The sequence below is a fragment of the Lynx rufus genome, unplaced genomic scaffold (genome assembly GCF_022079265.1).
Source record: "Lynx rufus isolate CCGP_SWC_20201006 ecotype Redwood Valley unplaced genomic scaffold, mLynRuf1.p SCAF_51, whole genome shotgun sequence".
NCBI classification, from domain to species: domain Eukaryota; kingdom Metazoa; phylum Chordata; class Mammalia; order Carnivora; family Felidae; genus Lynx; species Lynx rufus.
Genome location: NW_025814869.1, coordinates 785,721 through 929,899, shown reverse-complemented (window position 1 = coordinate 929,899; position 144,179 = coordinate 785,721). Strand labels below are relative to the sequence as shown.

Genomic DNA, 144,179 nt, shown 5'->3' with positions numbered 1-144,179 from the left:
CCTAGTGACTGTGAGTCCCTGTAACAGTTCACTGGGCTGAGTGAGACAGAGGATGGGCTGACAGAGTGGAGGACTCATCCAAGCTTCAAGGCCACCAAAGCAGATGCAGCAGAGGACTAGGACGTTCCAGCACAAAGTGACGTACTGAGGTGTCTACACTGCATTAGGAAGGGAAGTGGAACCACAAGGGATGATATGCAGGGAAATGAGAGGGAGGAAGGAGGGACCACAAGTCTCTATCGGGCTGAAGAAGACAAGTTGTGAAGTCAAGTAGTGAGACACCTGGTTAGGGGAGGCTATCTTCTGAGATATTGGCACGTTAAGTTTGACATTCTAGCAGGAGACATGTGGATGATCATAGAGCTCAGAGCACCATCACGGAAGTTAGCTACTGGAGGAAACTGACTCTTAAGGTGGTGGGAGCCAGAAAATTTAAAGAACACTGAAGCTACATTGCTAGAGCAATTTTACCAGGATTCTGAAATTGCCCACAACAGAGGCAGGAGCAACATGAGAAGAAAGAAGAGTAGGAAGGGACTCCAGAAATTTCCATGAAGAAAAGGGTGGCACTCTGGGATTGAATAGATGGACTAAGGAGGTGAAGGCAGGAATTTCAGGGGAGTAGAAAGATCATGGCCTGGAGGTGGTAACAAGGGGCCTGTAGATCACCATCCAGCCTCTCCCTTAACCCTGAAGGAGTTTTCTCTCTGCTGAAGCAATGTCTCCAACCTCTAGAACCTACACAGCATTTATCTTTGTTCCTCATTCTGGCATCTTGATTCTGCTTGCTGAGACATCTCTTAAATGGAGTCCCCAGTCTGATTCTTTTTGTTTTCATGGGCATCACTACATGTCCCAGAATGTTACGACATCAAAATGAATATGGCCTGTTTTTCATTCTTTCATGTAACCAATGGGACCAAGTCTACTGGACGTAGACTGAGTTTCACTCCAAATGATGATGGACTCAACATGCTACTTTGCCCAAGAAATATACTTGTATCTTAGAAGATCCTCCCAGAAATAACAGTGTTACCCAACCCACCCAGCAGAGTTGGCAAGTAAGGCAGCCTGCTATGAACACATCAAAATGCAAACATGTTTTCTAGTGCTGCATCTTTTAGCATGTGGGCAGGTAGTCCAAAGCCAAAGAAGTAAATTATTTTAAGTTAGGGAATGAAAGGAAGGTAAACTGCCATAAAGGTACTTTACACTGTTGTGAAAAAGGAGTAGAATATGAGTGTCATAAACTCACAATCATTCATACAGGACATCATACATATATTCCAGGAATTTTAAGATAGTAACATGTGGTTCATATGGTAGAGAGAGCTCCACTATTGCCACTCTCTTTATGCTCTGCCAATAACGTGGTCACCATGAAAGCTGCCTGACACCTACTAAAAAACCCAATTAATAACAGATGATAATGGAGCGCCCAGGAAATACCATGGTAGACATGTGTGGGCAGAGGATATGAAGCCCAGAACATGGTCCCTGCCCTTAAGAAACCTGAAACTTAAGGGAAAGTGAAGTGAAACCAATAAGAGTTAAAACCTGTGTTAAAATACCTGCTTGACTTCTAGTCAGCATCAAGAATCAGACATGTTATTTCTGTGGAACTGTGAACATCGCCTCTGTGTTAGAGAGTTCTCTTGAGTTTTATAATGTTGCGAAAAAGTGGCCTTTTCTGAGCCTGGGCAATTCCCAAACTTGTGCATTGTGACACAAGCCTGTCAGAGCAGTGGGCTCCTTATATGCTGCTTCCTGCAGAATGAGCTGGCAGTTTTATCTGTCTTCCACACCACCTGGCTTAGCAAATTAGATCATATTAGGGCTATTGTCTCAGAGACAATAAGAGGCATCTGTAACTGAAAGAGACCATGATGATATCTTCTAAAGAGACTTTGAAGAGTAGAAAGGTCAACAAGATGAGTATAACTATCCTCATTGTTTTTTTTTTAACCCATCCTTCTCTTCCTCTGTTATACATGCTACCCTTTAGTAAAATATATAAAATCAACACATTTCTTTTATCTTGGCACAGAGTGTTGTGAGAAAGAGTAACTTACATTATGCAGCACATTTTTATGTATAAAATCCTTCTGCCTATATGAACTCTTTTGGTCCTCAAAGCAAACACTATAGAAGTAAGGATGGTTGACACAATTTACAGAAGTTCATTTGGGGTTTTGGCTCCATTCACTCCACCACTACAGGTGAGTAAACAGTTACCTTTCCCACTCTCATGAGCAGGAGTTCCCCTCCTTGTAGATCAGACAAGTCTTGTTCTAAATGTCACCACTCTTTCTAGGCTCTGCCTCTCCGACCTGCCAATTCTTTCTACTAATTCCCTGCATACAATTCAATTCAATTCAATTCAGTACAATCGATTCAATTCAATTCAATTCAATTCAGTACATTCGATTCAATTCAACTCCATTCAATTCAACTCAATTCAACTCAATTCAATTGGCAATTAACAAAGGCTAACCATAAGTCAAACTGGATACTGGGAACTGCAATGACCAAATTGACACCGTCAAGGAGTGGCCAAATCATCTAGGGAGACGGGGACGCAAATTATTACACTATGGCAAAAATTACAGTACAGGGCACTGTACTGTACCACAAGAGTTCCAAGAAGGGACTAATTAACTCTGCCTGGTGGGATTAAGTAAGTAATGGTTGAGGCAAATTTGAAATATGAGTGATTAGGGTAGAGAGGGCTTCTCAGGCAGATGCAAACTTACCTATGCAAAGGTAAAGAAGTGGGCAACCGCAGGAAGTTCAATCTACTGCCTGCACATAGCAACATCCTATGTAATTGGAGGAAAGCGACACAAAAGTTACTTGATGGCCACTGACTAAAGTGAGGTCAGAAGGCTACTTCCTCACACCCCTAGACCTCTATCTAGTTCACAACATCCTTCTCCGCAAACTTCCAACTGTTCCCAACCCTTCTTCACTCTGGTCTTATAACTTTGCCTATTGCCGCACTGAGAAAACCAGGTCAGTGAAAAGAGAATTTGCAAAATCACCCATCGCATCTACCATCCCATCTACATCTATTTCCTTGTGCTCTGCTTTCACCAACATTAATATGAAGGATCTGTTCATTCCTCTCTGAGCCAATTATCTTTTGGACACTAGGCCAAAGTCACTCTTGCCCTGTTAAGAACATTTCTGTCAGCAATCTCCTCCACTCTGCCATATCACCATTTCCATCAGCAATATGGAAATTACAAAAATGCTTTTATTTTTCAAATTTTAGAAAGAAAAAGCAAAGCCCTCTCTTGACCCTGCTCCCTTCCCTTCCCACTGCTGCCTCCTTTTTCGCCCTCATTTTGTCACAATGCTCCTTGAAAGAATTGCCTTACTCCCTGTCTACAGTCATTCTCCTCCAATTCTCTGTTCAATCCACTCCCATTCGGCTTTTCCCCGGTGCTACTGAAATGGTTCTCATCACATGTCAATGACATCCACTTTGCAAAACACAATGATTATTTATATTTTACTAATTTTTAAAGTGTATATATTCATTTTGAAAGAAAGGGAGAGTGAGCAGGGGAGGATATGAGACAGATGGAGGCATAGAGAGAATCCTAAGCAGACTCCACACTGTCAGCATGGAGCCCGACCTGGGGCTTGAACCCACAAACTATGAGATCATGACCTGAGGTGAAACCAAGAGTCAGACACTTAACCAAGTGACGCCCCCCATGTGACCCTGATGATCATTTATTTGGCCTCATCCTGTCTGACTTGCCATCAGCACTTGACCAATTTGATACCTCCTTCCTTGAAACACATTCCTTACCAGGCTTCCTGGACTCAAGACCCTCCTCATGTCTCGCCTACTCCTTCAGTGGCCACTGTGTCTAGTTTCCTTCGCTAGTTTTTCCACATCTTGCAGTACTTTAAGAGTTAGAGACCCCAGAGCCCAGTCCTTGGATGTCTTCTCTCTCATCCATTCTCATTCCCTAGCTGATCTCATGCGATCGCATACTAAGTAATCCAGCCTAGAGTCCACACTAAACTTCTTAGGTTAAACTCCAGATGCCTATATCTAACTACATTCACAAAAAGGCAGCTTGGATGTCTGATAAGCATCTCAAAATCACCATGTTAAAAGAGCAAGTCCTGATGTTTCCCCTAAAACCCATGATCTCTAACAGACAACTTACAACTACCACCAACCTGTGGTCCAGCCCAAAAAACAAAAACAAAAACAAAAACAAACAAAACAAAACAAAAAAACAACCTTGGTGTCATCTTTTATGTCTGTTTTTCTCATACCTTGTATTCAAACCACAAGCAATCCTATTATATCCACATTTATAATATACACATGATCATAAGTTTCTCACTATGTCCCCTTCTTCCATCCTTATTCAGGATGGAAGTTATTTCAGGATTACTATAGTAGCCTCCTTATTTTGTTGCTGTTGTTGCTTGTATGCTTGCTTCCCACTCCATCCTGCTCCCCAGACAGTAGTCAGAGTGATTTGTTTAACATACAAATTAGGGTCACGTGGGTGGCTCAGGTGGTTAGCCATCTGACTCTTGATTTTGGCTCAGGTCATGATCCAGAAATCATGAGGTCATGGGGTCAGAACCTGCATTAGGATCTGTGCTAGGCATGAATTAGGCATGGGGCCTGTTTGAGATTCTCTCTCTCTTTCTCTCTGTCTCTCTCTCTCTCTGTCTCAGTCTCTCTCTCCCTCTAAACCCCTGCGGGCACTCTCATTAAATTCAATAGATAGATAGATAGATAGATAGATAGATAGATAGATAGATAGATAGATAGATAGATAGATAGATAGATAGATAGAACAACTAAAATGTGAATTTGGTCAGACTACTCAACTGACTTTCCATCTCATCGAACATAAAAGTCAAAGTCCTGATAATGACTTTCACATTCTTCATGATATGCACCCCACACATACCCTCTCTGACTAAATAAATAAATGAGTAAATGAGTGAATGCTTGGTAGAGAAGAGGAACATAAGATTAGATTAACCTTATAGAATTAATCAGATGATGAGCAACGTTCTAACTAAGCCAAGAAGTGTCTTCAGGTTTATTTGAATACAATGGGTAGTCATCAAAGTCATTTGGGCACAATCACTATCTCCTGTTAACTGTTTCTAGGATCCAATTCATATGTCACCTTCTACATTAATCCTCACTCTTTACCAATCTCCCATTCCCACATGAAATCCATCCAAAGGAAACTTTGCTACTCCTTTAATGTGTCACATTTTCAAACTTCCATGTCTTGCTCTCTCTCTCTCTCTCTCTCTCTCTCTCTCTCTCTCTCTCTCTCTCTCTCTCCTTTTTTTTTCCTGCCTGCAATGCCCTTCCTTACTCTGTTGATTTGAAATATGTCTTCTCTAGAAGACTCACTTCAAGTGACTCTCATTTTTGTAAAGCACTCCCTGGGTGCCCTAGAGAATCATGTGTTTTCTTCTTTGAAATTCCAGGGTACATTTATCCACCTCTATTACAGATGTTATCAACTCAGTATCATTAATTTGTTTACACAGTGGCAAATCCCTGGATAACAAGGTCCATTATTAGTTCTAGATAAGACCTCTGTTCCCTGTATACAGTGCCTACAACCTAGTACGTGCTCAATGCATGCTTGATGAATGGACATGAGGCAGGAGAATAGAGTGAAAATTAGTAGAGGGAATATATAAGAGAAACCAGGAGAGTCAAATGTTATGAAAAACAAAAGAAGAGGTATTTTCAAGAGGTAAGGAGTGGTCCGTTCTTTAGAGTTTTGTGTTTTGTTTTCCTTGAGTTTGAAATAAGCTACAGGTATCATTGCATTTCACAAGTAGGAGATATGTGGAAATAAAATAGTCAAATTTCAGTAGCATATGGCAGAAATTACCTTATATCCAAGCAGTGACTTAATATGAGGAATGGTGTGTTCAAACCATCAGGAGAAGTGTTAGTTAAGTGGGGTGTACACTGCACTCCCAGAATCCAAAGACAACCCTGCAGAATTGTCTTGCCAGAATAACCCCAGCAGACTCACTGGTCTGTCCAGGCAGACTCACTGGTGTTCTGGGCCTAGGGTATCACTAGGTAAGAGTCAAGTGTCAGTAGGTTGGGTTCTTATCTGGAGAAATCTACTTCTGAGATTATTTGGGTTTCGGACAATTAAGTTCCTTGCAGTTATACTACTGAGTTCTTTATTTTCAGATTGTGGGATGGCCAGCCAGAGAAAACTCTCTGCTTTGCATGGGTTTATGATGCATGGGTTCATGATGATACTAGGTTGATCCAGAAAATCTCTCTCTATAATACAACACGACTATAGAAATGGTCTCTCTTCATATGGGTTCATGGGTTGTCAGCTTTAAGGTATGGAACGTTGGGGGCTATTTTTTTTTTCTTTTAGAATAATGTCTACCACATTCTGTTTTTAAACAAAAAAACAGCTGTAGAACCAATAGATAATATTTTTCACCTTCTGAATTAGTAAGATTCAACAGAGAAAAATTCTGTTTCTCAGATATATATAATATATATTATAGTGTATAATATATATTTATATTTATATTTATATTTATATTTATATTTATATTTATATTTATATTTATTTATATTTATGCATTCATATAAAATATGAATGTATTAATATAAATATATTTATATACTTATGAATGTTATTTATTTATTTATTTATTTATTTATTTATTTATTTATTTATTTATTTATTTATTTCTTATACGAAATAGGCTCCCATAAATGTGGACGCTGACAAGTCCCAAGATCTTCAGGATGTGGTGGCTAGCTGGAAACCCACGAGATCTGATGGCATAGTTCTTGTCCAATGGCTGGCAGGCTTGAATCTCAGGTAGAGCTGCTGTTTCAGTCTGAATCTGGCGAACAGGCCAATGTCCCAGTTTAAAGACATTCAGGCAGGCAAGAGTAATTCCCTAGTATCCCTGGGAGAATCATCCTTATTCTATTCAGGCCTTCAAGTGATTAGATAAGGCCCACTTACATTAGGAAAATAATCTGTTTTACTCACTGTACAGACTCAAGTATTTCCCATCACAAAACACCAGAAAAACGTTTAACCAAGCATCTGGACCTCTGTGGCCCAGTAAAGTTGACACATAAATTAGCCATCATATCTTCCAAATTTCATGCAAGCGCATGAAGCGGATGAACCTAAGCCCTATCAAGAACCCAAGCTACAGAGGCACCAGGCAGCTTGATAAGGTGCATTAGCACAGCGTCTTTCAAATATTTTATCCCCAATCTACTGTAAGGAACACATATTTTGCCACAGCCCAGTATAAGCATACACATACACATACACATACATATAAATAAATGAAATAAACAACATTTCATGAATTATTGGTTATCCGTACTAAGGGTAAATGTACGTTTATATTTTCTTATTGGTTCTATTTAATTTTCATCCATTCTTCCCTTGATCCACACCTTCATGACCTTCCAAAAAACAAGGCATCATTAGCAAGGTGTACTGATTTTGAGGGTCAATCTTGGGGAAGTAATATTCCTTCAGTTATATGTTTCACAATGTCTGACATGCAATACTCTCTTTGTTAAGTTGAATCGAATACAGAAAATGGGCTTCCAATTCAGTCTTAAGACATACTAGGCAAATTCCGAATCCTTTTATCGGGGTAGGTCCATAACTATCGAACAAAATGAAACAACAGGTACCAAGAGATGCCCTTTGGATGTCTCCAACCCTATTCAGAAAGGCTAAGTTTACAAGCCCACTGAAACACAGGGGGCCATTTCTTTCTTGGGGAAAGTGACCAACAACGGAATGTTCACGTGCAAAGAGCAGACAGGATTAATTATTACAAAGAGGTGTTGAAGCACGTAGAAATTGTCCACTTCTATGCCACTTATAATTAGTGCTTGTCTCCCTTGGATTATCGTGTCAATGCATAAGGCACAGTTAGAGAACATTGTTACCCAACGATGGCAGCTCTCAGGTCTCATGTCTCTGTTATACACCCCCATAGGTTGAACTGTGTCCCTGCAATAGTTAAGGCCTAGAGAAGAATTCACCCACTTTGCACCACTCACTCTCCCTGATTAAGCTGTTCTGCAGGGAAACGGCTTACTTTTTTCAATGCTTGCTTTTTGTTCCTTGGATAAGCAGCAGACATATTTCTGAGTGCAGCATTTCTATTTAACTGTACTCATGCCCTAAAGAGATTATAGGGATCAGCTCAGGGAGTCCACTTGAATTGATCTTCTTCATCTCTATTGCAACATTACTGGCAGACGTTCACAGTCAGATTTAATTCTGTCTGACTGACAGAAACTGAGGAATTTGGCTTTCTGAACCAAGACCACATTATGGAATTGTCTGCACTCAGTTGCAAAAGATTGTGAATGAGGAGGAGACAGGGGCATTATATGATCCAGGATGTGAGGTTGTAGGGTTAGCTTATGGTGGTTGTAACAAAACCTTAATATTGTGTGGAGACTAGACAACCTTGAAATCCCTATAATGTGATGTTCTGGGGACTCTTACCATATAGATTGTCAAAAATCTTGTTATATGTCCGATCCAGAAGCAATAGAACTCATTCACTTAATATAGATTTAATGAGCATATACTATGTGGTATTTAGAGCTCTACTCTTGTTGGAGAAGTGAATAAAGTACTCCAACTTTATTGGAGTACGGGGTGGTAAACAGGGCTCAAACAGACTCTGGTCTCTAGCTTAGAGACCTCGCTTCTGGGTTCTTCTTCCTTTTTTTTTTTTAATTTGTTGCTTAAATGCTGACATAATCTTGCTCCATTTTTCTTAAAACCAATTCCATGTTTCCCATAATTAAATAATATAAGTAATATTCAGTGATTTAATTTTATTCAATTATCTTTGACCAAATTCCCATAGAAATTGGAGAATAGAGTTAATTTTCATACTTGTGACCAACACCCCAGTCAAATTCAATCATATACACCAAGAATTATTGAGTACTTTTTAGTTTAATTTTTTAAAAAAGTTTATTTATTTTCAGAGTGAAAACAACAGGAGAACAGAGAGAGTGGAAAAGAGAGAATCCCAAGCAGGCTGTGCACACACAATCTGGAGCCCAATGGAGGGCTCCACCTCACCAACCATGAGATCCTGACCTGAGCCAAAAGGAAGTATTGGCTGCTTAACTGACTGAGCCACGTGGGTGCCCCAGTAAATGTTTTATTGAAGCAAAACACAGATCTAGAAAAGTGTTCCAGTCATAGCATACATTCAATGAATCTTTGCAAAATGAGCCCCTGTGTAGCCCACAACTAGATGAGAGAGAGAGAGAGAGAGAGAGAGAGAGAGAGAGAGAGAGAGAGAGAGAGAGAGAGAAGAAGAAGAAGAAGAAGAAGAAGAAGAAGAAGAAGAAGAAGAAGAAGAAGAAGAAGAAGAAGAAGAAGAAGAAGAAGAAGAAGGAAGAGGAGGAGGAGGAGGAGGAGGAGGAGGAGGAGGAGGAGGAGGAGGAGGAGGAGGGGAGGGGAGGGAGGGAGGGAGGGAGGGAGGGAGGGAGGGAGGGAGGGAGGGAGAGAGAGAGACTTACCAGCATCCTCAGGTTCCCTGACTTTCTCCTCATGGTCACTGATGCGATCAAAAGCAGGCAGTCCCCTTCATGAATTTAAACTCAGTAGATTAAACCATTCTGGGTTTTTCTTTTTGTTTTTTTAATTATTATTATTTTTTAATATATGAAATTTATTGTCAAATTGGTTTCAATACAACACCCAGTGCTCATCCCAAAAGAAGACCTCTTCAATACCCATCACGAACCCTCCTCTCCCTCCCATCCCCCATCAACCCTCAGTTTGTTCTCAGTTTTTAAGAGTCTCTTATGCTTTGGCTCTCTCCCACTCTAACCTCTCTCTCTCTTTTTTTTCTTCCCCTCCCCCATGGGTTCCTGTTAAGTTTCTCAGGAAACACATAAGAGTGAAAACATATGGTATCTGTCTTTCTCTGTATGGCTTATTTCATTTAGCATCACACTCTCCAGTTCCATCCACGTTGCTACAAAGGGCCATATTTCATTCTTTCTCATTGCCACGTAGTACTCCATTGTGTATATAAACCACAATTTCTTTACCCATTCATCAGTTGATGGACATTTAGACCCTTTCCATAATTTGGCTATTGTTGAAGGTGCTGCTATAAACATTGGGGTACAAGTGCCCCTATGCATAACCACTCCTGTATCCCTTGGGTAAATTCCTAGCAGTCCTACTGCTGGCTCATAGGGTAGGTCTATTTTTAATTTTGTGAAGAACATCCACACTGTTTTCCAGAGTGGCTGCACCAATTTGCATTCCCACCAACAGTGCAAGAGGGTTCCCTTTTCTCCACATCCTCTCCAGCATCTATAGTCCCCTGATGTGTTCATTTTGGCCACTCTGACTGGCATGAGGTGATATCTAAGTGTGGTTTTGATTTGTGTTTCCCTGATGAGGAGCGACATTGAACATCTTTTCATGTGCCTGTTGGCCATCCGGATGTCTTCTTTAGAGAAGTGTCTATTCATGTTTTCTGACCATTTCTTCACTGGATTATTTGTTTTCCAGGTGTGGAGTTTGGTGAGCTCTTTATAGATTTTGGATACTAGCCCATTGTCCGATATGTCATTTGTAAATATCTTTTCCCATTCCATTGGTTGTCTTTTAGTTTCGTTGGTTGTTTCCTTTGCTGCGCAGAAGCTTTTTATCTTCATGAAGTCCCAATAGTTCATTTTTGCTTTTCATTCTCTTGCCTTTGGGGATGTGTCAAGTAAGAAATTGCTACGGCTGAAGTCCAAGAGGTCTTTTCCCGCTTTGTCCTCTAGGGTGTTGATGGTTTCCTGTCTCACATTCAGGTCCTTTATCCATTTTGAGTTTATTTTTGTGAATGGTGTGAGAAAGTGGTCTAGTTTCATTCTTCTGCATGTTGCTATCCAGTTCTCCCAGCACCATTTGTTAAGGAAACTGTCTTTTTTCCATTGGATATTCTTTCCTGCTTTGTCAAAGATTAGTTGGCCATACTTTTGTGGGTCTAGTTCTGGGGTTTCTATTCTCTTCCATTGGTCTATGTGTCTGGTCTTGTGCCAATACCATGCTGTCTTGATGATTACAGCTTTGTAGTAGAGGCTAAAGTCTAGGAGTGTGATGCCTCCTGCTTTGGTCTTCTTCAAAATTACTGTGGCTATTTGGGGCCTTTTGTGGTTCCATACAAATTTTAGGATTGTTTCTTCTAGTTTCGAGAAGAATGCTGGTGCAATTTTGATTGGGATTGCACTGAACATGTAGATAGCTTTGGGTAGTATTGACATTTTAACAATATTTATTCTTCCAATCCATGAGCATGGAATGTTTTTCCATTTCTTTATATCTTCTTCAATTCCCTGCATAAGCTTTCTATAGTTTTCAGCATAGATCTTTTACATCTTTGGTCAGGTTTATTCCTAGGTATTTCCTAGGTTCTTGGTGCAATTGTGAATGGGATCAGTTTCTTTATTTGTCTTTCTGTTGCTTCATTATTAGTGTATACGAATGCAACTGATTTCTGTACATTGATTTTGTGTCCTGCAACTTTGCTGAATTCATGTATCAGTTGTAGCAGACTTTTGGTGGAGTCTATCGGATTTTCCACGTATAAGAGCATGTCATCTGCAAAAAGTGAAAGCTGAACTTCGTCTTTGCCAATTTTGATGCCTTTGATTTCCTTTTGTTGTCTGATTGCTGATGCTAGAACTTCCAACACTATGTTAAACAACAGCGGTGAGAGTGGACATCCTCAGGGAAAAGTTCTCAGTTTTTCCCCATTGAGGATGATATTAGCAATGGGCTTTCCATAAATGGATTTTATGATGTTTAAGTATGTTCCTTCTATCCCGACTTTCTCGAGGGTTTTTGTTAAGAAACGATGCTGAATTTTGACAAATGCTTTTTCTGCATCGATTGACAGGATCATATGGTTCTTATGTTTTCTTTTATTAATATGATGTATCACGTTAATTGATTTGCAAATGTTGAACCAGCCCTGTGGCCCAGGAATGAATCCCAGGTGATCATGGTGAATAATTCTTTTTATATGCTGTTGAATTCGATTTGCTAGTATCTTATTGAGAGTTGTTGCATCCATATTCATCAGGGATATTGGCCTGTAGTTCTCTTTTTTTTACTGGGTTTCTGTCTGGTTTAGGCTTCATAGAATCAGTTTGGAAGTTTTCATTCCCTTTCTATTGTTTGGAATTGCTTGAGAAGGATAGGTATTATCTCTGCTTTAAACATCTGGTGGAACTCCCCTGGGAAGCCATCTGATCCTGGACTCTTATTTGTTGGGAGATTTTTGATAACCGATTCCATTTCTTCAGTGGTTGTGGGTCTGTTCAAGCTTTCTATTTCCTCCTGATTGAGTTTTGGAAGGGTGTGTGTGTTTATGAATTTGTCCATTTCTTCCAGGTTGTCCAGTTTGTTAGCATATAGTTTTTTGTAGTATTCCCTGATAATTGCTTGTATTTCTGAGGGATTGGTAGTAATAATTCCATTTTCATTCATGCTTTTATCTATTTGGGTCATCTCCCTTTTCTTTTTGAGAAGCCCTGGCTACAGGTTTATCAATTTCGTTTATTTTCTCAAAAAAACAACGCTTGGTTTCATTGATCTGCTCTACAGGTTTTTTTTTTAAGATTCTATATTGTTTATTTCTGCTCTGATCTTTATTATTTCTCTTCTTCTGCTGGGTTTAGGCTGTCTTTGCGGTTCTGCTTCTAGTTCCTTTAGGTGTGCTGTTAGATTTTGTATTTGGGATTTTTCTTGTTTCTTGAGATAGGCCTGGATTGCAATGTATTTTCCTTTCAGGACTGCCTTCGCTGCATCCCAAAGCGTTTGGATTGTTGTATTTTCATTTTCATTTGTTTCCATATATTTTTTAAGTTTTTCTCTAATTGCCTGGTTGACCCATTCATTCTTTAGTAGGGTGTTCTTTAACCTCCATGCTTTTGGAGGTTTTCCAGACTTTTTCCTGTGGTTGATTTCAAGCTTCATAGCATTGTGGTCTGAAAGTAAGCATGGTATGATCTCAATTCTTGTATACTTATGAAGGGCTGTTTTGTGACCCAGTATGTGATCTATCTTGGAGAAGGTTCCATGTGTACTCGAGAAGAAAGTATATTCTGTTGCTTTGGGATGCAGAGTTCTAAATAGATCTGTCAAGTCCATCTGATCCAATGTCTCATTCAGGGCCCTTGTTTCTTTATTGACCGTGTGTCTAGATGATCTATCCATTGTTGTAAGTGGGTAGTTAAAGTCCCCTGCAATTACCACATTCTTATCAATAAGGTTGCTTATGTTTGTGAGTAATTGTTTTACATATTTGGGGTTCCCGTATTTGGCGCATAGACATTTATAATTGTTAAGTCTTCCTGATGGATAGATCCTGTGATTATTATATAATGCCATTCTTCATCTCTTGTTACAGCCTTTAATTTAAAGTCTAGTTTGTCTGATATAAGTATGGCTACTCCAGCTTTCTTTTGACTTCCAGTGGCATGATAAATAGTTCTCCATCCCCTCACTGTCAACCTGAAGGTGTCCTCAGGTCTAAAATGAGTCTTTTGTAGACAGCAAATAGATGGGTCTTGTTTCTTCATCCATTCGGATACCCTATGTCTTTTGGTTGGCGCATTTAGTCCATTTACATTCAGTGTTATCATAGAAAGATAAGAGTTTAGAGTCATTGTGATGTCTGTAGGTTTCATCTTGTAGCGATGTCTCTGGTACTTTGTCTCACAGGATCCCCCTTAGGATCTCTTGTGGGGCTGGTTTAGTGGTGATGAATTCCTTCAGTTTTTGTTTGTTTGGGAAGACCTTTACCTCTCCTTCTATTCTAAATGACAGACTTGCTAAATAAGGATTCTCAGCTGCATATTTTTTCTGTTCATCACATTGAAGATTCCCTGCCATTACTTTCTGGCCTGCCTAGTTTCAGTAGAGAGATCCGTCATGAGTCTTATCAGTCTCCCTTTATATGTTAGAGCACATTTATCCCTAGCTGCTTTCAGAATTTTCTCTTTACCCTTGTATTTTGCCAGTTTCACTATGATATGTCATGCAGAAGATCAATTCAAGTTACATCTGAAGGGAGTTCTCTGTGCCTCTTGGATTTCAATGCCTTTTTTCTTCCCCAGATCAGGGAAGTTCTCAGCTATTATTTCTTCAAGTACACTTTCAGTACCGTTCCCTCTCTCTTCCTCTTCTGGAATACCAATTATGCGTATATTATTTCTCTTTAGTGTATCACTTAGTTCTCTAATTTTCCCCTCATATTCCTGGATATTTTTATCTCTCTTTTTCTCAGCTTCTTCTTTTTCCATAATTTTATCTTCTAGTCCACCTATTCTCTCCTCTGCCTCTTCAATCCGAGCTGTGGTCATCTCCATTTTATTTTGCAGCTCATTTATAGCATTTTTAAGCTCCTCCTGGCTGTTCCTTAGTCCCTTGATCTCTGTAGCAATAGATTTGCTACTGTCCTCTACACTGTTTTCAACCCCAGCGATTAATTTTATGACTATTATTCTAAATTCACTTTCTGTTATAATGTTTAAATCCTTTTTGATCAGTTCGTTAGCTGTCGCTATTTCCTGGAGATTCTTTTGAGGGGAATTCTTCCGTTTTGTCATTTTGGATACTCCCTGGAGTGATGAAGGACTGTGGGGCACTTCCCTTGTGCTGTCTTGAATAACTTGCATTGGTGGGCGGGGCCACAGTCAGACCAGATGTTTGCCGCAGCCCACCACTGGAGCCAGAGTCATACTGGTGTGTGCCTTCTCTTCCCCTCTCCTAGGGGCGGGATTCACTGTGGGGTGGCGTGGCCCGTCTGGGCTACTTGCACACTGCCAGGCTTGTGGTGCTGAGTATCTGGCATATTAGTTGGGGTGGATCAGCAAGGTGCACAGGGGTGGGAGGAGCAGGCTCAGCTAGCTTTTCCTTCAGAAATCCGCTTCAGGAGGAGCCCTGTGGCACCAGGAGGAAGTCAGACCCGCCGCCAGAGGGATGGATCCGCAGAAGCACAGCATTTGGTGTTTGAGCTGTGCAAGCAAGTTCCCTGGCAGGAACTGGTTCCCTTTGGGATTTTGGCTGGGGGGTGGGCGAGGGAGATGGCGCTGGCAAGTGCCTTTGTTTCCAGCCAAGCTGAGCTCTGTCGTCCAGGGCTCAACAACTCTCCCTCCCGTTGTTCTCCAACCCTCCTGTTCTCTGAGCAGAGCTGTTAACTTATAACCTTCCAGATGTTAAGTCCTGCTTGCTGTCAGAACACACTCCATCTGGCCCCTCCGCTCTTGCCAGCCAGACTCGTGGGCTCTGCTTTGCTGGCGGGCTGTCCCTCTGCCCTTGTTCCCTCCCGCCAGTCCGTGTAGTGTGCACTGCCTTTCCGCCCTTCCTACCCTCTTCCATGGACCTCTTGTCTATGCTTGCCTCCGGAGAATCCATTCTGCTAGTCTTCTGGTGACTTTCTGGGTTATTTAGGCAGGTGTGGGTGGCATCTAAGTGATCCGCAGGATGCGGTGAGCTCAGCATCATCCTACGTCTCCATCTTCCCAGAAGCCCCCCCAAGTGTCCTTTAAGTAAGTGTCCCCTCCAGGGAAAGTCCCAAAACCCAGCTGATATCAGGAGGAACTGCAAGAAGGAGACCTTAATTGTCTAACTGAGATAGAATCAGACTAAAAGGGGACACTGACTCTCCCTGTTCCTATGTCTAATAGATGTGATGGATTCTCCCTCATTTCCCAGGTTAATGTCTATAATTGGAGCCAACTGCAGTTAGTCTACCTCAGTACAGGGACTCTAAGGAAGATTTGCAAGCAGTTGCTGCTTCTGCCTTCCCCTTCCCCTCATGTTTCTGCATCAATTTGGGTGTGGTTTTATGCCATCTTCATTGCCTCAGTCACCATTGTTTCCCCTCCCACCCTCCCAGTCAAGGAGCAAAATGTACCCCCCTGGATAACCCGTTTCAGATATCTCCACTGGTGTCCCAAATGAAAATTGACAATGGGGAAAAATTGATTGACTTTTAGGTGGATGCAGGTAAAACATATTCAATCTTTAAACTAATTTCAACTTATTGGATCTGTCTTTAAAGTTATCAGCAAAGGTCAAATACGTTCATGTTGTAATTTGTTAATGATAGTCAATTTTGTCTGTACTTGTTAAAATAACTTTCAAGGTCCTGAACTTTCTAAATAGGATGGAATGCTAAAGCTTTGATTATTTAATTTTTTTTCAACGTTTTTTATTTATTTTTGGGACAGAGAGAGACAGAGCATGAACGGGGGAGGGGCAGAGAGAGAGGGAGACACAGAATAGGAAACAGGCTCCAGGCTCCGAGCCATCAGCCCAGAGCCCGACGCGGGGCTCGAACTCACGGACCGCGAGATCGTGACCTGGCTGAAGTCGGATGCTTAACCGACTGCGCCACCCAGGCGCCCCTAAAGCTTTGATTATTGAACATAGGTTTGTGTCTTTAACTTCTTATTGCTGATAAATTAAGGCTATTCAGGCCTATTGCAAAACATGTTTGTACTTAATTGGTTCATTAATTTACAATCTAAGAAATTCTGATGTAAACACCTTCTAAGGGTTAAATTGTAGTGTAGGGCTAACCTGTAGCCTTAAGAAATAACAGTTTTGTTTTAACAGTGTAGATTAAGAGATAACAGCCTTATCCTATCAATCAAGGGAACAAAAGTTCAAGGAAAATCAACTGGATTAGTGTTTGATTGGATTGAAGCAAGGGCAGGTCTGAACTCTTTCCACCCCCATCTGGGAACTATTTCTTCGTTCTGTTCCCAGGTGATGGTAACAGGATGTGGTAGGCTATAAAAACTCTGTACCCCAGCTGTTGGAGGCCACACTCTGGTCAAGAGTGTTGATCCTGACCAGTCCGCCTTGCCTCTCATTGCAATAAACTTTGTTGTGACTGTCAATGGTGCCCATAGCATTCTGTTTCAGGAGTCTTGTGGATGCAACACACCTGTCAGTTGGTTACTAAGTCCTCAATGGGAGAATAAGTTTTCATGTTAGTTAAAATTCTGCTAAGTGTGTTTAAGACTGATGAAAATAAAGAAAGCAACCCTGTATGCAGGAAAGTAAGAGGTATATAAGAAAGATATAAGGAATGGAGATACAGTTTTGTTGAGGGTAGAAGAAAGTAATTTTGTCCTAAATGAGATGGTCATTTGGAAAGAAATGGCTTTGGGACAAAATTTGAACACAAAGGAAAGTTGTAGAAGGTTGAGATGAATGGAATTTTAGAAGTACACGGATATAAGGTTGAAATTCTGCTTTTCTCTCTGCTCAAAAGACAAAGTTTTCTTGAAATGTTGGTCTGCTCTTGATAAGACAATGCAAACGAAGATCTGTCCTCTTGGGAAATCAAAGTTTTAGGTTTCATCTTTATCAGGTCTTTGATTACTTTAATTACTTTGATTACTTAGTTAAAACTTCTCAGTGTTAAAGAAGCTAGGTTTTGATAACAACTGTATGATGCTATACGTTCACCTTTGGGATCTTTTATTGCCACATTTGTTAAATAAACAAAATTTTAAGATTTGTAATGATCTGTAATCCTATTTAGGATGCACTTATGACTTCTGGGGGTTTTAACAAACTTCTCAGGATTTAAACGGTAAATGAAGTCTTCTTGACCAATTAGGCCCTTTTATTTGGGATGCTATGTTACTTGGAAAAGCACTATCATAAATGGGAAACCTTATGTTGTATTGCACAGGTAAATGCTGTAACTGCCCAAATATGTGAAATTACTAAAATTTTAACGTTTTGATATAGGGTCATCACTTACTATTCTGATTACTCGAAATGGTATGTGTCACAGAGATAACTGAATTTCTTTGTCAATTGCTTCATAATGAGCTCTTATCAGATCTTTAGCGATGTTTATTTCTGAGATTTGGTCATTATAATTATTTTTATTCTCTCTCAAAATATGTTTCTCCTTCAAGGAGATTTATAAAAAGGAATTTGAGGACAAATACAGGTATTTGACATCTTTGAAATTAATACTAAAATGGGTAAGAATTTCTAGAACTAAAAAGCTGCATTCAAATTGACCAAGAATTAGGAACATGGGATTAAATGAACTAAGGAAGATTATAGTTTGTGATTCTTGTTGAAAATATTGGTGGTTCTCTAATGTTTTCTCTTCCAGATTAAGGAAACTTTTTCTTAAGATATCTAGGATACAAAAAAAAAATGTACATAAAGTACTCATTTGTCAACTGAAGCATTTATCTTTTCTGTCTACATAATTCTCGTGAAATTCAAAAACTCTCAATGAGTATTCTTTCTTTCATGGAAATTACAATTGTTTGCATAAGTTCAATAAGAATCTGTTTATCTTGTAACAGGCCACCGTTGGATATACGTTATTTTACCAAGGCTTTGACTGGAATGTCATATTTGAGGATGACATTCATAGACTCAAATACTACCAGACAGCTTTAAGGAACTAGGGTTGGCTTTATAAAACATGGAGCCATAAATCCCCCTGGAAATGTTGGCCTGATGCCTTGCCTACAGAGTTCCCAGCAACCTCACCAGGTGAGTAAAGAAGGTCACTTCCTGGCAGGTGAAGGAACCTCAGGATATCTTGGAGACCTCGTGAAGAGGAATTTGCCCAATTATACAGGTATTGCAAGCCTGTCTGATGGCAAGTATTTGGCTTGGCTTCTGGCCTGGAGAGGTTACTAAAAGTTCAACCAAGAGATTCCTTATAAAAGCTTACAGCAAAGCAAACTTTAAAAGATCATCATGATCTATCACTATTCTTGATGATCTTATGTAAATAATTAATCCAGATTTGTTAAGACTGGATTTGTTCTACAAATTCATTGGTCTCAATGTGGCTATCTCTGGAAAGGAGGGGTTTTTAGAGATAACAACTGTTTCAACAATGCACCATTATAGATGTTAAATCTAGTTATTATTGTCTTGAAATGTTTGTTGTTTGCCTAAACTAGACAACTTGAGGTAAACTTCAGAAAAAAATTGTCACAGTATTTCATGTATAGGCAATATTCTGTGCTTGTTATTCTATGGAGATAATAAGACCCCATGGGCACATGATTATTTAAACAACTAGAAAACAGGATGGATCTCTAAATATGCAAACCATATCTTCCCTAAACCTGACCTGACAGTTACCAGAAACCTGCCCCTTTCAAAAACTTGGAGGTGGACTTTACAGACATACAACCAAATAGAGGATTCAGGTTCAGGTATTACCCCCATGTGTCCATCGCCCCAGAGTTAAGAAGGCCAACTCAGAGGAACCTTCAAACTGGTGAAGTGATCCAGATCCAGTCAACCTGCTTAAGCTCACCCTCAAAAAGACACTGGCCCCTGAGATCTCCAGCACTGCTCCAGCCACACCCTGGAAGCTCGCTGGCCTGCTCATGGCAGAAGCTTGAGGAATCAACATGTGGACTGAGCCCAGGGGTTTGGATTCAACTCTGCCAGCTCTTGCCCCTTACTAGTGTCATAACCCTGGTCTTCCTTCTTACTGGTGGGCTGATAGAGACAGCACCAACAAGCTGGACATGAGACAAAAGGTGCATGCTGGGTCTCACATATATCCTCCGGATGGGAGGATCATTAATTATTGCCTGTATGTTATGATAACCTCTCTCACCCTCACAACTGATGCTTACCCACTTTGCCCCCAGGATTGTTATATGACAATAAGGGGGTCAAGGGCATTCAGAGCCTTCACCTCCCTCCACAAAGATTGCTACAAGGGAAAAACACCCACTCTCTGTCAGTCATTGATGCCCCAAGTACTAAGTATTGGACCATAGAGATAACCCAAAATGTCAGGAACCCACATCACAAGGGCCTCCAGAGAGGAAAATGAGCTTGCTACACTTACCTTCCTCAATGGGGGATCTCAGACAGGGGAGGGGTGCAAGACAGAGCCCTTAAAAGTTCAAAAAGGATACCCAGGACAGGGTAATACAAGCCATAAAGGAGACCACTCCCGCAGCAGCCTACCAGGGTTTGAACCTTTCAATCCTCAATCAGATGCTTACAAATTCCCCACTCCAGAGTTGGGCCAACACTACTCTACAAGTCCTCTATAAAATAGATAATCACACCCAAACCTGGATGTTCTTGCCCCTCATCTGGAGGGCTTACTTAGCCACTCCTAACCCTTTGACCTGGGAGGCTTCTGAAAAATCTCAAAACCAACACGTCTGTCTTAATTGGACCCCTAGCCACTGGGATCCATCTCACAAATGCCAACAATCTAATCTGTACAGTATCTGGAGGTACAGTGCCTGAGGAAATATAACCTTAACAAGGAATACAACCCTATGTTCAACTCCTGGGGTGTTTTATCTGTGTCCTAATTTGACCTACCTATGCTTAGAGGCCAACTGGACTCAGATATGTTATTCTGTCTTCCTAACCCCAGAGATATCTGCACACTGAATATCATTTCCTAACAGCTTTTAGCCCCACCTCCCAGGCTAAATGGGCAATCCTGCTCCCCTTTCTGATAGGAGCATGAATTGCATTAGGGCATACATTCATCCATTAGACTATACCATAGACTATCTCAAGAGTTAAATGAAGACATGGAACAGGTGCAATTCTCTGGTAATGTTACAAAGCCAAATAAACTCTTTGGCAGCAGTGATTCTCCAAAATAGGTGAGCCCTTGACCTCCTCACTTCAGAAAGAGGAGAGATTTGCATCTTTCTGGAGGAGGAATATTACTATTTCATAAACCAGTCAGGAATAGTTACAGCAAAGTTAAGTAACTCAAGGAAAGAATTCAATGTAGACAACAGGAAAGTATCAATCAATGGAAAGGATGGGATCTCATGGATTAGGCATCCTAGCTTCCTGCCCTGATGGGGCCCCGCCTCTCCATAATTTTGCTTGTATCCATCCACCCCTGTATACTGAATGCCAGGGTACATTTTATTGACAACACTATTGCTTGCCAAACTACTGCACACATCCTAGCCTTCCAAGAAAGAGTACCAACCTGTAAAACTGAAAGGTGATGCCTACTAAAAGTTCTTTTAAAAGATAGGGGGGGATGTTGGAGAAGTGAATAAAGTATGACAAAGGTGGCCAATGGGGCTAAAACAAACTCTGGTCTCTAGGTTAGAGGCCCCTCCTCCAGGTTCTTCTTCATTTGCTGTGTGCATGAAACCCCCCCCCCCAGATATGGAAACTGATGACTACAAATTACCCTCCCTAATTGCATTCAGTGCTCAGATCTTTAGAGAATCAGTCTCCTTTGAGCCCTCCGGTGTTAAATACATATTGGATCCACCAAGATCTCTGAGTGCCGCTTGGCTTTTCTGCCAGAATTCCTGCCTGGTTCTGTTACACTTATTCTATGTGTGCCTGGGACTGGGGCTCCCTCCTCAAAATCATCCTGACCCGGCCCAATATGCTGTCTTCACTCAGGAATTTCATGATGCTTATGTCACTCATGCTATGCAGAACCTCAACGCTGCTTTTCCTGTGCCTTTTAAACAATTATCTGGCACAGGCCAATATTTACACCCAACACAACAAGCTTAACTCCCAATTATTGTCAGAGAGCAATGCTGATATACTGCGATGTGTTTTTCACAAAATCCCTGTTTCTGGAAAATCATCAGGGTCCTTTACTAATGTTTGACAAGGGACCACTGAAAACTATATGGACTTTATCAATTGCCTCAGGAGGCTCTTTAAATACCTTGATAATTTGGAAGTGTTATGCCCAGAATTCATGATCCCCAAAGACCACCAGGGAGCCAAGTCCAATGCAAAAGCAAAGAGCCTTTATTTGAGCTAGCTTGAGCTCAATCCCCTACCTGCACTGATGCAGCGGTGAGATGCTGGAGAGAGAGCGAGTTTCAAAAGCACATAGATTTTATAGAGATCTAGGGGCAGTTGGTGGGGTGATGGTCGTGGCCTTAGCTGATTGGCTGGGGAAGGGTCAGAGTCCCATTGCGCAGGTTGCCTGGCGTGGTTTGAACAGGAAGTCTGAATGGGAGAACGGGAAGTTAGGCAAGGGGAGGAGGCATGGTCTGAGGTTTGAGCGGGAATTTCTTTCTGCAGTTTTCCCAGAAAGGGGGCCACGTCGGGGACATAGTCACTCAAGATGGAGGACACAGAACAAAATGGAGTCGGCCAGCCTAGCTCCGCTCTTTCAGAAGCAGCTGAAATACTACTTCTCTCCCTGGGTTTTGAGAATGTTAATGAGGACTGCAAAAGAATTCTTAAGCATATCAAACCCAATGTGAGTAGCCTCACAGTCACTATCAGTAAATATGTTAAAGACTGTCAAAACTTAGGAACTGAATCCCACAATACAAAGCTAGTTGTGTTGCATCCACGCAACTCCTGAAACAGAATGCTATGGGCACCAGTGACAATTGCAACAAAGTTTATTACAATGAGAGGCAAGGCCGACCAATTGGGACCAACACTCTTGATAAGAGTGCAGCCCTGAACAGCTGGGGTACAGAGTTTTTAAAGCCGATCACATCGTTTTATCATTATCTGGGAACAGAACAGAAAAACAGGTCCCAGATGAGTTAGAAACAGTTGCCAGATGAGTCAGAAACAGTTATCGAATGAGGTGATTATTTTAGACTTTCTGCCGCTAAGTTGCAACCAGTGGATCTCCTTGACCTTGTCTCTGATGCTCTTTTTTGAGCTTTTGTTTCCTTCATTGGTAAAGCCTGATTCACAAGAGTATGAAGTATGATTTATAAGAGTAAAAGCAAGGTTGTTATCTTTTCACCTTCAGTGTCAGAACAAAGTTGTTATCTTTCAAGGTAAGAATTAGCCCTACAGTACAATTTAACTCTTACAGTTGCCTTGCCCCTTAGACAATCTGATACAACCTGTTTTGGCTGTGCAAAAGTTGTCACTTAAAAAAGGATTGTCTCTTTGTAAAAATTCCCCAAGCCTCCCACTTGCCAGTGTTATGCCCAGAATTCGTGATCCCCAAAGATCACTAGGGAGCCGAGTCCGATGCAAAAGCAAAAGAGCCTTTATTCGAGATAGCTCGAGCTCAATCCCCTACCTGCACCGACGCAGCGGTGAGATACTGGGGAAAGAGAGCGAGTTTCAAGAGGACAAAGGTTTTATTGGGGCCTAGGGGCAGTTGGTGAGGTAATGGCTGTGGCTTCAGCCAATTGGCTGGGGAAGGGTCTGAGTCCTTTTAAGCAGGTGGGGGCGGGTGTTACTCAAGGGGAGGAGTTGTGGTCAAGGTGAAGGACACAGAACAAGGTGGAGTCGGCCGGTGTAGGCCTCTCCTTTCACCAGGATTGTGCTCTGGATGCAAAAAAGGAAATCATTGGGTAAATATCTGTAGATCCAAATTTGATAAAGACGACTGTCCCCTCAGTTCGGGTAACTTCCAAACGGGTGTCCTGCACCCAGGACAACAAAGGTAGGCAACAACTTCTTTCAGACCACAGACAGTCACCTTTCCCCGCCAAGGCTGGTGCTGCTTAAGATACGTGGGGTCCTACATGCCGCCACCAGAGGAAGCACAGGATTAGATTTAGAATCCCAGGAGACCATCAAACTTAATCGGCTTGGGCACGTATACCTCATCCCTAATGTTATATTTGGTCCACTTCCTAAGGGCTATGTTGGTCTCCTTATTGGAAGATCTAACACTACTAAGGCCAGACTCCTAGTTATTCTGGGGGTGATTGATAGTGACTTTACCAGAGACATTAAAATTATGGCACAGGCCTTTAAGTTAATCACCATTAACAAAGGGCAGCGACTGGCTCAGCTCCTTATCCTTCCTTATTGGGTCCCCAGATCAGTCGACAAACCTTGAAAAGAAGGCAGCTTTTGCAGCACTAACTCCCAACTCATCTTTAGAGCAATACTGGCTCGCCAACATTTATCAAGACAAACCTCTCTTGCAAATAAAACTCAGAGATAAACTTTTTTCTGGGTTGATTGACACAGGGGCTAATGTAACTGTTATATCCTCCTCATAATGGACTTCTCCCTGGGCTACCACCCCTACAGCCACCTTGGTGGGGGTTGGGGGCACCCAGCCTTCCTGACAAAGCCTCACCTTATACAAATGTTTAAGGCCTGATGACCAAATAGCCTACATAGAGCCCTACGTGATGAATATCCCTATCAATTTGTGGGGAGGAGACTTGTTGAGTCAGTGCAATATTCAGCTTAAAACGAGTTTTTCATAGCCACTGCTCAAATTGAGACACTCCCATTGAAATGGAAAACTAACAAACCTGTATAGGTTGAGCAATGGCCAGCAAAAGGGGACTGAATGGTTCATCTCCAACAATGAGTGGATGAACAATTAAAAGGCGGGCATAGAGAGCCTAGTAGGTGCCCTTGGAATACTCCTATCTTTTGTGTTCCTAAAAAAAAAACAAACAAACTGGCAAATGGCGACTTCATCATTATCTCAGAGCTGTTAATGCAGTAATTGAGCCTTTTGGCCCCTTGCAGCTAGGAACACCCTCTCCCTCAGTGCAGCTTCAAAATTGGCTGCTTCTTATCATTGATTTGAAGACTGCTTTTTCACAATCCCCTTAACTGAACAAGATAAAAAAAATTGTCTTTACTGTTCCTGTTTTCAATCACTGCTGGCCAACACACTGTTACCATTGGAAAGTCCTCCCACAAGGGATGCTTAATAACCCACCTATGTACCAATTTTATGTTAATGAAGACTTAAAGCCAATGAGGGTGCAGTTTCATTCTTGGATTTTTTACCACTACATGAATGACATCCTTTTTTTGTGCCCAGCATCAGCAACCTCTAGATGAGCTCTTTGCTGTTCTCCCTGACCTATTAAACTGACAAGGTTTAAAAATAGCCCCCAGAAAAATACAAAGGTCGACCCCTTTTTCTTACTTGGGGCTACACATGTTTAATACTCAAAATTTCCCCCTTCTTCAGACCATTCCTAATAATGTTCATACTGTTAATGATGTGCAAAAATTTTTAGGCACCATTACCTGAGTTTGTCCTCCTGGGCATTACTAATGCCCACCTAACTAACTTCCTAGTGCTGCTTTCTGGTGATCCTAACTTAACATCACCATGCCAGTTCACCCCAGCAGCAAAGAAGGAGCTGGACGATAATCAGTCCATTCTCATCTCTTGTAGCTATGATAGGCAGGATCCCAACCTTCCATTGCAGCTATATTTCTTAATACTAAGGATTTTTCTACCACGTTAATTGAACAAGCCACTGCTAAAAATGTTGTGCTAAAAATAGAATGGCTCTTTACTCCCCTTAGTCTTAAATGTACTCTCACCGCCCTCATATTCAACATAGCACAATTAATCCAAAGGGGACATCAGTGATGCTGGGGATTGTTAGGTCAGGACGCTGCAAACATCCACTTGCCAACTCGCAGCGCTTCCTTTGACAAGGCCAACCCTCATTCGCTGGAGCTGCAGTTGGTTCTTACAAACTATGTGGGCAATAATGTTTATGGCCTCCCCTCTGACCCTTAGTTTAAGATTCACCACGAGATTAACATCATTCCTGGGGGAGTCATGTTAAAACAACTATTAAGTATGCCCTCACGGGGTTTACAGATGCCTTAGGAAAATTTCACAAGTTTTCTTGCCTATGGAGAGTTGGGGAAAACTGGGAACATATTTCTTACACTGGAACTGGCTCCACCTAGCATTTAGGATTGCAAGCCATGTTATTAGCAATAGGAATTTTCCCCCAGCCTTTAAACATTGTCCCTGACTCTCAATATGCGTTGTGTTTAATGGAAAATTTCCCTTTTCATATTCTTTGCCTCCCTCCAGACCCTGCCTTTGCTATTCTCCTCCAAAGTATTCAATTAGCTCTAATCTCTCGCACATCTCTGATCTTTTTGATTCACATTCCCTCCCATGTGTCCCTTACTGGGCCCATTGTTGAAGGCAATGCCTTAGTTTACAAGATCATTTCTCAAGAATGTTATCCCCTCTTTGAAGCCAGAAGCTCCCACAATCTTTACTATCAAAACTGGCAGACTCTAAGCAAACAATTTAACCTTACTGTAAATGAGGCCAAACAAATCATTCGCTCCTGCTCAGACTGTCAATTATTATTCTGTTTCCTTCACAGCAGGAACAACCCCCAGGGACTCAAGCCTAATGAGGTTTGGCAAACTGATGTTACAGTTTACCCTGCATTTGGTAAACATAAATATATCCATGCATCTATAGACACCTACTCAGGTGTTATATTTGCCTCACCAAATATAACCAAAGCGGCCCGTTCAACATATTTTGCATGCTATTGAAACCTGGGGTTTCCCCCATACAATTAAAATAGATAATGGCCCAGCCTATGTCTCCTCTTCATTCCATGACTTCTGTGCTTTATGGAATATCCGGGATATTAAAAGTATTCCTTATAACCCACAAGTCCAAGCTATTATAGAACGAGCCCATAGTACACTAAAAAATATGGTAAAAAAAAAAACAACTAAGGGGAACATACCCATGGCTGCCCACATTGCAACTTCAACTTCTCAACCGCACTATGATTACTCTTAATTTCTTAAATCTTGACCCTCGAGGACTGACAGCAGCTGAACGACATTCTTCAAAACCATATAAGCCCTCTCACCCTATGGTACTATACAAAATCTCTGAAGGGGGCCCACATGGTCTGGGCCCACTAAACTTCTCACCTGGGGTAGACGATATGCTTGTGTTCTTTCAGATTCCAGACATCTGTGGATCCCCTCTCGGTTGGTGAAACCATACCATGGCATGGTGGAGACCCCTGAGATATCTTCCAGTGAACCAAAACGTCCAGAGAATGACTCTGAATGAACAGCCACTGCCCCCTTCTTCCAGATGGAAGAAGCCTATTCATGGACTCCCCATCCTGAAGCCACTCAACAAATGTAAGTCCTTGCCCATAATATAACATGGGGAAGCCTTAAGCACCTGTCTAACCAAGCCAGCACCCTCTTACAGCATAATGGTATTGCATACACCCTTAACTCACACCTCATGGCCATGATCTCCATCACTGACAGAAATTCAATAGGGTAACTCTGATTATACTCCTTGCCCTCATCTGCCCAGGCCAAGCTCAATACTCATATTTGACTCATCTCCTTAACCCACCTGTATTTGACAGCCTAATGCCCCTGGACCGGGACATTCCTATTAGCAATAATGAGACTGAGTTCATGGGAGGATCCAATTTTAACCCGCCCTTCCAAACTGGAAAAGAGCATTGGCTTTATATGCCAAGACCTCAATGGTGGCTTACTTCAACACCTCCTATGTGTGTTACTAAATGCAACAACTTATCTGCTTGCCTTAACTTAAAAACCAACTGGATTTTACATGTACAGCCTAAAACCTCTACAAGACCAGACAATCTTACCTTTTCACAGCCACAAGCTTTGATATACCTCAAAAAACGAACATATCTCATATTCCTAATGTTATAGCTTTTCTAGTCTCAAATATTCAGACCACCGTGGAACATTATGCCCTGGACAAACTGTTAAGGAGAAACTGAGCATGATCTTCACTGGGGTAACTGGACTATTATTGACCATGGTCCTAGAGGACATCTGGAGACAAAATATTCTAATAAGGCCATATCCTTTAGCCAGCCTAGCAGGGAGGTTATTATTATTATTATTATTATTATTATTATTATTATTATTATTATTATTATTATTATTTTGAAAAATGCAGGCTTATCTGGCCCTATAATTTATGCACATAGAGGGAAATAAAAAATCCCTTGGCTTGTTAATCTTTGGAAGCTAGGTCTTCCCTTCTTCACTCCTACTATTAGCCATGGTGAAATTTATGTAAAATTGTTGGAGAAATGAATAAAGTACTGCACCAAAGATGGATGAGGGGATTAAAACAACCTCTGGTCTCTAGCTTAGGGACCCTTCTTTCAGGTTCTTCTTGTCCTGTTTGCCGAGCGTGCGTGCACGCAAACCCCCACAGATATGAAAGCTGACAACTATAAATTACTCTTCCCACTTGCATTTGGCTCTCAGATCTTTAGAGAATGGTCTTCTCTGAACCTGCCAGTATTAAATAAATCTCCAATCCACCAAGATCTCTGAGTGCTGCCTGGTTTTTCTTCCAGTATTCCAGACTGGTCCCGTAACAAAATAACATGCTTGGGCCTCCCTGTACAATAACCAATTCGCATGGATCAGTATTTGTGTTCCTTCCCCCTATGTCCTCTTTGTTACCTATACTTTGTTGATCTGACAGCTAGAAAATAATTATAATGTCTCTATCTCCCAAGGCTGGTTTATGTCCTGCATAAGTAATGATAACATCACCCAATTAAATATCTCCTCTTTATTGGTACTTAGACAGCAAGTCTCAGTCTGGGTCCCTGTTAATAGTTCTGAACCCTATATGCATCCTTCAGGGCTAGGTGTGCTTTCCAAGCTTATTATTATTATTTGACACTGGCACTCTGCCACAAGGAGGTTTTAAAAGAGTTTGAAGTATGGAAAAGATTTGTTGGCCTGTTGATCGTGGGCATCCTTGCAGCAGTGGGCATTGTTTCTTTATTTGATTCTCTATCTAGATGATCTTTCCATTGTTGTAAGAGGAATATCAAAGTCCCCTGCAATTACCACATTCTTATCAATGAGATTATTTATGTTTGTGATTAATTGCGTTATATAATTGGGTGCATTTTGAATTCGGTGCATAGATATTTATAATTGTTAGCTCTTCCTGATGGACAGACCCTATAATTATTATATAATGCCCTTCACCATCTCTTGTTACAGCCTTTATTTAAAAAAATTTTTTTTTCAACGTTTATTTATTTTTGGGACAGAGAGAGACAGAGCATGAACGGGGGAGGGGCAGAGAGAGAGGGAGACACGGAATCAGAAACAGCCTCCAGGCTCTGAGCCATCAGCCCAGAGCCTGACGTGGGGCTCGAACTCACGGACCGCGAGATCGTGACCTGGCTGAAGTCGGACGCTTAACCGACTGCGCCACCCAGGCGCCCCTACAGCCTTTATTTTAAAGTCAAGTTTGTCTGAAATAAGTATGTCTACTCCATCTTTCTTTTGACTTCCAGTAGCATGATAGATAGTTCTCCATCCCTTCACTTTCAATCTGAAGGGGTCCTCAGGTCTAAAATGATTCTCTTATTTTTTATTTTTTTAATTTTTATTTATTTTTGAGACAAAGGGAGACAGAGAGCGAGTGGAGAAGGGGCAGATAGAGAGAGGGAGACACAGAATATTAAACATGCTCCAGGCTCTGAGCTGTCAGCACAGAGCCCGATGCAGGGCTCAAACCCATGAACCATGAGATCATGACCTGAGCCAAAGTCGGATGCTTAACCGACTGAGCCACCCAGGCACGCCTAAAATGAATCTCTTTTGGAAAGCAAATAGATTGTCTTGGTTTTTTTTTTTTTTTTTATCCATTCTGATACCCTATTCTTTGAATGGAGCATTTTGTGCATTTACATTCAGTGTTATTATTGAAAGATATGGGTTTAGAGTTATTGTGTTATCTGTAGGTTGCATGCTTGTAGTGATGTGTTTGGTACTTTGTGGTGCTTGCAACATTTCACTCACAGAATCCCCTTTAGGGTCTTTTGTGGGGCTGGTTTAGTGGTGATGAATTCCTTCAGTTTTGTTTGTTTGGGAAAATCTTTATCTCTCCTTCTATTCTGAATGGCAGGCTTGCTGGATAAAGGATTCTTGGATGCACAAAACCTCACATCCCACGAAAGTGTCAGGAGTTCATGTCCCGTTAGGTCTACTGAGAGTGGATTTGTAAGCTATAAATAGAATAGAACACTGGGGCTAACCTCCCACCATGAGATTACAAAGCCAATGTATTCCACCTGTGTGAATCTCAGCCCTCCTCCATAGTTGTGAGCTACAGTTGAGATGCCTATTTTCCCCCAGAGTCTGCTTTGTATCCGCTTAAGCACATGGATTCTGAGACTGCTATGCTGGAGGTTGGCAGATATGACCTGCCTGTTCTTCTAGATATAAAAATGTCTTCAATGATATAAAACAAGGGTGTCTCACCATTCATGACAAACATCATTTCGCCACAGAAGGATGTGAGTTTAGAACTCTGTATAAAGTGTGATAGAAATGCTTTGGTTTGAATTTTCAAAACAGCTGTCTATATGTCATCTGCTAACATTCTAAAAAACCAAATTAGCACTCCAGTGGATATTTGGACAGGAAGTCCATGGCATATCAGCATAATAACCAGGAATAAATTCTTTTAAAAACGTGTTCCAAAACCCAGAAAGACGGACTTGCTATATGGATGTAATTAATGTAGATTAGGTGGATGTGAAAGCCATGCAACAATGAGTTTCATTATAATTTATGTAAAACTAAGGAACACTTTCTGGCAGTACTTCAATTCCAGGATGTTCTATGTGTCTCAATCCTCATCTAAATTTTGATGGCAAAATCATATCATTATTAAACAAGAGACTATTCTCTTTTTGCTATGGCAGAAGGCTATGCATATGGTTAATCGGAGAGTAGTTTGATATAATTAACGTATAAATTTACAATTTTAGGAAAGAAATATAGCCGTGCTTAGTAATGTTTGGAATACTGTCTGTCTCTCAGGGGACCAATTCACTTAGGTTTGCTGATTACATTGGTAACAAAAGATTTTATAAGTGCACAAGCCCAGGAAATTATATTAAATATGAGTCACTTGGCTTGAACTAGTTTCTGTTTACAGTCAATGACCAATAAAATGGCAATAAAATTGCAAGTAACTTTTAATTATTCTTTGCAAGTTTCACCATGAGGTGATTATAAAAATGATAATAGTGGGGTTACACTGAATTGTAATTGCTTTCAGTAGTATCGACATTTTAATAATATTTGTTCTTCCTATCCAGGAGCATGGAATCTCTTTTTTCTTTTTCTTTTTCTTTTTCTTTTTCTTTTTCTTTTTCTTTTTCTTTTTCTTTTTCTTTTTCTTTTTCTTTTTCTTTTTTTCTTTTTCTTTTTCTTTTTCTTTTTCTTTTTCTTTTTCTCTTCCTTCCTTCCTTCCTTCCTTCCTTCCTTCCTTCCTTCCTTCCTTCCTTCCTTCCTTCCTTCCTTCCTTCCTTCCTTCCTTCCTTCCTTCCTTTCTTTCTTTCTTTCTTTCTTTCTTTCTTTCTTTCTTTCTTTCTTTCTTTCTTTCTTTCTTTCTTTCTTTCTTTCTTTCTGTGTGTCTTCTTCAGTTTCTTTAATAAGCTTTCTATAGTTTTCAGTGTATAGATTTTTCAACTCTTTGGTTAGATTCCTTGGTATTTTATAGTTTTGGTGCAGATGTAAATTAAATTGATTCCTTGATTTCTCTTTCTGTTACTTCATTTTTAGTGTATACAAATGCAACCGATTTCTGAACATTGATTTTATATCCTGCAACTTTGCTGAATTAATGAATCAATTCTAGCCATTTTTTGGTGGAATCTTTTGGGTTTTCCATATACAGTATCATGTCATCCGCAAAGAGAAAGTTTGACTTCCTCCTGGTCATTAGGATGCCTTTTATTTTTTTGGGTTGTCCAATTGCAGAGGCTAAGACTTCCACTACTATGTTGAATAACAGTGGCAAGAGTGGACATCCCTGTCTTATTCCTGACCTTAGGGGGAAAGCTTTCAGTTTTTCCCCATTGAGGATGATATTAGCGTTGGGTCGCTCATATATGGCTTTTATCATCTTGAGGTATGATCCTTCTATCCCTACTTTCTTGAGGGTTTTCATCAAGAAAGGATGCTGTGTTTTGTTAAATTCTTTCTCTGCACCTATTGAGAGGATCATATGGTTCTAGTACTTTCTTTTATTGGTGATGAATCACTTTAATTGTTTTTCGGATATCGAACCAGCTCTGCATCCCAGGTACAAATCCCACTTGGTCATAGTGAATAACTTTTTTAATGTGTTGTTGGATCCGGTTGGCTAATATCTTGTTGAGGAGTTTTGCATCCATGTTCATCAGGTAAATTGGTCTATACTTCTCCTTTTTTAGTGGGGTCTCTGTCTGGTTTTGGAATCAAGGTAATGCTGACTTCATAGAAAGAGTTTGGAAGTTTTCCTTCCATTTCTATTTTTTGGAACAGCTTCAATAAAATAGGCATTAACTCTTCCTTACATGTGTGGTAGAATCCCTCCTGGATTTTCATTTTAAAAAAAATAAAAATTAAATTAAATACAAACAAGCCAGGTTTCATGTATATTCTACCTGTAACAGACCCACTGTGTATTGGGGGAGTTTTGTTTCTTTTTATTTGAACATACTTGGCACAAAATGTGTGTGAAATGTCAACTTCAGGCATACAACATGGGGAGTAAACTTCTCTGTACAGTATGGCACAACTCACCACAAGTGTTGCTTCTATCTGTCACCATACAATGCCATTTTAATAATATTGAATAATGTTCCCTATGTTATGCCTTTATCCCCAGGACCTCTTCATTGCATACGGGAAGCCTGTCACTGCTACTCTCCTTCAAACATTTTACCACCTCTAGATCTAAGGACACACATAGACTGCGAGGAAGGATGGGGGGAAAAAGACATTTCATGCAACTAGTAACCAGGAGAGAGAGGGGTTGGGCATGAAAATCCAAACAGAATAGTTTCTAAGTGAAAAACAAAACAAAACACCATCTGTAGATACACACATTCACAACTGCACACAGAACATTCTCCGGGTTAGATAGGAGATAGAGGACTTGAGCATTATCCATCATTTGGAATTTGACCGGTAGATCAAATAGGTTGCTGCTTAATATCTTTTTCTCCCAAGTTTACTGAGACGTAGATAACAAATTACACTGAAATGTGTTTAAAGTGTGCAATGTGCTGATTTCATTTATGTATACTTTGTGAAATAGCCACAGCAAGGATAATTAATGTATCTATCACCCCGCATAATTACCTTTTGTGTGTGTGTGTGTGTGTGTGTGTGTGTGTGTGTGTGTGTGGTGAGAATACTTTCTGTCTACTCTCTCAGCAAGTTTTAAGTAGAAAATAAACTTTTATTAACTGTAGTTACTGTGCTGTACATCAGATTCCCAGAACTTACTAAAATTGTAACTGAAGGCTTATATCTTTTCACAAGCAATCCTCTATCTTCCCCCACTACTTAGATGCTGGTAACTAGTCCTCTAATCTCTCTGAGTTTGTGTTGTTTTTGTTTGTTTGTTTTTGTTTTAGATTCAACAATCTGGTGATTTCGTGTACTATTTGTCTCTTCAGTATGACTTATTTCACTTAACATAGTGTCCTCCAGGCTTATTCATTACATTGCAAATGGCAAAATGCCTTTCTATCGCATGGTTTAATAATGTTATCATTGTGCATATACAAGTCCTCTTCAACTTATCATGGGGTTATGTCCTGATAAACTTATCATAAGGTGACAATATGGTAAGTTAAAAATGTATTTAACGCACCTACTACAGAACATCACAGCTTAGCCTAGCATACTTTAAATGTGTTCAGAACACCGAAACATTCCTATACTCAGGCAAAATAAAATACTGCAAAGCCTATTTTATGGTAAAGTGCTGTTTGTTTGGCTGTCCCTATAACTTATTGAATACTCTACTGGATGTGGAAAACAGAATGGATATATGGGTAAAGAATGGCTACTGATGTATCATTCATTGACCCTCAGCATCACAGGTTTGACTGGGAGCTGTGGCTCACTGCTGTTGCCCAGAATCATCAGAGTATTGTATGCATATTACTGGCCCAGGAAAAGACCAAACTTCACAATTTGAGGTATGGTTTCAAGTGAACGGTATCACCTTCTGAAGACAAGACTATTTGGTTGTTTTTATGTCTTGACTATTACGGCTAACGCTGCAGTGAGCATGGAGGTGCAAATATTCTTTGGGATAGTGATTTTCTTTCTTCAAGTATATATTAGGAGTGGCATTGCTTAATGATATGGTGGTTCTATATTTAAGTTTTTGAGGAAGCTCCATAATGTTTCCTATGCTGACTGTATCAGTTTATATTCCCACCAACAATACACAAGAGTTCCCTTTTTCTTCACATCCTCAGCAAACTTTTCTTTTTCCTTTTGATTAAAACTATCCTAACATGTGGGGGGTGACATCTCTTTGTGGGGTTGACTTGTATTTGTCGGATGGTTAATGATCTTGAGCATCTTGTCATCTACTTGTTGATCATCTGTTCTTTTTTAAAATTGAAAAGTACATGGGGCGCCTGGGTGGCTCAGTCGGTTAAGCGGCCGACTTCGGCTCAGGTCATGATCTCACGGTCCGTGAGGTCGAGCCCCGCGTTGGGCTCTGTGCCGACAGCCCAGAGCCTGGAGCCTGTTCCGGATTCTGTGTCTCCCTCTCGCTGAGCCTCCCCTGTTCATGCTCTGTCTCTCTCTCTGTCTCAGAAATAAATAAAAACGTTAAAAAAAAGTTTTAAATTGAAAAGTACTTGACATATAACCTTGGGTACATTTAAAGTGTTAATTTGATGCATTTACATATAGTAATAAGATTTCCTTTGTAACAATAGTTAGAACCTCTATCGTGTCACAAAATTGTCTTTCTTTGGTGGTGGTTCGAACATTAGCAAGCTGATGCTGTAATACTATATTGTTTATGTTCATATACTGTGCACCAAATCTGTACACCTTATTTAGCGTCCATGATAAGTTTGTAATGAGCAGTAAATAACAACAACGTCTGCCCTATTCTCCCATTCTCCAACCCTCTGGTAACCACAGTTTGTCACTTTCTCTTTCTTCCTCCCTCCCTTCCTCTCTCTCTCTCTCTCTCTCTCGCTCGCTCTCTCTCTCTCTCTCTCTCTCTCTCTCTCTCTCTCCTGCATGGTTTTTTGGATTTCCCATCTAAATAATATACACACGTTTGTAGATCTGATTTATCTCACTCATCATAATGGCTCAAGGTCCTTCCTTGTAGTTGCAAATGGCAGGGTGTCCTTCCTTCTCATGGATGAATAATAATCAGCTATATATGTAAACATATTATATATACACACATACACCTGTACATGTATATATACACGCTATATATTTACCACATTGTAGATGTGTGTGTGTGTATGTGTGTACATACATATATATGTATATATATAAATACACTTAGTGTGTCTGTCTATATATAGACACACATACATAAGCACATTACGTGTGTGTGTGTACACACACCTGCACACACACACACACACACACACACACACACACACACACACGCACTTAATGTGTTTATCAAGATTCCTCAACATTGTCTGTTGAAGACACGATCATTTTAGCATTGGGTGTTCTTGTTGGATCTTGACCCCGGGGTCTCTCTTCTGAACCACTGCTCTGTGTGTCTATTTTTATGCCTGCATCATCCTTCTTGACTACTAGAGTTTGATACGATAGTTTGAAATCACAATATGTGAAATCTCTGGTTTCAAAAGTTCTTTTTCCTTAGGATTGCTTTGGGTATTTGGGGTCTTTTGTGGTCCATACACATTTGGGGATTACTTTTTCTACTGTTGACAAACGTCATTGGCATTTTCATGGGCATTATGTCATCTCCGGACCTATTTTAGTATGGACATTTTAACGACATTAAGTTTCCTAATTAATGAACATGGGATGTCTTTCCATTCTTTTGTCTTTGATTTCTCTCAACAGAGTTTTGTAGTTTTTCTTTCACAGATCTTTCACTTCTTTGGTTAAACTTATTCCTAGGAACGGCCTTATTTTTGAGAATGCAATAACTTTCTTTATGTCTCTTGCAGATGCCTTATCATTAGTGTATAGAAATACAACCGGGCTCTGTTTGTTGACTTTGCATTTTGAAATGTACTGAAATGTTTTGTTAGTTCCAACAGTGTTTTGCCTGAGTCTGTGGAATTTTCTATACACAAAATTATGTCATCTGCAAATAGTGGCCATTTTACTTCTTCCTTTCTGAATTGCATGTCTTTTATTTCTTTGTCCTGACTAGTTGCTCTAGTACTGGACTTCCAGTATTCTATTTAATGAGTAGTGAGTGTGGGCAACCTTCTCTTGCTCCTGATCTTAGAGGAAAAGCGCTCTATTTTTCTCCATTAAGTAAATGTTACCTGTAAGATTGTCACATATGAACTGTATTATGTTGAGTTATGTTCCTTTTATACCTACACTCCTTGAGGTTTTTATCATAAATGCATATTGTGTTTTGTCGAATGCCTTTTCTGCGTCCATTGAGATAACCATGTGGTTTTTATCTTTAGTTTTGTTCATATGGTGTATTATATTTATTGGCTTGGCTATGTTGAATCCCAGGGATAAATCACACTTGGTCATGGTGTATAATCCTTTTAATATGTTGTTGATTCATTTGCTGACATTTTGTTGATAATTTATATATACGGGGACATATGATACTGCTCAAGAATTTTTTTCTTTGCCTGTTTTTTGTTTTTTGGGTTTTTTTCTCCTCATGGTGTCCACTCCTGCATTTGTTACCAGGTTATTCCGGCTTCATAGAGTGAGACTGAAAGTGTTTCCTCCACCTCAATTTTTTTTGGAAGAGTACAGAAGGGCTGGTGTTAATTTTTCTTTAATTTTTTTTAACGTTTATTTATTTGTGAGACAGAGAGAGACAGAGCATGAACGGGGCAGGGTCAGAGAGACAGGGAGACACAGAATCTGAAACAGGCTCCAAGCTCTGAGCTGTCAGCACAGAGCCCCACGCGGGGCTCAAACTCACGGACCACGAGATCATGACCTGAGCCGAAGTCGGACGCTTAACCGACTGAGCCACCCAGGTGCCCCAATTTTGCTTTAAATTTACCAAAAAGGTCATTCGTTCCTGGAGCTTTCTGTGTTGATTCAATTCCTTACTTGTGATTGTTCTTTTTCCTTCCTGTCTCAGAATTAGTATATTTTTGTTCCTAAAAATTTATTTATTTCTTCTGGTTATCTAATTAGTTGGCATATAACAATTCATAGTAGTCTCATGATTCTATGTATTTTTTTAGTATCCATTGTAAAGTATTCTCTTTTATAAAGTATTTGTAAAGTATTTCTCTTTTTGATCTTATTATTCCCTATATTCTGTTAATTGGGGCTTATTTTTCTTTTTTCTGCTGCCGCCATAACTTTTAATGTATTGCATTCCCATTTTTAGATTTTTAGAGATAATTTTTTAAATTTATTTTTAATTTTTTAAAATTTACATTCAAATTAGTTAGCATATAGTACAACAATAATTTCAGGAGTAGATTCCTTAGTGCCCCTTATCCATTTAGCACAACCCACCTCCCACAACCCCTCCCATAACCCTCAGTTTGTTTTCAATATTTATGAGTCTCTTCTATTTTGTTCCCCTCCCTGTTTTTATATTATTTTTTTTCTTCCCTCATGTTCATCTGGTTTGTCTCTCAAAGTCCTCATATGAGTGAAGTCATATGATTTTTGTGTTTCTCTGACTGACTAATTTCACTTAGCATAGTACCCTTTAGTTCCATCCACGTAGGTGCAAATGGCAACATTTCATTCTTTTTGATTGCCGAGTAATACTCCATTATATATGTAGGTGTGTGTGTGTGTGTGTGTGTGTGTGTATGTATATATATGTGTATATATGTATATGTGTATATACGTATATATGTGTATGTATATATATGCATATGTATATATATATGTGTATATATATGTATACACACACATACACACACACACACACACACACACACACACACACACACACACACACACACACACACACCACATCTTCTTTATCCATTCATCCATCAATGGACATTTGGGCTCTTTCCATATGTTGGCTGTTGTTGATAGTGCTGCTATAAACATGGAGATGTCTGTGTCCCTTCTAACAGCACACCTGCATCCCTTGGATAAATGCCTAGTAGTGCAATTGCTGGGTCGTAAAACTATTTTTAGTTTTTTGAGGAACCTCCATACTGTTTTCCAGAGAGGCTGCACCAGCTTGCATTCCCACCAACAATGCAGAAGAGATCCTCTTTCTCTGCATCCTCGCCAACATCTGTTGTTGCCTGAGTCGTTAATGTTAGCCGTTCTGGTAGGTGTAAGGTGGTATCTCATTGTGGTTTTAATTTGCATTTCCCTGATGATGAGTGAGGTTGAGCATTTTTTCATGTGTCAGTTGGCTATCTGGTGTCTTCTTTAGAGAAGTGTCTATTCACATTTTTTGCCCATTTCTTCACTGGATTATTTGTTTTTTGGGTGTTGAGTTTGGTAAGTTCTTTACAGATTTTGGATACTAACCCTTTATCTGGTATGTCATTTGCTAATATCTTCTCCCATTCTGTCGGTTGCCTTTCAGTTTTGTTGATTTTTTTCTTCACTGTGTAGAAGATTTTTATTTTGATGAGTTCCCAGTAGTTCATTTTTGCTTTTGTTTCCCTTGCCTCTGGAGACATGTTGAGTAAGAAGTTGCTGCGGCCAAGATCAAAGAAGTTTCTGCCTGCTTTCTCCCCGAAGATTTTGATGCCTTCCTGTCTTACTTTGAGGTCCTTCATCCATTTTGAGGTTTTTTTTGTGTATGGTGTAAGAAAGTGGTCCAGGTACATTCTTCTGCATGTCGCTGTCCAATTTTCCCAGCACCACTTGCTGAAGAAACTGTCTTTATTTCATTGGTTGTTCTTTCCTGGGTTGTCAAAGATTAGTTTGCCATATATTTGTGGGTCCATTCTGGGTTCTCTATTCTGGTCCATTAATCTGAGTGTCTGTTTTGAGTGCCAGTACCATACTGTCTTGATGATTCCAGCTTTGTAGTATAGCTTGAAGTCTGGGATTGTGATGTCTTCTGCTTTGGTTTTCTTTTTCAAGATCGCTTTGGCTTTTGGGGTATTTTCTGGTTCCACAAAAATTTTGATTATTGTTCTAGCTCTGTGAAGAATGCTGGTGTTACTTTGATAGGGATTGCATTGAATATGTAGATTGCTTTGGGTAGTATCGACACTTTAACAATATTTGTTCTTCCTATCCAGGAGCATGGAATCTTTTTCCATTTTTATTGTGTCTTCTTCAATTTTATTCATAAGCATTCTATAGTTTTCAGTGTATAGATTTGTCACCTCTTTGGTTAGATTTATTCCTAGGTATTTTATGGGGTTTTTTTTGGTGCAACTGTAAATGGGATCAATTCCTTGATTTCTCTTTCTTTCACTTTATTGTGTATAGGAATGCAACCGATTTCTGTGCATTGATTTTATATCTTATAACTTTGCTGAATTCATGAATCAATTCTAGCAGTTTGTTGTGGAATCTTTTGGGTTTTCTATATCGAGTATCATGTCATGTGTGAAGAGTGAAAGTTTGACCGCCTCTTGGCTGAGTTGGAAACCTTTTATTTCTTTGTGTTGTCTGATGACAGAGGCTAAGACTTCCAATACTATGTTGAGTAACAGTGGTGAGAGTGTACATCCCTGTCTTGTTCCTGACCTTAGGGAAAAAGCTCTCAGGTTTTTCTCATTGAGGATGATATTAGCGTTGGGTGGTTCATATATGGCTTTTATGATCTTGAGGTATGCTCCTTCTATCCTTACTTTCTTGAGGGATTTTATCAAGAAAGGATGCTATATTTTGTCAAATGCTTTCTCTGCATCTATTGAAAGGATCATATGGTTCTTGTCCTTTCTTGATGTGATGAATCACATTAATTGTTTTGCGGATATTGAACCAGCCCTGCATCCCAGGTATAACTCCTGCTTGGTCGTGGTGAATAATTTTTTAAATGTATTGTTGGATCCAATTGGCTAATATCTTGTTGAGGATTTTTGCACATGTTCATCAGGGAAATTGGTTTATACTCCTCCTTTTTAGTGGGGTCTCTGTCTAGTCTTGGAATCAAGGTAATGCTGGCTTTATAGAAAGAGTTTGGAAGATTTCCTTCCATTTCTATTTTTTGGAATAGTTTCAAGAGAATAGGTGCTAACTGTTCCTTAAATGTTTGGTAGAATTACCCTGGAAAGCCATCTGGCCCTGGACTCTTGTTTTTTGGCAGATTTTTGATTACTAATTCGATTTCCTTACTAGTTATGGGTATGTTCAAATTTTCTATTTCTTCCTGTTTCAGTTTTGGTAGTGTATATGTTTCTAGGAATTTGTCCATTTATTCCAGATTGCCCATTTTATTGGCATATAAGTGCTCATAATGTTCTATTATTATTGTTTTTATTTCTACTGTGTTGGTTGTCATCTCTCCTCTTTTATTCTTGATCTTATTTATTTGGGTCCTTTCCTTTTTCTTTTTCATCAAACTGACGAGTGGTTTATCAATTTTGTTAATTCTTTCAAAGAAAGCAGCTTCTGGTTTCATTGATCTGTTCTTCTGTTTTGTTTTTTGTTTTTTGTTTTGAAAGCATTAATTTCTGCTTTAATCTTTACTATTTCCTGTCTTCTGCTGGTTTTGGTTTTATTTGCTGTTGTTTTTCCAGCTCCTTAAGGCGTAAGGTTAGGTTGTGTATCTCAGATCTTTCTTCCTTCTTTAGGAAGCCCTGGATTGCTGTATACTTTCCTCTTATGACCAGCTTTGTTGTGTCCCAGAGCTTTTGGGTTGTGGTGTTATCATTTTCACTGACTTCCATATACTTTTTAATTTCTCCTTTAAACCCTTGGTTAGCCCATTCATATTTTAGTAGTATTTTCAGTCTCCAAGTATTTGTTACCTTTCCATTTTTTTTTTCTTGTGGTGATTTCGAGTTTCACAGTGTTGTGGTCTGAAATTATGCACGGTATGATCTCTGTCTTTTTGTACTTACGTAGGGCTGATTTGTTTCCCAGTATATGGTCTACTCTGGAGAATATTCCATGTGCACTGGAGAAGAATATGCATTCTATTGCTTTAGGATGAAATGTTTTGAATATATCCGTGAAGTCCATCTGGTCCAGTGTGTCATTCAAAGCCATTGTTTCCCTGTTGATTTTTTTATTAGATGAGCTGTCCATTGCTGTGAGTGCTGAGAATAGTCTCCTACTATTATCGTATTACTATCAATGAGTGTCTTTATGTTTGTGATTAATTGATTTCTATATTTGGGTGCTGCCACATTTGACACCTAGTGTTTTCAATTGTTAGGCCTTCTTGGAGGATAGACCCCTTGATTATGATATAATGCCCTTCTGAATCTCTTGATACGGTCTTTATTATTTTTTTATTTTTTTGCAACGTTTATTTATTTTTGGGACAGAGAGAGACAGAGCATGAACGGGGGAGGGGCAGAGAGAGAGGGAGACACAGAATCAGAAACAGCCTCCAGGCTCTGAGCCATCAGCCCGGAGCCTGACGCGGGGCTCGAACTCACGGACTGCGAGATCGTGACCTGGCTGAAGTCAGACTCTTAACCGACTGCGCCACCCAGGCGCCCCTTCTATGGTCTTTATTTTAAGGTCTAGATTGTCTGATATAAGTGTGGCTACTCTAGCCTTCTTTTGTTGACCATTAACATTATAGATGGTGTCCCATCCCCTTATTTCAATCTGAAGGTGTCTTTAGGTCTCAAGTGGGTCTCTTGTAAACAGCATATAGATGGATATTGTTTTCTTATCCATTCTGTTACCCTATGTCTTTTGATTGGAGCACTGAGTCCATTGATATTTAGAGTGAGTACTGAAAGATAGGAAATTATTGTCACTGTGTTTCTTGTAAAGTTGGAGTTTCTGGTGGTATTCTCTGGTCCTTTCTAATCTTTGTTGCTTTTGATATTTATATACATATTTATATTTATATTTAATATTTATACACATATTTGATTACATATATACATATATGTTTATTTATTAATATACATATATAATATATATGTGCATATATATAAATACATATGGGAGAAAAGATGAATATATATATCTTTTAAAGACGAAAAAATATATATATTTTAAGGGGGGCTCAGAAAGTCCCCCTTAAAATTTCTTGCAGGGCTGGTTTAGTGGTCACAAACTCCTTTAATGTTTGTTTGTCTGGGAAACTTTTAATCTCTCCTTCTAGTTTGAATGACAGCCTTGCTGGACAAAGAATTCTTGGCTTCATATTTTTCTGATTCAGCACATTGAATATATCTTGCCACTCCTTTCTGGTCTGCCAAGTTTCTGTGGACAGGTCTGCTGCAAACCTGATCTGTCTTCCCTTGTAGTTTAGGGACTTTTTTCCCCTGCTGGTTTCATGATTCTCTCCTTGCCTGAGTATTTTGTGTATTTGACTATGATATATACACCTTGGTGAGGGTTGATTTTGTTGAATCTCATGGGGTCCTCTTTGCTCCTTGGATTATGATGTCTTGTGTCTTTCCCCAGGTTCAGAAAGTTTTCCCCTATGATTTGCTCACATAATCATTCTACCCCTATTTCTCTCTCTTCCTCTTCTAGAACCCCTATTATTCTGATGTTCCTTTTTAATGAGTCACTGATTTCTCTAATTCTGAAATTTTTAATCTCCCTCTTTTTTTTTTTTGCTTCGTTATTCTCTAAAAGTTTTCCCGTATATCGCTGATTCTGTGTTCTGCCTCATACAGCCTTGCCACCACTTCATCCATATGTGATTGCAGCTCAGTTATAGCATTTTTAATTTCATTCTGGCAATTTTTTATTTCTTTTGTCTCTGCAGAAAGAGATTCTAATCTAGTTTCGATTCCAGCTAGTATTCTTAATATCGTGATTTTAAACTTTAATGCAGACATCTTGCTTGTATCTGTGTTGGTTAAATCCCTGGCTGTCGTTTCTTTGAGCTCTTTCTTTGGGGATGAATTCCTTTGTTTTGTCATTTTGAAAAGAGAAAAGGAATTAATGAGGTAGAAATATTGAAATTAAAAATATAAATTAAAAAAATATAAAAATTAAAAATTAAACACACACACACACATAAAAATCAAATAGATGATTCTAGATCCTCAGTGTGTTTTAGTGGGTGTTGAAAGTGGTTTGACAGATTCAAAAAAAACGGGGGGGGGGAATCATTTGAGAATTTGAAAAAATGAGAATTTGAAAAAATTTAGTCCACACTTAAGTGGACTAAAATGAGATGATGGGGTAAAATAGAATTTGAAAAAATGTACACAAAAGTAAAAAATATGGTAGAAAAAAATTAAAGAAAAATATTTTTAATAAAAATTAAAAATAAGTATGAATTTTTCCTTTTTTATATTTAAGAAAAAAGAAATGAAAAGAGATAAAAGATAAAAAAGAAAAAAAAGAAATCGTTTGAAAATTTGAAAGAGTGAATACCTGTAGTAGACTAATATAAAATGATGGAAGTAAAATAGAACTTGAAAAAATTTACATAAAAGCCAAAAAGAGTGTAATTAAATTAAATAAAAATATTTTTAATAGAAATTGAAAGAAAAAATGAAGTTTTTCTCTTTCTGCATTCAAGAAAAAGAAAAGAAACAAAAAAGAGAAAAATAAAAAAAGAAAGAAAAGGAAATTGTTTGAAAAGGTGAATACACTGAAATAGACTAAAATAAAATGATGGAAGTAAAGTAGAGCTTGAAAAAATTAAACAGAAGTAAAAAATATAGTAATAAAATTAAAGAAAATATTTTTAATAAAAATTGAAAACAAAAATGATTTTTTCTCTTTCTGTATTTAAGAAACAGAAAAGAATTGTAAAAGAGAAAAAGGGGGAAAAAAGAAATAAAATTGAATAAATGAACCTGCTAACAGATTGAAGTAAGACTCATATTGCTTTGTTTTCCCCTAGAAGTCAGTCCATAAATTAAGTTGGTGGTGAGACTTGTGTTCTTGAAGAGTGAAGTGGCCCAGTTGGGCAGGACTGCATATAAAAACTCTGCTCTCCACTAGATGGCACTGCCAGCCTACTGGGGTGGATTGTTGCAGCTCTCCTTGGTGCATATGCATATGCCCGAGACCGGTGAAAATGACACCACCCAGCTACCCAGTCTGTTTTCCCGGATCAGCAATCATGCACCCATCCTCTGTCTTCAGCTTCTGTCCACTGCCCACTTTTGAACTCACCATGACCAGGCCCCAAGCAGTACCTCTCTCCTGAGTTTTGTCTCAGATCAGTTGTTTTCCCTGGTCCCTTACTTCTGAAGGACTGTGGCTTTGACCCATTCTGCCCCTCTGTGGGAGGGTCTCACTGAGCAATGCCCAAATGAGCAATGGCTGAATATTGGCTGCCCCCCAGGAATGCCCACAGGACCCTGTTGCAGCTGGTGCCCTGAGACTGCAGCCAGGTGCCAGCCTGCTCCAGAAAAAGTTCGCAAGACAGTGTAGCAACAGTGTTTCAGGGATTATGGAAATTCCCAACATACATCTGGCACCAGTCTTCGTTTTTAATGACCTTGTTCCAGCACCAGCAAATGTGGCCGCCTTCCAGGGTCTGCTGGGACCAGGTGGCTTCAACAGTCTCTACCAAATGTCCTTTCAGCAGTGGAAACCCTTTTCCCCATGTGGCCCGAGAACCTCCCAGACCCCACTCTGTTCCTGGGGATTTGCCCTTCCCACCAGCACACCGCCAGGTATTGAGCTGCAGAGGTGTAGCCTTTGTGTTCCCCTTATGGATTGAAACCCTCTCCTTTATCCTTTCTCCCTCTTTAGTTTAATCCCTGCAGCTGTTTCCAATTTTCCACCTTCTCTCCACTTTATTTGGGGGAGGGGTGCTTTTCCCATATTCTTCCTCCCTCTCTCCACCCACAAAAGTGTTTCCCTACCTTTCACGGCTTTTTGCTCCCCAAGTTCACCTCTCTGTGCCACATACCTGCTGAATTCTGTGGTTCAGGTTGTGCAGATCATTGTGTTAATCCTCCAATCAGTTTTCTATGTGTGTAGGATGGTTTAGTGTTGGTCTGACTGTATTTCATGGATGTGAGACACACAAAAACCTTCCAGGCTGTTTCGCCATGTTGCTCCTCCCTCTGGTTTGTTTTTTATTTAAACAATCTATGCATTTTGTTTGGGAGTTTAATCCATTTACATTTAAGCAATGACATACATCTACCATTTTTCCATTAGTTTCTATATCTTCTATTTCTCTTGTCTTTTACTTCTTTAATTACTACCATCTCTGAGATTTACTTTTTCTTAATTAATTATTTTCTTATTTTCTTCATTAAAATTGTGTAGCATTTTAATTCCTTTCTCATTTGCCTTTCTATATATTATTTTTAGGGGTTCCCTGGATATTACAATTGACATCTTAAATTTATAACATACTAGTCCACATCAATATCAATTTTGTCTTCCAAAGTATAGCATATAGAATTAATGGTGCTCCAGTGGTGCCTGTATTCTAATCTCTGAAATCTGTCAATATGTTACCATCCATGTCAAAAGGGAATTTGCACCTGTGATTGTGTAGGATATTGAGATAAGGAGACTATTTGAATTGTCTAGGAGGCTTCAGTGTAATCAAAAGGAACACTATAAGAGGGAAGCAGCCAGGATAGAAGGAAGCAGAGAAGGAGATTAGGTGATAGAAGCAGAAAAGAGAACGAGATTATAATGATGCTATGTAGCTCACTTTAAAGATGGAGGAAGGAGTGATAAAGTAAGGATGTGGGCAGCAGCCTCTAGAACCTAGAAAGAACACAGATTCTCCCCTCGAGCCTCCAGCAGGAACTGCTAACCCATTTTGGACTTCTGACCTCTAGAATAGCTACATACTATACGCATGTTTTTAATCCACCACGTTTGTGGTGATTTCTTAGGACAGTAAGGACAGTAAATAAACTCTAGCATAGCAGGTATTTTGTAAAATTCCCCCATTCACCTGTTACTATAAGAGTTCTTCCGGGGGCCACAAATTATATTCGTTGTGTCTCATTTTCTTAACCCTTTGGAAGATAGGTATTATACATTCCAGTTTACAGATAAGAAAACAAAGATGGACCTCCCACAGCCACACAGAAATGCTTAAACTGTATGTTCAAAGACTGGGCTTTTTGGCTTCCAAGCCATTATCCATTTCATCCATGTCATGCTCTCTGAATATAATATAGTTCTTGAGGAAAGTAAAGGTAAGAAAGAATTTGCTCCTTGTGGAATATGAGCAAAAAGTTAATGGGAAGTAAATGAGTAACACATTTTGCTAAATGAAGATAAACATATATGGGAAAGGGTGGTTAATAGGACATATCATAGATCTCTTGCGTTCTTGGGAACAGTAAATTTTGAGTCTCATAGTCCTCATATATTTCGGTTCACATATTTAGACACGAAGTAGATTTTCATATATATGATTCAGGAGATATGCTACACTGTAAAGCCCTATGCAAATTACCCCCCCCCAAATGTAATTTCATTAAAAGCTTGAGGAGACTAAGGTGACTGTTGATGAGTCAAGTTTAAGTTGTCATTAGCAAAGCCATATCCTTCAATAATTACTTTTATTATAAATGAACTATGAGGGTTAAGATGGCAGAGAAGTAAGGCGACCCTAAGCTTGCCTCCTCCCCTGAACAGCTGGATAAATATGAAATCACTTTGGATACAAAAACAATTGATCAGAAGTCCGAGAGAATAAAGCTGCCTGTCTGAAAACAGGAACAATGACCCGTAGAAGGTGGGAACTGTGGGGACTTGGCTTGTGCGGAGAAAAGAGCCACTGACGCTGTGGTGGGGAGGGGTCCCTGATCACAAAGAGGTGAGCTAAGACTGAAGGAAAAAAAAGAGTAGCATGGTGTGAGGATCCCCTGGGTCACACTGGGAGAAGAAGGTCCCCTGCTTAGAGAGCAACTGGTAGAGGTGATAAGGCCTCTCCGGGGGCAAAAGACCCAGCAAGTATCACAGAGCTGCCACATTCACTGGTTTATAGGAAGAAAGACTCTGGCTGAGGACAGCAAACCTTGGCGCAGCTATGTGTTGAGATTTACCATAAACTCTGAGCTGCTACTGCTATGTGGTGGTGCAACTGCTTCCTGGGACAAGCCAGCACCAGCCATAGTGCAGCAAGACCCTCCCTCAAAGGGTAAGCACGGGTCTGAGCAATGGGGATCTCTGAAGTGCTGTGGTTTTGAAACACAGCTGTGCCTGAAATAAAGCACAGCCTCGGAGGGCAGCACCACCTGGCAGAGAGACTTGTCAGACACAGACAAGATGAAAGTAGGGAGCTAACAGAAGTGGGGAACACAGGAGGAGAGATTGTTTCTGTGTCTGGGACAGCCTGAAAATCCAGCTCTGGGGACTGGAGAGCAGGGCGAAGCCACTTTCGGCCCTAGCCCACCAGCCTTGATTAATCTTAGTGAGCTAAACAGTGCCACCAAGTGGAGAATAGAGCCATTCCACCAAGCCCCACCTCCTGCACCTTCCAGGCACATCTCTATAGGGCAGAGAATCCACCTGAGAACCAGAGCTGCAGGCCCCTCCCCCCAGAAGACCACACAAACCCCTTCCATGCACTAAGTCTACTGATCATAGAGAGCTGCAAAGGTTCATCTCTAAGGGAAGGAAACAAGACCTAGCTTACACTGGGTTTTTATTTGTTTGCTTTCTTTCTCGGTTTTTGTTTTTCTCTTCAAGGATATGAAAAGAGCCAACATTTATTTATGTTATTTTTAATTCATTTCTTTTCTTTTTTTCTTTCAAGCTTCTCTTACCAAGGGGACCAAAACACACCTAGGTTCCAGCTTCTTTTAACATTATTTTTAAAATTTTTTTAATTTAAATTTAATTGTTACTTTTCCCCTCCAAAGTGACAAGACAGAGAAATGCATCCCAAAAGAAAGAACAGGAAGTAGAAGTAACGGCCAGGGACTTAATCTATACAAGTAGAAGTAAGATGTCTCAACTAGAATCTAAAACATCAATTATAAGAATTCTAGAGAAAACCGCCAGAGGATTAGCAGAACGGAGTCACCAGACCCAAGCGCAGACGAGAGGCCCACGGAAGAGGGTAGGAAGGGCGGTGAGGCGGTGCGCGCTCCACGGACTGGCGGGAGGGAGCCGGGGCGGAGGGGCGGCTCGCCGGGCAAGCAGAGCCCCCGAGTCTGGCTTGCAAAACGGAGGGGCCTGACGGACTGTGTTCGGACAGCAAGCGCGACTTAGCGTCTGGGAGGTCATAAGTTAACAGCTCTGCTCAGAAAGCGGGAAGGCTGGAGGACAAAGGGAGGGAGAGCTGCGGAGCCCCCGGACGACAGAGCTCAGTTTGGTGGGGAACAAAGGCGCTCGCCAGCGCCATCTCCCCCGCCCATCCCCCAGCCAAAATCCCAAAGGGAACCGGTTCCTGCCAGGGAAATTGCTGGCTCCGCGCAAACACCCAACTCTGTGCTTCTGCGGAGCCAAACCTCCGGCAGCGGATCTGACTCCCTCCAGCTACCACAGGGCCCCTCCTGAAGTGGATCACCTAAGGAGAAGTGAGCTAAGCCTGCCCCCCCTGCCGCCGTGCACCTTGCCTACCCACCCCAGCTAATACGCCAGATCCCCAGCATCACAAGCCTGACAGTGTGCAAGTAGCCCAGACGGGCCACGCCACCCCACAGTGAATCCCGCCCCTAGGAGAGGGGAAGAGAAGGCACACACCAGTCTGACTGTGGCCCCAGCGGTGGGCTGGGGGCAGACATCAGGACTGATTGCGGCCCCGCCCACCAACTCCAGTTATACACCACAGCACAGGGGAAGTGCCCTGCAGGTCCCCACCACACCAGGGACTATCCAAAATGACCAAGCGGAAGAATTCCCCTCAGAAGAATCTCCAGGAAATAACAACAGCTAATGAGCTGATCAAAAAGGATTTAAATAATATAACAGAAAGTGAATTTAGAATAATAGTCATAAAATTAATCGCTGGGCTTGAAAACAGCATACAGGACAGCAGAGAATCTCTTGCTACAGAGATCAAGGGACTAAGGAGCAGTCACGAGGAGCTGAAAAACGCTTTAAAGGAAATGCAAAACAAAATGAAAACCACCACGGCTCAGATGGAAGAGGCAGAGGAGAGAATAGGTGAACTAGAAGATAAAGTTATGGAAAAAGAGGAAGCTGAGAAAAAGAGAGATAAAAAAATCCAGGAGTATGAGGGGAAAATTAGAGAACTAAGTGATACACTAAAAAGAAATAATATACGCATAATTGGTATCCCAGAGGAGGAAGAGAGAGGGAAAGGTGCTGAAGGGGTACTTGAAGAAATAATAGCTGAGAACTTCCCTGAACTGGGGAAGGAAAAAGGCATTGAAATCCAAGAGGCACAGAGAACTCCCTTCAGACGTAACTTGAATCGATCTTCTGCATGACATATCATAGTGAAACTGGCAAAATACAAGGATAAAGAGAAAATTCTGAAAGCAGCAAGGGGTAAACGTGCCCTCACATATAAAGGGAGACCTATAAGACTCGTGACTGATCTCTCTTTTGAAACTTGGCAGGCCAGAAAGAATTGGCACGAGATTTTCAGGGTGCTAGACAGCAAAAATATGCAGCCGAGAATCCTTTATCCAGCAAGTCTGTCATTTAGAATAGAAGGAGAGATAAAGGTCTTCCCAAACAAACAAAAACTGAAGGAATTTGTCACCACTAAACCAGCCCTACAAGAGATCCTAAGGGGGACCCTGTGAGACAAAGTACCAGAGACATCACTACAAGCATAAAACAGACAGACATCACAATGACTCTAAACCCATATCTTTCTATAATAACACTGAATGTAAATGGATTAAATGCGCCAACCAAAAGACATAGGGTATCAGAATGGATAAAAAAACAAGACCCATTTATTTGCTGTCTACAAGAGACTCATTTTAGACCTGAGGACACCTTTAGATTCAGACTGAGGGGATGGAGAACTATTTATCATGCTACTGGAAGCCAAAAGAAAGCTGGAGTAGCCATACTTATATCAGACAAACTAGACTTTAAATTAAAGGCTGTAACAAGAGATGAAGAAGGACATTATATAGTAGTTACAGGGTCTATCCATCAGGAAGAGCTAACAATTATAAATGTCTATGCGCCGAATACCGGAGCCCCCAAATATATAAAACAATTACTCATAAACAGAAGCAACCTTATTGATAAGAATGTGGTAATTGCAGGGGACTTTAACACCCCACTTACAGAAATGGACAGATCATCTAGACACACGGTCAATAAAGAAACAAGGGCCCTGAATGAGACATTGGATCAGATGGTCTTGATAGATCTATTTAGAACTCTGCATCCCAAAGCAACAGAATATACTTTCTTCTCAAGTGCACATGGAACATTCTCCAAGATAGATCATATACTGGGTCACAAAACAGCCCTTCATAAGTTTACAAGAATTGAAATTATACCATGCATACTTTCAGACCACAATGCTATGAAGCTTGAAATCAACCACAGGAAAAAGTCTGGAAAACCTCCAAAAGCATGGAGGTTAAAGAACACCCTACTAACGAATGAGTGGGTCAACCAGGCAATTAGAGAAGAAATCAAAAAATATATGGAAACAAACGAAAATGAAAATACAACAATCCAAATGCTTTGGGACGCAGCGAAGGCAGTCCTGAGAGGAAAATACATTGCAATCCAGGCCTATCTCAAGAAACAAGAAAAATCCCAAATACAAAATCTAACAACACACCTAAAGGAACCAGAAGCAGAACAGCAAAGGCAGCCTAAACCCAGCAGAAGAAGAGAAATAATAAAGATCAGAGCAGAAATAAACAATATAGAATCTAAAAAAAACTGTAGAGCAGATCAACGAAACCAAGAGTTGGTTTTTTGAAAAAATAAACAAAATTGACAAACCGCTAGCCAGGCTTCTCAAAAAGAAAAGGGAGATGACCCAAATAGATAAAATCATGAATGAAAATGGAATTATTACAACCAATCCCTCAGAGATACAAACAATTATCAGGGAATACTATGAAAAATTATATGCCAACAAATTGGACAACCTGGAAGAAATGGACAAATTCCTGAACACCCACACGCTTCCAAAACTCAATCAGGAGGAAATAGAAAGCTTGAACAGACCCATAACCAGCAAAGAAATTGAATCGGTTATCAAAAATCTCCCAACAAATAAGAGTCCAGGACCAGATGGCTTCCCAGGGGAGTTCTACCAGACGTTTAAAGCAGAGATAATACCTATCCTTCTCAAGCTATTCCAAGAAATAGAAAGGGAAGGAAAACTTCCAGACTCATTCTATGAAGCCAGTATTACTTTGATTCCTAAACCAGACAGAGACCCAGTAAAAAAAGAGAACTACAGGCCAATATCCCTGATGAATATGGATGCCAAAATTCTCAATAAGATACTAGCAAATCGAATTCAACAGCATATAGAAAGAATTATTCACCATGATCAAGTGGGATTCATTCCTGGGATGCAGGGCTGGTTCAACATTCGCAAATCAATCAACGTGATACATTACATTAACAAAAAAAAAGAGAAGAACCATATGATCCTGTCAATCGATGCAGAAAAGGCCTTTGACAAAATCCAGCACCCTTTCTTAATAAAAACCCTTGAGAAAGTCGGGATAGAAGGAACATACTTAAAGATCATAAAAGCCATTTATGAAAAGCCCACAGCTAACATCATCCTCAACGGGGAAAAACTGAGAGCTTTTTCCCTGAGATCAGGAACACGACAGGGATGCCCACTGTCACCGCTGTTGTTTAACATAGTGCTGGAAGTTCTAGCATCAGCAATCAGACAACAAAAGGAAACCAAAGGCATCAAAATTGGCCAAGATGAAGTCAAGCTTTCGCTTTTTGCAGATGACATGCTATTATACATGGAAAATCCGATAGACTCCACCAAAAGTCTGCTAGAACTGATACATGAATTCAGCAAAGTTGCAGGATACAAAATCAATGTACAGAAATCAGTTGCATTCTTATACACTAACAACGAAGCAACAGAAAGGCAAATAAAGAAACTGATCCCATTCACAATTGCACCAAGAAGCATAAAATACCTAGGAATAAATCTAACCAAAGATGTAAAGGATCTGTATGCTGAAAACTATAGAAAACTTATGAAGGTAATTGAAGAAGATTTAAAGAAATGGAAAGACATTCCCTGCTCATGGATTGGAAAAATAAATATTGTCAAAATGTCAATACTACCCAAAGCTATCTACACATTCAATGCAATCCCAATCAAAATTGCACCAGCATTCTTCTCGAAACTAGAACAAGCAATCCTAAAATTCATATGGAAACACAAAAGGCCCCGAATAGCCAAAGGAATTTTGAAGAAGAAGACCAAAGCAGGAGGCATCACAATCCCAGACTTCAGCCTCTACTACAAAGCTGTAATCATCAAGACAGCATGGTATTGGCACAAAAACAGACACACAGACCAATGGAATAGAATAGAAACCCCAGAACTAGACCCACAAACGTATGGCCAACTCATCTTTGACAAAGCAGGAAAGAACATCCAATGGAAAAAAGACATCCTCTTTAACAAATGGTGCTGGGAGAACTGGACAGCAACATGCAGAAGGTTGAAACTAGACCACTTTCTCACACCATTTACAAAAATAAACTCAAAATGGATAAAGGACCTAAATGTGAGACAGGAAACCATCAGAACCTTAGAGGAGAAAGCAGGAAAAGACCTCTCTGACCTCAGCCGTAGCAATCTCTTACTCGACACATCCCCAAAGGCAAGGGAATTAAAAGCAAAAGTGAATTACTGGGACCTTATGAAGATAAAAAGCTTCTGCACAGCCAAGGAAACAACCAACAAAACTAAAAGGCAACCAATGGAATGGGAAAAGATATTTGCAAATGACATATCGGACAAAGGGCTAGTATCTAAAATCTATAAAGAGCTCACCAAACTCCACACCCGAAAAACAAATAACCCAGTGAAGAAATGGGCAGAAAACATGAATAGACACTTCTCTAAAGAAGACATCCAGATGGCCAACAGGCACATGAAAAGATGTTCAGCGTCGCTCCTTATCAGGGAAATACAAATCAAAACCACACTCAGGTATCACCTCACGCCAGTCAGAGTGGCCAAAATGAACAAATCAGGAGACTATAGATGCTGGAGAGGATGTGGAGAAACGGGAACCCTCTTGCACTGTTGGTGGGAATGCAAATTGGTGCAGCCGCTCTGGAAAGCAGTGTGGAGGTTCCTCAGAAAATTAAAAATGGACCTACCCTATGACCCAGCAATAGCACTGCTAGGAATTTATCCAAGGGATACAGGAGTACTGATGCATAGGGGCACTTGTACCCCAATGTTCATAGCAGCACTCTCAACAATAGCCAAATTATGGAACGAGCCTAAATGTCCATCAACTGATGAATGGATAAAGAAATTGTGGTATATATACACAATGGAATACTACGTGGCAATGAGAAAAAATGAAATATGGCCCTTTGTAGCAATGTGGATGGAACTGGAGAGTGTTATGCTAAGTGAAATAAGGTATACAGAGAAAGACAGATACCATATGGTTTCACTCTTATGTGGATCCTGAGAAACTTAACAGGAACCCATGGGGGAGGGGAAGGAAAAAAAAAAAGAGGTTAGAGTGGGAGAGAGCCAAAGCATAAGAGAATGTTAAAAACTGAGAACAAACTGAGGGTTGATGGGGGGTGGGAGGGAGGGGAGGGTGGGTGATGGGTATTGAGGAGGGCACCTTTTGGGATGAGCACTGGGTGTTGTATGGAAACCAATATGTCAATAAATTTCATATATATATAAAAAAAAAGAATTCTAGCTGGGCTTTCAAAAAGCATTGAAGACTCTAAAAAATTCTTTACCGCTGAGATAAAAGAGCTAAAATCTAGACAGGCTGAAATTTAAAATGCCATAACTGAGATGCAAACCTGACTGGGTGCTATAACAGTGGGATGGATGAAGTAGAGGAACGAATTCGTGATCTAGAAGATAAAATTATGGAGGATATGAAGTAAAAAGAAGAGGGAAACGGAGGTAATGAATCATGGAGGTAGACTTAGGGAACTCGGGGACATATTAAACTGAAATAACATTTCTACCACAAGGAATCCCAGAAGATGAAGACAGAGAAAATGGGACACAAGTTCTATTTGAGCAAATTATAGCTGAAAACTTCTCTAATCCGGGGAAGCACACAGACATCAAAATCCAAGCAACCCAGAGAAATCCCATCAAATTCAACAAAAGTGGGCCATTGTGAAGGCCTATCAAAGTCAAATTCACACAACACACAAATAGGAAAAAATCCTGAAGAAGCAAGGGAGTAAAAGTCTTACACTTACGGGGAAAGGCAGATCAGCTCATAGCAGATCTGTCCAGAGAACCTTGACAAGCCAGAAGACATTGACAGGAAATATTCAATGTGCTGAATGTGTGTGGGTGGGTGGGGGGTGTGGATTGCAGCCAAGAATGCTTTATGCAGCAAGTCGTTGCTCTAGAATTGAAACAGAGATAACACTTCACAGACAAAAACTAAACCAGTTTCTGACCACTCAACCTGCCCTGCAGGAAATATTAAGAGGGACTCTTTGAGTGGGGGAGGGGTGCGGTTAAGACAAAAAGCAACAGATTGGAAAGAAAAGATAACATCACCAAAAACACCAAATTTACAGGTGACACAATGGCACTAAACTCATATCTTTCAATAATTATCCTGAATGAAAATGGACTAAATCCTCCAATCAAAAGATCGGGTATCAACAACAACAAGAACAACATGGGTTCAAACAACAACAACAACAACAGCAACAGCAACAGCAACGACATCCATCTATATGCTGCCTACAGGAGATCCATTTTAGACCTAAAGACACCTGTAGACTGAAAGTGAGGAGATGGAGAAACATCTATTATGCTAATAGATGCCAAAAGAAAGCTGGACTAGCCATACTTATATCAGTCAAACTAGATTTTACACCAGAGACCATAACAAGAGATGAAGAAGGGCACTGTATGATAATTAAGAGGTCTATCCAACAGGGAGTTCTAACAGTTGAAAATATTTATGCTCCCACGTGAGCATCCAAAAACATAAATCAATTAATAACCAGCATAAAGAAACCTATTGATAATAATACGATAACAGTAAGAGTCATTTTTAATTTTTAAAAAAAATTTAAGATTTTTTTCCAGAGAGAGGGAGCATGTGTGAGTGGGGGAGAGGGGCACAGGGACAGAGAAGGGGAGAGAGAGAGAGAGAGAGAGAGAGAGAGAGAGAGAGAGAGAGAGAGAGAGGAAACTTGTTCTATCCTCTGCGTGGAGCCCAATATGGGGCTTGAGCCCACACTCTGGGATCATGACCTGAGCCCATATCAAGAGTCAGACCATCAACTGACTGAGTCACGTAGGCGTCCTAGGGTAGAGAACTTTCACACCTAACGAATAGCAATCGACAGGTCATCTAAGCAGAAAATAAACCAGGAAACAATGGCTTCGAATGACACACTGAACCAGATGGACTGAACTGATACATTCAGAACATTCCATCCCAAAGCAGCAGAATACATACTCTTTTCAAGTGCTCATGGACCATTCTACAGACTAGATTACATACTGAGTCACAAATCAGCCCTCAACAAGTGCCAAAAGATGACATCATACCATGCATATTTTCAGATGACAACCCTATGAAATGTGAAGCCAACCACAAGAAAAAAATTGGAAAGCCCTCAGACACGTGGAGGTTAAATCGCATCGTAATAAAGAATGAATGGGTTAATCAGAAAATTAAAGAAGAAGAAGAAAAAAAAAAACTACATGAAAGTCAGTGAAAATGAAACCAAGACAGTTCAAACCCTTTGGGAAGCAGTGAAGGCAGTCCTAAGAGGGAAGTATATTCCAATACAGGCCTAACTCAATCAGTAAGAAATTTCCCTAAATCACAAGCTAACCTTACCCGAAAGGAGCCGAGAAAGGAACAACTAATAAAGCCTAGAATTAGCAGAAGATGGGAAATAATAGAGACTAGAGAAGAAATACACTATATAACAACAACAAATACCAGTAGAACAGATCAACCAAACCAAGAGCTGGTTCTTTGAAAGCATAAATAAAATTGATAACCCCCTAGCCAGACTTACCAAAGAGAAAAGAGAAAGGACCCAAATAAATAAAATCAAAAATGAAAGCAGAGACATCACATCCAATACTGCAGATATATAATTATCAGGCAATATTATGAGAAAGTATATGCCAACAAAAGTGGTAATTTGGAAGAAATTAAGGAATTCATAGAAACACACACACACTACCAAACTTGGAAAAGAAAGAAATAGAAATATGGACAGATCTATAACCAGCAAGGAAATGGAAATAGCCATTTAAAAAAAATCCCCTAGCAAACAAAAACTCAGGGCCAAAAGATGGATTCCCAAGGAATTGTACCAGACATTTAAAGAAGAGTTAATACTGCTCATTCTCAAACGATTCCAAAAAACAAAAACAAAAACAAAAACAAAAACAAAAACAAAACAAGAAGTGTAAGGAAAGCTTCCAAAGTCCTTCAACGAGGTCAGCATTACCTTGATTCCAAAACCAAAAACGAATACCAGCCAATATCCCCGATGAACATGCAAAACTTGTCAACAAGATCCTAGCAAATCAAAGCCAACAAACAGTACATTAAAGAATGATTCACCATGATCAAGTGGGATTTATTCCTGGGCTGCAGGTCGGGTTCAATATTTGCAAATCATTCAGTGTGACACACCATACCAACAAAGGCAAAGATAAGAACCATGTGCTGCTCTCAATAGATGCAGGAAAAAGCATTTGACAAAATACAGCATCCTTTGTTGATAAAATGCTCAACAAAGCAGGGATTGATGGAACACTCCTCAACATCATAAAGACCATTCAGCAAAGACCTTCAGCTAATATCGTCATTGATGGAGAAACACGGAGAGCCTTTTCCCTACTCGGGAGTAAGACAAGGATGTCCTCTCTCACCATTGCTATTTAACATAGTAACTGGAAGTCCTAGCTGAAGGAGTCAGACAACAAAAAGGAGTCAAAAGCATCTGAAACAGCAAGGAAGAGGTAAAACTGTCACTATTTGCAGATGACATGATGCTCTATGATGTTCTCTGTGGAGAACACCCAAAAGACTTCCCCCCAAATTTGCTAGAACTGATACATGCACTTAGTTAAGTGTCAGGATATAAAGACAATGTACAGAAATCTGTTGCACTTCTGTACACCAGTAACAAAACGACAGAAAAATGAATCAAGGAGTCTATCCCATTTGCAATGGCACCAAAACAATAAAAAACGTGGGAGGAAAAAACCTAATAAATGATGTGTACTCTGAAAACTATAGAAGACTTCCAAAAGAAATTGAAGGTGACACAAAGAAATGGAAAGACCTTCCATGGTCACGGACTGGGAGAACGAATATTGTTAAAATATCTATACTACCCAAAGCAATCTACACATTTAATACGATCCCCATCAAAATACTGCCAAGTTTTTTCTCAGAGCCAGAACAAACAATCCTAAAATTTGTATGGAGCCACAAAAGACCCTGAATAGCCAAGAAATCCTGAAAAAGAAAAAAACAAAACTGCAGGCAATGCCATTCCGGATTTTAAGCGATATTACAAAGCTGTGGTTGTCAAGACAGTATGGTATTGGCACAAAAACACACAGGTCAATGGAACAGAATAGAAAACCCAGAAATGTACTCACAACTATAAGGTCAAGTAATCATTGACAAAGCAGGAATGAATACCCAATGGACAAAAGAGCCTCTTCAACACACAGTGTTGGGAAAATGGGACAGCAACATGAAGAAGGAGAAGGAGAAGGAGAAGGAGAAGGAGAAGGAGAAGGAGAAGGAGAAGGAGAAGGAGAAGGAGAAGGAGAAGAAGAAGGAGGAGGAGGAGGAGGAGGAGGAGGAGGAGAAGAAGGAGAAGAAGAAGGAGAAGAAGAAGGAGAAGAAGAAGAAGAAGGAAACTGGACCACTTCCTTACACCGACACAAGGATAAATTCAAAACCGATGAAAGACCTAAATGTAAGACGGGAAACTCTCAAAACTTTAGCAGACAACACAGGCAGCAATCTCTTTGACCTTGGCTGTAGGAGCTTCTCACTAGGTATGTCACCAGAGTCAAGGGAAACAAAAGCAAAAATGAACTACTGGGACTTCATCAGGATGAAATCTTATGCGCAGCAAAGAAAACAATCAAGGACAAAACTAAAAGGCAGACATTGGAATGGGAGATGATATTTGCAAATGACATACTGGATGAAAGGTTACTGTCCAAAATATTTAAAGAAGTTATTGAACTCAACACCCAAAGAACAAATAACCCAGTTAAGGAATGGTCAGAAGACACCCTGGAAAGCAGTATGGGGTTCCTCAAAAAATTAAAAACAGAACTACGTTACAACCTCACAATTGCCCTACTAGGTATTTATCTAAAGGGTACAAAAATGCTGATTCAGAGGGTCACATGCACCCCGAAGTGTATAGCAGCATTATCAACAATAGCCAAATTATGGGCCAAGCCCAAGTGTCCATCGACTGGTGAATGGATAGAGATGCGGTGTATACACAGGCATGATCAAAAAAAAGTGAAATCTTGCCATCTGCAACAAGGTGGATGGAACCAGAGTGTCTTATGCTAAACAAAATAAGTCAATCACCTAAATATCATACGCTTTCAGTCATATGTGGAATTTAAGAAACAAAACATATGAACATAGGGGAAAGGATAGAAAAATAATAAACAAGACGGGTTATTTGGAGACAAATGGCTTGTGACAAAATCTAAATGCAAAGAAGAGTGGTAGAAGGTTCGTGGGGAAAAAAATCTTAAAAAAATTTTATGTGTGGTCATGACGCACTAAGGTGAAAATAAATAGATTTTTTAAAATACACTGTGTTAAGATTAAAATTTCTCCTCCTTGGATCCAAAGGCTGGGAAAATGATAACAATACTCTTGCTGCCAGCCTCCAACTCCTCCACGTTTGTGTTGTTCCTGTTCAGCAGGGGAATGGATGCCTCTGCCATGTGAGGGATGGAATATCTATGAAGGGCTTTTACTAAGGTTCATGGGAGCCATTTTCCTGAACTTAGCCCACTGTATGGCAAAAATGGATATCCGCGTGGCTAAAACATATTTATGTGGGCATTGTTGAGAAAGGCAGGGAAATAGACCTTGATTTTGGCCCTTTAGCCCCCTCCCTCAATGGCCAACGATCAATACGCAAGTTATTGCTGAACCAAAATAAAATTAGTGCATCCTACGACAACCACAAAAACAAACAAAAACAGAACAAAACAAAACAAAAAACAAAAACACTACTGTTAATGGTAATAAATAAATGAGTGAATAGGTAAATAAATACATAAATAAATATAATTTTCACAAAAAGAGTAAAACAACAGGCCAACACACCCTTTTATGTTGTTTTACCTAAGCCCTGGTTGGAGTTACCCATTCCTTATAATCCACAAGGCCAAGCAATTATCAAATGAGCACGTAATAAGCTCAAACACATGTTAACAAAAACAAAAACAAAAACAAAAACAAAAACAAAAACAAAAAGGGGGAGATACCCCTGGCTGTCTGCATTACAACCTCAGCTCCTTCTTGCTATGATGACTCTTTAACTTTTTAAGTCTTAATCCTCAAGGACTAATGCAGCTGAGTGACATTCTTCAAAATAAGATAAACCCTCTCACCCTACGGTGCTACGCAAAACCGCTGAAGGGGGGCCCACACGGACTGGGCCCACCAAACTTCTCACTTCTCACCTGGGGTTGAGGGTACACTTGTGTTCTTTCAGATTCCGGACAGTTGTGGATTCCTTCTTGTTTGGTAAAGCCTTGCCATGGCATCATGGGGATCCCCGGGATATCTTCCAATGAACCAGGACATCCAGAGAATGACTCTGGGTGAGCGGCCACCGGCCCCTTTTGCAATATGGAAGAAGCCTCTTCGTGAACTCCTCATCCTGAAGCCACTCCACAGACATAGGTCCTTGCCCCTGATATAACATGAGGAACACTTAAATGCCGCCTAACCAGGCCGGCATCCTCTTACAAAACAATGATATTGCGTATGCGCCTAATTCACATCTGATGGCCATGATTTCTGTCTTTAACAAAAATTCAATGTGTGTAAGCCTGATTCTTCTCCTTGCCCTCTTTTGTCCAGGCCAAGTTCGATATTCAAGTTGGGGCTCATCTCCTTAAGCCACCTATATTTGATAGCTTAACACTCCTAGACTGGGCTGTTCTTATTAGCAATGATGACAGAGTTCATAGATGGAGCCAATCTTAACCTGCCCTTCCAAGTAGAACAAGAGTGTTGGCTTTATATGCCAAGACCTTCACGGTGACTTCCTCCAGCACCTCCTATGCGTGTTACTAAACTTAGCAACTTACCTGCTTGCCTTAGACTAAAAATCAACTGGCTTTTACATGTACAGCCCCAAATTTCTACCAGGCCAGACGATTTTACCTTTTTCTCGGTCACAAGCTTTGATATACCTCAAAAAAACAAGCATATCTCGCACTCCTAATGTTGTCGCTTGCTCTAGTCTCAAGTATTCAGACCACCCCTGGAATAATATTCCTTGGACAACCTGTCATGGAGAGACTGAGCATAAGCTTCACTGGGGTAACTGGACTATTATTGACAGGGGTCCTAGAGGACATCTTGAAACAAAATATTCTAATAACACCATTTCCTTTGGCCAGCCTAGTAGGAGAATATTTTTTGAAAAGATGGAGACTTGTCTGGCCCTATAATTTCTGCACATAAAGGGAAATTAAGAGGACCTTGGCCTGTTAATCTTTGGAAACTAGGCCTTCCCTTCTTCACTCGTACTATTAACCAATGGTAGAATTTATGTAAAGCGACATGTTAACCTAACTTGGGCCTCTCCGCACAATGACCAATTGGCGTGGACAACTATTTGTGTCGCTTTTCCCTACATTCTCTTTGCTACCTCCACTTTACAGATCCAACAACTAGGAAGTACTGATAATATCTCTACCTCTCAGGGCTGGTTTATGTCCTGCATAAGTAATGATAACATCATCCAGTTAAACACCTCCTTCTTAGGAGTACTTAGTGCATCTCAGCCTGGGTTCCTGTTAACAGCTCTGAGCCCTACATGCATCCTTCAGGACTAGGCATGCCTTCCAAGCTTATTCGACACTGGCACTCTGCCGTAAGGCAAAAAAGGTTTGTTGGCCTGTTAATCATGGGCATCCTAGCAGCAGTAGGCATTATCACCTCTGCACTACAGCTGGAGTCACCCTGCATCATACTATCCAGACAGCCCATGTCCTTAATAAATTTATGGTCAATGCTACCAAAGCATTTATAAGCCAGACTTCCATTGATAGACAACTTCTGGCCCACCTGGAAGCTCTTGAGGCTGCAGTGAAATTTATTGGAAAAAGACAGGAGGCCTTGTTCCTCCACTCTAAACTGCCCTGTGACCCTAGCTACCAGAATATCTGCATGACTGGAATTCCTTATAATCACTCCCAAGCTTGGGATGCTGTCCAGACACATCTTCACAGTATCTTTTCTTCCCACCTCTCTGACAATATAAAAGATTTAGATATGACTCTGTTCCAAAAGCTGCAATTTGCAAAGGACCAGCTTCAAAATCAATGGGCTGATTCCTGGGAAATGTGGCACGACCTAAATCCTTTCTCACTTAAGGCTAGCACCCATCTCAAATTCTGGGTAACTTTGGGAAGTGGAATGCTTTTACCATTTTGCAGAATCACCCTCCAAGCCATCCAAAAGCAAACAAAATTAAAAAAGACAAGGAACTCATCATGACTGATTGTCTTCAAACATGAAACTGAAAGAACCCCCCCCCAAAAAAAACTCACAAAACCAAAAACCCAAAAGCAAAAAAACAATAAGGGGGGACAGTGGAGAACCCTGAGCTTATACCAATGAGTTAACAAGGCACAGCGAAGTACAAAGCCATAGGATGCTCACATCTGAGTTTGGGTAAACAGGATGAGCAGCCAAGATTTGGAGGTACACAGGCACAAAGAATAGAGAGGGTCAAAAAACAAGAGACAAGAAGGAAAAAGAAGAGAACAGAAAAGCATGATTCAAAACAAAGATGTAAAGATAAAATGAAACGACAAAAAACAAATCAGAAACTATGAGACTGATTCCACTAGGAAGGAAAAAAAAAGAAGGCGGAGAGAGGAGGAGGAAGAGGAGGAGGAGGGGTAGGGGGAGGGGGAGGGGAGGGGGAGGGGGAGGAGTGGGAGGGGAGGAGGAGGAGGGGGAGGAGGAGGAGGGGGAGGGGGAGGAGGAGGGGGAGAAGGAGGGGGAGGAGGAGGAGGAGGAGGAGGAGGGCCTGGAGGAGGAGGAGGGGGAGGAGGAGGGGGAGGATGGACAGGAGGAGGGGGAGGAGGAGGAGGGGGAGGAGGAGGGGGAGGAGGACAGGAGGAGGGGGAGGAGGGACAGGAGGAGGGAGAGGAGGGACAGGAGGAGGGGGAGGAGGAGGGGGAGGAGGAGGATGGACAGCAGGAGGGGGAGGATGGACAGGAGGAGGGGGAGGAGGAGGAGGGGCAGGAGGAGGAGGAGGAGGAGGAGGAGGAGGAGGGGGTGGAGGAGGAGTGGGAGGAGGAGGAGGGGGAGGAGGAGAAGGGAGTGGAGGAGGAGGGGGAGGAGGAGGAGGAGGAGGGACATGAGGAGGGGGACGAGGGACAGGAGGAGGAGGACGAGGAGGAGGAGGGACAGGAGGAGGGGGAGGATGGACAGGAGGAGGGGGAGGAGGGACAGGAGGAGAGGGAGGAGGAGGAGGGGCAGGAGGGGGAGGAGGAGGAGGGGCAGGAGGAGGAGGAGGGGGAGGAGGAGGAGGAGAAGGATTAGGAATAGGAGGTGGAGGAGCAGGAATAGGAGGTGGAGGAGCAGGAATAGGAGGAGGTGGAGCAGGAGGAGGAGAAGAAGGAGAAGGAGAAGGAGAAGGAGAAGGAGAAGGAGAAGGAGAAGGAGAAGGAGAAGGAGAAGGAGAAGGAGAAGGAGAAGGAGAAGGAGAAGAAGAAGAAGAAGAAGAAGAAGAAGAAGAAGAAGAAGAAGAAGAAGAAGAAGAAGAAGAAGAAGAAGAAGAAGAAGAAGAAGAAGAAGAAGAAGAAGAAGAAGAAGAAGAAGAAGAAGAAGAAAAATAAGGTGAAGAAATAGAGTTATCTGTTGGTTCCCAGAGAATGGTGCGTTTGCTGGTCTGGAAAGAGGCTGGTTGCATAATCTCAGCGCCAGTCTTACTCCAGTTAATTAGCAGTTGCCAAGCATGGAGGAATGGAGTTTGGGGTAAGCAGGTCTTTTCTACTCTGGGGGCTGCTATGCTGCTCTCTGGAGTCCCAGAGTGTTGGTGTTGGGACAAATGGCATGACTGCAGTCTCTCATGGCCATACTGGAGGTCTCAGCTGCACTGTTCAGGCAGCCCTTGCAGAAGAGCAAGGGCCATCAGCTTGCCTTGTGCCCCAAATATCCTGAGACTTCTCCTTGGTACACACTGCTAAGATGTAAAGCCCTGTCTTAAAGGACCTGGCACTGTGCAGATCTTCTTTCCTCCTCTGGAGAAGAACTTCTCCACCTGTTGAAAGGCCTTTGTCTGGCGCTGGCAGGGTCTTTTGTCCTTGGGGAGGCAATAAACTCTCCTCCAAAAGTAGTCCAGAAAGGGGATTGTTCTCTCCCAGTGTGCCCCAGAGATTGCTACACCATACATTACCCCCTTTTCCCCGTGAGAACTCCCCACAGCTACATTCTGGAGAAAGTTGTGCATGTCCAGAAACTCAGGGTTTAAGCTCCATATCCTATTTGCAAAAGAGAGATGCTCAGTACCTTTACTTCCCAATTGGTGGCCCGGAGAAGTTTTCCTCTTGTGCTTATTTGATGCTGCGCTATCTCAACCCTTCTCTCTTTCTCTCCCTTTTGTCTCTCCATGGAAGGGATTCCCTCCCCTCATGGTTCCACCACTTTCTTCCCCCAACTCACATCATGCACCTTGCTTCTGCCAAGCTGTCTCCCTCCAACCGTGGAAATCCTTCTGCCACTCTGCAGATCAATTTTCTGAGTGTTCTGAATAATCTGACCTCAATCCAGCTGCGTGTGAGAGACATGGAAGCCCAGGATCCCCCTACTTGTCTCTCATCTTAACTTAATATCAGCATCGTGCATTTTAGCTTCACCCATTGAAAATTGCTTCATCATTGCAAATGGAAAGACTTCATTATTTTCAACGGCTGAGAAATCTCACTATGCATGTATCTGTATACATATTACCTATGTACACTGCATCATTTTTAATCAGTCATCTGTTGATGAATATGGGTTCCTCCATAGTTTAGCTATTGGTGGTAGAACTTGGGGGGTGCATGTACCTCTTTGAATCTGCATTATTGTATCCTTTGGGATAAGAATATGCTGCAGCAGAGATCAAAGGGGTCACTGCCTGTGCTCTCCTCCAGGATTTTGGTGCCTTCCTGTCTCACATTTAGATCTTTTATCCATTTCAAATTTATTTTTCTGGATCATGTAGGGAAATTGTCCAGTTTTATTCTTCTGCATGTCACTGTCCAGTTTTCCGAGCACCATTTGTTGAAGAAACTGTTTCCCCCCCCCCCCAACCCCCCCCCCCATTGGATATTCTTTCCTGCTTTTTGGAAGATTATTTGGCCATACATTTGTCAGTCAATTTCTGGGTTCTCTTTTCTGTTCCATTGATCTATGTGTCTATTTTTGCACTATTACCATTCTGTCTTGAAGACTACAACTTTCAGATATAGCTTGATGTCTGAAATCATGATCCTCAAGCTTTTTTTTTTTTTTTCTATTTCAGAATTGCTTTGGGTATTCAGAGTTTTTGTGCTTCAATGCAAATTTTAGGAATGTTTGATATAGTTCTGTGAAGAATGCTGGTAAGGGATTGCATTAAATGTGTAATTTCTTGAGGTAGTGTAGACATTTTAACAATGTTTGTTCTTCCAACCCATGAACATGACATGCTTTTCCATTTCTTTGTATCCCCTTCAATTTCTTTCATAAACGTTCTACAGTTTTAGAGTACAGATTTTTACCTCTTTAGTTAGGTTCTTTCCTAGATGTCTTATTGGTTTTGGTACTAATAAATTGGATAGCCTCCTTGATTTCTCTTTCTGCTACTTTGTAATTGGTGTATACAAATGCAACTGATTTTGGGCCCCTGAGAGGCTCGGTCGGTTGGGCATGTGACTTTGGCTCAGGTCATGATCTCACGGTTTGCGAGTTCGAGCCCCCATCAGGCTCTGTGCTGACAGCTTGGAGCCTGGAGCCTGTTTTGGATTCTGTGTGCCCCTCTCTCTCTGATCCTCCCCTGCTCACACTCTGTCTCTCTGTCTCAAAAACAAATAAACGTTAGAAAATCTTTTAAATTTTTTTTAATGTTTATTTATTATTGAGAGACAGAGAGAGAGAGAGAGAGACAGAGCATGAGCATGGGAGGGGCAGAGACAGGAGAAGACACAGAATCCAAAGCAGGCTCCAGGCTCCGAGCTGTCAGCACAGAGCCCGACGCGGGGCTCGAACCCACAAACTGCGAGATCATGACCTGAGCTGAAGCCGGACGCTTAACTGACTGAGTCACCCAGGCACCCCAATGTTAAAAACATGTTTAAATAAAAAAAAATGCAACTGATTTATATCAGTTGACCTTATATCCTGTGATTTTGCTGAATTTTCATGTATTAGTTCTAGCTACTTTTTCATGGAGTCATTGGGTTTTCCATGTAAGGTATCAGATCATCTGCAAATAGTGACAGACTATTTGTGTGTCTTCCTTGCCAATTTGTATGTCCTTTTAAAGGTTTTGTTGTCCGATTGCTGAGGCTAAGACTTCCAATACTGTATCAGATAGTAATATCTGATAGTAGTATCAGAGTGGGCATTCTTGTCTTATTTCTTGATCAACAGGGGAAAGGCTTTCAACTTTTCCCCACTGAGGATGATAATACTGTGGGCCCATCATATATGGTCTTTATGATGTTGAGGTATGTTATATGTCTATCCTGTGTCTATTTTTTTTTTTTGGCAGTTTTTATCAAGAGTGAATGCTGTATTTTGTCAAAGGCTTTTTCCTGGATGTATTGTGAGGATCATATGGTCTTATCCTTTCTTTTATTAATGTGGTGTATCACACTGATTTGCATATATTGAACCAGCCCTGCAGCCCAGGAACAAATCCCACTGATCTTGGTGAGTAATTCTGTTAATGTGTTGTTGGCTCCAGTTTGCTAGAATCTTGTTGAGAATTTTTGCAACTAGTTTCATCAGGGATATTGGCCTGTAATTCCTTCTTAGTGGGATCTTTGCCTGGTTTGGGAATCAAGGTAATGTTGGCTTCATACAATGAATCAGGAAGCTTTCCTTCCATTTCTATTTTTGGGACAGTTTGGGAAGAATAGGTATTAACTGTGTTTCCTTAACTGTCTGGTAGAATTCCCCTGGGAAATCTTCTGGCCCACCACTCTTATTTGTTGGGAGATTTTTGATAACTGATTCAATTTCTGCGCTAGTCACGGGCCTGTTCAAATTTTCTATTTCTTCCTGTTGAGTTTTGATAGTGTGTGATTTTCTAGGAATTCTTTTTTTTAAATTTCTTCCAGATTGCCCAATTTGTTGGCACATAAGTTTTCATAGTGCTGCAACTTTTTTTTTTCCTGTGGCATTGGTTGTCACCTCTCCTCTTTCATATGTGCTCTTGCCTATTTGGATGCTTTCTCTTTTCTTTTTGACAAGACTGACTAGGGATTTATTAATTTTGTTCATTCTTTCAAAGAGCCAGCATTTAGTTTAAACGGTCTGTTCGACCGTTTGTTGTTGTTCCAGTTTCTACATCCTGTATTTATGCTCTAATTTGACCCTTCTTCTGCGGGTTTTGCTGTTTATTTTATAGCTCCTTTACGTGTAAGGTTGGGTTGTGTATTTGGGATCTTTCTTGCTTCTTGAGCGAGGCTCAAATTGCAACATACTTTTCTCCTAGGACTGCTTTTGCTGCCTCACAAAGGTTTTTATTTCATCACAAAGGGGTTCCATTTCATCCCAAAGAGTTTTCATTTTCATTTGCTTCCATGTATGTTTTAAAAAATCTGCTTTAATTTCCTGGTTAACCCATTCATTCTTTATAAACTTTTTCTTTCATGTTTATTTATTTTGAGAAAGACAGAGACACAGCATGAGCAGGGGAGGGTCAGAGAGAGGGAGACACAGAATCTGAAGCAGGCTCCAGGCTCTGAGCTGTCAGCACAGAGCCCGACGCGGGGCTCAAACCCACAAAGAGTGAGATCATGACCTGAGCTGAAGTTCGACGCCTAACAGACGGAACCCCCCGGGCACTGCCACCCACCCTTCATTCTTTAGTAGGACGTTCTTTAACCTCCACATATTTGAGGAATTTCTTAATTTTCTCTTGTGATTATCTCCAAGTTTCATAGCTTTGTGACCCGAAAATATGCATGGTATGATCATTTATCTTTGTTGAGGGCTGTTTTGTGACTCAGTGTGTGATGCATTCTGGAGAATGTCCCACGTACACTTGAGAAGAATGTGAATTCTTCCGGTTTAGAACGAGATAATCTGAATAGATCTGTTAAGGCCACCAGCCCAGCGTGTCATTCAAAGTCATTGTTTCCTTGTTGATTTTCTGCGTAGTTGTTCTGTCCATGTCTGTAAGAGTAAAATCCCCTACTATTATTGTGTTATTTTCAAGGACTTTGTTTATTTTGTGATTTATTGACTTATACACTTGGGTTCTTTCAAGTTGGCAGCATAAACATTTACAAATGTTATACAGACCACTTACTTCTGATACAATGTCCTTCTTCATGTCTTTTTACAGTCTTTGTCTTAACAGTTAGTTTGTCTGGGTGTGCCAGGGTGGCTCTGTGGGTTAAGCGGCCAACTTTGGTTCAAGTCATGATCTCACGGTTGGTGAGTTCAAGCCCAGTGTCAGGCTTTGTGCTGAAATCTAAGAGCTGGAAGCCTGCTTCAGATCCTGTGTCTCCCTTTATCTCTGTCCCTTCCCCACTCACACTCTATCTCTCTCTATCAACAAATGAATAAACATTAAAAAAAAAAAAGCAAAACCTAGTTTGTCTGACGCACGTGTGGCTGCTCTAGCTTTCTTTTTGTGATAGATGGTTCTCCATCCACTTACTTTCAATTTGCAGGTGTACTTAGGTCTAAAATGAGTCTTTTGCTGGCACATATGGATGGATCTCGTTTTTATATACATTCTTCACCCTGTGTCCTTTGAGCGGAGCAATTTAGTCCACTAATATTCAGAGTGCTTGTTGACAGATATGAGTTTAGTGCTATTGTGTTACCTGTGGATTTTGTGTTTGCGGTGATGTTCTCTAGTTCTTGGTAGTCTTTGTTTCTCTGGGCTTTTTGGGGTTTTTTTTGGCCTCCACTTACAGGGTCCCCTTAAAATTTTTTGCAGGATTGATTTAGTGGTCACAAACTGGTTTAGTTTTTGTTTGTCTGGGAAAGTCTCTATCTCTCCATCTATTCTGAATAACAGCCTTGCTGGATATAGAATTTTTTGGCTGAATGTTTTTTTCCCATTCAGCACATTGAATATTTTCTGTAACTCCCTTCAGGTCTTCCAAGTTTCAGTGGACAGGTCTGCTACTACCCTTATGTGTCTACCCTTGTAGAGTAAGGGCCTTTTGTCCCTAGCTGCTCTTTGTAATTTGCAAGTTTCACTGTGTTATATCATGGTGTTGACCTGTTTTTGTTGATTTTCAGGTGAGTTCTCTGTGCCTTTTGTACTTGAATGTTTGCTTTTCTCTCCAGATTAGAGAAGTTTTCAGCTATGATTGGTTCAAACAATATGTCTCTTCTGTTTTTTGCTCGTCTTCTGGAAGCCTTATTATTCGGATATATATATTTTTTCATATTATGGAATCACTAATTTCTCTACGTCTCCCCTAATGATCTAATAATTTTCTTTTCTTTCTCTTTTTTCACCTTCATTATTTCCATCATTTTATTTTCTATATTTTCTGTTTTCTTCTCTGTTTCTTCAGTACTCATTGTGTATCCAGTGGGTTTTGGACCTCAGTGATAGCATTTTTTTTTTTTTTAAATCTCGGGCTGACCAGTTCTTAGGACTTTGATCTCTAAAGCAAGGGTTTCTTTCATGTCTTCCACATAGGTTTTCAAGCCCAGCTAGTAGTCTTCTGACTGTTGTTCTAAATTCTTGGTCAGATGATGCATTGGTCATATCTGTTTTGAGCAAATCCCTGGTCTTGATTTGATCTTGACCCTTATCTTGTGGAGAATTTCTTCAGCTTGTTATTTTGGCTAAGTTTCTGTCTTTTGCATGTTTTGAAAGGTTGTTATGTTTTCTGCCCCCGGGAGTACTACTGTGTTAAAAAAAAAAAAAAAAAAAAAAAAAAGGTCATAAACGGTCCAGGTCCTGGCACTTCAGGTTGTATTCCAGGTGCATGCTGTGTGCACTGTCCTGTTGTGTTTGGCTTCTCTTTCCCCCTCGTTACTCCTCTGCAGAGCTCCTCCTTGCTTTTAGAGCTGAGTGTTTGAACTTTAAACCAGGTGTGCTTTGATTTGTTTGTTGAAGTAAGCCTGGGAAAAAGAGAAAAAAACTTTATACCAAAAAAAAAAAAGAGAAAAGGAAAGTAACGACAACAAAAAAATCAAATAGAGAATCAAAATCTATATGCCTGATTCTAAAGGGAAAAAAAAAGATTTAAGAAAGAAAAAGAAAAAAGAAAAAAAAATCTGATGCAGAGAGAGAAAGAGAGAGAGAGAGCAAGCAAGGGAAGAGAGAGAAGGAAACAAAAAAGAAATTATGAGCCTGATTCCAAAAGAGAAAGAGAAAAAAAAAGAAAAATAAATTAAAAGATAAATCAAACCTGGTCCTATTTCCACCTAAACTTTAAGTGTTGTTTTAAACACTGGATCTTCAGTACACTCGGTTTATGGGGGGTGCTGTCTGTGCTGGGCTTTTGGAAGACCAGCCCACTTCCTTGGCTCAGATGAAGTCCTGACCCAGAAAATATGCAGTTTCAGGCACAGGGGGGCAGAGTTTGTGTTGAGCTGGTCCTTCCTCCTTGGGGACTGTTCATTGCTCTCTGAAGTCCCACTGCATGGGTGTTGGGAGGAAATGGCGCCACCCCAATCTCTCTTCCCTGGACTGGGGATCTCACACCCCTGTCGTTCAGGCAGCCCACAATTCTCCTGTGTTTTATCTTTGGTGGGTAGCTGGGATTCCAAACCCAAAGTCTTAAAAAACTGGGCATGTGCAGACCCTTCTCCGGAGTAGAGCCTTCTCCGGAGTAGAGCCTCTCCACACTGTATCTGATATCCTTTGTCCCTGAAAAGCACTCCCATGCCTGCAGAGAGCACCAAATCTATGAGGCAGAACAGCTAACAGCAGCAAAGTTTATATTCCCTCTGGGTGCACCTCTCTCCCTTGCTGACGAAAAGCCTTAGGCTGGCACCTGCGGGGTCTTTGGTCCTTGAAGAGGTAATAGACCCTGCTCCAAAAGTACTCCCAGAAGGGCACTGTTCCCTCCCCGTGCACCCTGGAGATCTCTACACCACCCTACGCCCTCTGGGGCCAGCCCCCACCTGTCCAGGAGTGCACCTCACGTACCCTCCCCAGAGAAAGGCACGCATTTCCCAAACCTTGGAGTTTGAGCTCCAAATGCTGATTGAAACACACACACGCACACACACACACACACACACACACACACACACACACACACACACACACAGCAACCCTCAGAACCTCTCGCTCTCCAGTCTGTGGTCCAGAGAGAGGTTTTCCCCTTGTGTGAAATGATCCCACACTTTCTCTGTCCCTGTTTCTCTGTCTCCCTTTTGTCTCCACAAAAATGGCTCACTCTCCTCCACAGCTCTGCCATTTTTCTCTCCCCCAATCCACTTCCACGCACCTCGATCCTGCCAAGCTGTCTTCTTCCAACTGTGGAGATCCTTCTGCCTCTCCACAGATGGATTTCCTGTGTGTTCCAAGTGATCCGACCTTAATCCAGTTGTGTTTGAGGGACGAGGAAAGCCCAGAGTCCCCCTACTTCCCCACCATCTTAACTCTTCCTCTAATCCTTGAGGGAGTGAATTCCTAAAGGGACAGCTGAATAAGTTCTGGGGTGGGTTGGAGATTCACCATGATTAAATATAATTCCCACGGAGAATGGGAAGAAGAGTATTGGTGACTTGGCAACATGTGTTACTTTTCCCTGTAAATTTTGAGATTTTACCTGGCTGAGTGGAAACGCAGTTGTGTGGCCCTGGCTCTCAGTCTATGTCACAGGGTAGGAACAGAAGGGGGTATTCCAGAACTTCAGGGTCCTGAAAGACTAGTTTTCACAGAAAGAACAGTTTTGTTGCCGTTGAACATGTGTTTATTCTGTTTTGTGAAATGAGCCACAACTGAATGAGGAAGTCATAAAGAAATACAGTGTCACTGGTGAACACTACAATGCCAGTTGGGATAGCACTTCCATAAAACCCATGCGTTCTATCTTGAGGGATGCAAAAGCCTGTCAATGCTGGTAGCTCTGGCTGAGCTTTCTCCCATGTATCCTTGGTGGAATTTTGATTTTTCTGCTCTGTAGATTTAAGGGTAAATAAGAGCAGTGGACTGCAGAGATAGTGTGAATATATAAGAGGAGTGGGCTGCAGAGATAGTGTGAATATATCAGACACGGCCCAGTTTTCACAAATTAGAAGGTCATCTTCTAGTATTTTAGGGTGAGTCGGTGCTCTTTCACTGAGTACCGGGCACCTACGAGCACAAGAAAGCTTTAGGCTCTGGTCAACTGCAAGAAATGATCACACTGCCTGGCTGCAGGTGATCATAAGTGCCCAGTAATCTGCCAATAATTGTGCCTGAAGCTGGGTAGGGGGTGGGGAGGAGGAGGGAAAGGGAATTCTATCAAAGCCTTTCTCTGACTTCTCCTTCAATAGATAAGAGGCTCTGGAACCTTCCTTGACAAATAAGGGCTAAATATTAAGTCTTCTCTTTATTTAATCTGGTCGTGTAAGTTTTATCTTGGAAAGTTAGGTCCCATTTTGACTCAAAGCATCTCCCAAAACCTTCAACACTAAGGAGAAACAGAATAACTGGACACATCCATATTTGCAAAGAAAAAAGTAATACTATTTGCAAAAACATGCTTTTGTATCCAGTGTGGAAAATACTAATGAACACAAGCATACGTAAGTACACAATAAACATTTCTATTAGACCTAATAAATAAGTTCTGGAAAGTGGCACTAAATAGGATCAACACATTAAAAACTAATTGTATTTTTATAAATTAGAAATAAATAGTCCAAAAACGGAATTAAGAAAACATTCCATTTACAGGAGCGGCAAAAAGAATAAAATATATAGGAATGTATTTAACCAAAGATGTGCAAGATTTGTACATTGAAACTATAAAATATTGTTGAAAGAAACTTTAAAAGGACCTTAAAACAAGTGCAAAGCCTTCTGGGCTCATGTATGAAAGCACTGAAGACTGTTGGGGCAGCAGTGCTCATTAACAGGTGGCCTACAGATGATCCAAACAGATCTGCCACTTCAAAGCAATCCCTTTCAAAGCATCTCTTGTCTTTTTTTTTTTTTTTTAACCTGTGCTTATTTTGTTTTCCTAGAAACGCACAGGGGGATTCTAAAATTCACACGGACTTACAAGGGACCCATAAAACCAAATCAATCTTGAAACCATATGACTTATACTTCCAAATTTCAAAATGTACTACAAAATCAAATAAGAGTATGGTAATGGCATATAAATACACATAGAGATAAAAATAAAAGTTAGAGACAGAAATAAATAGTCACACATATGGTTAGAAGGAATGTCAAGACCACTTAATGGGGGAAAATAGTCTCTTCCACAAATGGTGCTAGGATAAGTTATCAACAAATAAAGTATGAAGTTGGACTCCATGATACACCATATACGAAAACTATTAAAAATGGCGTAAGTTCATGAATATAAGAATTTAAACTCTAAAACTTTTCAGAGAAAACATAGTCACAAATCACCACATTCTAGGATTAGGCAGTGGTTTCTGAGATATGACATCAAAGTACAAGCGCAAAATAAATTTTATGCGCAAAGAAGTTAATTGGGTTTCATCAATATCAAAAACCTTTGTGGGGTGTTACTGCGCACCGAAGGAAAAGTTCTCAGACACTTAGATTGAGTGAACATGCAGGGCTGCCTCAGCCAGTGAAAACGGTAGCTGCGGCTAACTGCACATGGCTTTTATTTCTTATTTTATCAGATACGAGTATTAAAGAGTACCAAAGCATAGGACGAGAAAACAAAGGATCTTCTGATGTTTATGTGAAAAACATGCAGGGAGTACGTGCATCTCCAATGAGTGCCAGGAAGTTACAACCAATTTTGTACCTAACTATCCTTTGGGGGATCCTGGGGCTCTATTCTGATAATGCTATCGCATCCAAGAGCCTTGAGACCAGAACACTGCTGACGTTTCAGCAATTCCCCATTTACCCTTCAGGACTTAGAATACATTCTCTAGAAATAACTCAACAGTGGAGCAAAAGAAATCATGAAGAAAGTGCAAAGGTAACTCACAGAATGGAGGAAAATATTTGTAAACCCTGTCTGATATGGGCTTATATCCGGAATGTGTGCATAAGTCTTACATCTCCATGATAAAAGACAACGCAAATTTTAAAATGGCAAAAGATCTTAAGAGACCCTTCCTCCAGAAGGCCAGCCAATAAGCACAGGAAAAGATGATAAATATCATTAAACACGTGGAAGCACAAGTCAAAAGTATACCAGGGTACCACTGGATGTCTATAATCAAACGAATGAATACTAGGAAGATGTTGGCGAGAATGTGGATAAATATGTCGCTAGTGGGAACATAAAATTGCGCAGCTGCTGTGGAAAACACTTTTGTCACTTCCTTAATAAGTTAAACATATAACTACTATATAATCCAGCAATTTCACTCTTAAGTATACACCCAAAAGAACTGAAAACAGATGGTCACACAAATATTTGTACAGAAATGTTCATGGCAGCCCTATTCACAGTTGACAAAAATTGAAAACAATACAAATATTCATCCACAGATGAATGGATAGAGAATATGTGGTAAATCCAAGGAATATAATGAGCCCTAGAAAGAATGAAGAACTCATGGATACTACAATCTTGAAATCAAAAGAAATCAATTGCTAGGGTGAAGGGAAAATGTGAGGTGGTTGTTAGTGAGCACGGTGTGTGTGTGTAGTGTGTGTGTGTGTGTGTGTGTGTGTGAAGGTGACAAAAATATTTTGGATTTATATAGTAATGATCACACACCTTTATGGATATGATAAAAATTATCAATTGCATACTTAAAAATGGGAGAATTTGATGTAGTGAATTATACCTTTTTTAAAAAAGTCTTAATTCTTGGAGCTCTAATTGTATCAGATGGAAACATGTATCAAATGTATCAGGAACCCTCAGAGCAACATTTCATATTAACAACAACAAAGAAAAGCTATTCAGCAAACCAAGTTTATTGTAAATGTAATCAATGAAACAGATGATGGACACAGTAGAATTTATTCAGGAAATACTTAAAGGCCAACTATTTGCGGAGCTTTGTTCTGGAAGCCCGGGTTGGTCAGCAATCCCTCAACAAGACCAGAGCCCTATCTCCCAATAAGCTGTGACTGGTAAATGACAGTCAAAGTTCTGCTGGCAGGGCAGGCTCTGGGCAAGTGTTGGAGACCAGACAAATCATGAAAGCCAATAGTCTTCCACTTTTTGAGAAGTGTGAGGACACCTTAGGTTAATCCAACTAAAACACAAGTGTATGGCTGCTTTCACTCAACGCTGATCTATTGTCTATTACATTCCCAAACACTGGAATACCTCTTAAGTTCTTCGAATACCTTCCATAAGCAGGACCTTTTCCTCGGAAAACCACAAATCCCAGAAGGCTGCCTGCGCAGCCCAGTGGGCACGCTCACTTTTTCAGAGCCCCGAAGTACGCTGTGGGCTTGGGAGCTACAGCGACGCAGCTTGCTCGGAGGGCCACTTCCAGCTCGATCCGGAGTCTCTACCCCGGACTTGGCAACGCCTCACGGCCTTCACTGAAACTCTGGCCCCAAAGAGCGACAGCGTAGCCTTTAACATTCCCCATCCTGCCCGACTTCCTCCCCTCTAAGGACAACCTCCTCCGGTCACGTGAAATACCTCTCGTGCGTGACTGGTTGCCGAGGTACAGAACCTAAAAGCTACGGTTGGAAAGCTTCCGTGCTGCTGGTTAAATTGCTTGCACATTTTGGCTGCTTGCGTCAATCCTGCGCGACTCAGGTGAAACTGGTAGTGCTGAAAGAGGCACCCACCATCCTCAGTTAGGTCACTGGGGGAAATGCCTGGCTTGCCACCGACTACAAGGTAAAAGGTGAGGAAGAATACTGTTTTTTACGTGTTGGCTGTTAACGCTTGTTTGGTAACCTGTGCCACGAGACGAACATTTGGCTTTGTTTCCTCCCGGGCGATGACGGTGGGAGCGAGTGTGTGTTTTTACCTGTGTGTAGGACTAAATGGGGTGGGGAAGACCGCTAGGGCTTGGGGGCGCTTGGCTGAGAAGGAAGGGCAGGGGACGCAGCCCTGTCTGAAGGCCAGGTGCGGGTGAGCCAGGTGTGACAGCCACGTGCGAATGTCGCTGCGGGGGCCTTGGAGCCTGGTGATCTTGCTCCCAGTGCTCCCCGCGCTGGGCACCACAGTCGGGAGACGGGACTGAGGTCAATAGCTAGCCCTGGGACTTTGGTGGGTGCACAGAGTTGCTCTGGATGCGCCCTGGCAGAACTAGCGAGCTATTGCGTAGTTCGGTAATGGCGCGGAGGCGCTGGCTACGCTGCGTCTCCTTTTGCTGCTCTGCCTTTCCTTTCCGCCACCACACAGGCTGGTCCGTTGCTGTGAAGTAGCTGGTACGGGCGCGTGGTTCCTGGACCTTGGCTCTTGGCATCACCCGTTTGGCGACACGCGGGGGCAGCGATGCCGAGGTGATGCCAGAGGACTTCAGTCCGACACAATTGGGCAGGATCGTCGTGTAATAACTTGTGTTTCTAACTTACGTTTTTCTTCCTTTCTCTCTCTCTCTTTTTTTTTTTTTTTTTTCTTCTGTGCTTTGAGTGGCTTACCCCTGCCTGGCCTTTGCTGTCTCAATGTGGGACCCATTCTAGAAAATTTCCGTTATTTTACTTACGGCAAGGAGTTTTCACTCCCTGGATACAACAAAGTGGAGACCTCCTTAAGAATGGGAGAATCCACTAGTTCTGCGATCGGTTTGTAGAATTGGGGAACGGTCACGCAACGCATGCGGACGCGCTCCTTAACAGTATGCTGTTTTCGCAGCCCTGTTGCCGAGAATTGCAGACGAGGGCTTTGGAAATCCCGTTTCTTTTCCCTTCACTTGAACATATTAAAACATTCACTCCTGTATGAAATCATGAAATAATATTTTTCTAACATGTTTAATGAATTTCAGAAGGTCAAGTTTATAATTGAGCAAAGTGTCAAGAACTAGCTTTTTGGGGTCTGTTTCCAATGTTAGGTATTTTCAGGTATCAGTACAATGGGTTACTAACTTCTCAGGGTCCACCCCCCCCCCGCCCCCCACCTTCTCACGGTCCACCCCCCCCCCCGCCCCCCACCTTCTCACTCTCCACACAAGAAAGATGTGCAGGAAAGATCCAGTATGTGCAGCACTGAAAGCGAAGTCGCAGATTCAACCTAGAAATTCAAAATTGTCACTTTGTGTGGCAGTGATTTTAGAGATCCTTCCCCCAGGGAGAAGTCTGATTAAAATTGTAACATAAGTTCTGCTTTATGCTCCTTCGGATGAGGATAGAAAGTGGTTGGATTAGGAACAAGGGCTTATTCAATTAGTATTTTAAATGACCAGATTAGAAAGGTTAAGGTAATGACCCTTTGTGTTAATAGCTGGACACGAATAGTCTGAAAATGATAGCGTCTCAGCTGATTCAGTTTTGTCTACCAACTGTGCAGTTCTCTGCTTATGCTTTTGTGGCCTGTTTTCTAGTTTTGACTTCTCGTTTAACTGGGATTGAAACGTTAACAGGGTAAGGTATTCATTTTGAATTTCTTCTCTTTCTTTTTTCCTTTCTTTCTTTCTTTCTCTCTTTCTTTTTCTTTTCTTTTCTTTTTTTTTTTTTTTTTTAATTTCAAGTTGGGTGAATATCTGCTATCTGCAGAAGTCACCTTTAGGTACATTCTTTAATTTTTAAATTTTCTCACTGACTTGGAAAAAAAAATACTTCTCAAGGTAAACCTCTTTTCCTCTTTTCTCCCCTATATTTTCAGGAAGCAGAAATAATGTGTAATTATTCGGTTATTTTTTAAATATTGGGGCAGTTAAAACCCAAGTGACTCCCTTGTTCCTCTGTTAAGACGATGGCTTTGATTGGGTTCTGTTATTACAGAATTACCTGTTTTTCCCTTGTTGTGTTTATTAGTGCTTATATATTTTGCGGTTCTGTTAGATGTATGTAAAGTTGTAATTGTTAATTTTTGTGGATTGACATTTTTGTCAAAATATGATGCTTTTGCCTTTTGTAACAAGTTTTGCCTTAAAGCCGATTCTCATTTTAGCATTGCCCCTCTACCTTTCCTTTAGTTACTGCTTTTATGAAGTATCCTTTCCCCATGCTTTCATTTTCATACTGTTTGTGTCCTTGTATCTGAGTCTATTGTAGAAAACGGTTAGTTGGACTATTCATGTTTAAAATCCATGTGTCGTACTTGGCCCCTTAATTAGAGTTTACTCCATTTACGTTGAACGGAATTACTAACCGGGATGAATTTACTTCTGCTAATTTTTTATTTGTTTGGTATGAGTCTTTTTTTCCTTCTGTTACTGCCTTTTCTTCTGTGTTTGTGTTTTTTTGTAGTGTAGAATTTTTTTTCCTCATTTCTTTTTGTGTATATTGGTCACTTTTATAGTTGTTTTCTGGGTATTACAATTGGCCCCTTCAGTTTATAACAAATGAATTTGACTTACTACCAACTTTGTTTCAGTAGTATACTGAAAGTCTGTTCATATACAGTTTTGCCATCTTCTTTGTTGTACTGTCTTAGATTAATTACATCTTTATAGGTGAAATGTTTTTATTTTTGTTTGTAGTTTGTCTTTTAATCACCTAGGGAAAAAAGGAAGTTAGGAACAAAAATACAGTAATACTGGCTTTTGTGTTTATCTTATGTAGGTACCTTTAGTAGTTTATTGTTTTGTATGGCTTTGAGTTGATGAGTAGTATCCTTTCATTTCTGTCTCATTTTCAAATGTCTCAAATCTGATCTTCGTTTTCATTTTTTGTAGTGTGGGTCTGGTAATAAAGTATTTTCTCCTCCTCTTTTGCTTTGAATTTATTATTTTATTTCCTTTTATTGAAGTGTGGTTGATGTACAATATTATATTATTTTCAGGCATACAGCATACTGATTCAACATATTAATACATTATGAAATGACCGACAAACACAGTTACTCCACTTACCATTTGTCACCATCCCCCCAGCTTTTGTTTGTCTGGAGATGTTTAATGCCCTCTTTTGTTTTGAAGGACAGACCTTGAATTTATCGTATCTTAAGTTTGTTGAGCTCCTTGTATGTGTAGATTAATAGTTTTTATCAGATACGAGAAATTTTTTCACTTTTAAGATTGTCTCTTAGTGGCTGTTATTTTCGTCAAATATTTTTTTCTGCTCTTCTGTATTCACTTCCTCTTTAACTCCCATCACGTGTATGCTGGTATGCCTACAGGTCTCTTAAGCATGTTGATTCTTTTCATTCTTCTTTCTCACGCTTTTTCATACAGTTTCTCACACTGTACCGTTTCAGTTGACCTGACTTCCAGTTTACTGATTTTACTGCCTGCTAAAAACTCTGCTGTTGAATCTCTTTTTCATGAGTTTTTCATTTCAGTTACTGTACTTTTTGGGTCTGGAATTTCTGTTTGTGGTTCTTTTTTTGACTTTTATTTACTGATGCTGTTGTTTTGTACACACATTGTTTTCCCAATTTAGCACTTTGTCCATATAAATTTTATTTTATTTTTTTATGTTTATTTTTGAGAGAGAGAGAGAGAGAGAGAGAGAGAGAGAGAGAGAGAGAGAGAGACAGACCATGAGCAGGGGAGAGGCAGAGAGAAGGAGACTCAGAATCTGAAGCACGCTCCAGACACGGAGGAGTCAGCCCAGAACCTGACGCGGGGCTTGAACCCATGACCTGAGTTCATGACCTGAGCTGAAGCTGGCCGCTCGACTGACTGAGCCACCCAAGCACCCCATACATTTTATTATTTTTAAAACTTTCTCAGTAACATATTTACACCAGCAGGTAGTTCAAAACATGCATGTAATTAGTTCAACACCAAGGTTTCCTAAGGGACATTTTCTGTTACTTTGTTTTATTCCTGTGATTTGCCCATAGTTCCGTGTTTCTTTGCACACATTATAATTTTTTTTGTTGGCAACTAAATGTGGCGAATGTTGCTATCAAACAAAAACAAATTCTGATTTGGTAAGAAGACACCTTATTTAAAGAGACCGGTGCAATATGGAGAACATTCTGATTGTAGCAATCTGAAAGTATCTCAGTCAGAGAGTGGTTTTTCTTTTATTGGGAGGGTAAGCAAGATTAGTAAAAACTTTTTCAGGGGAAATGAGCAAGCAAAGAAAGTGAGCATATGGCATGATGGGCTGTGTGTCTCAGCTCTTACTTGGGGTGACTTCTTAATAGGGGGGAATAATCTGTGTTTTAGTGCTTACTCATGGGTAAGCCTGAAATTAGGGGTCTGTGGAATGGAAAGAAGGTTGACTAAACTTTGGTCAAGAGAAGGCAGTGAGTAAGAAATGTGCAGTTGTGAGTACTGAACTGTGGATACCAGAATCTTTCCCCCACTAGCTAGGGTTCTTGCTGCTTGTGATGGATTATAGTTGTTTGTTCAGTTAACTTTTTATGGTTTCTTTATGGACAGCTGTTTTGCGAAAATAATATATACTTTGTATGGTCTTGGAAGTCATCTGTTTTAGATAATGATATGAAAGATACTTCCTTGAAAGCTGGGAGTGACAAAAACAAAAACCAAACTCAGTCTTTACAAGTGGGTTTCATTTAGGGAACTCCGTTAACGCTTGGCTAGGCCATTTAAAACTTGCCTTAGCGCATACTTCCTCCTTGAACATAGCAGGATGTAAAACCTTAGGATCTTTAAGGTCTTTTCTGAGCATATCCTGCTCTTGCATATGTCTGGTCTTCTGGATTTCCCTGGTATACCTGGAGCGTTTTCTTTTTTTTTTTTTTTTTTTTTTTTTTTTTTTTTTTAAAGAACTTCTTTTCAACGTTTATTTATTTTTGGGACAGAGAGAGACAGAGCATGAACGGGGGAGGGGCAGAGAGAGAGGGAGACACAGAATCGGAAACAGGCTCCAGGCTCTGAGCCATCAGCCCAGAGCCTGACGCGGGGCTCGAACTCCCGGACCGCGAGATCGTGACCTGGCTGAAGTCGGACGCTTCACCGACTGCGCCACCCAGGCGCCCCCCTGGAGCGTTTTCAAAGCTCTGTTCCATCTATCTTTCTTCTCCAACCTTCTCATTTTTAGGTTGTTTGCCTTACCTGTTATTCTTAGCCCGGAATGGTGGCTGTGGCTGTTACTACCACTTTGGCACTCGGAGGCTATACCAGCCCAAGGGAGTTCGTTTTGAGAGTAGCAAAATAAAGGCTCCTTTGGAGCCACTGTATGGGTCAAAACCCATCATCAGTGCTCTTAAGAACAAGGTTTCTATTAGCCACTCTGCCACCAGCAAACCACACCAGGAATGCTAGCCGCTTTCAAGCTGTGGTTAGTGTATGTTAGGCAGGTAATTATAAAGTCACTCTGTCCTCTTACAGATATGCAGTAGCTGCTTTCTTCGTTTAGCCCTCCCCTGGTGGTTGTGTTGATTATATTCCAGACTTCTAAAAAAAAAAAAAGTGAATTTGGACAGTTTTGGGGAGCTTAATCGTTGCCTTAGTGTAGGAATGGGTTTATGGAAAACCTGCCTCATTATTTTCAGTCATGTCCCTCCCTCCTGCATAAGCTTAAGTTTGTAAAGCAGTGGTATCCAGATAACACACTTAGTTAATGTTTTGTTTTGTTTTTTTTAACTTGGTTAGGTGAAATAGCTCCTAATGAATTATCTGTAGTTAGTATACAGTTGTGATTGTCTAGAGTTATCTGTAGACTATCTAGAATTGATACATAATTGTATAATTGATAGTGCAAATGACAGACCTTGCTTCAGGGACGCTTGTTGTTTATGTAAAGTAGAGTTTAAAGTAATGTCCCAAATAAATTCCTTCTCCTCCTTTTTCTTCTTACCTCTCCTTTTCCCCATGGTCCCAATATGATTATAAGTAACTTTCAGATAATCAGATGGGTGTGACTGTATTTAAAACATCTAAAGCATATACCAATTTAATGTTAGTATTCAGCAGCACTCAAGAGAGTAGATATAGATACTAGGTGACCTTTAGTATCCATTCAGACCCAGAGATTATAGTTTTGTGGTTTTATCCATGTCCTAGTTGAATTTATGTTGGCAGTTACGACTGTGTAAATTCTGCTCTTTGATGGAAAAGATTTACCAGATAACCAATGTGGTCTCCCTGTGCTACCACAATACTTTTGTTAATGTTTATGGTCTTGGGAATTGATTTTAATTCTGTTTCCAGAATGCCCCTCCCGTCTTCGCACTTTCCACCGCTTAACCTGCTGTAAGCAATAGTTACTTGTTATGATGACATTTTTTTCTACTTCTATAAGGTAGACTGGTGTGGTGGGGAATAATAGCTTCTAGAATTTATGCCATAGAACATCATTTCTTCTTTAAGAAATGTTGTTGTGTTAACATGTGGTAAGAGAAAAAAATTTCTGAAACCTGTGGGTATATTATCCTGCAGAAGGAACTTCCCGCTTACGATTAAGTGGTGTGCTGAGATGGGGAGATTGTTCTGGATTATTTGGGTAGGTGGGCTCAGTGTAAACACAAGCACCCTTATAATAGGAAAACAGGAGTGTGAGACTCAGAGAAGGAGATGTGGGCAGGTATCAGAGAGAGATCTGAAGAATCTGCTGCAGACTTTGAAGGTGGAGAAAGGAGTGGTCTCTAGAACTTGGAAAAGGTGTGAAAACAATCTCCTTGAGAGCCTCGAGAAGGAGGCCTGAGAGCTTCTGATCTTCGTAACTGTAAGATGATAAATGTGAATTTTTAATGCATTAGGTTGATAGTAACTTGTTAACAACAGTATTAAGAAGCTAACATAGCATGCATCTTACAGAATTCCTCATTCACAAATTATTACAGTAGTTCCGCTGTGGGCCAGCAGTTTATATGCATCATAGCAAATTTTCTCACAACTCTATAAGGTAGGTACTGTCCATCCAGTTTACAGATGAGGTAACAAGTGTTTAGCTCTCACCATGGCTGCACAGGACGTGGTAAGTGATATGTTAAAATACTGGGCTCATGGGGCGCCTGGGTAGCGCAGTCGGTTAAGCGTCCGACTTCAGCCAGGTCACGATCTCGCGGTCCGTGAGTTTGAGTTCGAGCCCCGCATCAGGCTCTGGGCTGATGGCTCAGAGCCTGGAGACTGTTTCCGATTCTGTGTCTCCCTCTCTCTCTGCCCCTCCCCCGTTCATGCTCTGTCTCTCTCTGTCCCAAAAATAAATAAACGTTGAAAAAAAAAAATTAAAAAAAAAAATAAAATACTGGGCTCTTTTGGCTCTAAGACCATTATCGGTTCCATATGTCTCATGCTCTCTCTTATTAGCACAATCCTCAGTTGTTAAGGGTATAAAGGGCAAAATCTTCTTGCTGAGTGTGAGCAAATATTGGTGGCAAGTAAATGAGTAATAGTTTTACTAAATGAAAATAAATTTAATTAAGGGTAGGATGTGATTAGGAAGTGTCAAGAAATCTCGTGAGATCTAGAGACCAGGTGGATTGTGAACCGTCTAGGCTTCATACCTGTGGTTTCACTCATTTGAGCCCCACCTGGACGTTAGATACAGACTTGGAGGTATGGGTGCACTGGAATTCTCGGAAAAAGCACCTCAAAGTGTAACTTAGGTAAGTTACAGGTTGACCATTGCTTAAAGTGTGAAGTAGAGAGACCCATTTTTAAGTTCTGTTGAAGAAAGTCCACAATTGTGTGTTTAACAAACGCTAAAGTGGTCTGGGAAAGTAGGACAAATAAAAAAAGCATTGATGTTTCAAAATGGCATGATGATTGGTCCACATGGAGCTGGAGAAAGGTGGCTTCGGCAAATTGGGACACAGATGATGCACTTAGCTAACCCATAAAAGTAGAGGACCATCTTATATTTTAGGACTGTCTGGCTTTAAAGATGCTAGTTGTGTGACTCAGCCCCTGCCACTCTGCAAAATAGGTCAGGTCCAAGCATATTTCAGTGGACATTAAAATCTTTGGATTCCTGATTATTTTGGCTGCCAGTATCAATACAGATTTGTACCTGCATCTCTCAGAGTACAAATAGTCATTGATATATAGTTAGAGCTAGATGTGGTTTTTAGCTCATCGTAGTTTTATAGACAAAACAGCCACAGGTATGAAATCTGAAGTATATAACCCTCTGTGATTGTTTTAAAAGGCAAAGTACTTAGTCTAATATACTATCATTTTAGAATTCGTCTATAAGGAATCTACTAGTATGTATACTACAAGCCTGGAGATTATAAAACTAGAAACTCTATAAGACCCTTTTCATAACAGACCGTTTGCCAAACTATTTTGGTCAATTTTGGCTTCTTCCGTGCTGCAGAAAATTAGATTTCTTCATCCCTATATTTAGCACTTATATTTCTTCTCCCAGATGCTTTGCCTGCCAGCAGGGAGTATTTGTAGTAACTCCTACTAAGTTATTTTGTCCATATATTATTGCCTACCAGAGCTCAATTACCACTTTCAGAAGAACTTACTCTTCAGAATGTGATAGGTCATAATGATAATTCATTTTTATTTGTCCATATCTTTGGTTCTTGTACATGGACAGACTTGTTAAAATTGCTCATCACCGAGACTGTTCATTATACCCGCCTGTAAAGGATTTCTGAGTATTAAATGAGGGATTATATCACCGTTCCAGATGGTTTAATCAGAGCAGTGAAGAAGAGCAAGGGGAAATGCTTAGGATTCATTTTTCCTCACCTCCTATTTGGATTATCCTGGCTTGGTAATGCCAGTCACTTAAAAAATAAATATAACTTACTTGTGAGTTATAGTTGACCAAGAAGGAAGTGGTTGGTCCTGTTGTCCCACGTAGTGCCAGGGCATTTTCCCTAAAATTGGATTTGCCAGATCATTTGTAAGGTACAAATTCTTCTTAGATTATGTTTTTATTCCTGCCATCTTCTTGCGTGTGTGTCCTTATTTACACCTGAGGGCGGCAGTTCTTAATTTCTCAGGCCTAAGAAGTTATCTAAATGTTACTTCATTTTATTCTTAAAACTCCTTAAAAAGCACCAAGGACTCCACAGTTTGGAGTCTACAGTGCTACCAAAAAATTTTAACGGGTCCTGTGAAAACCCAATGCTGTATTTCATGGTTCAGATGGATCCTATACCTTTCAGTCATCTTGTAATGCATTGTCCTGTGGAAAATACTGAATTCACTGACTTACGTTCTTCTTCCAAATGTTGTTATCCAACATTAGGCAATCATACTTGCTGATATCATTATCACTCTCAGCAGAAAAGCCATTGTGTACTGGGAAGCTGCTGGAGTCATGGTGACTGACTGAAATTATCCAAAATTCTGATTTTCATTTGAAAGTTTGAAGTTTTCCCATTGCAACAAATTCTGTTGTTTATCCTGACGGGCTTATTTCATTCATTTTCTAGAAAATATCGGGCAGATACCCAAATCTGAAAACTCATGGTAACTAGAAACTGTGGAGGGCCAGAGATTTTACTTTACTTGCAAACTGATAACTTGGCAGTATTTTATGAATACGGGGAGAAACCTCGAGACAAAAGAAGAGTTTTTTACAATTGCATTTACCTGAGGGCCCTCAGGCACGCACCTGTCTCCTGAGCCTGGTGGTGTAAAGAGAAGCAGATGATGTTTGCATTTCAGAAGAGTAATGCTAAGTTTAGGGGATCTGACTCGTTAATAATGGGCGGTGTGGTAGGAGGAACAGTGCCTGCTCAAGGACGCCCATGTCTTCAGCAGGACTCATGAATGACCTCATTGTCCAGAGGGACTTGGCAAAGATGCGGCGGCATAGATTAGGATATTGAGGGAGTCTTCGGATGGGCCCCGTGAAACTGCAAGGATCCTTGCAAAGGAAAGACGGGGAGAGGAGTCGGTGGCGAGGTGGCGGGGGGGGGGGGGGGGGGGGGGGAGGAGGGGCTTATGCATGAGGCTTAACTTGCTAGTACTGGCTTTGAAGATGCAAAAAAGGGCCAGGAGCCAAAGAACACAGGTAGCCCCCAGAAAAGACAAGGGAATGGATTCTCCCACAGAGCCTCAAGAAGGGATATAATAAATGAGCCACTGAGTTTGTGGCCCTTTGTTACAGCAGCAACTGGAAACATAGGCAGTAAGCAAATCTGCCCATTGCTTTAGAAGTAAATGCCATTTTTATTTTTTTCCCCAGGGCATCCTTGAAAAGATAGTCTGAAACAAAGACAGGAGGTGTGTCGTGTCTCTGCCCACAAGAGAGGCAGAAACGCTGTCATAGGTTCTGGTGAATCTTCTGTTGGGTGCCCATTGGCCACACTTGTTCAGTCTGACCAGCATAGCCCAGGACCAGATTTTTCCAGTCTATCTCATAGGATACTATCAACAGGACTCCAAGCATGAGGAAGAGCCCAAGTGGCAGGATTAACTTCAACCCTGCCCTGCTGTAACTGGCTGAGGAAGTCTCATAGACCATCAGAAAGCCAGATGGCTTTCTTCCGTGTTGACCCGGCCCGGTGTTGACCTTTCCACTGGCCTGAGGCATGGCAAGATACACTCACAAGTGGTGCGCAAGAAAGAGGTCTAGGGCAACTTTGTCATCATTAATAACTCTGGCCAGGGAGTTGAGACTCCCTTGAAGCCATTCGTTGATCATTTCAACTAACTTTGTGGACAGATTTCAGACTACCTTTGGTTCGTGGATGACTTCCATTGTGGGGATAAAACTACCTGCGCTGTGGGCATAAACCCACCTACGTGTGGAGTTAGTTGTTCTCGGGTGGGTTCCTGCAAGGAACCAAAGCTAGCGTCATTTTGGAGAGCACTTCCCAGTTGTCTGAGGGCTACATGAGTGCTAGTGGTATTTAAACACTTCAACACTTGATGATCTGTTATGACTCAAACACTTGGTGATCCATTATGACCACCGCTAAGACAGACGACGCTTGAGGGACACAAATTAGTGCACAACTTCCATGAAAGACGAGGTACACGTGGTACCTTTGGAAAGAAAGTGTTGTTTATGATTTTGGAGCTTCCCAGGGAGGACTTCACTCAGTGTCCCCAAGTGGCACAAGTTCAGAGTGCTTGACAGCATAACTCCCTAGAGAGCTGGTGAGTCTTAGAGTTTGCAGTTAAGTAATTGAATTATATCCCCTTTTTGGATGGCCTGCCTGAGGCCAGTCCATCCAGTTTGTCCTTCTGTCCGTGACATCGGGAGGATGGCATTTTTCTGCCCCTGGAATGAGCTGGTGATGCCTAAGAGGAATGAAGGCAGGGCAGACACTCAGTGAGGTACACATGTATTTCACTTGGGAGATGCAGGTTCGGGGACATCCCCTGCTAGCTACATCCATTTAAATTGCAGTCAAATTGTCATGAGCTGTCTGGCTGGAAGGCACATTCAGCAGTGTGTCCAGTCCAAGGAGCTTTTCCCTCCCCCCCCCACCACCACCCCCCCACCCCCAGCACCCCTTCGCCTAACCCGTTACTGCCTCAATGCGTACATTTTGGTAACTGCCGCAAAAATATCTCCGGTATTTCCAGGAGATACATCTTTACCTTTTGTCCAGTCATCCCCTACTTGTGGCAGTCCTTTTGTCCAGAAAGGTTAGGTACTTCAGGGCTGAGGTAAGTTGTATAAGCGGCACAGAGATGCGTTCTCTCCTGTTTGACCGGTGTGGACTATCATCCTAGGGATATCCCTTGGGCATTGTACTCAACAACCCGCCATCATCCTTGTGATCTAGGACCATGTCAGTCCCACAAGAGACTCCAGGTAGCTGATGCAACGTTTGAATCCTCGAGGCCCCATTTGGTACCTGGAGAGTGTTCCCCCTGGGTGACTCGGTTTTACTGTTGGGGGAATGAGACAAGCATCAGCCTAAGAATGCTGTGGTCAGGATTCTTTGAATTTCTTTTGCCGCATTGGCCCCGATGACGATGATGATGGTTACCCGGGAGGAGACAGAGGGGATGATCCCTTTCTGGGGGCAGCTGCATTCACTGGCCCAACTCGCATTTCCAAGGAGTGTAGATAAGGACAAGGTGGGGAGGTAATATTAGGAACCCAGCATGGAGCCCATTGTGGGGCTTGCACTCAGGACCCTGAGATGAAGAAGACCTGCGCTGAGACCAGGAGTTGGAGGCTTCGCGGACTGAGCTACCCTGGCACCTGTTGGGAATCTTGTTGAGATGGCTTGTGAGGGGCAGTCCTAACTCCCAGTAATACTACGTGCCTATGGATGATGGGGGAACATGGGTGGTACAAGGGGTACCTGGACTGTCGCTGCATTCTTAGTGGGTCTTTGATAAGAGGTGTGCCACTTTCAGATCACAGGTCATCTGTAGGAGGTGATCACAGGATCGATTAGGGCAAGGGCTTCGTTGCTGTGGTGAGAGTCAGCTGATCAGAGTGGAGTGGCAACCCCACAGCCTGGAAAGGAGGTAGCCGTGGGGTACCCGAGACCAGTAGCCCTGGCAATAGTTCAAAGGTCAGCGGTACTCAAACTTCCAGCAGGAGGTACACTCAGTGCCCTGTGTGCTGTGGCCTTCCCAATCAGGAGACAACTGGGTCAACTCTCAGCCTGTGTCACAAGCCTAGCATACAACGGTAACGTCTGCACCAGAAACAGAATGTTTTACTTTGTGCCCAGTCTACGATGGTGGTGTACATGTTGCCGTGATCCGTGCAGTGAGCGTAATTCGGCCTGTAGCAAAGGCGGCAGTCCCGGTGGTGCAGGCTTGATCCGCAGCCTGCTTTCACTCTCACCATGCGCATCTACGTGAATAACCCAGATGATTCATTTAGTGGGTTTGGTTCATTTCCCCATTTCGTGGTGCTAAAGAGGAAGGAGGTCCTTAATCTACCAGTCTGTCTTTTTTTTCTAAGTTGGAGACCAAACAGTGAGCCGTAACAAGTCTCATCGGGGAGAGATAAGGTATAGGCCAGAGCAGCAGAGCAGTAGGAGTTACCTTGAATTCACTCCACCTAACGCAGCAGCCAGGTCCATTCTTGGTTCTTCATAATTTGTGCTGAGGCAAAACAGCGAGCACAGCCAGCTGCGGCCATTCGGTTTCATTGTAACCAAGTCACCAGGTAAACTGGAGATTTGGAGAGGAAACAGGAATTCGGAGAGCCCCTCTGAATCCCACTGGGCCAGTGGCTTTGCTTTAGGCAACAGACCTCCAGAATGACAACAAACACTTCTTTGTGTAAAGTAGAGGTGGGACTTGGCTGACTAAGTCCTCGAGTCGGCCATTTCAGTTTGTTACATGAAACCTGTTGGGCTTTTCCTACATTGTTAGTCTTAAAAACTGAGTTCACCCACCCCGAAAGGAGACTATCAGGCCAGAGAGTCAGGAGAGCATCTTGGAATAAGAAGTCTTCAGCGTTTGCAGGAGCCCAGGGACAAGATAATTGGTGCTTTTCAAAAGGATACACCGGGTATGTGAGGTAGGGTAGGCTTGCCCATTGCTTGCCTTATCACAGAGACTTGTAACATAACGGCGTCATTCGGATTTGTGGACGCCAAAAGCACTTATTTGTGGGTCTCCCAAATGACAGAATCCCCACTGGCAGCATATTACACTTTATATCCGATGTATACATGTATTTGTAGAGTAATCTGAAGCATACATTCAGATTAGGGCAGCGCAGTAACGGTACGTTGAATAAGCCCATGGCTGATTGTCTCACTTCCTTGATCTGTGAAGTGTGCCCCAAATGCCATCAGTGGAACAGACTCAGATGGGGGCAGTGACTTCAGTAGCTGTTTCCAAACAGAGACGTAAAAGTTTGAGTCCCTCTATTGTCCACGGTACACCAGCATGCTGGGATGCATGCGGATGGCCTTTGGCTTCCATTGGGGGGTGGGGAATCCTTCCTCCCGACCCTAGCCATCCTCCTCCTTAAGGTGGCTAAAGTCAGGGTACACAGGAAGAAATCAGAGGGCACGAAGAGGGAGAGGGTGGCCCCACATCAGCACACAAGACATGTTTCCACTTGCTTGTGAACAGCGTAGCCAGGCTGTTGATAACTTTGCTTTCACACGTTAGCTTTCACTTGTACATGAAGGCCAGACGGATGCCAGAACTTTTAAAAAGCCTATATCATCATCTCATTTCCCAGTTTCTCTCTCCTCTAGCTTTTCTCTCTCTCTCGCTTCCTTTTTCCTGATTGTTGTTCCATGACACCCAGCCGCTGACGTTAATACTTGTGGCTGGGATGTTTGTATCCAGAGCATCCTGGGAAGCGACCTCAGTGTTGGGACAGCTCTCCCCAAAGTAAAACAGAGGCAAACTTACGTACACGGTTCTCAGAGACCTGCCAGAAAGGTTGACTGGGACCACGATCCTTTGAAAATAATGTCTGCGTTGTTCCCTGTGGCACTAAGAGTGTGGGCTGCTGCCTCCGTGGTCACTGTTGACGTGGGGTATAGGGAATGGTTGGTGGGAAGTTTAAAATCCCCCAGTGCTCTCTCCTGCTGCAAGACAGCTGCTTTTTCATTCGCTCAGCCTTCCGTTTGGGTTATAAGTTTTATTTTGTGTTTGTGTTGTAAGTTTTGAGAAGGTCCCAGAGTTCTGCAGAAGTTGATTCTGGTGGATTCTGCCAGCATGTTACTTGCTGGAGGGACAGAGCCTCGGGGTTTTCTATTCTACCATTATGGTAGTCCTTCCCAACTCTTTGCCTCCTTTGATTCTAAGCGGCATTGCTATTTTGTAAACAACTGTGAAAGGAGCGGGGGGGGGGGGGGGGGGAACTGTGAAATGATGATGGGCCCACTGATTGTACCACATACGAAAAGTACACAGTGTGTTTAGACATGAGCAACGTAGGATGGAAAACTGTATTCTTACGCACTGCATAGTTCCCCTTCCTTCATTACAATTGATTTAGCCCCTTCCATGGTCCTTTTAAAAAAATTTTTTCCCCCCTCTTCATTCTTTCTAGCTTGTGAGTGGCACAATGGATGAATCTAGAATTTGCAGGCTAGGGGTGAAAGCAGATAGATTGTGTGACTCTCAGTCGAACGATACTCTTCAGCACCAAGACTCAAATTGTGCTGGCGCAAGTAGCAGGCATTCCTTGCAAGAGGATGAAGACAGTAACTTGATAAGAAAGAACAGGAATTTGGTGAGCCCAGTGTACTGCACGCAAGAGTCAAGAATGGAGCCTCCTGGGCCAGATGGTGGAAAAGATCCTTCTGATGATCAGCAGGATTCACAGTGCAACAGGAACAAAGGAAGAACCTTAGGTAATAATTTCTGCTCAGTGCTTGGACATTTTCACATGCTACTCATTTTACCTAGCCTTTCTGCAGCACAGGTAATGACAGAACATAGTCTGTTTTAAGTCTGTCTTAAGATGTGGTTAGGTGAAAACACACCTCTGTTTTCTTGGAACAGGTTGGCAGTTATAATCAGGATGAGAATATGACGAGGTAGGAAGCCTGGTCATAGGAATCACATTATTTCTGTGCGAATAATCAAGAATTGTTTTTGGGGGGAAAAAGTTTGTGGCCTTTGGGCAGAAGTGCTGTTGTTTTGCCCTGCATTTAACTCTTTAAATGAATGGAGTGGAGTGGAGTGGAGTGGAGTGGAGTGGAGTGGAGTGGAGTGGAAATCTGACCAATAATTACTGCGAGAACTCTGTATCTGCTCAGTTTATTTAAAAGACTATTCACTAAAATTTGGAAACGGTATATGTTTTCTGTGGCTTAGAAAGCAGGCTAACAAGAATGCTTTTCAGGGTGTGTTTTCTCCCTCCTGCTCTGTTAGTTTGACAGGTTAGGGCTTAGAATGTGGTATGTTACATTTGAGGAATAAAATCTAAAACGCCTCCTTGGCCTTACGGGTTGCTTCTCAATTTTTAAAATTCCTACTGTACGTAACGTTTACGTGGTTTGATTTGCATGAGTTCTGTACCTGACTATAACTTGGAATTTTAAAAAAGTCCGCTTTTGAGCACCCTGTAGGACTTTAACATTACAGGAATATGAGAAGGATTTAAAATTCCTCGCCAACAAGACAGCTGTCTTCAGAACCCATCACTCCACCAGTGTGTGTAAATTATAGCTTCAGGTTAAAATTGTTAACTAGTTTTAAATGGTTACAGTTTAAAACCTTCATAAAATTAGAGTTTACGTGGACTGTTACTTCTTACACATTCGGTAATTGTATTCCCTCTGTATTTGTCCTTGAACAGACTGAGAAATGGTTTCACTACTAAAATTGTGTGTGCTATCATAGCAGAGTATTTTTTGAAGTCAGCCTGTTCCTCCTCCTCTTTCCCATGCATAGTTGTTTGTAATTTAAGTCATTAAATTTAAGACAACGATTAAAGTTGTCTTCAGATTTTTAAAATGAAACGTCCTACATACAAGAGGGAACAATTCAGAAAAGAAAAAGTTACCTACCCGCAGGGTACAGAATGAAGTGTATCACTTACTTTGAAGCACCCTTTGCTTGCCCCCACTTACCTCAGCTGCCGCTTCTCCCTGGCACCGTTATTCTTCTCTGTTTAAAAAAAAATTTTTTTTAATGTTTATTTATTTTTGACAGAGAGAGAGAGAGAGAGAGAGAGAGAGACAGAGAGACAGAGAGACAGAGCATGAGCAGGGGAGGGGCAGAGAGAGAGGGAGACACAGAATCCCAAGCAGGCTCCAGGCTCTGAGCTGTCAGCACAGAGCCCGACGCGGGGCTCGAACCCACGGACCGCGAGATCATGACCTGAGCCGAAGTCAGACGCTCAACCGACTGAGCCACCCAGGCGCCCCATCCCTGGCACAGTTATTAAAGTATCCCAAGGAAAGAGCTATTTTTTTTCACTTCTTTTTCTTGGCCCTAATCTTGATTAGCACCCAGAGTATCCTTGGTAAATCACCAGGAAACAGTCATAAGTCACATTGGTCACTGGAAAAGGTGTGTGTCCCTGTGGATTATGTGCGCTTTAGGTAGTCTTAAACTCCCTTGAATACTTGTACTTGGCTAGCAGAAAGCGTTTGAAGACATTCCTACCCTTTGTAAAATGTCTTAATTTGGAACCAGTGGCTAAGTTAGAGTATTTTTACACTTTCATTCAGTGGCGTTCTTACAGTGTCAGTGCCAAATAGCTGACCACGAGTAGTGTTAGTTATTAAGTGAAGCGATGTGGGGCAGGGAGGAGGCTGACCCCTTCTAATTAAGAATGTGAAAATAGTTTCACTGATTTACTGGTGAGCCTATATCTAATGTCCCCTTAAATCATAATCTGGATAGCTGAACATAAGTTTTATGTAGAATTGACTAATTTTATCCTTCTGGTACTTTTTTTTTTTCTCCTTTCCTTTATGGACCATCAGGAAAAGAAGTGTTACTATTGATGCAAGCCTTAAACACTCTTTCAACTCCAGAGGAGAAGCTGGCAGCTCTCTGTAAGACATATGCTGATCTTGTGAGTATTAAGGGTGCAAAGCCCGTATGAAATATAACGAAAGGTGCATGTGCCAGATAAGCTTTTGAGATATGATTTTGATATGGTTTTAAATGTAAAGTTGTTTTTCATTACAAAACTGAGGGTAAGCATCTAATTTCTTGAGACTTAGGTTGATTGTATGGCCTCATTTTATGGTATGCTTATATACAGCATTTTACTAGTTTCTGGGATGTGGAATAGCTTTCCTAAAACTCAGTCAGCTCTGGCATTCCTAGGTCAGCATTTCCATCATACGTTTAGATGCCTGACAGTTGTGAGGATATGATTTTCTATATGTAGATCAAGAAATTGTAGACATGAAACACGGTTAGATTCAAAAGTGTTTAACCATTTGACTGAAGTTGTGAGTTTTGTGAAGTAGTGTAGTAAAACAGTACTATTTCTCAGGAAAATATTTCCTTAGCATCCACTATAAGCCAGGCACTGGATTTTTATTTTTATTTATTTTTTTAATTTTCTATTTTTTTTTGCGTCTTCCAAAGAAACTGACTTGTATGAAGAGTTTGTTCTGGTCTGTGGCCCATGTTATTTCAAGTAGCATTCACCTTGGGTATATGGAAACATTCTCAACAAGGAAACCCTGCCATCATTTTAAAAGTGAAGAATGCAGGGGGCGGTGCACCTGGGTGGCTCAGTCGGTTGGGCGTCTGACTTCGGCTCAGGTCATGATCTCACGGTTCGTGGGTTCGAGCCCCGCGTCGGGCTCTGTGCTGACAGCTCAGAGCCTGGAGTCTGGTTCGGGTTCTATGTCTCCCCCTCTCTCCGTCCCTCCCATGCTCATGCTCTGTCTCTGTCTCTGTCTGTCTCTCAATAATACATACATGTTAAAAAAAAAAAAAGTGAAGAATGGGATAGGACATTTTGAAGAATCGTGGCAGGAATGTTTTAGAATTGTTGGTTCCGAGGTAAATGCGGAAATTCTCGTGGGTTGTGAAGTGTCTGTGTGAATTACCAGTGATGAATTTTGTCCATTCACATCTGTTTGAAAGCATCTGCTCCGTAGCATACACATTACTCTTTTCTGAATAACTGAGTCTAAGTATAGAGCTGGAACAGTTGTACTTACGACCGCTCCAGGTGGCACAAGTATACCCCACTTAGCGACCTGGCACCTTCTGAAAATTGTGGAGAATTTTCAGGAATGGCCTGGAGCGTCTCTGAATGGCCTACAAACGGTCCAGATGCAAAGATGGCAGCAATCAGAGTTGTTGGGGATTGCCACGTCCGGAAAGGCAAGAGCTACACATCTGCTCTGGGAAACAGCCGGATGGAAGCTTCTGCTTCTGGTCCTACAGAACTCCATATATTTGCGTATTTTAAAATGTGTTAACCTGGGGCTGTACTCCAACTAGTACAGATCTCAGTGCTCACTGAGATCCGCCTACATTGGGACCCCAACAGGCCTTGGCACACTGAACATGTGTGTCTATGAAGGGCAAAATAGGCCACTGACAATCCTGAAGGTTTGAGAGACAACCAAGACCTAGGGCATTGCTGAACTCCACGGTTCCTCTTACCCAAGGCATCCCCTCAAAACTGGGAGGGGTGACTGCTTCAACTGTTGCATAGAAACAGACACAGAGAGTCCAGAAAAATGAAGAAAGAGTGGAATGTGTTCCAACAGAAACACCGAGATACAACCTCGGGAAAACCAACCAACCAACCAACCAACCAACCAACCAACCAACCAACCAACAAACAAAGCCTTAATGAAACAGAATAGGTAATTTCTCTGTTAAGTGTCCCAAGTGGTGGTCGTGAAGGTGCTCACCAAACCTGAGAGAAGCATGGATGAGAACAGTGAGCACTTTAACAAAGAGATCGAAAATACAAAAGAAAAGAAAAAAGAAAAAAAGCCAAAGAGAAGTGGTCGAGCAGTGGAATACAATTAACTGAACTGAAAAATACACCAGAGAGTTTCAACAGCAGACCAAGTGAGGTAGAAGAAAGGGTCGGTAAACTTTGTAGCAAAAGCAGTGGAGCTCACCATCAGAGAGCAAAAAGAAAATGGGAAAAAAGTGAAGATAGCTAAAGGGACTTACAGGACAACATCAAGTGGAGAACCAAGAGAGAAAGAGGAAGAAAATTTACTTAAAAAAATAGCTGAAAACCTCCCTAACCTGGGGAAGGAAACAGACCTTGAGATCCAGGAAGCACAGACCTTGAGATTCAGGAAGCACAGTTCCAAATATTATGAACCCAAAGACATCCACACTGAGACACACTGTACTTAAAACGTTAAAAGTTGAAGACAAAGATTATTATAAAGCAGCAAGGGAACAAAACCAAAACCAAAACCAAACCAACCCAATTTACATACAAGGGAACCCTGTTAGCCTATCAGCAGGTATTTCAGCAGAAACTCTGCAGGCCAGAGTCAGTGGCATGATATACTCAAAGTTCTGAAAGGAAACAAACAAAACACTTGTGACTAACTAAGAATACCCACCAGGCTAACGCTATTATTCAGAATTGAAGGACAGGTAAAGAATACCCTGGAGACGTGAAATCTAAAACTGTAAAAGGAAGTCCTTCAAACTGGAAAGAAAGGACACCAATCAGCAATACAACGTGGAAGTATAAATCATACTGCTCACGGTGAAAGGCTATAAAGGCAGGGGCTTGATCACTTTAAACCTCGCTGGAAAGTTAAAAGGGAAAAGTGGTAAAACTAACCATAACTACAATAATCACGGAGAGAATACACACGATAGAAGGTTTTTTTTTTGAATGTGCCATAACATCCCGAAACATGAGCAAAGAATTAAAATGTAGAGCCTTAGAATGCGTCCTAACTTAAGTTGTTACAACACAAAATAGACACACACACACGCACGCATGCACGCACGCACGCACGATGTTACGCGGGAGCCTCTTGGTAATCACAAGACAAAAACCTGTGGTAGATAACCAAAAGATGTTGAGAAAGGAATGTAAGCATACCACTTAAGAAACTCCTCAAACCCCAGAGAGCTGGAGAAGAAGAAAAGAAACAGAGTAACTACAAAACAGCCGGCAGCGAGTACAGACCTATCCATAACTACTCCAAGTGTAAAAGGACTAAATTGTTTAATCAAAAAAACATAGTGATTGAATGGACTTGGAAAACAACAGTCATCTATATGCTGCCTGTGAGAGAATGACTTAAGGATGAAAAGGAAGGATGCACACAGACCACAAGTGAAGGTACGGGAAAACACATCCCATGCTTATGAAAACCAAAACAGAGCTGGGGTACCTACGGTCACATCAGACAAAATAACCTTACAAATAACAACTGTGTAAGAACAAAGAAGGGCATATCATAATGAAAAATCCGTCAGTCCAGCAAAGGACATAACATGTTTATATATCTATGAACCCAACATAGGAGCACCCACATACAGAACACAAACATTAACAGACCTGAAGGGAGAAATAGATAAGTATACAATGACAGTAGGGGGCTTTCATACCCTATTTACATCGATGGACCAATCATCCAGACAGAAAATCAGTAAGGGAATATTGACCTTAAACAACACAATAGAACAGGCAGACTTAAAAGCTATATACAGAACATTCCATCCCAAAGCAACAGAACACACCTTCTTTCAAGTGCTCAAGGAACTTTCTCCAGAGTAGATCCCAGTAGGCCACAGCCTTGCCAATATTTGTTGTTTTCTGTTTGTTTAATAAGAGCCCTCGTAATGGTGTGAGATGGTGTCTTACTCTGTGGTTTTGTTTGCTTTCCGTAATGATTAGTGATAGTGTGCATCTCTTATGTGCTTATTGGCGATGTGTTGGTCAGCTCTGGAGACATGTCTATTCAGGTCTTTTGCCCATCTTTAAATTGGGTTGTTATTTTGTTCTTGTGCTTTAGGAACTGCCTATAAGTTGTGGATGTTAATATCTTATGATACGTAATTTCACCATACTTTCTTCCGTTCTGTCACTTGCCTTTTCACTCCCTTAATGGTATTCTCTGATGCACAACATATTCAATTTTCATGAAGTCAAGCTAATTTTTTTTTCCCTTCTGTGCTTTTGGTGTCAGTCCAAGAATCCCTGGCAAATACAATGGCATGAAGCATTTCCCCAAGTTTTCTTCTAAGACATTTACAGGTTTAGGTCTGACATGTAAATCGGGATCCATTTTTTTTCCCCCCAAGAGATATTTGGGATACGTTTTAAGATTTTTCCAAATACTTGCCTTGGTTTTCTGTTTCTTTTCTTCTCTTTGCTTGGCTTGGCTTGGCTTGGCTTGGCTTTTCTTCTCTTCTCTTTTCTCTTCTTTTTTTTCCTGTTCTTCTTTCATTTTTTTCTTTTCTCTCTCCCATCCTTCCTTCCTTCCTTCCTTCCTTCCTTCCTTCCTTCCTTCCTTCCTTCCTTCCTTCCTTCCTTCCTTCCTTCCTCCCTCCCTCCCTCCCTCCCTCCCTCCCTCCCTCCCTCCCTCCCTCCCTCCCTCCCTGCCTCCCTCCCTCCCTGCCTCCCTCCCTGCCTCCCTGCCTCCCTCCCTGCCTCCCTGCCTCCCTCCCTGCCTCCCTGCCTGCCTCCCTGCCTCCCTCCCTGCCTCCCTCCCTGCCTCCCTGCCTCCCTGCCTGCCTCCCTGCCTCCCTCCCTGCCTCCCTGCCTGCCTCCCTGCCTCCCTCCCTGCCTCCCTGCCTCCCTGCCTCCCTGCCTCCCTCCCTGCCTCCCTGCCTCCCTGCCTCCTTTCCTTCTTTCTTTCTCAAAATTTGTGTGTGGTTGCAACATGGGATTCAGATGTACAACATAGCGAATTTGACACATTTATACATCAGGTTATGCTCACCACAAGCGTGCCAGGATACCTCCATCTATCCCATTACATCGCTATTACAACATCACTAGCTCCGTCTGTCCCATTACATCGCTGTTACATCATTGACTGTGCTCCGAATACTGTGCCTTTGATTCTTGAGACTGACTCGTTCCATAACTGGAGGCCTGTATCTCCCTCTCCCTTCCACCCGTTTTGTCCATTCTGCCGCTTCCTCCCCTCTGGCAACCATCAGTTTCTTCTCTGTGTATGGGTCTGATTCTGCTTTTTCTTTGCTTATTTCATTGTTTTATTTTTGATTCCCCTTAGGAGTGAAATCATTTCTATTTGCCTTTCTCAGTCTGACTTCTTGTCAATGAGCAGTACACCCTCCAGGTCCTACCGTGTTGTTGCAGATGGCATGATCTCTTCCTTTTCTGTAATTTTCCATTGTGCAGGTGCATGTTTTTCTTATCCATTTGTCTTAGGTTGCTCTCATAAATAATGTGGCCATAAACATCGGGACATGTATCTTTTCGACTTAAGGTTTCATTTTCTTTCTTCCTTTTCTGTAATTTCCCATTGTGCAGGTGCATGTTTTTCTTATCCATTTGTGTTAGGTTGCTCTCATAAACAGTGTGGCCATAAACATCGGGACATGTATCTTTTCGAATTAAGGTTTCATTTTCTTTCTTTGGCGGTAAATACCTCCAAAAGGTCGTCGGATGACCAACTCACATGGTAATCCTGTTTTTAATGTGTTTGAGGAAGCTCCATACTCTTTCCAAAGAGTATGACTGTACCAGTTTGGATTCCCACCAGCACTGCAAGAGTGTTCTTTTCCTCCATGTTCTGACCAACACGTGTCGTTTCTTATGTTTTGGATTTCAGCCTTTTGGACACGTATCAGCCCCTAATCTCATTGTGTTGATTTTCACTTCCTTGAAGATGAGTGAGTTTGAACGTCTTCTCATGTGTCTGTTGGCCATCTGCATGTGTTTTTGGGGAAAAAAGAAAATCTGAACAAGCACTCTGCCCATTTTTGAATGCATAATTGCGGGGGGAGGGTTGGTGTTGAGTTGTATCAGTTCTTAGCCCTTCTGATACCCTGTGCCTTTTGAATGGAGCATTTAGTCCGTTTGTATTCAAAATGATTGTCGAAAGATATGATTTTAGTGCCATCGTGTTAACCTGTAGAGTTGCTGTTTCAGGTGACCTGGTCCTTTGCCGTGTTTGTTGCTCAGGACTTTTATCTTCTTTTTTTAATCTCCCACTCAGGGGGTCCCCTTAAAAATTTTCTGCCTGGTAGTGTAGGGGGTCACGAACTGCTTTAGTTTTTGTCTGTCTGGGAAAGTCTTTAACCCTCCTTCTGTTCTGAGTGACAGCCTTGCTGGTGCTCGATAAACAATTCTCGGTTGCACATTTTTCCCATTCAGCACAGTGAGTATTTCCTGTTACTCTCCTCAGAGCTGCCAAGTTTCTGACGGCAGGTCTGCTGCTAACTTCAAGCCTTGTAGGGTAAGGACCTTTTTCATCCCTAGCTGTTTTCAGAATTTGTTGTCTCTCTTTTTTTGTTAACTTTTATTTAAAGTCAAGTTACATAGAGGGTCACAATGGGTCCATCACTTCTCTGTAACACCCAGGTGTACTCATCCCAACAAGTGTCCTCCTTAACGTCCATCACGCTAAGTTTAGTCCATCCCCCCGTGCTCCTCCCTCGGGTAATCCTTAGTTGCTTCTGTGTATTTAAGAGTCTCTTATGTGTCCCCGTTGTGTTTTTACCTTCTTTTTCCTTGCCTTCCACTACGTCCATCCGTTTTGTTTCTTGGATTCCACATATGAGTGAAGTTGTGTGGTATTTGTCTGTCTCTGACTGACTTATTTCGCTTGGCGTAGTACACTCCACTTCCATCCAGGATTTCATTCTTTTTGATTGCCAAGTAATATTCCATTGCATGAATACACTACCTCTTCTTTATCCATTCATCAGTCGAAAGACAGCTGGGCTCTTCCCCTAGATAGGCAGTTGTTGAGAGTGCTGCTGCTATAAACATTTGGGTGCATCTGCACCTTCGAAACAGCATTTTTCAGGGGAATGCTGGCCTCATGGAATGAATTTGGAAGTTTTCCTTCCGTTCCTACTTTTTGGAACAGCTTTGAAAGAAGAGGTATTAACTCTTCTTTAACTGTTTGGTAGAATTCCTGTGGGAAGCCATCCGGCCCTGGAATGTTTTTGTTGTGAGAGTTTTGACTACGATTCAGTTTCCTTACTGGTTATGGGTCTGTTCAAATTGTCTATATCTTTGGTTTCAGTTTTGGTAGTTTCCATGTTTCTAGGAGTCTGTCCATTTTTTCCAGATTGCCCAATTTGTTGGCATATCACTGCTCATAATATTCTCTTATCATTGTTTCTGAAGTACTGATGGTCATCTCTCTTATTTTATTCCTGATTTTATTTTTTGAGTCCTTTCCTTTTTATTTTTTATTTTTGTCTAGGGTTTATTAGTTTTGTTAAATTCTTTGAGAGAACCAGCTCCTAGTTTCGTTGATCTGTTCTACTGGTCCGTTGATCAGTCGATATCATTGATTTCTGCTCTAATCTGTATTATTTGCCTTCTTCCTCTGGTTTTGGGCTTTATTCAGCGTTCTTTTTTCCAGCGCCCTCGGGGCCAAGTTTTGATTGTGTATTTGGGGACTTTCTTGCTTCTCGAGATATGCCTGATTTGCAAACCTCTCAGGTCTGCCTTTGCTGCCTCCCAAAGGCTTTGGACTGCCGTGTTTTCATTTTCATTGGCTTCCCTGTATTTCTTTATCGTTTCGTAAATTTCTTGGTTAGCCCATTTATTCTTTAGTAGGATATTCTTTAACCTCCATCTTTCTGAGGGCTGTCCAACTTTTTTCTTGTGGTTGATTACAAGTTTCATAGCCTTGTGGTCTGAAAGTATGGATGGTATGAGCTCGATCTTTTTGGCACATGTTGAGGGCTGACTTGAGACCCAGTATGTGATCTGTTCTGGAGAATGTTCCAGGTGCACTCAAGAAGAATGTGTATTCTTCTGCTTTAGGATGAAATGTTCTGAATGTATCTGCTAAGTCCATCTGGTCCAGCCTGTCATTCAAAGCCATTGTATCCTTGCTGATTTTGTGTTTAGATGATCTGTCCGTTGTTGTAGTGGGGTATTTAAGTCCCCTACAGTTATGGTATTAGTATCAATGATTTTCTTTGTTCTTAATTGGCTTATATGTTTGAGTGGTCCCACTTGGAGACGTAGTAACTATTTACGATTGCTGGATCTTCTTGATGGGTAGACCCCTTAATTATTTGGTCTGATTAGTTTGTCTGATACAGGTGTGGCCACTCCAGCATTCTGTTGATGTCCAGTAGCATGATAGGTGGTTCTCTATCCCCTCATTGTCAATCTGCAAGTGTCTGTAGTCTGAAATGAGTGTTGTGTAGGCAGCATTTGGATGGACCTTGTTTTGAAATCCGTTCTGATGCCCTAGGTCTTTTGATTGGAGCATTGGGTCCATTTACCTTTAGAGTGGTTACCTTAACCTTTTGATTGCAGCATTGGGTCCGTTACCTTTAGACATGAATTTAGTGCCATTGTGGAGGTGGTCTTTTTGGTGAATTCTCTTGCCCTTTCTAGGTTTTGGTTGCTTTTGATCTGTTTTGTGGTTGGTTGGTTGGTTGGTTGGTTGGTTGGTTGGTTTGTTTTCTTTTACATTCTGTTCTGTTTTGTTTCTTTCTGCACTCACAGAGTCCTCCTAGAGACTCCTTGCAGGGCCCGTTTAGTGGCCACAAATTCCTTTAGTTTTGGCTTGTCCGGAATACTCTATCCCTCCTTCCATTCTGAATGACACCAGTTCTGGATAATAAAGCATTCTTGGTTGCGTGATTTTTCTGATTCAGCACGGTGAATGTGTCCTGCCTGTCCTTTGTAGCTGGCCAAGTTCCTGTGGACAGATATGCTGTAATCCTGGCCTGCTTCCTCGTGTAGGTGAAGAACTCTTTTTGCCATTGCTGTTTCCATTATTCTTCCCTTGTCTGTGTGTTTTGTGAATTTGACTATGATATGCCTTGGAGTTGGTTATTTTGCATTGAATCTAATGGGAGTTCTCTGTGCTCCTTGACTTTGATGTCTGTGCCCTTCCCCGGATTGGGAAAGTTGTCTGCTATAATTTGCTCACATAAACCTTCTGCCCCTTGTTTTCTCTATTCCTCCTCTTGAACTTCTAGGATATGAATGTCATTCCTCTTTAACAAGTTGTTGAGTCACCTAAGTCTTGTATCGTGATCTTTTGCATTTGTTTCCTCCCTCTTTTGCTGCTCCATTATTTTCCATAATCTTACGGTCTATATCACTGAATTGCTGCTCTGCTTTCTCCATCCTTGCCGTCATGACAGCCATTCCTGATGGCATCTCGGTATAGGATTTTTTATTTTGGCCTGATTAGCTTTTAGTTCTTTTATCTCTGCAGAAAGTGTTCCTCTGGTGTCTTCTGTGCTGTTTGCAACCCCAGCTAGTAGTCTTATAATTGTGGCTTTGAATTCTAGTTCAGACATCTTACATGTATCTGTGTTGATTACATCTTAGGTGTCATTTCTTCTCGTTTCATTTTGGGTGAATTCCTCCATCTTGTCATGTTGGAGGGGGAAATAAATTAATAACTTAAAGAGTTAAAAGTAAAATATTAAAAACAAAACAAAAATATCATTTAAAGGAAGCTAGATCCTAGGTATGCATCTGTCTGCATGTTAAGAGATGCTTGATAGAAAAGGGACTAAAGAGAAAGGAAAAAGAGCTTTAAAAATGAACACATTAAAAAGAATTTAAATAGTAAAGTAGAATAAAACCGTTAAAGAAAACAAAATAAATTTTTTAAACTTTAAAAAATTAAAAAAAAAAAAACAACTGTTCCTTCTGTGTGCAAGAAAAAAGAACCAACATAACAAAAGAGAACAGAACACATCAGAAAAACAGAAGCAAAGAGAATGAACAGACGAAGCAGTGTACGGAATGAAATCCGAGTGGGGTTGCCTCCACTTTTCCCTAGAACTGAAATTTTGCAGTAGGCTATAGTCCACAGACTTGACAGGTGGAGGGATTTGTTGTGGTCTTCTGGGAGATGTGTCTGGAGGACACAGGTTGGTCAGGCTCGGGGCGGGGGTGGACTTTGTTTTCCGCTTGGTGGCGCTGCTTAGCTCACTAGCGTTGATCAGTGTGTGTGTGAGGGGGCGCACGCTAGAGAAGAAAATGACTTCACTCAGCTCTCCAGTCTCTGGAATGGGAATTTTGTACCCTCACGTGAGCAAGCACCCCTCCTTTGTCTCAGGCCTCTGTCCACTCCCTGCCTCCACACTGTCTGTGTGCAGGCTGTCCGCTGGCCAGGCAGCACTTCCCTCCAGAGTTGTATCTCCGATGGGACTGTGTCTCAGAACCCCAGGCTTCAGAGGTTTCCCCGGATTGGACACACGCCAGTTATCTGGGAGCAATGGACAGGTGACGACCTGTCCCAGAAAACAGTTGTGCGCGAGCACACCCTCCAAGGTTCAGATCACAGCACGCAGCTGGGGCCAGGTTTCTCCGCACTCTGGCGTCTTTGTCTCAATACCAGCAAACGAGGCAGCTCTCCTGGGCCTGTGGGGTCTTTTCCCGTGGGGAGGCCATATGGCCTCTACCAGATTCTCTCCACGCAGGGAAATTGCTTCTCCCCATGTGGCACGTGGACCCCGCAGGCCACGCTGCCTGCTCCTGGGAGATTCTCCCTACTTTGTCACCAGAGCACCACCAGGTACTGAGGTCTGACACTTCAGACTCGTGCTCCACTGTTAACAGAATCCTGTGCTATTGAAATGCTCTCCTTTCCCCCCATCAGTGGTGGTAGGGAACAGATTTCTTGTCCAGTCCTCTTTGAGTGTTTTCACCCTTTCTCTCTCTCTCTCTCTCTCCAGCTACTTTCAGGGAGAGTTCTTCTCTTGCACGCTCCCGACGGCCCCCCCTCCCCCCCTTTCTCTTTCCCTCTCTGCTCTCTCTCTGTAAAAATGGCTCCCTGCCCTCCATGGCTTTTCTCTACCCCGGTTTACTTCTTTGCGCCACAGACCTGCCAAGTTCTGAGGCTCAAGGTATGCAGATTGTTTCATTAATCCTCAGACCAATTTTCCCAGGTGTTTACAATGGTTTGATGCTGATCTACCTGCATTTCAGGGATGAGACAAACTCAGGGTCTCCATGCTGCCCTGCCATCTTAACTCCTGTCTGCCAGAATGCTCTCTTTATCCTTATATTTTGCAAGTTTCCCTATGATATGTCATGGTGTTGACCTGCTTTTGTTGATCCTGAGGGGAGTTCTCTGTGCCTTTTGGACCTGAATGCCTGTTTCCTTCCCCAGTAAATAAGTAGTTGCCAGGCACGGATGGACAGGGTGGGGTGTCAGCGGGTCCTGCCTCCACTGGCAGTGGCAGTACCGCTCTCTGAAGTCCCACTGTGTTGGTGCTGGAGGGGAAATGGCGCCACTGCAACCTCTCATCCCTCCACTGGGGACTCTCACATCCCCCGCTGTTCAGGCAGCCCTCACAGAATAGTGAGGCCAGGCAGCACGGGGATCATGAGCTGGGCCAAAATCAAAGTTGGACGCTCTACGGACTAACTCACCCAGGCACCCCTGTCTTGCTGATTTTAACGCTTTTTCTCTGTCCCTATGTTTTTGTATCTCTAATTACAGTACGTCTTGGTGTTGTCCTACTTTTGTTAATTTTGATGGGAGTTCTGTCGTGGACGCGCTGTCTTTTCCCCGTCACTGCATGTGATGTGTTGTTTCCTCTCCTCTGTTTCCTCTCTTCTTCTGGGACTCCTAGTATATGAATGTTATTACATTTGATGGAGTCACTGAGTTCCCTAACTCTATCACCACAATTCTTCTTTCTCTCTCTCCTCTGTCACCTTCATTATTTTCCGTAACTCTATCTTCTGTATCACTTGTTCGTTCCTCGGCTTCTTCCGGGCTTGTGGTCCTTCCATCTAGCCTGTTATGAAGCTGTTATTTTATTTTTTCATTTCTGAATGATTGTGTTATAACTGTTTCATCAAGGTGTCCTCCCTGATGTCCTCCTCCCTTCTACTAAAATTTCTAAAAAAATTGTAGATGTTTGTTTGTTTATTTATATATTTACTTACTTATTTGCTTCTTTATTTGAGAGAGAGAGAGAGAGAGAGAGAGAGAGAGCGAGCACGCATGATCAAGGGAGGGGCAGAGAGAGAGGGAGACACAGAGTCCAAAGCAGGCTCCACGCTCTGAGCTGTCAGCACAGAGCCCGACGTCGGGCTGGAACTCACAGAGCACGAGATCATCACGTGAGCCGAAGTTGGACGTTTAACCGACTAAGCCACCCAGGCGCCCCTGATGTCTTCCATTGTTCTCTCAAGTCCAGCCAGTATCCTTATGGTTGTTGCTTTAAATTCTCCACCAGGCATGTTACTTACATGTGCTTGGGTTCGATCTCTGGCTGCGACCTTATCTTGTTGTTTCTTTGGGGACGAATTCCTTCTTCTTGGCACTTTGTCTAGGTCTCTGTCTTCTTCTCTGTGTTAGAAAAGCCTGATAATGTTTCCTGTTCCTGAGACTAAAGGCTTTATGAAGAACCAGTCATATAATGTGCAGGACTTCATGCCTCAGGGAATGTCTGTGGTGTATGCTTCGTGTGCTCTGCTGCTCTGCTGTGGCTGCTCTATCCCTCAGGCCAGTCATCTGCAGATGCTGTCTTTACCTGCAGTGGACAGTGTTGGGTCCTTGGCCAGAGTGGGGTAAGTTTTTAAGCAGGCATGGTAAAAGAGACCTGATGCTAGTTCCACTAGAACTGAAGTCCTGCACAACTCAATGGTCGGTACACGTGGGGTGTGGGGGATGTGTGCTGGTCTTCTGGGGGAGGGGCCCCCTGCACTGGCTCGTATGCACAGAAGCGGTGCCAGCAGAGTGCAGGGGGGCAGGACTCGGTGTTAGCAGCTCAGGCATCCACTGTGTGGGCACTGTGCTGTTTACCCAAGTGGCTTGTGGTGGGGGCGGGGGGACAGAAATGGGACCTAGCCAGGTCCGTTGTTTCTGGAGAGAGGAGTTCATGCTTATGCTCTCGGGGAAGTCCCCCCCAAGAAGAGTGAATAATTTCCCCTCATGTGTCTAGGTGTCTTTCAGATTGCTGCTTTCTGTCTATTCCGGGTTACTTGCCGGCCCAGAGGAGCACAGTGCATTTGGGGTTTACCCCAGCCAGCTCTGCTGACTTCTAAACTTCCAAACTTCAGGGTCCTGGCGTTGGGGAGATTGGCACCGGTCCTCTGGGAAAGGTTCTCGCTGTGCTGCGACAGATGCAGGTTTGGTACAGAAGGGCAGTCACACCAGAGCCACAAGGGTGTGGGATTTGGAGCAAGCCTGCTATGCAGTGTTGTGGTTAGCTGCCCTCAGGATGTGTCTCTGCACCTCCGCTCAGGAGCAGAGGAAATGGTGCCCACCAGCTCCTCTGTCTCCACGGAGGCAATGCCGCGCCTCACAGATGTGTTCCAAAACAAACCAGCAGTCTCTCCCTGCCCACTGAGGTGATCCTTAGAACATGCCATCTGCCCAGAAGTTGTTTGCCTGTCTTCTCTCCAGGAGTAGGGCACCGTCCTCAGGTCTCCATCCCAGCTATCCTGGGGACCTGTGAAACTCCAGGCTTTGAACCCCACTGTTTACAAAAGCTCACAAAATTCACCCCCTCTCGTTGTGGAGTGAGTGCCTTTGGGGAAATGTTCTTGTGTCTTCCCCTGAGTGTGCCTCTTTCTCACCCTTCTTTGTGACTAGGGTTCTCTGCACTCTGCAGCACGTGCGATCTGTTTCTCTCCCAAACCATGTCTCTGCACTTCTTACCTTTCTTCGTGTGGCCTCTTGTCTCTCTCTACTTGTGGAGTTTGTTTCTGTCAGTCCTCAGGTCATTTTCGTGGGTACTCAGAATGATTTGATGGTTATCTAGCTGTGTTCGAGGGACAAAGCAAGCCTAGGGTCCTCCTACCACACCTCCATCTTCGCTCCTCTAGGGTGGGTTTTTTTTTTTTTCCTTTTCTTTTCTTTTCTGTTTGAGTGAAGTTCCATAACATTGTTGGGGAGGAAGGAATTCCATGTCCCCTTCCAGATCCTTCTAGCTGCACTGTGAATCAAATTGATACGAGGAGAGTAACAGGAAAAAACATCAAATTCAATTTCATATACATGGGGACTCCACACCAACACAAAATTGAAAGACTGGATATATGTGACACACATCATTCTGCACTAAGGAGAAGCAGGTAGGAGTCTGGGCTTTCAAAGGGAAGGTGTGCAAATCACAGGAAAAAGATAGAGAGTAGATAAAGTGTTTGCAGACAATGGGGCATAGGAATTTTAACAAAAAGGCTTTGCTGAATTGCTCCTTGTTTTACCTGCTTCAGTCCCTGTCTTCCACCCCTCGTTCTTATCATAATGTAGTTATCTGTGCAGATTGCTCCTTCCAGGAGCAGCTCCTCCATCTAAGTTGTATTGAGTCAGCTGAGGGAGACAAGAGGGTCAAAAACTTTTGCTGAGTTGGGACGCCTGGGTGGCTCAGTTGCTTAAGCCACTGACTTCAGCTCGGGTCACGATCTCACAGCTGTGAGCCTGAGCCCCACGTCAAGCTCTGCGTTGACAGCTCAGAGCCTGGAGCCTGCTTTGGATTCTGTGTCTGCCTCTCTCTGTCCCTCGCGAGCTCATGCCTCTCTCTCTCTCTCTCTCTCTCTCTCTCTCTCTCTGTCTCTCTGTCTCTCTGTCTCTCTCTCTCTCAAAAGAAAAAAAACATTTAAAAATTTTTAAAAAAGCAACAACAAACTTTTGCTGAGTCTGTTCGGTTGTGACTGTTTTTAACTGGAAATAATCTTTGTGCCAAAGTGGCCCATCTCGGGGCGTCCTGCCATTGGCCTCTACAGGAGTTTTCTATATGGTGAGTAAACTTAAGTGCCTTGTATGCGAAGTGTATGTGATATGGCTTATCATTTGTTTTCACATGACTGTCCCGATATTTCAGTACAATAAGAAAAGGCAAAAGAAGACTGAGAAAGTGAAGAGAAGAAAGAAAAGAAAAAGCCCGACCCAAAACGCGAAAAATAAATGAAAAATAAACAAGAGACTATGAACCTGAGTTTAAATGAAAAAAGTAAAAATAAAATAAATAAGCAAGGCTGGTCTTATTTCCACCAGAACTGTGGGTGTCATTTGGACACTTGATTTTCAGTACACTTGGTGCTTGTGGGGTGCTGTCGGTGCTGGTCTTCTGGAAGACCAGCCTGCTGCCTCGCTCAGCATCAGTCTTGCCTCTCAGTTGACAGGCAGGGAGCAGCAGGCTTTGCATTAAGCGGGTCGCTCATCCGCTGGGGGCTGCTGTGCTGCTCTCTAAAGTCTGACCCTGTTTGTGTTCTGGCAGGCAATGGCACCACTCTAATCTCTTGCCTCATGGACAGGGGATCTTCCACTCCCTGCTCTTCAAATAGTCCTAACAGAAGAGCGAGGGCAGTCTGTTCACAGTGTGCCACAACTCTTCTGTGTGTGTGTGGGTTTTTTTGTTGTTTTGTTTTTTGGGTTTTTTGGGGGGTGTGGCTGGGATTCAGAACCCAAAGCCTTCATGGACCTGGTCTCACATGGGTCCCCACTCCCTCCTGTAGATTAGAGCCTCTCCACACTGTCTGAAATCCTGCCCCTGATGATCAGTCCCCCGCCTGCACAGTGTGCGGAATCCACGGTGTAGCATTGCTAAAAGCGGCAAAAGTTATATTCCCTCTGGATGCACCTCTGTCCCCTGCTGACGGACGCCTTTGTGCTGGGGCTTGGCAGGGTCTTTCGTCCTTGAGATAGTAATATACCCTGTTCCAAAAGTACTCCAGGAAGAGGAATGTTCTCTCCCAGTGCACCCCGGGTATCTCTATACCATGCTATGTACCCTGGGACCATTTCTCTCTTCCCCCGGAAGCCACAGCTCTGCTCCTGAGAAAGTCACACCCTTCCAAAACCTGAGTTTGAGTTCCAAATGCTGTTTGAAAAACAAAACAAAACAAAACAAAACAGCAAACAAACAAAGAAACACCTGTGGCCCTTTTTGTGTATTTTTTGCCCCCCAGTCCCGTGGTCAGAGAGGGTTTCCTCTTTTGCGAACTCAGCGCCCCTCTGTTTCTCTTCGTTTCGTCTCTCTGTGGAAAGGGTTCCCTCCCTCCATGGCATCACCATTTCTCTGTCACCCAGTTCACTTCCACGCACCTCGCACCTCCCATGTTGTCTCCCTCTGACTCTGGAGATGGTTCTGCCACTCCACACACACACACTGCAGGTCGATTTCCTGGGTGTTCCTAGGAGTCGACCTCAGGAAAGCTGTGTTCGCCCAAGTTGTATCAGTTGTTTATATATTTCAGGTATTAACCCGTTATCCGATCTGTCATCTGCCCACCTCTTCTCCCATCCAGTAGATTGTCTCCTGTTCCTTCGCTGTGCAGAAGCTTGTATTTTGTCATTATCTCAGTAGTTTGTTTTGCTGATGTTTTCCTTGCCTCAGGAGACATCGAGGCAGTGTTGCTATGGTAGATGTCAGAGACATTTCTGCCTGGGTCCTCTTGTTAGGAGTGTTATGCTTTCAGGTCTCACTCAGTCCAGTTTCAATTGATTTTTGTGTATGGTGAAGAAAATGGTCCAGGTTCACCCTTCTGCACGTTGCTGTGCAGATTTCCCAGAGCCATTTGTTTTTCTTTTCCCCCCTGAATATTCTTTCCTGCTTTGTGGAAGATTAGTTGGCTGCATACTTGTGGGTCTATTTCTGGGGTTTCTGTTCTGTCCTATTCATCTGTGCGTGTGCGTGCATGCGTGCGTGCGTGCGTGCGTGTGTGTGTGTGTGTTTTGAGCCAGTACCAAATATTTTAAATACTTCAGCTTTGTACTATATCCTGAAATCTGGTATTGGGATGCCTCCTGTTTCTACATCAATATTTATTAGGATTTTTTTTTTTTTGGTCTATTCAGGGTCTTTTGGGGTTTCCTACCAATTTTGGTATTATTTGTTTTAGTTCTGTGAGGGCTACTGTTGGTAGTTGGATGGGATTGCACTCAATGTGTAGATTGTTTGGGGCAATATGGGCATTTTAGCATGAATGTCTTCCAATCCATGAATATGGAATGTCTTTGGGAATGTCTTTCCATTCATTTTGTGTCATCGTCAATTTATTATATCAGTGTTTGACAGTTTTTCAAGTAGAGATGTTTTACCCTGCATGGTTAAGTTTATTCACAGGGTTATTTGCTTAGTTATTTTTGGGGTAAGATCGTAAATGGTGTTACTTCCTTAATTTCTCTTTCTGCTACTTCGTATTACTGTAAAGACTCACTACTGGTATGTGCGTATTAATTTTGTATCCTGCCACTTTCCCTAATTAGTTTATTACTTATACTATTTACTTATTTATTTTTTTGGTCGAGTCTTTAGGATTTTCTATGTATAGGACCTGTCATCTGCAAACAGTGACAGTTTAATTTCTTCTTTTCCAGTGTGGATGCCTCTCATGTCTTTTTCTTGTCTGATTTCTGTGGCCAGGCGTTACACTAATCATTGATAAGTGGTGAGAGTGGACATCCTTGTCTTCTTCCTGACGTTACTTGAACTTTCAGCTATTCTGAGTTAAGTATTGCGTTTGGTGTTAAATGTCCAGCTTCATTCTTGTTTCCGTTTCTTCTTCTTCTTCTTTTTTGTTTAGTGTGGGTATTAGTTCCTCAGCATCTTTTGTTGCAGGGGCAGATTTTTGCCCTCCGAATGCCTCGGCACCCTTTGTGGAAAATCATTTGAAAATGTGTTTGAGAAATTATTTCTGTGCTCTTTGTTTCATTAATCTTCATGTTTGTCTTCATCCCAACACCACATCATTTTGATTATTGTAGCTTTGTTTTAAGTTTTATTTTTTTATTTTTTTTTTTCCAACGTTTATTTATTTTTGGGACAGAGAGAGACAGAGCATGAACGGGGGACGGGCAGAGAGAGAGGGAGACACAGAATCGGAAACAGGCTCCAGGCTCTGAGCCATCAGCCCAGAGCCCGACGCGGGGCTCGAACTCACGGACCGCGAGATCGTGACCTGGCCGAAGTCGGACGCTTAACCGACTGCGCCACCCAGGCGCCCCATGTTTTAAGTTTTAAAGTCAGGAGGTGTGAGTCATTCAGCTGTTTTCTTGTTTTGTTTTGTTTTGTTTTGTGTTTTTGTTTCAGTATTTGGCTCTTCTAGTCCCTTGAGATTCCATATCATTTTAGAATGGATCTTTGCACTTTTGTAAAAAAGACACCCCTGGTAATTTGATAGGGATGCATTGAATCTGTAGATCACTTTGGTAATACTGCCTCCTTAACAATGTCCTGATGTTAGTATAGCCATCCCATTTGTCTTTTGGTACGTTTTGTATGGAATATCCTTTTCTACCTGTTTTTCTCTACCTGTTTGTATTTTGGACCTAACGTGAATCTCTTGCAGGCAGTATGTAGAAGCACCATGTGTTGAGTTGCTCATTGAGTTACTTACTAGCATTTTTTTTATTGAGATATAAATGTTATAACTTGTACAACCTGATGATCAGATATCTGTACACAATGGAAAGTGATCAAAATAAGTCTAGTTAAAATCCATCAACACACATAGTCACAAATTTTATTTGTCTTCTGATGAGAACTTTTAAGATCTTCTGCCTTGTCCACTGGCAAAGATATGGTACACTATTTGTCATTACTTGTAGTCAAGATACAGTACATTACATCCTCAGGAGTTATTTATGTAGTAAGTGGAAGTTTGTACCGTTTGACCACAGTCACCCATTCTTGGCTCCCCCAACCCTGATTCTGGCCACCACCAGAATTTGTGTTGGTTTTGTTTTAGGACCCACGTATAGATCAGATCACATAGTATTTGTCTTTCTCTGTCTGACTTGTTTCAGTTGGCGTAATGTCCTCAGGTTCCATGCATGTTGTTGCAAATAGCAGCATTCCCTTACATTTTTATATCTGAATAATATGCCTGCCCTCTCTCATTGGGTGTGTGGGTGTATGTGGGCGTGAGTGTGTGTGCGTGTGAGAGAGTTTTTTATCCATTCATGAATTGGTGGACGCTTAGTGTTTCCCTTTGTTAGCTAATGTAAATAATGCTTTAGGGCACATATATTCTTTAGTTTGAATGTTCATCTCCTTCCCCAAAGACTTACAAGTGGAATATGGAAGTTCTACTACCTTTCATTTTCTGAGAAACCTCGAAAGCAATCACCATAGTGGTTCTCTGGTTCTGTGTGTATTTTAGGCTTGTACTGTTTCTGTTGTTGTTCCACTGGAATTTGGATGGGGATCGCATGACTTGGTAGATTGCCTTGACTAGTATGAACATCCTAAAAATGTTCATTCTTGGGGCACCGGGGTGGCTCAGTCGGTTAAGCATCTGACTGCAGCTCAGGTCGTGATCTCGCGGTGTGTATGAGTTTGAGCCCCGTGTCCAGCTCTGTGCTCACAGCTCGGAGCCTGGAGCCTGCTTCAGAATCTGTGCCTCCCTCTCCCTCTGCCCCTCCCTGCTCACGCCCTGTCTCTCTCCCTCTCACACACAAAAATAAATAAACATAATTTTTAAAAATGTTAATTCTTGTACCCTCATGAGCATGGAATCTCTTTCCATTTATTTGTATCTTATTCATTTTTTTTCCATTGGTGTCTTTTAGTTTTCAGTGCAGGTCTTTCATCTCCTTGTTTAAATTTATTCTCAGATATTTTATTATTTTCAGTGTAACTGTAAAAGGGATTGTTTTCCCAATTCCTCCTTGGATAGAGAGAAACGCAGCTGATTTTGGTGTACTAATTTCACAGATTGTAACTTTACTGATTCAGGTATTAGTGCTAGAAGTTTGCTGGTGGACTCATTAGGCTTCTCTATACATATGATATAATGTCATCTATAATTAGAGATCCTTACTTTTTCCTTTCCAATTTGGATTATATTATTATTATTTGTTTTCTTGTCTAATTGCTTGTCCAGGATTTCTGATAGTCTATAGAGTTAAAAGTGGTGAGAGTGGGCATCCTTGTCGTTTTCCAGATCTTAGACGAATAGCTGTCAGCTTTCCACGTTGGGCTATGATGTTAGGTGTGGGCTTGTCATATATGGTCTTCATCGCAATGAGGTGTCTTTCCTGCAAACCGCTTTGTCAGGAGTGTTTATCTCATAAACGGATGTTGATGTTTCTGCATTTATTGTGATGATCACACGATTTTTATCCTTTATTTTATTATCGTAGTGTAGCTTTGATTTGTGAATGTCGAACCATCCTTGTATTCTTGGAATAAATCCCACTTGTTCATAGTATATGTTTCGTTGATTGTATCGTTGAATTTGGTTTGTTAATATTTTGTTGAGGAGTTTTGCATCTCTGTTCCTCAGGGATATTGGCTTGTGATTTCCTTCCCTGTTGTGTCCTTGTCTGGTTTTGCTGTCACAGTAAGACTTTGCCTCATGAAAATGAGATTGGAAATGTTCTCTCATCGGGTTTTTTTTTTTTTTTTGAAAGAGATTGAGGTATAGTGTTAATTTTCTAAAATTTGGATTGAATTCAACGTTGAAGCCATGGGTCCCAGAGTTTAGTTTGTGGAGAAATTGTTAATAACCGAGTCAGTCTTATTATTTGAAATTTGTGTTTTCATATTTTCTGTTCCTTTATCATTGTGCTCGTGGGTTATCTTTTCTAGGAATTTATCCATTTCTTCTAGGTTGACCTATTCTTTTGCTCTACAATTGTGCATGATAGTCTCATAATCCTTTGTATTCTGTGGTATGTGTTGTAATGTCTCCTTCGTTTCTGATTTTATTTGAGTTCTGTAGTGTACTTGGTTAGTGTAGCTAAATTTGCCTTTTTTTTTTTTTTAAGAACATTAGCTGTCCCTAATCTTTTCTACTGCCTTTGTAGTCTCTATTCCTTTTAGTCCACTCTGATCTGCGTTATTTCCTTCCTTCTACTAACTTTGGGCTTTGTTTATTCCTTTTTTCCCTAGTTCCTTGAGGTATAAAGTAGGTGGTTCATTTGGGCTCTGTGTCTTGGTATAGGTATTTATTACTATGAACTTCCCTATTAGGAATGTTTTTGCTGCATCAAATTTTGGTATGTTGTTTATCCACTGTAATTTGTCAGAAGATTTTTTTTTATTTCTTTAGATTTCTATTTTTATTTCTTTAGATTTCCGTTGGTTTTTCACTTTGTGATGTTTAATCTCCACACTATTGTGAATTTGTTTTTCCTCTCTCATTACTTTGTAAATACGTTGTGCCGCTTCGCTCTAGCCTACACACAGTTTCTGCTGAAATGTCTGCTGATCGTTTCATGGGGATTCCCTTGTACATACAGGGTGTTTTTGTTTGTTTCTTTGTTTTTTCTCTTGTTGCTTTTAGACTCTCTCCTTGTCTTTAATTTGAAAGTTTATCTATGTTTATCGGATGGGTCTCTTTGAATTGTCACTTGGAACACTGCAGGCTTTCTTTATCTGGGTGTCTGCATCCTTCCCCAGGTTTGGGAAGTTTGGAGCTGTTGTTTCTTTGATATGTTTTCTGCCCCTTTCTCAATATCTTCTCCTCTGGGACCTTTATTATGTGAATGTTGGTGAGCTTGGTGTGCCTTAAAGCTGTTTCTAATTCTGTTTTCTTTTTGCTTCTCTGATTGGGTGAGTTCCACTGCCTTGTCTTCCACTTCACTGATTCCTTTTTGTGCTTCATCTAATCTGCTGCTCAAGCCTCTCTTGCATATATTGCAGTTCAGTTCGTGTATATCCTTCTATGACTTCTATTTGAATATTAATATGTATTTTCTATTACTTTATTATATTTCACACTTTGTTCATCTGTTCTTCTCCCAGGCTTGGTGAGCGTCTTTAGGACTGTTAATTTGAACTGCCTTTTATCAGGTAAATCACTTATTTCTGTGTCAGTAGGGTTTTCATCTGAGGTTTTGTCCTTGTCTTAACTTTGGAACATATTCCTCCATTTTGTTATTTTGGTTGAATTTCTGCCCTTGTTTCTATGTATTAGATGAAACAGCCATCCGTCTCAGTCCCAAAGCAGTGGCCTCGTGTAGGAGATAAACCTTGCCTTAGCTCTTGATTTTATCTGAAACTGCTGTGACTGTTCACAGAACCTACTTTATTTTTAGTGGCTCTCAGAAGCTGAGGGTGTGTCAGTTTCCCAAAGGGAACAGTCCATCGCTGAGATTCAGGCTGATTGTAAGCCAGATGCTACAAAGGCAGCAGCTTTCAAAGTATGCAAATAACACTCTTTCAGAGGAAGGCTAAGGGATAAACCTTCAGTCCGGTCTCTGTGCACTAATCCCTTGGGTGATAGACAGTTAAGAACTGTTTCTTCATCTGTTACTGTTTTGTGAACCTGTGAACACAAACTTGGCTGGCCACAAGAGTCAAGCATTCCAGGGATGTGTCATCTTGGCAATCAGTGGTGCTAGACATATACAAAGTCTCCTTCCTTGAAGACGCTGATCTCCTGGGACGTGGTAGACATAGAGTGTGAAGATGGTGCCTCCTCTTCCTGCCTTGTATAGAGGATTTGTAGTTGGCTCCTAGATGTATGCTTAATTTAGAAGCCTGCCTTTTGACGATATGCTAATAGGCCTCTTCCACAGAAAGACTGGGTTACATTTCAGTCTGCCATTTCTTCACTGTGCTTGGTGTGTGTTGGCTCAGCCCACATGGATGGTTCTCCATTTGTAACAGTCCTGTGGGATCTATGAGTATAGTCCCCACTGGCCACTAGAGCCAGGCAATGAAGGGGTGTCCTCCCTCCCCCGGGCAATAGTCACAACAAACCAAAGTATAAGAAGTAAAAACAGGATCAGCATATATGTTTACACACTCCCCTCTAGGAGATACCTGCACTCAAGAATGTGGTCACCACCCCCCTCAGCTCTTCCACAAGAGCTGAATCTGCCACTAGAGCCAGGCAATGAAGGGGTGTCCTCCCTCCCCCGGGCAATAGTCACAACAAACCAAAGTATAAGAAGTAAAAACAGGAGCAGCATATATGTTTACACACTCCCCTCTAGGAGATACCAGCACTCAAGAATGTGGTCACCACCCCCCTCAGCTCTTCCACAAGAGCTGAATCTGTGAATGTCTTCATTTCTCCGTCAGTTTTGAAGGACAGTTTTGTCAGATACAGGAGGGATTGTCTCCCTCCAACACATCAGCACTTTGAAGGCCACTGACTTCTGGCTTCTGCTGAGAAATTAGCTGATAATCTTATGGAGATTCCTTCATAGGTGATGAGTCACTCTCCCTCTTGCTGCTTTCAAGGTTTTCTCTTTGTCATTGGCACCGGGCAGTTTTTATTATAATGTGCCTCAGTGTGGGTGTCTGTTTATCCTTCCTGGTGTTCAGCCAGCTTTTTGGCATTCATATGTTGCATCAAATTTGGGGAAGTTTGTGCCCTTATTTTTTCCAATAATTTCTCTGCCCATCCCTCTTCTTTGATTCCCACGGTGCATATGTTGCTCCACTTGGTGGTGTCCCAAAGGTCCTTTATGCTCTTAGGTTTTTCCTCATTTTTTTTTCATTCCCTGGAGTTGAGAATTTACATTGACGTATCTTCCAGTTTACTGATTTCTTTGTCTGTTCATATCTGATTTTAAATCTTTGTAGTGAATTGCTCACTTCAGTTTTGTACTTTTCAATTCCATATTTTTATTTTAGTTCCTCTTTATGGTCCCTCGTTATGGACTTTTTTTCCTTTTAATTCCTACATTGTTTTCCTGGCTTTATCCTCATCATCCTTTAGCTCTTTGGGCAGTGTAAAGAGCTAAAGGTGTTATTTTAATGTGTTTGGTATTTCTATCATCTGATCTTCGTCTGGGACAGTTTCTGTTGACTTACGTTTTTCCTTTGAATTGGCCATACTGTCCTACTTCTTTGTACTGCTGTTGTTGTTGAAAACTAGATATTTAAATATTATGGCATGGTAACTTGAATATTAGATTCTCTCTAGTTTACCTAGGTTTTGTTTTTTGCCTTTCCTTGTTTGGCTAGTGTTGTACAAGGTCTGTCAGAGATTAGAATGAAATGCAAACTTAAGGTCTTCCCTGGTTGTCTTTCATTCTAGGCTTGCATGGGTGACTTTCTAAATTTCCACAGATATATGGTTGTTTTTGAATGCCATAGTACTTCAGTGTATGCCTTCCCCTCCAAAGAAGAAAAGAGGATAAGTGAAATGAGGGAAATAATAATTAAGTAGGGTCTGTTTCCCTACATACCCTGTGTGCCACTTCATATGGTGGGAGGCATCTACAATGATGGTGGCCACCACTCTGTGTGCACCTTTGTGATCAGATGTGTCAATCGCAGTCAAACACATATCTTTGATATTTTTGAAAGACTGAGACCTTACTGCTTACCTGGCTCCTGTAAGCCACTGCAGGAACATGTGATAGTATAGCTGCCTGCCACAGGAGCATGGGAGTGGAGTGAAGAGTGAATATCTGCTCCTGCACTGTTGGCTTAAATTAACCAAAATTAACCACTGTTTACTGGCTCAGCATGCCCTTGGAGGGTGCAGGACTTTGAATAGATTCCAGAGTTCCAAAATAATGAAGTTGTAGGAGTGGAACAGCTTTCTCTGATGTCACTTCAGTCTCTTGTTCCGTGACCCTTGTCCTTGATTACCTATCTCGTCTCTGTACCCCCTTGGCCACCCTCTGCTTTGGCTACCTTATGTACAGAGGACATCAAAAGCCACAAGTACAGATACTCCATTCAGATTCTGAGTATCACCAGTCCAGCAAATACTTTTAGAAGGATTCGCACTATATTTGTTCTCTCTGTAACCATTGCAGCAAGCAGTACATTGAGCTTCTACTTTCACCTTGTCTGTACTACCTTCAGTCTTTGTGTCTGTTTTTTCCCTTAGATTTCATATACCATAAAAATCAGTCTTTCTGGAAATATACATGCTCCACTTTGTCCATCCATTGCACCTGCCAGACAAAAACCCACTCAAGGTGTCCAAAAATACAGCCAGGCAGATGAAATCACAGCTAGGTCTTCATGGTCATTTTAATACCTCTCTGTCTACAATCACTACACTATTATAAAAACTCCACATATTAGATACTTTTTTCCATTGACTGTATAAACCCTCAACTTCTTTCTACCTGCCCTCCTTCTCCACAGGAGTTGCAAATAATTTTCTTGCACTATGCAAAGTGCAACTAAATTATCTGCAACTGTGCCTTTTTTTGTAGAGGAAAGAGAAGCCATCAGGCTTTCTGTGTCTCCATGTCAAATATATCAATTAATTGCAATGGTGCCTATCTTCTCGGGCTCCTTCTTGTTCATTTTTCTTTTTATCATTAATATTTATCAGCTCAGTGTCTCGTACCTAGTCAGTTCAGTGTAATATGTCATCATTGGTGCCTAAGGTAGTCACGTCTGAGCTGCATCACCAGTAATTTGTTATTAGTATTACCATGAAAGAATTCAATTCCAATAGACATAATAATGTTTTTACTCAGCTTCCGATACATGAGCAGCAGGAAAGAATGGGGAGTGGGCAGGAAACCAGTCGGGTTGCAGATAATTTGTGTAGCACCTATATAGCCAGTTGAATTATGCTATACTCATAGTCTGTAGTAAGATTCAAAGAAAAATTATTCTTTTCCAGCAGAAATTTCAATGAAGGTGTTTTTAGTAGCTGTAAACGTGTGGCCTGTAAGAGTGTTTGATAAGTCTCCTGGATAAGTCGCTCTTGCTCTTGCTCTTGAAATGTGTGACTTGTCAACATTTTTTCTTTATGAGAGCTTTATTGAAGTGTCAGCAAGACTGTCATTTTCTCTGTTCTCATACAATAGAATAAATTGCCTTCTTTTCACGAAGAGCTGCTTCTTTGTTTCATTTCTTGTAGTTTTTCCATTTCTTGTAGAAAAGTAAAACCAGATGGTGTTCATTCATAAGAAGTTTGCCTCAAAGATCTATTTTGTTTTTAATTTAAAAAAAGACATCGAGGTTCGTTTTCTAAATACACTAAAATTATTTGCATGCCATTTTATATCTCAGCCGAATAAGAGAGTAGTAGAAAAGTTTCCATGACTAATTCCAGTTCTGCCAACTGTAACTCCGAGGTTCTTACTTTATTTTCTAACTGTATAAACTACTTGTTAATTTTAGCTGGAGGAGAGCAGGAATGTTCAGAAGCAAATGAAGGTTCTGCAGAAGAAACAAGCCCAGATCATCAAAGAGAAAGTTCACTTGCAGAGTGAACACAGCAAGGCCATCTTGGCAAGAAGCAAACTAGAGTCTCTTTGCAGGGAACTTCAGCGTCACAATAAGACACTAAAGGTTAGTTGATGCATTTTTCTGTCTTCAGGAGACGGTTAGGGTGAGTGTATAACCACTGTTTGAAGTGATTTTGTTTGAAGTAGATCCTTGCTTCACTTGCTGTAGTGGGACTTGGTTGTAATAATGGCAGCTTGGCGATAACTCCAGGGGACACTTGCTTCAGGTGTCAGGTAGGTTAGGTTCCTGAGCAGAGGACTTTGGTGGGTCCTCAAAGACATACTACCTTCAACATTTATTTATTCAACTTTGCCTGGGTTAATGCTGTGTGTAAGGCCACTATAAATCTAATACTCTGCTATCCAACTGTTGGTTTCAGCATCAAGAAAGAGTTCAGTAGTGTACCTTATACTTGATCACAGGGAATCTAGATGGTATTGATGTTAGTGTTCATGGCCCTCCTGTTTAGTAAGCTCAGGGTTGCCAGGAATTTTTCTGATGATTAATGTAGTTGATTACCATGACCTTCATGGTGATGAAGAAATGAAATGTTCAGCAGAAAGCAGAAAACATTGACTGGTAGTAATAGACTTGAATCAGAATGAGTTTATGAAGCAAAAACAGATTGCAGAGAACTCCTATGGATCCGAACTGGCTAGTCTGTGTAACCGTTCTCTTCCCATCTTCAGCAATTCGCTTCCTAAGTACTACAGAAGAGCACTCACACCTACGTTGGTTTTGTATACATGTAGGTGAAGGATTTACTCTTCTCTATATATACAGGAAGAGGGAACAGTTATTAAAATTTTATAATTTGGGGAAGGATAAAGAACTAGAGAGTGTAAAAGGAATCTGCCTTTTCTAATGGGAGCATGTCTGCCTATAGCTAAGAATACCTAAGCAGGTATGAATGGAGTAGGATCTCTAATTACCTTTATCACAGCAAACTCCCAAGATCCAGGAATACAGGGCAACTCATGAAATAAATCCTGATCTGGGGTGAGGCTTTTTTTTTTTTTTTTTTTAATTTTTTTTTTTCAACGTTTATTTATTTTTGGGACAGAGAGAGACAGAGCATGAACGGGGGAGGGGCAGAGAGAGAGGGAGACACAGAATCGGAAACAGGCTCCAGGCTCCGAGCCATCAGCCCAGAGCCCGACGCGGGGCTCGAACTCACGGACCGGGAGATCGTGACCTGGCTGAAGTCGGACGCTTAACCGACTGCGCCACCCAGGCGCCCCTATTGTGTATTTTTTTAAACATACATCCAAATTAGTTAGCATGTAGTGCAACAGTGATTTCAGGAGTGCCCCTTACCCATTTAGTCCATCCCCCCTCCCACAATCCCTCCAGCAGCCCTCAGTTTGTTCTCCATATTTATGAGTCTCTTCTATTTTGTCCATCTCCCTGTTTTTATATTATTTTATATTATTTTTATTATTTTTGTTTCCCTTCCCTTATGTTCATCTGTTTTGTCTCTGAAAGTCCTCATAAGAGTGGAGTCATATGATTTTTATCTTTGTCTGACTCACGAATTTCACTTAGCATAGTACCCTCCAGTCCCATCCATGTAGTTGCAAATGGCAAGATTTCATTCTTTTTGATTGCCATATATACATGTACACACACATATATATATGTATGTATATATGTATATATATGTATATATGTACATATATATATATACACCAATGGGAAAACTGGACAGCAGCAGGCAGAAGAATGAACCTGGACCGCTTTCTTACCCTATATATATATATATATATGGGTGGTGTGTATATATATATGTATGTGTGTGTGTGTATATATATGTATGTGTGTATATATATATACACACACACACACATACACACCACATCTTCCATATATATATATATATATATATATATACACACACACCACCTACATATATATATATATATACACATACATAAATATATATATATATATATATATATATATATATATATACACACACCACCTACATATATATATATATATACACATACATAAATATATATATATATATATATATATGTGTGGTGTGTATATATATATATATATATATATACACACACACACACATACACACCACATCCTTATCCATTCATCCATCCATGGACATTTGGGCTCTTTCCGTACTTTGGCTATTGTTGATAGTGCTGCTATGAACATGGGGGTGCATGTGTCCCTTCGAAACAGCACACCTGTATCCCATGGATAAATGCCTAGTAGTGCAATCGCTGGGTCATAGGGTAGTTCTATTTTTAGTTTTCTGAGGAACCTCCTTACTGTTTTCCAGAGTGGCTGCACCAGCTTGCATTGCCACCAACAATGCAAAAGAGATCCTCTTTCTCCGCATCCTTGCCAACATCTGTTGTTGCCTGAGTTGTTAATGTTAGCCATTCTGACAGGTGTAAGGTGGTATCTCATTGTGGCTTATCAGGTTATTTCCCTGGTGATGAGTGACGTTGAGCATTTTTCATGTGTCGCTTGGCCATCCAGACGTCTTCCTTGGAGAAGGGTCTACTCATGTCTTTTGCCCGTTTCTTCACTGGATTATTTGTTTTTTGGGTGTTGAGTTTGGTAAGGTCTTTATAGATTTTGGATACTAACCCTTTATCTGATATGTCATTTGCAAATATCTTCTCCCATTCTGTTGGTTGCCTTTTAGTTTTGCTGATTGTTTCCTTCGCTGTGCAGAAGCTTTTTATTTTGATGAGGTCCCAGTAGTTCATTTTTGCTTTTGTTTCCCTTGCCTCCAGAGACGTATTGAGTAAGAAGTTGCTGCGGGCAGGATCAAAGAGGTTTTTGTCTGCTTTCTCCTCAAGGATTTTGATGGTTTCCTGTCTTACATTCAGGTCTTTCATCCATTTTGAGTTTATTTTTGTGTCTGGTGTAAGAAAGTGGTCCAGGTTCATTCTTCTGCAAGTCGCTGTCCAGTTTTCCCAGCACCACTTGATGAAGAGACTGTCTTCATTCCACTGGATATTCTTTGCTGCTTTGTCAAAGACTAGTTGGCCACACGTTTGTGGGTCCATTTCTGGGTTCTCTATTCTGTTCCATTGATCTGAGTGTCTGTTCTTGTGCCAGTACCATACTGTCTTGATGATTACAGCTTTGTAGTATAGCTTGAAGTCTGGGATTGTGATGCCTCCTGCTTTGGTTTTCTCTTTCAAGATTGCTTTGGCTCTTTGGGGTCTTTTCTGGTTCCATACAAATTTTAGGATTATTTGTTCCAGCTCTGTGAAGAATGCTGGTGTCACTTTGATAGGGATCGCGTTGAATATGTAGATTGCTTTGGGTAGTATCGACATTTCAACAATATTTGTTCTTCCTATCCAGGAGCATGGAATCTTTTTCCATTTCTTTGTGTCTTCTTCAGTTTCTTTCATGAGCTTTCTGTAGTTTTCAGTGTATAGATTTTTCACCTCTTTGGTTCGGTTTATTCCTAGGTATTTAATGGGTTTTTTTGTGCAACTGTAAATGGGATCGATTCCTTGATTTCTCTTTCTGTTGCTTCATTGTTGGTGTATAGGAATGCAACCGATTTCTGGGCATTGATTTTATATCCTGCAACTTCGCCTAATTCATGAATCAGTTCTGGCAGTTTTCTGGTGGAATCTTTTGGCTTTTCTGTGTAGAGTATCATGTCATCCGCGAAGGGTGAAAGTTTGACCTCCTCCTGGCCGATCTGGATGCCTTTTGTTTCTTTGTGTTGTCTGATTGCAGAGCCTAAGAAGAGTTCCAACACTATGTTGAATAACAGTGGCGGGAGTGGACATCCCTGTCTTTTTCCTGACCTTAGGGGGAAAGCTCTCAGTTTTTCCCCATTGAGGATGATATTAGTATTGGGTCGTTCATATATGGCTTTTATCATCTCGAGGTATGCTCCTTCTATCCCTACTTTCTTGAGGGTTTTTATCAAGAAAGGATGCCGTATTTTGTCAGATGTTTTCTCTGCCTCTCTTGAAAGGATCATATGGTTCTTGTCCTTTCTTTTCTTGACGTGATGAATCACATTAATTGTTCTGCAGATATTGAACCAGCCCTGCGTGCCAGGTGTAAATCCCACTTGGTCATGGAGGGTAATTTTTTCATGTATTGTTGGAGCCGGTTGGCTAATATCTGGGTGAGGATTTTTGCATCCATGTTCATCAGGGAAATTGGTCTGTAGTTCTCCTTTTTAGTGGGGTCTCTGTCTGGTTTTGGAATCAAGGTGATGCTGGCTTCATAGAAAGACTTTGGAAGTTTTTCTTCCATTTCTATTTTTTGGAACAGTTTCAAGAGAATAGGTGTTAACTCTCCCTTTAAATATTTGGGAGAATTCCCCTGGAAAGCCTTCTGGCCCGGGACTCTTGTTTTTTGGCAGAGTTTTGATTACTAATTCGATTTCTTTACTGGTTATGGGTCTGTTCATATTTTCTATTTCTTCCTGTTTCAGTCTTGGTAGTGTAAATGTTTCTAGGAATTTGCCCATTTCTTCCAGATTACCCATTTTATTGGCATATAATTGCTCATAATATTCTCTTATTATTGTTTTTATATCTGCTGTGTTGGTTGTGATCTCTCCTCTTTCATTCTTGATTTTATTTATTTGGTCCTTTCCTTTTTCTTCTTGATCAAACTGACGAGTCGTTTATCCATTTTGTTAATTCTTTCAAAGAACCAGCTTCTGGTTTCATTGATCTGTTCTACTGGTTTTTTGGTTTCGACAGCATTGATTGCTGCTCTGATCTTTATTATTTCCTGTCTTCTGATGCTTTTGGGTTTTATTTGCCGTTCTTTTTCCAGCTCCTTAAGGCGTAAGGTTAGGTTATGTATCGGAGATCTTTCTTCCTTCTTTAGGAAGGCCTGGATTGCTGTATACTTTCCTCTTATGACCGCCTTTGCTGCGCCCGCCCCAGGGGTTTTGGGTTGTGGTGGTATCATTTTCATTGACTTCCACATACTTACATTAATTTCCTCTTTAACTGCTTGGTTAGCCCATTCATTCTTTAGTAGGTTGTTCTTCAGTCTCCAGGTATTTGTTACCTTTCCAATTGTTTTCTTGTGGTTGATTTCCAGTTTCATAGCGTTGTGGTCTGAACATATGCACGGTATGATCTCGATCTTTTTGTACTTCCTTAGGGCTGATTTGTGTCCCAGTATATGGTCTATCCTGGAGAACGTTCCATGTGCACTGGTGAAGAACGTATATTCTGCTGCTTTAGGATGAATGTTCTGAATATCTGTGAAGTCCATCTGGTCCAGTGTGTCATTCCAAGCCATTGTTTCCTTGTTGATTTTTTGATTAGATGATCTGTCCATTGCTGTGAGTGGTGTGTTTAAGTCTCCTACTATTATGGTATAAATGTCAATGAGTTTTTTCATGTTTGTGATTAATTGACTTAAATATTAGGGTGCTGTTACATATGGCACATAAATATTTACAATTGTTAGGTCTTCTTGGCCTATAGACCCCTTGATTATGATATAAAGCCCTTTGCATCTCTTGATACAGTCTTTATTTTAAAGTCTAGATTGTCTGATAGATGTATGGCTACTCCGGCTTTCTTTTGTTGACCGTTAACATGACAGATGGTTCTCCACCCCCTTATATTCAATATGAAGGTGACTTTAGGTCTCAAGTGTGTCTCTTGTAAACAGCATATAGATGGATCTTGTTTTTCTTATCTATTCTCCTACCCTGTGTCTTTTGATTGGAGCATTGAGTCCATTGGAGCAGAGTTCAGAGTGAATACTGAAAGATGTGAATTTATTGCCATTATGATCCATGTAGAGTAGGAGTTTCTGGTGGTGTTCTCTGGCCCTTTCTAATCTTTGGTTGCTTTTGGTATTTCTTTATTGATATATATTTGTTTATTTATATTTATATATACACATACATATATACACATACACATGTGTATATATACATATAGATATATATCTTTGGGGTTTTTTTCCCCATCTTTTCTCCCCTCAGAGAGTCTCCCTTAAAATTTCTTGCAGGGCTGGTTTAGTGGTCACAAACTGCTTTAATTTATGTTGGTCTGGGAAACTTTTTCTCTCTGCTTCCATTTTGAATGACAGCCTTGCTGGATGAAGAATTTTTGGCTGCATATTTTTCTGATTCAGCACACTGAATGTATCCTGCCACTCCTTTCTGGCCTGCCATGTTTCTGTGGACAGGTCTGCTGCAAACCTGATGTGTCTTCCCTTGTAGATTAGGGACTTTTTTGCCTTGCTGCTTTCATGATTCTCTCCTTGCCTGAGTGCTTTCTGAATTTGACTATGATATGCCTCGTTGAGGGTCAGTTTTTGTTGAATCTAATGGGGGTCCTCTGTGCTACCTGGATTTTGATGTCTGTGTCTTTCCCCAAGTTAGTAAAGTTTTCCGCTCTGATTTGCTCACAAAACCCTTCTACCCCTATTTCTCTCTCTTCCTCTTCTGGGACCCCATGAGTCTGATGTTCCTTTTTAATGAGTCACTGATTTCTCTAATTCTTAAATTGTGCTCTTTTGCCTTAATCTTCCTCTTTTTTTCTGCTTTGTTATTCTGTATAAGTTTGTCCTGTATATCGCTGATTCTCTGTTCTGCGTCGTCCATCCTTGCCACCGCTGCATCCATCCGTGATTGCAGCTCAGTTATAGCATTTTTAATTTCATTCTGGCTATTTTTTACTTCTTTTATCTCTGCAGAAAGGGATTCTAATCTATATTCAACTCCAGCCTGTATTTTTATTATCATGATTCTAAATTCTGGCTCAGACATCTTGCTTGTATCTGTGTTGGTTAAATCCCTGGCTGTCATCTGTTCGTGCTCTTTCTTTTGGGGTGAATTCCTTTCGCGACTTCTTGCTTACCAGGTTCACTTCTCCATGCTGCGTACCTGCTGAATTCTGTGGTTCAGGTTGTGTGGATTGTTGTGTTAATCCTGCAATCAGTTTTCTAGGTGTGTAGGGTGGTTTCGTGTTGGTCTGGCTGTATTTCATGGACGCAAGACACACAAAAAGCTTCCATGGTGTTCCACCATCTTGGCTCCCCCCACCCCCAAATTTAGATTTAATAAAAGTGGATTTCCCCCTACTTATTTCAGTTTAACATTTGGACCAGACTGATAGTTGTTTGGGTAAATGTCTTTTGATGATTGTTTCCTGGGAATAATTGAAAGTAAGCTTTTTTCAAATTTTTTTTTTTATTAAAAAAATTTTTTTAGTGTTTTATTTATTGTCGAGAGAGACAGAGAGTACAAACTGGTGAGGGAGCAGAGGGATAGGGAAACAGAGAATCCAAAACAGGCTCCAGGCTCTGAGCTGTCAGCACAGAGCCTGACACGGAGCCTGAGCTCACAGACTGTGAGATCATGAGCGGAGCAGAAGTTGGATGCTTAACTGACTGAGTCATGCAGGAGTCCCAAAAGTAAGCTTTTAAAATAAAGATTACATTTGTCCCTTGACCTCCAGGAAATGGAAGGTTGACTCAGAAAGGAAGCTGCTATATGGGCCATCCCTCTTCATACTCATCTAGGATGATGCCCTACCAAACCAATGAGGAGAACAGTTGGAAAAATAATGAGGCAGCATCTACTGTGTGAAGTACCATACTTGTATTTTGGGTAGTAAGGTCTGCAAAGTCAAAGAACACTTAATTTTGTAGCAGGTCAGTTTGTTTCTCCCTGATTAATCTACTAAGGAAATATGCTTTTAAATCAGAGATGTTTGGTCATAGATGAAGAGAAGGGATTGTTAGTGAGAAGCAACAATTGGGGCATCTTTACAGGAACCCACATAGTAGCAACAATTTTAAAGCACTCAGTGTAAAAGTTTATTCTATACCAGTAACATAAGTTATTTTGGATAATAAGGAAGAAAATATGCAGCAGGCACAAGAAGAGGAAGAACATCGTAGAGAAGCAACTGCACGTTTCCAGTTTACTTTAAGTGAAATTCAAGCACAGCTGGAACAACATGACATACACAATGCCAAACTCCGCCAAGAAAACACTGAACTAGGAGAGAAGCTGAAGAAGCTCATTGAACAGTATGCACTGAGAGAGGAGGTAAAAGTGTTTTGTTCAGTGACACAGCATCTTGTTACTGTGAAAACCTTTTCACCATTATTACTGAAGATTATTGTCACAGGACAATATTTTAGAGCTTTTATGTATGGATAGTAGTAAACAGTCAGGAATTTATTAGGAAAATGTTAGACAACAGTGTAAACTAAAAGACTGATTGGGATCATCACTGATGACCCAGGGATCTGTGGATTTGGATATGTGAGGTGTATCGAGTGGTACTTGTTTTCCATGTGATACTGGAAGATAGCAATTTTAGTATACAGACTGTTTTTTTCCATATCCAGTCAAAGAGTAAATAAATATTTGGTGCCCAAATATCTAATATCTCTGACTTCCATGATAATCTATCATAAATCTATGATAATACAATCTATAGTACCATTGCATTTTACATACTATAACTTTTGGAGAGAAACTTCTTTTAACTAAACACCCAGCCTTCTTCTTGGTTGCCACAGACACAGTGAAGTTAAGGTGAGTGTACAGTGAATCATTTATGCCTGCAGAACCCCATCACTGCAGTTATTTTACAAGCTAATCTGGAAGTTCTGTGGTGTCTACCTTAAAAGGAAATTGGTGATAGCATGCTCATTAGTTTTCCTTACTTTCTGAGCTCAAGTGTACAGGCTAAGAGCTTTGGGTTTTCCAAAGAGCACATTCCTCTGCCTTTGTTATATTTTAAGGGTAGTAAAATGTTCAATTATGTGTGTTGAACTCCTTACATAAGTATATTTAAACTGCTAATTAGAAAAGATTGGTGACAATTAAAAATGGTTAAAATGATAAATTTTTAAGTGGTATATTTTACTACCAGAAAAAGCCCCTAAACGAAGCCAGCAACAATGGCTATGTAATTTATCCAGTTTCAATTCAAAGTTTAGGTTGTTTTAACTTAGTTTTACTTATCTCCTTTGAAAACAGTTTAAAGATTTTGAGCATTTTTCTAACCATTCTCCTTATCTTTTAACAGCAAATCTGTGTTTCAAGCAAATCCAAGATGTCATATTATTTCAGCCAGCATTATTTGAATGCATATCTTGAAAAGACAAGACTCTTTTGAAGCAGAATCACAGTACCATTTTCATACCAAAATATTTATCAGTAATTACTTTCCCAACCACTTCATCATTGCTCATATTTTTCTATTCCCCAACCCCCTTTTGAAAATTCTTTGAATGAGATCAAAAAGGTTTATACATTTCATTGGATGTTACGTCTCAAGTCTTTTTTTCACATATAGGTTTCTGTCTCTGTATTTCCTCCTTGCAGGGTATTTATTGAAGTAAATTTTGTGAGGCATATAGAGTGGATTTACTTTTCACTAAATTTGTTTCATAAAGCCCTCATTTTCTTATTTTGTTTTCATTTTGTTGTTGCAACAAATGACACCTGACTTCATTATTAAAGTGACAAATTTTCAAAGTGTATGTTCAAGTTACATTACCTGTGAGCCTTGTTTGTGTTAGGTATTACAGAAGTGGTGGCGTTGAGCATATAATTTAATGATGTAATTTGCAGTCAAAGACAAAAATGTAACCACTCCTCAAAACTTAATTAGATTATATATTATTAACTACCATTTCTTCCTATCACATGGAATATGGAAACTAAAAAGTTTTAATGTTTTTCCATCAGAGAAGGATGTTCTGATGACTTTATTTTACAGAAATACTACTTAACAATTTAGTTTGGATTTGACAGTAACCTCTTTTCTTACCAAGGGTCTAGTATGTTCTAGACACCAAGCATGTTAAATATATTAACCACTTCATTGATTTTTACAAACACTTTAGGAGGTACATGTGTGGTTGTCCATGTTTAAGGATAAGGAAACTGAGATTCGTCAAAGGGCAGAATTTGTCCAGGGCCATCCACTAAGCCTAGATTTGACCCCCGGCCATTCATACCATTATATTATACTACTGTCTATACTGAGAAATTTGGGAAAATTTAATAACAAGAAAATAATGCCCAGGAATTGTGTGTGTGATGAATGGTTTCAAGTTTGATCTCTTTACCCATCTTTTTTTTTCTTAATAGTTTAAGCCTAATTTTCAATGTAGAGCAGAAACAGGCAACACAAAGCTGTTGATTGGGTTGGATGGATTCAGGTTAGGGGCCAGAGGGAATCATGTCTGCAAGTGTAGAGTGGTTTGCAAGGTGATGTGAGTAGATGCTTTTGTGTGTATGAGCACAGAAAGCTCCAGTGTAATTAGTTATGGTGGTATAAGCAGGAATAACAGGGAAGTAAGTTATTGTAACTTGTGTTGTATCTCCTAACCTATGTATACCCTTTTTCACTAAGTGATAGAAGAAATTTTATATTTTCTATAGCATATTAATAAAGTGTTCAAACATAAGGAACTGCAGCAACAGCTTGTGGATGCCAAGCTTCAGCAAACAACAGAGCTTATAGAGGAAGCTGATGAAAAACACCAAAGAGAAAGAGAATTTGTAAGTTCTGTGTCCTAAAAACATTATTGCCATAATTGTAGACAAAATGATTTAAAACACATCATTCAATATTTACATAGAAATGGGGATGAAATTTGTTTTTTTAATATCAAGATGTTAGAATGCATTCAACTTTCCTGGTAAAACTTTCTTATAAAACATAGGCTTGGTGGGGCGCCTGGGTGGCGCAGTTGGTTAAGCGTCCGACTTCAGCCAGGTCACGATCTCGCGGTCCGTGAGTTCGAGCCCCGCGTCGGGCTCTGGGCTGATGGCTCAGAGCCTGGAGCCTGTTTCCGATTCTGTGTCTCCCTCTCTCTCTGCCCCTCCCCCATTCATGCTCTGTCTCTCTCTGTCCCAAAAATAAATAAACGTTGGAAAAAAAAAATTTTTTTTTAAAAAAACATAGGCTTGGAATATTAGACCAAATTAGTGGAAAGACATGAACATGGTGATTTTATCCTGTGTACAATATTATCTTGATTTTTAGGTAATGATCACCAGATTCAGGAATGTGGCAGATACTGGCAAATTAGGCCTCCACGGCTACAGGCAATTAAATTTCATACCAAGTTTACTGAACCTGGGTCTCCTAGAGCCTGGTACATTTTCTCTTAAATAAGTAACTTGAAAATAGGCACACTGTATTTCACTCATCTGGTATAATTTCCCAGTAAACTTTGCAGAATTTTTTATTTCCTTAATCGTGCAGCATGGGTAAGTACTCATGTTATTTTTCCTGTCAGTAATTCGTGAACATAGTGGAATCTTATGATTAAGACATGCAAATGAAACTCTATATGCTTAAGTTAAATAAGCATATATTTATGGACTATTCCATTCAGCATTTTACATTTTATTTTAGTGATCTAGACACTGAGGTAATCATGGTATGGAACACTCAGGAACTGAATGGTGAGGAAATGAACAATGCATACTAAGTGTGAGTCTAGGATTTAGAGAGATGGATTTTGCAAAGTATAGACATCTTTAGTGCAACCCAACAGTGACATTTGATGTATAATTGAAGGAACTGTTTCATTTCCAACATGGAGTAAAAAGTGTGTGCATGTGTATGTGCATACATAGATACGTATACATAAACATGCACATACATACATGTATTACATGTATATACTTTCTTGTTGGTTTGAAAACCTTTAAGACTGGGGCGCCTGGGTGGCGCAGTCGGTTAAGCGTCCGACTTCAGCCAGGTCACGATCTCGCGGTTCGTGAGTTCGAGCCCCGCGTCGGGCTCTGGGCTGATGGCTCAGAGCCTGGAGCCTTTCCGATTCTGTGTCTCCCTCTCTCTCTGCCCCTCCCCCGTTCATGCTCTGTCTCTCTCTGTCCCAAAAATAAATAAACGTTGAAAAAAAAAAAAAAAAAAAAAAAAAGAAAACTAAGACTTATTTGCCCCATGTATGACATTTTTATGTCAGAAGTTCAAAAACAATTTCACAACTGCCTACTGTACAACTTCACTATATAATTTTCTTGAAAGCGCAGGTGTGAAAACCAGACCCTCCTCTTCCCCATTTGAAAAAAAGTAATCAGAAGCCTAATCTGTTTCACTGCTTTGCTCTCTCTATATGCTTTCTAAACTGGCTCATCTTGTGTCTCATGGCGTAGCAACATTACCACCTTGATAATATCAAGATTTCCATCCCTGTTTTGTGTGTCTGAGGGTACATGCCTGATTTCTCCTACTATTTGACTGTGAGTTTTATAAACCTTAGTATGCCTCCAGGGTACTTTTTTTCCTTAAGCAGTTTAAAGATTTTTCCCACAGTCCTAAGTGTTAACAAGTGCTGTAGATCAAAGATGGAAGTACTTGACAATTTGGTATAATAGGATGTTTGACCTGTGATTCTTGCTAAAATAGAGGAAACACTAAGCCTAAATAAGTATCTGGTCATTTGACATTTTAGTCATATGTGTAATTACTATTAGTATTTTCCCAGAATGTTTCTGTTTTCTAGTTATTAAAAGAAGCAACAGAATCAAGGCACAGATATGAAGAAATGAAACGGGAGGAAGCACAATTAAAAGAGCAGGTAACTTTACAACAGGGGATAGTAGAATTTATGAATCTTCTTGTTCCCAGTGAATGCCAGCTAGAACTGAAAACTAGGTCTTTTGACCTCTTAGAATGTTCCTCTTATGGTAACTAACTCATCATGAGTTGACTAGGACTTCTCTCAAATCAGCACCGTGAGTCCTGTGTCCTCCAAAACCCCTTAGTCCCTAGCAAATCTGGAGGGCTAGTGAGCCTGTTTTCAGTGTCTCCTTTCTACTATTCTAGATATTTTCTCCTGTGTCTTTTAAAGTTTGTTCCATGAGGAAAGTAAAACAGGGAGAAAATACATATTTTGTGTATGTGTAGTTTTTAAAATCTTCATCTGCTTACAGATGTGTGTGTGTGTAGTGTTTGTTTCTTTGTTTATTTTTAATATAATTTATTGTCAAGTTGGCTAATATACAGTATAGACAGTGTGTTCTTGGTTTTGGAGGTAGATTCCTGTGATTCATCATTCATTGCTTAAATACACACCCAGTGCTCATCTCAGCAAGCACCCTCCTCAATGCTCATCACCCATTTTCCCCTCTCCCCTGCTCCATCAACCCTCAGTTTGTTCTCTGTATTTCAGTTTCTTATGATGTGCCTCCCTCCCTCTCTGTAACTTTTTTTTTCCATACCTTTCCCCCATGGTCTTCTGTTAAGTTCCTCAAGTTCCACATATGAGTGCAAACATACGATATCTGTCTTTCTCTGACTGATTTATTTCACTTAGCATAAAACGCTTCAGTTCCACCCATGTTGCTGCAAATGGCAGGATTTCATTCTTAGTACCACGTAGTATTCCATTGTGTATATAAACCACAATTTCTTTATCCATTCATCAGTTGATGGACATTTAGGCTCTTTCCATGATTTGGCTATTGTTGAAAGTGCTGCTATAAACATTGGGGTACAAGTGCCCCTATGCCTCAGCCCTCCTGTATCACTTGGGGCAATTCCTAGCAGTGCTGTTGCTGGGTCAGAGGACAGTTCTATCCTTAATTTTTTGAGGAACCTCCACACTATTTTCCAGAGTGGCTGCAGCAGTTTGCATTCCCACCAACAGTGCAAGAGGGTTCCCGTTTCTCCATATCCTCGCCAGCATCTGTAGTCTCCTGATTTGTTCATTGTAGCTACTCAGACTGGCGTGAGGTGGTATCTCAGTGTGGTTTTGATTTGTATTTCCCTGATGAGTAGTGACCTTGAGCATCTTTTCATGTGCCTGTTATCCATCTGGATATCTTTTTTGGAAAAGTGTCCAACAATAGTCATGTCTTCTGCCCATTTCTTTACTGGATTATTTGCTTTTTGGGTGTTGAATTTCGTAAGTTCTTTATAGATTTTGGATACTAACCCTTTGCATGTGTGTTTTTTCAGTGAGAATTGAGATTCTTTGTTTTTGAGTTCAGCCTTATGTTGTCCTATTTCAGTCTCCTATATGGTTGCTTTGTGTGGAGTAAAGGAAGCAGATACTGCATCTCACTTCAAGAAAAGACAGAGGAAATATTGTGCCTCCCTCTCTGAAAGTTTACTAATATCTACCTGTATTTTTATAGACAGGAGCAATTAGGTATTTATCCATATAATTTATTCTTTTAGTTAACCAGGGTTACATTCTATTGAAAAACATGTCACCTGTTGAAAACTTTATTATGGAATGTTTAACATAATGATTCTCTTAATTAGTCCTAAAATTCACTAATATATTAAGACTGGCACACGTCTTCATGAGCAACCAACCCTTCTGAGTCCTCTTTATGTCTTTGGGAACAGTTTTTAGTGGGTTATTAGTGATAAAACTAGCCTAACTTACAGTGAAAATTGTACAAAAGTCAAATATGAAAAGGCTTTTGAGCTTTCCAACGTAAGTTATGACCAAGTGGGCTTGCTTCTAGAAACTTTAAACCTGTTACTTATTAGCCCTGTAAGGACACTCAGAGGTGCATGTAACTGGAGAAAAGAATTGATGTGGAGAAGGTGTACAAAGTCTATGAACAGCTTTGGAAGATGTTCTTTAATTGTGGGGGGTCATTGACTATTTCTCGAGTGCAAGTTGCCAGAACGCTGCCTTACCAGGCTCCCAGGCATCTCGGAATCTGTTGGACTGTTCTCATTGCAGCTTCTTTTGTCTGTGGTCTCTGAAACCCTGGGCCCTGTTGCCTGATCATTAGTTTCTTCCTTTGCTACCACATCTCCCTTTTCAAAGTCCATAAATGTGGCTGTCCTTGGTCTCATTCTATGCTGTTACCATGTCAGTTTCCACCATTTATTGAGGATAGATTCTAATTGGTGTGTGTTGACATATTGTTCTGTAACCCAGGCATGTAAGGCCAGGTGTGATGGTAGTTGTCGCTTACTAACCACCTACTGTGGACCAGCATTGAGAACTCAGATGGGACAGTCTGCCTGGACCATGCCTAGACTGCCATTAACTTCTAATGCCTCTCAAGTGCCCAGACTGCTCCCTTTGTCTCCCTAAGCAGCACCATTGCTCCATCTCTAGGTCATTGGCCCTGCCAGTATGTACTCTTCCACACACTGCTCATAATGGAGGCCTCTTGAACTTGCTCCTGAGTTTGTATTCAGCCAGGCCCTTGCCTTCCTGTTTCTGTGGGCATGATTTGGTCATCCTATATTTACTTTGTCTACCCTTTAGCCTTAACGTGCTTTTCCCCATATGGCCCATGCCACAAGATTACTGGGTGGACTGGTTCCATCATACTCTTTCCTATCCCTTTCCCATTCTTTTCATGTGGTTCTGTTTAATAGTCCTCATATAGCACTGGTGCAAATGGAAAGATAATTTGTGCTATTTCTTGGCATCTGATTGTCTTTCATTCTTTTTTGCTTTTCTTGGGCAAAACACTGTATTGCACAGAAATACAGAACAAAGAGGCATGCTCTTTCCTCATCCTGAGCATAGTGTATGTATGTGTTGTATTACTGTTACATATAATATGTAGCATATAACCTATGGACAAGATCTATGTAATTTAAAAAAAATATATATGTGTATATATATATATGTATTATATGTTTATAAATGTATAAATACATTTATATTTAGAGGTGGTCTCCAAAGGGCTTCCCCCACCCCGATGTGCATGAACCAATTCAGCCCAACCTCAAGCCTAACTCAGCATTCACCCGTGTAAACGTTTCTGTTCTGCCCACTGCTAGGAGAGCTCCTCCTTCCCTTCCCCCAACTCCCTTCTGTGGGGAATAAAAATGTGACTCAGCATTCTGTGTTCTCTTTGTGCTGCTCAGTTAGCATTATCTTCCTAGGTAAAATGAAAAATAATAATTTTAAAAAAGTTCCTTGAAGGTGGGAATTAAAAGAAGAATTGGTGTCTCTACATGAATTTAACTTTCCTTTTTCTCAACTATACTCCCACTAAATTCTTTGTCCTCCATCCAAACCATTTTCAACTTCTGTTTTCTTTTCCTGCCTATATTAAGGAAATATTCAGCCTTGATATCAAGCTAAGAACGATGCAAGCTAGTGATCTTTTTCCAAGAATAGTTTTTCAAACGTGAGGACAAGGGATGGTGCATAAAATGCTACATTTATATGAAATTTATAGTTATATGAAATGTTTAGTTTTTATTACAGTTCATGGAGTACAGATCCTTAACATTTGAGTGTTTTAAACATTTGCAGTTATATTAAAACAAGATTTCCATAAGTTTCAGAGCATTTCAGTGGGTTAGCAAGAATTTAAGCCACGTATTACGTGTGCCCAAAGGTTTGCTGATGCATTTCTTCTTCTTTGTAGCACATGTAATAAGTGACTAATGTTTAGCCACATTATGTTCCTTTGCAAGTCGTTGGGATTCTAAATGATCTGGAACTCAGAATGTTTGATACCTTCTCTATTTCTTTCTCTCTTGCTCTCTTTCTCTTTCTTTCTCCCTCTCTCTCTCTCTCTCCTTTCTGCCTTCCTTCCCTCCCTTCCTCCTTTTCTTGCTCCCTTCCTTTCTCTCTTTCCCTTCCTTCCTTCCTCCCTCCCTCCCTTCCTTCTTTGCTTCCTCTCTCTCCCTTCCTTCCTTCCTCCTTCCCTCCTTCTTTCTCTCTCCCTCTTTCCCTCCCTTTCTTCCTCCCTCCCTCCCTTTTTTTTTCTTTTGTTTTTTTTCTGTTCTTTCTCTTTTCTTTTTTCTTGTAGCTTTCTCTTTATATGGATAAGTTTGAAGAATTCCAGACTACCATGGCAAAAAGCAATGAACTCTTCACAACCTTCAGGCAGGAAATGGAAAAGGTATTTACATGAGTTTAGTAGAGTATTAGTATGAAGTTTGTATGTCTTAATTTTAAGCATAATAATGACTTGGATGAGTTTATATTGAATGAATGTAATATTTTTGTTTCCTGATCTTCACCTGGCATATGCAGGCATTTTGCCCTGAACTTACCCCAAGTTGCTCAGGATATTGATACTCTCAAAATTCTATCATCATTGACGATAACTCTTTTATTGAAGATAACATGTTGTTAGAAATAGATTTTCTTTTAAAAGATCACCTCTGATGATCCCTGACCAGTTCTTTCACAAGCATTATGTAAATTATACGTTAAAAATGGAGGCCAAGGGAAGTGATGATATATTTTTGGTTGGAATAGATTAGTTCTGAGGATCTAGTTATGCTGAATGTATTTTTACACTTCTAAAATTAATCTTTATACACGCGATATACGGGGACACACATCCTTATATAATTTTAAAATACTGTCAAAATTCAGTGTAGAAAAATGTTTGGGATTATTTCAGCTCAGAATATGAGCTAAGTGTCAATTTTAGAGTACTGTTACCTGCTTCTAACCCAGATAACAAGGAACCACCTTAGTATGTGAGGCTGAGTTCAGTTATTGCATTGTGTAACCTCTGTGGGGCAAGCTATTAGGATGGAATTTCCCTTTTTAAAATTGGGATTTGAAAAGAAAGCATGGTCAGTAGACAATAAATAAATAAATAACAATGCTGGATTGTTATTAGAATTTACACAGTGGTTGAGAGCACGTGCTCATTAGTCAGATTTCTTGGATTAATAATCCTGGGCAGTCATTTATGGTAGGCCTTGGACAAGTTTTTTTCTGTTCCTTCGTTGTTAAAAATGGGAATAACAAAAGTATCTTCTGTACTTCAGACACTGCTTAGCCATGTTAAATTAAGTACTCCAGGTACCACCATCAAGGAGTTTTACACCCAGTAGTGTGTACAATTCAGTGAGCAGCAGGTGTGTTGTGCCTACCAGTCTTTTCAGCTGAGTGCTCCAGTGGAAGGGAAGTTGTTCTGTCTTCACAGAGAAGGTGTTAGCTGTACTGTACCACTTGAGCACCACAAGGCAGAGCAGCTTAAGATGGGGACTCCCTGGAACACATTCCTCTCTGCTGGAGACTGTAGAGATCACAGTTGTCAGCAGTGAAGTCTGATCTTCCATGAGCTCCTCCTACAGCCTTGTCCGACTCTGTTCTGTGGGACTTTGGTGGGGAATTAACTGTGGCACAGGGTATTGGCTCTGCCTTATCCTAGTTTCCCTTCACAGTGCATGACATAGTATATCTACTTGGGACAGTGCTTGATGTGCAGACCAACAATAAAGGAATTTTGGAAAGATGGGTGCTTGAGGGGCATAATAACTGAATCTAATTCTGAATTTCTGAAAATTGGGATCCTGTCGCATTTATTAAGAACACTTGTTTTTACACCCATTTTATCTTTAATAAAAGCTGAAATAGGATAGTCTTGTGAGTTGTGAGGATGAGTAAAGCTAAGGATTTAATAATTTTAATACCTTTCCTGATCACTTACCTAAATTATCTGGCCTCTACTTCTGACACTGATAGCATTTTAGATTCTTAGTCTCCTTAGAAGCTGAGAACATCTGTTTTTGCAAAAATCAGATTAATTAGTTTAATGTACTGTCTCTACAGATAACTCAAGAACATAGACTTTTTTTTCTATAGGATTTAGGAAGAAGGTGGTTCTCTCCCTCTAACTGAAATAAATGGCAGTACAATCTGATGTGAAAGCATTCAGAGTGTGGTGGTATTTCAAGTTTCCATATGCTGTTTCCTCTGAAATTGAGGAGATCAAATTTGTTCTTCTCATAATACGAAAACTCCTTCCTACTTTGGTTCTTGCTGCTGCCACCACGACAAGGGCTTCTGTTAGCTCTGCTCACAATAGACAGGCATAACTGCTTTTAGCAAGACATACACAGCTATCAGCTGGTTGAGGATAGTGCACTGATGAGGGAAGGGAGGAACATTATACAATATTTGAGGGGTGGGTCAAGGAATGCAAATTAGAATTTAACTTTGCCATTGTGTTGATTCACAGATGACAAAGAAAATTAAAAAGCTGGAAAAAGAAATGATAATGTGGCGTACCAAATGGGAAAATAATAATAAAGTACTTCTGCAAATGGCCGAAGAGGTGAGAAGGTTTTACGTGAATGCATAGTGAATTTCATTGATTTCAGTACTAGGGCAGGCTGGAACTTCTGGTTTGCTGAGTAACTACAGATTTACTTATGTGGTCTCTTTCCTGTGGTAAGTTAGGTTCTCTTAGGTGAGGTATCAAACTTCTTTCCCAGTTAATTAGCTCAGAGTTGTGCTGTGGACACCTGTAAATTGGAGTAAGTAGATTTTGCTGTCCACTATAGCAAACTTAGCTTATACAGACTAAGGCTTGTTAAACAGGATACTGTTCCCCATCATAGCTTTTGATTCATTACATCAGAGGTGTGGCCTGAAGTTTTGCCTTTCTAAATGTGTCCAGGAAGTTCTCCTGTTGGTTCAGAAGGCACAACTTGAGAGTCACAGTTTTGCAGGGAAGACACCTTTATTCAGACTTCCCATGGAGAGAGCACAAACTTTTAACTCAGTTGCTTTCTACCTTGACTTGCTCATCTCTGAAAGGCAGCAAACTACTTTTTGTAAGGTTTGCTATAAAGAAAGCTGAAGTAAGTGTATTCCATTTGCAATTACTAAATTTCTCAGGTTCATAAACTTCGTGGGACTAGTTATAACATTTCATGAAAGAAAATATTAGGGTTTCAAAATGGTGGAAAGGAAGAAAAATTGAAGAAAGAAGACTGTACTCTTATTTCTAGCATTTTAAATTAAAATAATTAATTTTATTCATTCGTTATTAAGTCAACATAAAATTAACTGAAAATCAAGAAGTGCATTTTGGTTACGTTAAAGAAACATGACAAAAGAGTATTTAATTTTTTGCATTGTTCCAGAATAATTACATTTTCAGCAGATGGTAAAAGGTAGTTGACAGTGTGGCACAGATTTCTTTTTTTTCTTTTGTAGACAATAATGTACTCTGTATTTATATGTAGAATGGTTACATGAATTCTCTCCTCTCCACCCCTCCCAACTCCCCAGAAAGCTGTGCATGATAAAGAGTACACGGCCTTTCAAATAAAACTGGAACGGTTAGAGAAGCTGTGTAGAGCTCTTCAAATGGAAAGAAATGAGCTCAGTGAGAAGGTGGAAGCCCTCAAAGAGCAGGTCTCTGTAAATGCAGTGGATGTAGATTTAGCCACATCTGTGACACAGTCCTGCACTGGTGTTGTTTCTCAGAAGGAGCTGAAGACTTCTAGAAGAGCTCCAGGAGTGTACCTGGAGGCTAAGCTTCAGGGAGCAAATGAAACAAAACGCAACTCCAAAGACCCTTTCTACATGATCTCTTCCAGGCACTGATTCGGTTGAGTCAGATGAAGTGTGACCACTGTATTGAGTGGTATTTTGTGTATCAGTTTTCTGTAGTAGTTACTATTAGTTTTGTGATGAAAATGTTCTTTTTCTATTATATATGTATTTTTAAAGAACTATTGGACTGTGTGGCACAGGAGGCTGCTTAGTAGTTTTGCATTGTTTTAATGTGTACAGTTTCCACAGCTGTATTACATATCTGCCTTACTAATCTTTTATTGGAATACATGTTTCATCCTTTCACTGTGTTCATTTGCCTTATCCCTGCCCTTGTGTTATTATCATAATTAAATTGAGCGGTTGTTTCAATGGTGGTTTCCCTATGTGAAACCTAAAACTAATTTAAACTCTCTATTCCACTAATACAAAAGAGAGAAAATATAAAGATGATTAGTTTTGTCTAGTAGCTCATTCAAATGTCAAGTGGAAAATAAAGCAAGTGTGGGATAGGAAACAAGTGTAGCATATTTGACATAGGTTCGGTTTTTTGGTAATATTTTTTATCACTTGCAAACCAAGATGACTGTTAAGTCTTGTCTTGACTTTCTCAAGGTTGTAGCAGAATATGATTATGAGGTTGTCACTTGTAAACAAAATAGCATGTACACGCAAGTCATTGGACAAACAGGTTTAATGCTTAAGTCACTAAAAATGGTTCTACTGCTTTGGTTTCAGCTTAGAACACATGTGTTTAAAGAAAAAAAATTATCTAGATCTCTCCATTTACAATGGCAAAATTTCTGGGCTTTGTAATTTTGTTTGTTACTTTGTTATTTCAGTTTTTGAAAGTTACTTTTATTTATATGTTCCTGTCACATCTATGACCTTAAATTGGTTGAAAATTGAAGATTACCTGATAGGTAAAATAGCCTGCAGTGTGAAGTATTTGCAAACTTTCACTACTGACCATGATAATCAAGGGACCAGAGAGTTAAGCAAAATAAATTTACATGAAATTTGACATCCTTAGTTAGTCTGCCAGAAGTAGCAAGTCCACACTTCACCGTTCAACAGTTTTTTAAAAGTGTCTCCATCAGCTACTAAATGAACTGTTGGACCCACTACTTTGCGGTGAGTGGGGGTATGAAGATTATGTGTCAGAACTACAATTCACCTTAAAATTAATTCTAGTGATCATATTTCACCAGAACAGTGCAGCATGTAAGTTCTTAACATCTTATTAACGTAGTTTTGTGGCCCCATATTTCTTTGTGATACTTACTTTGTGGGGAAGGCAAATCTTGGGCTGAAAGCAATGTGGTTCAGAGCATTTGCTCTGCTGTTTTGGATCTAATAGGTATATATTAGATATCATTGTGTGAAATGACATAAGACATGGAAAGCCTCTGGAATCTGTTTGGGAAGCATTTGCTTTCCTTTCAGAACTTTTCCTGTGGTTAAAAAGGGAAAAAGAACCTTATGGAAAGGACTGCCTTCCAAATGGCTCTGTAGTGTGTACTACCTACTATATTCTAGAACAGGAGCCGTCAGACCATCTCTATCTTGACTAGGGCTGCTTTCATACTATAGCTATCATGTTGAGCAATTCTTATGTATTTACTGTCTGACCCTTTGTCAACCCTGTTAAAATACCCTGCAGCTGACCCAGGAAAAGCTTAAATGTTGCAATCAGTTAAAATATACTTGTTGCACCATTTTGTGGAACCTTCTGGAGTTGTCAAATCAGTAGCGTCATTGGAATCCACAGTGTAGAAAAAAACATGGCTCCACACAGACCATTTCATCTTCATGTGTGTACGAATACATTTTGTGGCTATAAGACCAATACGTTTAAATTATGTATAAACTGTCTTATCATACCTGGTTGTCACAGCTCATTTCTCAGGTGTTACAGAAATATCTACCTCTTTCAAACTATAACTGAACATAGCCCAAAAAAGGACGCAGTGCTAAGTAAACTGCTTTATTTTTACAGCTAACATGTTTCATGAAGAAACAGAATTGATGAAGAAGTCATATTTTGCTTTTCACAGTCATTTTGTAGAAATTTTTCACTAATGTGAGTCTTATTTTGTCTATGCTGTAAAGTTGAATAAATATGTGATGATTAATTTAACAACCTCTGTATATCCTTTATACTGAATGTGACTTCCCTGGTCTGGTAACATTCAAGCTCGGAGATAATTGTAAATAGCTGACTTCTCAGGTTTTAAAACACAGCTAATTATCGTACAATTAAATGAGTATGGGATGGAGGAGATACCTTTTGATGTTGGTAACACAAATTTATTCCACCAGAGCACTGTAAGCACCACCCACCACCACCCCCATCCTACACAGTAAAGTAGGTGATTCTGGATGATGTCTAGAAGATGTAACTTCTGGCAGGACTTTAAAAAACTGCAAGAATTATGAATATCTCAGATCTTAGCAGATCTTATGAAGGCACACTTGTATACAGAACTTTTTTTGTGTGTCCTTTTAATGAATTAGTTGTTGATAAGAAAAAGCACAGTTTACTGAATCCTATATAAGCAAGTGAGTGAGTGTTTTCTAGCTGAACAAGCTGGGAGAAAGCTAGTATTTGAGTACCTTAGTAAGGCACAAATTAAAAGATTAAAGTCAAGAATAACTTTGTGGAAAATGCCAGGAGTCTGGCCCTGTACTGAAACAACCAAATTTGAAAACTTTTTTTGTCAAAGAACATTATCTAGTAAGTGGAAAGGTAATCTATAAAACAGGAGAAAATATTTCTAAATCATGTATCTGACAAAGGTATACTATTGAGAAGATACAAAGAACTCTTCCAACTCAACAATAAAAAGACAAATTCAGTAGAAGGACTTGGATTCATAACTTTCCCTCAAACCCCTATGTAACAGTTAGTTAAGCATATGCAGTGAAGCTCAACCTGAGTCATCTTTAGCAAAATGCAAGTCAAGATCAGGAGATACCACTTCAAACCCACTAGGGCCATGATAACACTAATAAACACTAAGCAAAATAAGGCGAGAATGTGGAGAACTTGGACTCCTGTAAATTGCTTAGGGGAATGTGAAATGGTGCAAATGCTGTGGAAAAGAAATTTGGGTGCTTCCCAAGAAATTAAACAGGAAGTGAGTGACATCTCAAGACTGCAACACAGGTCATTCTGTTTTGTTCCCCCTCGCAAGAAGAACAAGACATGGACAAGACACCACTGAGAGAATCCTAGAATATGCAGGCGAGGCTTAAGCACCACTCTGCAGCCAGAGACCGTGACAGACTGTGCTAGAAGGGTCAGAGGAATGGCTACCTGATGACCTCATTGTCCCTCTCCTAGGCCAGTGAAGCACCACAAATTGAGGTCTTTGCGAGCATATGGTTCCTCCAGTGAGGAGAAAGAACCCAGGTTGGGCAACCAGCCCCATCCTTCTCCCCACTGCCCGCACTGTGGGTCATTCTGTGGGAGCTGCCACTATGACATCACACCATGGAGACTGCAGAGTGCAGCCACTGGAAATCTGACTGTGATAGATAATGGGGAGGAACCCCCAACAACCAGCACAGGGATCTTGACAGACTGAGTTCACACCTGCAGTGTCCATGTAATATTCCCAACCAGTGGTTTCACTCATCTGCAGAATCAAGTTGGAGGTGCACTATGATCCAGGAACTCACCAGAGTGGAGGTCTGTGTGACTTGCATCCTTAAATGAGAAGCTTTGCTGGCCATAAAACCTGGCTGGCCCTGTGCAGGAAAGGTGCTGAAACACCACCCCACCTTCTGGGGAGAGTGGCTTGTAGCCCCATCTGAACTTCAGGGGTTCTCACAACTCCTGGAAGCTGTGTGGCCCAGTGGCGCTTGAGCTGAGAAACTGACAGGTGGAACCAAAAATTTGCAGAACAAAGTCAGTGGCGTGCCTCAGGGAAACTGGGGTGTCAGCTGGAGCTATGACAAAAAACAAAGAGCTCTCAAAGGAAACTAATACAGCTCTAATAATGGACCCTAACAAAATGGAGATCAATGAACTCTCAATTCAGAATTCCATGTCAATTCCATTGAACTTTTGATAGGGATTATTTCCTTGACTCTAATGATGGCTTTTGTTCTTATGGACATTTTAAAAATATTAATTCTTCCAATCCATGAATACAGGGTACTTTTCCTAAAATTTTTTGTGTCTTCTATTTCTTTCATCAATGTCTCCTACTTTTCAATGTAGACATCTTAAATCTAACTCCTTAAATTTATTCCTAAATATTTTGTTGTTTATGATACTATTGTAAATGGTAATAACTTCTTTATTTCCTTCAGAAAAGTCCCTGTCAGTGTATAGAAATCTACAGATTTTCGAATGCTAATTTTGTATCCTGCAACTTTACTGAATTTGTTTATTAAACCTAACAATTTTTGTTTGAGTCATTAGGATTTTCTATATAAAAATCATGTCATCTTCAAATAGAAACAATTTTACTTCTTCTCTTCTAATTCTGATACCTTTTATTTTTCTTGCCTGATTGCTCTAGCTAGGACTTCCGTTAATATTTTGAATAGGTATGGTAAGAGAGGGCACCCTTCTCTTGAACCTAATCTTAGAGGAAAAACTTTCAACTTTTTTCATTGACTATGATGTTAGCTGTGGACTTGTCGAATATGGCATGTGTGATATGCAGGTTTATGTACCTTCTGTGCTAATTTCTTAAGAATTTTTATCTTGAATGGATGTTGAATTTTGCCAAATGCTTTCTCTGCATGTGGAAATAGCCGTATAATTCCTTCTTTTTATCCCATTAAAGTGATGTATTTCACTGATTGGTTTGTGTATGTTTAACCATTCTTGCATCTCAGGGAAAAAAAACACCTCATC

General features: G+C 40.9%; 2 protein-coding genes and 1 non-coding gene across 8 annotated transcripts in view; 1 reads left to right on the top strand and 2 right to left on the bottom strand.

Moving 5' to 3' along the window:
* The first annotated feature begins 75,280 nt into the window (after positions 1–75,280).
* On the top strand, positions 75,281–141,446 carry LOC124527573 (gamma-taxilin-like). Of its 5 annotated transcripts, none has more exons than XM_047100667.1 (10): positions 75,281–75,400; positions 90,438–90,741; positions 92,827–92,918; positions 118,961–119,131; positions 126,933–127,112; positions 129,468–129,587; positions 131,564–131,638; positions 135,807–135,899; positions 137,982–138,077; positions 139,040–141,446. In XM_047100667.1, exons 2-10 carry the CDS (start codon positions 90,453–90,455, stop codon positions 139,355–139,357), a joined length of 1,434 nt encoding a protein of 477 aa, XP_046956623.1. In that variant the 5' UTR covers positions 75,281–75,400; positions 90,438–90,452; the 3' UTR covers positions 139,358–141,446. The 5 variants fall into 5 exon arrangements, with proteins under 5 accessions (XP_046956623.1, XP_046956621.1, XP_046956625.1 ...); XM_047100665.1 differs by having other exon boundaries at positions 126,918–127,112; XM_047100666.1 differs by having other exon boundaries at positions 75,285–75,393; positions 126,918–127,112.
* On the bottom strand, positions 92,173–92,257 carry TRNAR-UCG (transfer RNA arginine (anticodon UCG)). Its single transcript has one exon. It is a non-coding gene; the product is annotated as a tRNA-Arg (tRNA).
* A 733-nt stretch (positions 141,447–142,179) lies between the features above and the next one.
* The window catches only part of LOC124527579 (gamma-taxilin-like), a 697,565-nt gene continuing 695,565 nt past the window's right edge, over positions 142,180–144,179 (bottom strand). The window contains exon 5 of one of the 2 annotated variants that reach the window (XM_047100674.1): positions 142,180–143,260. In XM_047100674.1, coding sequence (XP_046956630.1) covers positions 143,234–143,260 — 27 coding nt within the window. In that variant the 3' untranslated portion in view covers positions 142,180–143,233. The remainder of the gene's footprint in view (positions 143,261–144,179) is intronic. The other variant, XM_047100673.1, reaches the window with a different exon arrangement.

Bases quoted from the DNA above. Each gene is read 5' to 3' on its own strand.
- LOC124527573 (XM_047100665.1), top strand. From the start codon at position 90,453: ATGGATGAATCTAGAATTTGCAGGCTAGGGGTGAAAGCAGATAGATTG. The intron at 90,742-92,826 runs GTAATAATTTCT...ATGGACCATCAG, and splicing joins GAACAAAGGAAGAACCTTAG to GAAAAGAAGTGTTACTATTG. The intron at 131,639-135,806 runs GTAACTTTACAA...TTTTTCTTGTAG, and splicing joins AAGCACAATTAAAAGAGCAG to CTTTCTCTTTATATGGATAA.